General features: G+C 43.5%; 2 protein-coding genes across 3 annotated transcripts; one reads left to right on the forward strand and one right to left on the reverse strand.

The window, feature by feature from the left end:
- Positions 1-28,647: 28,647 nt before the first annotated feature.
- LOC115153389 (semaphorin-4G) lies at positions 28,648-90,495 on the reverse strand. Of its 2 annotated transcripts, XM_029698793.1 has the most exons (17): positions 90,375-90,495; positions 87,421-87,475; positions 75,012-75,534; positions 50,378-50,526; positions 49,642-49,704; positions 49,261-49,359; positions 48,843-48,936; positions 48,452-48,565; positions 47,960-48,114; positions 46,884-47,059; positions 45,654-45,798; positions 44,165-44,387; positions 43,842-43,957; positions 43,491-43,645; positions 43,149-43,210; positions 36,617-39,682; positions 28,648-30,034 (listed from the first exon to the last, which is right to left on the reverse strand). In XM_029698793.1, exons 3-16 carry the CDS (start codon positions 75,145-75,147, stop codon positions 38,574-38,576), a joined length of 2,796 nt encoding a protein of 931 aa, XP_029554653.1. In that variant the 5' UTR covers positions 75,148-75,534; positions 87,421-87,475; positions 90,375-90,495; the 3' UTR covers positions 28,648-30,034; positions 36,617-38,573. The 2 variants fall into 2 exon arrangements, with proteins under 2 accessions (XP_029554653.1, XP_029554652.1); XM_029698792.1 differs by lacking the exon at positions 87,421-87,475.
- Positions 53,052-54,940, forward strand: LOC115153617 (tubulin beta chain-like). Its single transcript, XM_029699254.1, has 3 exons — positions 53,052-53,139; positions 53,289-53,397; positions 53,880-54,940. The coding sequence occupies exons 1-3, from the start codon at positions 53,083-53,085 to the stop codon at positions 54,938-54,940; spliced, it is 1,227 nt and encodes a 408-aa protein (XP_029555114.1). The 5' UTR covers positions 53,052-53,082.
- Positions 90,496-109,666: the final 19,171 nt, after the last annotated feature.

The raw sequence follows: 109,666 nt of genomic DNA on the forward strand, positions 1-109,666 counted from the left end.
GTGGGTACTCTGGTCAGATGAGACTAAAATTGAGCTTTTTGGCCATCAAGGAAAACGCTATGCCTGGCGCAAAACCAACACCTCTCATCACCCTGAGAACACCATCCCCACAGTGAAGCATGGTGTTGGCAGCATCATGCTGTGGGGATGTTTTTCATCGGCAGGGACTGGGAAACTGGTCAGAATTAAAGGAATGATGGATGGCGCTAAATACAGTGAAATTCTTGAGGGAAACCTGTTTAAGTGTTCCAGAGATTTGAGACTGGGATGGAGGTTCACCTTCCAGCAGGACAATGACCCTAAGCATACTGCTAAAGCAACACTCGAGTGGTTTAAGGGGAAACATTTAAATGTCTTGGAATGGCCTAGTCAAATCCCAGGCCTCAATCCAATTGAGAATCTGTGGTATGACTTAAAGATTGCTGTACACCAGCGGAACCCATCCAACTTGAAGGAGATGGAGCAGTTTTGCCTTGAAGAATGGTCAAAAATCCCAGTGGCTAGATGTGCCAAGCTTATAGAGACATATCCCAAGAGACTTCCAGCTGTAATTGCTGCAAAAGGTGGCTCTACAAAGTATTGACTTTGGGGGGGTGAATAGTTATGCATGCTCAAGTTTTCTGTTTTTTTGTCTTATTTCTTGTTTGTTTCACAATAAAAATATTTTGCATCTTCAAAGTGGTAGGCATGTTGTGTAAATGAAGTGATACAAACCCCCCAAAAATGCAAGTGCAGCAGGCAATCCTCATTAAAAATGTAATTCCACATTTTATGAGGGGGTGTTGACTGGGAGGGCCTGTGATAGGTTGATGCAATAGACAGCCAAGTGGTAAATTGCATTTTGTTATCAAGAAAGGACAAAGTTTTTAGATAACGCACTTCACAACCAAAATGACTATACTACTTGTATCTGCTTGGCTGGGTAATTAACCTACTAGTTAATCAGACCAAGTATTTTTTTTCTACAACGTTTCACATAACACACATTATCATTGTTTATGAAGCCGTCTGTGTCATCAGGGCAATAACTTGATTCAAGCTAATTCTAGGTCGTCACTAGTTACCACCACCACAAAGTCATAAAGCCCGTTTATTTCTACAATTTATCTTCTTAAAATGTGGTTTTAAACCCAACGCTTACCTTAACCTTAACCACACTGCTAACCTTATGCCTAACCTTAACCATAGCCAATTTTGACTTTGTGGCTGTGGTATTTTATGCTTTACAGATGTAGACCGACTGTAGCTCCAGATTGGATTGGATTCAGGCCGCTGACGCCGTTACGGTTGGTTGCTCTTAGCTCACTGTATTAGTCAGGCTCAAACATGAGTTTGCTACCACCATAGCTGCATCCATTATTTAGTTTTGCCCCTAGACAATACAGAATACACTTGTATGAGCTATGAGCTAACTTGCAAATCTGATTTGTAGGCTAACGTTAGCTAGCCTGTAGCTAGCTAGCCTGCCTCACTAGCATTATCTACAATAAATGTGTATGTTCTACGACCTAAGTAAATGGTAATGAGGTAGCTAGCTAGCAATTAACATTATCTAAAATGTATAACCATTATCTCTGGTTATACTCAACACCCCCGGCCGTTGTACACCAAGCTAGCATTACTTGTGCAGACTTGGGGACCGACGAACTACAACCACCTATTCTGCGTACTAGCTAGGGTCCTTCGTCAGTGCATGCAAACCATACAACTCTGGCTGTGGAGGCATGGTCAATCCGTGTAGGGCTTTTCAGTCTCAAATGGACATGATCCTTTGAATGCGTTGGGGCGATGAAACAACAGCACCCCATTCAATGAAGGGAAGCAAAGCGGATGAAGGGGCAATTTGCACGTGGAGCTTGGCAAAAGGGGTCATGATTTGTTGAGATGATTGTAATCCAGTCCCAACCTTAATTTACTCGTTGTGACGTACTGAGGTTCCAAACTCTGTTTTAGACGAGACTGACTTAATAACTCGAATGATCCTATTTACACTTTGCAGTATATTTTGACACTAGAATAAATGTTTAGGACTCATACCGATGCCACATAGGCTGTTTTCAAATTGATTAATTGCTTCTTAGGGGGGGTCGATCTTTAAGTAATTTTCCATATTTTCTGCAAGTCATGTTGCTTTGGCTAGCTGTCTTCTGAGGTGAGCTCGTGATGGGTGTATGTCTTATTTATTATTTTATTAGTATTATTTATGCTTTGTATTTTAGTGATGTGGATGCAGATGCAGAACATTTTGTAATACATTTTCTCTTTTCTGTATTTTACAGTTGTACAAATATCTTTCATTAAAGATTCAAAATGGTACTCCTGCCTCCTGGGTCTTTGTTAGGAGTTGTAAGCTGTCTGCCAAGCTTAGTTCCTTACACACATTGTGACGTCAGAACAACAAAGTTGGCAACTGTTTTCTCTTTAGGACCTGGAGGCAGCGGCAGGTTAAGGTATGGGCGACATGGGCAGCTGCCCAAGGCGGCATCTTGCCGTGGGCGCACGGGGTGCCGGCACAATTTTTTTTTGTGGAATGGTGACATTTGTTTTCTATCGCTCATTTGCACATCACATCAATGATATCATGTCACCGTGTGGGACTGTGGGTCAATTAACCTTGTCGGAGTGGGCGCCCTGATTCTAGTTTGTGAGCTAGGCAGGCTACTGCCTGGGAAGGTCTCCCACTCAGAAGTACGAGATGAGGAGGGGAGCGGGGGTAGGTTGACCTGAGGTCTCCCCAATGGAAGCCCGAGGTAGGGGGAGTGGGGGAATCTATCAAATAGCGCACCTCTAACTTTGTACAGTACTAATGCAATTAGTAAAATCAGTCACACTACGAAATGCTACCAAATAAACCACAATTCATTCATAATACTGTGAATATATAGTTTCACAGACATATTGTTTCATTTTTTGTATCGTTTGTGCAAAATCGTTAAGAATAATGTAAAACCAGTCTTCACCAAGGTGTATTGGTTTAGTCTTGACTCTTGGTTGAGTGTTGGGGGATGGGTAATGTATTCATGCTCGAGTGCCAAATCAACACAAATGGATAAGAAAAGGTCTAAACCATCAGGTGCCCAGTTTAGGAAATAGAGGAAAGAAGAAGAGGAGAAACGTGCAAAAGATAAAGGTATGCAGCTATGTCATCTCTTTATGAGTATAATATTATGCATGTCATGAAATAGGCTAGTATAACACTTATGTTTGTTAGCCTATGTTGCTTGCTATGCTATTACACATAGGCCGACAATATTCTGTTTTCTGTCCAACTAACTTACATTGGATATCATTTCACACAGTTTCATCATGATAATGTGTGTAGCCTGCAGCAAAACGATTACAACCTAACTAGCACATTATTGATTTGGTTAACTTTCATTGAGGTGACATCATAAAGGTTTTCTGTGATTGTATTAACTAGGTCCTGAGCTCAGTAAGGGGAATTTCCAATGCTGTAGGCTAACTTAAAAGATGTCTATGGTATGCAGATATTTTGTATCTTTTGTGATATATTGAGTCTTTTGAGGTGTCTTATGCCTAGAATTAGCCAAGGAGGTTGTATGGTTCATTTGGTTCCTATTCTGAAAATTTGATAAATTGTGCATAATATTTAATTGTGCAACAAATGTATTTAGGGTGTCAGACTCATATACTCTATTTCAATGCAAATTCAGGGGCATTTCTGAAATATTTTGGAGCACCCTCTGGCACTGGCCAGGATGAGGAGCCATCCACCTCCTCAGCCACACAAGCCTCTTCAGAAATTATCTCAGAGCCTCAGGATGAGGAACCATCCACCTCCTCAGCCACACAGGCCTCTTCAGAAATGATCTCAGAGCCTCAGGATGAGGAACCATCCACCTCCTCAGCCACACAGGCCTCTTCAGAAATGATCTCAGAGCCTCAGGATGAGGAGCCATCCACCTCCTCAGCCACACAGGCCTCTTCAGAAATGATCTCAGAGCCTCAGGATGAGGAGCCATCCACCTCCTCAGCCACACAGGCCTCTTCAGAAATGTTATCTGAGCCTCAGGATGAGGAGCCATCCACCTCCTCAGCCACACAGGCCTCTTCAGAAATGATCTCAGAGCCTCAGGATGAGGAACCATCCACCTCCTCAGCCACACAGGCCTCTTCAGAAATGATCTCAGAGCCTCAGGATGAGGAGCCATCCACCTCCTCAGCCACACAGGCCTCTTCAGAAATGATCTCAGAGCCTCAGGATGAGGAACCATCCACCTCCTCAGCCACACAGGCCTCTTCAGAAATGATCTCAGAGCCTCAGGATGAGGAGCCATCCACCTCCTCAGCCACACAGGCCTCTTCAGAAATGTTATCTGAGCCTCAGGATGAGGAGCCATCCACCTCCTCAGCCACACAGGCCTCTTCAGAAATGTTATCTGAGCCTCAGGATGAGGAGCCATCCACCTCTTCAGCCACACAGGCCTCTTCAGAAATGTTATCTGAGCCTGAGGATGAGGAACCATCCACCTCCTCAGCCACACAGGCCTCTTCAGAAATGATCTCAGAGCCTCAGGATGAGGAACCATCCACCTCCTCAGCCACACAGGCCTCTTCAGAAATGTTATCTGAGCCTGAGGATGAGGAACCATCCACCTCCTCAGCCACACAGGCCTCTTCAGAAATGTTATCTGAGCCTCAGGATGAGGAGCCATCCACCTCTTCAGCCACACAGGCCTCTTCAGAAATGTTGTCTGAGCCTCAGGATGAGGAGCCATCCACCTCTTCAGCCACACAGGCCTCTTCAGAAATGTTATCTGAGCCTCAGGATGAGGAGCCATCCACCTCCTCAGCCACACAGGCCTCTTCAGAAATGATCTCAGAGCCTCAGGATGAGGAACCATCCACCTCCTCAGCCACACAGGCCTCTTCAGAAATGATCTCAGAGCCTCAGGATGAGGAGCCATCCACCTCCTCAGCCACACAGGCCTCTTCAGAAATGATCTCAGAGCCTCAGGATGAGGAACCATCCACCTCCTCAGCCACACAGGCCTCTTCAGAAATGATCTCAGAGCCTCAGGATGAGGAGCCATCCACCTCCTCAGCCACACAGGCCTCTTCAGAAATGTTATCTGAGCCTCAGGATGAGGAGCCATCCACCTCCTCAGCCACACAGGCCTCTTCAGAAATGTTATCTGAGCCTCAGGATGAGGAGCCATCCACCTCTTCAGCCACACAGGCCTCTTCAGAAATGTTATCTGAGCCTGAGGATGAGGAACCATCCACCTCCTCAGCCACACAGGCCTCTTCAGAAATGATCTCAGAGCCTCAGGATGAGGAACCATCCACCTCCTCAGCCACACAGGCCTCTTCAGAAATGTTATCTGAGCCTGAGGATGAGGAACCATCCACCTCCTCAGCCACACAGGCCTCTTCAGAAATGTTATCTGAGCCTCAGGATGAGGAGCCATCCACCTCTTCAGCCACACAGGCCTCTTCAGAAATGTTGTCTGAGCCTCAGGATGAGGAGCCATCCACCTCCTCAGCCACACAGGCCTCTTCAGAAATGTTATCTGAGCCTCAGGATGAGGAGCCATCCACCTCCTCAGCCACACAGGCCTCTTCAGAAATGTTATCTGAGCCTCAGGATGAGGAACCATCCACCTCTTCAGCCACACAGGCCTCTTCAGAAATGTTGTCTGAGCCTCAGGATGAGGAGCCATCCACCTCTTCAGCCACACAGGCCTCTTCAGAAATGTTGTCTGAGCCTCAGGATGAGGAGCCATCCACCTCTTCAGCCACACAGGCCTCTTCAGAAATGTTGTCTGAGCCTCAGGATGAGGAACCATCCACCTCCTCAGCCACACAGGCCTCTTCAGAAATGTTATCTGAGCCTGAGGATGAGGAACCATCCACCTCCTCAGCCACACAGGCCTCTTCAGAAATGATCTCAGAGCCTCAGGATGAGGAACCATCCACCTCCTCAGCCACACAGGCCTCTTCAGAAATGTTATCTGAGCCTGAGGATGAGGAACCATCCACCTCCTCAGCCACACAGGCCTCTTCAGAAATGTTATCTGAGCCTCAGGATGAGGAGCCATCCACCTCTTCAGCCACACAGGCCTCTTCAGAAATGTTGTCTGAGCCTCAGGATGAGGAGCCATCCACCTCCTCAGCCACACAGGCCTCTTCAGAAATGTTATCTGAGCCTCAGGATGAGGAGCCATCCACCTCCTCAGCCACACAGGCCTCTTCAGAAATGTTATCTGAGCCTCAGGATGAGGAACCATCCACCTCTTCAGCCACACAGGCCTCTTCAGAAATGTTGTCTGAGCCTCAGGATGAGGAGCCATCCACCTCTTCAGCCACACAGGCCTCTTCAGAAATGTTGTCTGAGCCTCAGGATGAGGAGCCATCCACCTCTTCAGCCACACAGGCCTCTTCAGAAATGTTGTCTGAGCCTCAGGATGAGGAACCATCCACCTCCTCAGCCACACAGGCCTCTTCAGAAATGTTATCTGAGCCTCAGGATGAGGAGCCATCCACCTCTTCAGCCACACAGGCCTCTTCAGAAATGTTATCTGAGCCTCAGGATGAGGAGCCATCCACCTCTTCAGCCACACAGGCCTCTTCAGAAATGTTGTCTGAGCCTCAGGATGAGGATGAAGACCCATTTGCTTCCACTTCTCTCCAGCAGGATTCTTCAGGTGTGTGTGTGTGTGTGTGTGTGTGTGTGTGTGTGTGTGTGTGTGTGTGTGTGTGTGTGTGTGTGTGTGTGTGTGTGTGTGTGTGTGTGTGTGTGTGTGTGTGTGTGTGTGTGTGTGTGTGGGTACACACACATGTGTTTATGTGTACATCCCTGCATAACATAAACAAAATAAATCATTTCCCTTTTGAAAAGTTTTAAGTTTCCATATTGTAGGTAACAATGATGGTTTTATTATTACTGGGTATGTATGTGGGATGTTCCACCAGTATAAATGCTGTGAATAACATGTGTAAACTAATGCCCATGTGCTCTCCATTAGAAATGCCTGTAGCAGCATCTCCACCAAATCCTGCTGCTGAGGATGAACCACTGTCTACAGACCCTGCTGACTAGCCTTCAGTTCTGACTGACAGAATTCGGACACAACTAGTTTGCAGAGGACCAAGTGAGGTACCACCTAACTTTGTTTTCCCAAGGAATGAGAGTGATGGAAGAAGTTGCCATCACCAGTATTTCAGGAAGACCTTGGTGAGTGGTGAAAAAAATCAGTAGAGGTTGGTTGGTGTATTCTGAAAGAAACAACAGCCTCTTCTGCTTCTGCCCCAAGCTCTTTTCTAAGAAGAAAATTAATTTAGAAAACTCAGGACTGACAGATTGGAAACATGCAAGTTCTTTGCTGACTTCACACGACAGCAGTCCAGAACACCAAAACTGCATGAAAACATGGAAAGAACCGGCAATAAGGATCTAAAAAGGGGAAACAATTGATAAGCATGAAATGGCACTTATGGAGGCTGAGAGGATAAGATGGAGAGAGGTGTTGATACATCTGACTGCTATTGTGCAGTCTCTGACAATTAGAAATCTGGCACTAAGGGGACACACTGAAACACAGTACTCTCCATCAAATTGACATTTCCTCAGAGGTTGAACTGATGTTACAATTTGATCCAGTCATGAAAGAGCACCTGGGAGAGAAGTTTGGAGTGCTGTCAACCTTCCAAAGTCTCTCAAATGAGGAGCTGACAGAACAATGTGAGGCCCTTAGTATGACACTGCAGTATAAAGAACACTCAGACTTGGATGGCAGAGAGTTGCACAGGAACTGAAGAAGTTGCCTGACTTGCTATCGAAGACCATGACCCTGCCTGAGCTGCTGATATTTATACACGAAAGGAAGCTCTCAGAAATGTATCCAAATTTGTGGACTGCTCTCAGAATTTGTCTTACCCTTCCAATGACCGTAGCTGAGGCAGAGAGGAGCTTTTCAAAGCTGAAGCTCATCAAATCCTACCTGAGGTCCACCATGTCACAGGAACGTCTTAGTGGCCTTGCTGTCATCAGTATTAACCATGCAATTGCTGGGCAGATTTCTTATGAAGATGTAATTGATGACTTTGCATCAAGGAAGACAAGAATGGTCAGGGTTTAGATGGCAGTTGTGCAATATAGTTTGTGTGTTTCTTGTTTGAAGTTGCAATAGTACAATAATCAGGTTATATTCTTTATAAGTGTGCTATTCTATTTGTGTAATATAGATTTGTGCAATTTAGATTTATTTGTGTTTTTTATTAGCAATAGGGTAATAGTGTAATAATTTGATTCTCTTTTAAATTTGTATTTATATACTACAATTATTTTCTACTTGTCTTTGTTACTTTTTTTTATATTTCTGAGTTATTTTTGTATATAATTTAATATTTATATAGTTTTAAATATTATAATTATTTATTTGTGTTGTGCCAAATGTCTGAATAAAAAGTACAGTTAGTGCAGAATGGTGTTTTTTGGAGGGGAGGGGAGGGTTCATCCAGGGAGCCATACAAGCTAGAACCGCCACTGCCTGGAGGGGTATAAAAAAAGGTGGATGAATACAGAAATGAAAGACTTCTTTATTCTCCAAAGGCCACCACTGTGCTAATTTCAACCAAAAACTGCCTGATCTTTACATAACAAAGGCTTCAGTAGAGCCTCATGACAAATGACACATTCTTCCTGTAAAAGTAGCCTGACATATTTAGTCAAAGCAACATTAGAGGGAGGTAGAAGTGAGAAATGGGCATAGATTTTTTTTAACTGATATTACTTCATAATATTTCATATTAAATGTTGTGTCATGTATTTGGACACACTGGTTTACACTGCTTTAATGCTTCACTATATGGTGTTCTATAGCTTTGTGTAGCAGAACGACTACCCTGTCTGCTAGTACCAAGTCTACCAACAGAGTTACTGCCCTTCACATCACAGTGTGCAAATGATGAGCCCAATTTCTTTACTTTGCTAATTTTTGCTGCCTTGTAAAATACACTTTTCAGATAGCTTATAAAGGATGATGCTTGTTCCCAAGCTAAAAAGGGTCATGGTTTGCGCCATGATAAGTGAGTCATTAGTTATTTGACCAGGTATTGATTGTGAAAGAGGAGAATGTTTGAGAAGATGCCTGCTGCAATGCAGCTATATCACACTGGGCCACGCATCATTGAGTCTACAGCAACGGTAATAAATGGACACAAACACTCTGTCCCTCACGTACAGTGAGGGAAAAAAGTATTTGATCCCCTGCTGATTTTGTACGTTTGCCCACTGACAAAGAAATGATCAGTCTATAATTTTAATGGTAGGTTTATTTGAACAGTGAGAGACAGAATAACAACAACAAAAATCCAGAAAAACGCATGTCAAAAATGTTATAAATTGATTTGCATTTTAATGAGGGAAATAAGTATTTGACCCCTCTGCAAAATATGACTTAGTACTTGGTGGAATAACCCTTGTTGGCAATCACAGAGGTAAGACGTTTCTTGTAGTTGGCCACCAGGTTTGCACACATCTCAGGAGGGATTTTGTCCCACTCCTCTTTGCAGATCTTCTCCAAGTCATTAAGGTTGCCTTGGCCGTGTGTTTTGGGTCATTGTCATGCTGGAATACCCATCCACAACCCATTTTCAATGCCCTGGCTGAGGGAAGGAGGCCCCTCCATCGTCCCTTTGATGCGGTGAAGTTGTCCTGTCCCCTTAGCAGAAAAACACCCCCAAAGCATTATGTTTCCACCTCCATGTTTGACGGTGGGGATGGTGTTCTTGGGGTCATAGGCAGCATTCCTCCTCCTCCAAACACGGCGAGTTGAGTTGATGCCAAAGAGCTCCATTTTGGTCTCATCTGACCACAACACTTTCACCCAGTTGTCCTCTGAATCATTCAGATGTTCATTGGCAAACTTCAGACGAGCATTTATATGTGCTTTCTTGAGCAGGGGGACCTTGCGGGCACTGCAGGATTTCAGTCCTTCGCGGCATAGTGTGTTACCAATTGTTTTCTTGGTGACTATGGTCCCAGCTGCCTTGAGATTATTGACAAGATCCTCCCGTGTAATTCTGGGCTGATTCCTCACCATTCTCATGATCATTGCAACTCCACGAGGTGAGATCTTGCATGGAGCCCCAGGCCGAGGGAGATTGACAGTTCTTTTGTGTTTCTTCCATTTGTGAATAATGGCACCAACTGTTGTCACCTTACCAAGTTGCTTGGCGATGGTCTTGTAGCCCATTCCAGCCTTGTGTAGGTCTACAATCTTGACCCTGACATCCTTGGAGAGCTCTTTGGTCTTGGCCACGGTGGAGAGTTTGGAATCTGATTGATTGATTGCTCCTGTGGACAGGTGTCTTTTATACAGTTAACAAACTGAGATTAGGAGCACTCCCTTTAAGAGTGTGCTCCTAATCTCAGCTCGTTACCTGTATAAAAGACACCTGGGAGCCAGAAATGGTTCTGATTGAGAGGGGGTCAAATACTTATTTCCCTCAAAATGCAAATCAATTTATAACATTTTTGACATGCATTTTTCTGGATTTTTTTGTTGTTATTCTGTCTCTCACTGTTCAAATAAACCTACCATTAAAATTATAGACTGATAATTTCTTTGTCACATCTTTCAATCAAATGCAATGTGCTACGCAGTGGCGATTTTAGCATGTAAATCCTGGTGGGGCAAACTCAACAACAACAAAAAATGGATACATGCCAGCAAAGCCACTAAACAACACAACACAACACTAAACAATACATTATTTGGACTATAACGGTGACAAACGGTGCCCAAAAACTGTTAGGGCCTACATAAAGCTATCCCAACAGCAGAGTCCCAACAGCAGTCCCAACGCCTTACCACTGCTACACCTGGCTATCAGTGGAGCCTTGTCTGGCAGTGAAACAGTTCATTCAGGCTTTACTAGCTCTAAAAAAAACATAGATGATATGGCTGACTTGCTTAAACAAATGTGGTTTCTACTGACAATTGAGATGTACAAACTATGGTATAAGGGGACGGCGAGCAGATTAGAGGCAATCCGTGATTTTGATTAAGACATTAACGAGCCCCTTAAAAAAATACTTTAATGAGCGAGCTATGTTGGACGTAGTCAATATAATTTTTTTTACAGCACTTCTGGACTGTACAGCGACAAAATTCAGAACACCAAGTCAGAACCGTAGGATAAATACAGGGGGCATATAAGCAGACAATGAAAACTCTTACAATATTTGATGATGACATTTCTCTAAAACAGGCTATAGGCTACATGTGCACCACCAAGTCAGAACAGTAGGCTAAATTCAGAGGTGAAAATAGACCAAAGTATCAGGGTGAGACACATGGGCTGCTAACATCGTACACAACATACACTTAGTATTACTTTCTTAGCTACAGTATACATATCTCCCTGGCATATTACATCATTTATGTAAGAGATTGGTATTTTGCCAACATCTATTTAGGCATATTAAAACACTTCCATCTTTTCCGATTACGAGTATGATCCGATCCAACTATGAACTGTCAATTGCGGATACGATTACGAATACGAGTATGGTCAGGTCGGCACAGCCCTACTTGTGTGGTGTGTGTGTCTTTCTGTGTGTGTGTGTGTGTGTAACTGAGTTAAACCTCTGTGGAGAGTCCAGTGGAAGATAAACACACAGCGAGAGCTCATCTCTAATCCTGGATTGATGCAGGATCCTTTAGCTCAATTAAACTTCTCTACACACACACACACACACACACACACACACACACACACACACACACACACACACACACACACACACACACACACACACACACACACACACGCAGGATCCTCACATTCACATACATCACATAGACAAACTTACTAAAATATCTTTGTCATCTGTCCCTCTGATCTATATATTTGTTTCTGTGTTTTATTTCATGTGATGCTACACAATGTTAAGTCTGTTTCCAGTCTGTGTTTTATTCTTTAATATTATTTCATTCCACTGTAAACACTCTGCTGGATGGACAAACAACTGTTTTCCACTCAGGAACAATGACAGCAAGTTACACACTCAAAATGTCAACACAACACAAATACACAAACACGCGCACACACGCACGCATGCACACACACACACACACACCGTGTGTTTAACTAAGAGCAACAGTTAAAAGTGTTGTCTCCACTGGGGCCTGAAATTTACTTTCCTTCCTGCTGCACACCCAGAGAAACAATGAGCCAGATTTAATCTGTGGTCCTTATGTGTGTGCGTGTGTGTGTGCATCCCAAGATTATTATAGTAAACTGAAACTAAAATGAAAACTAATCATGAAAATAAATGTTTAGTAAACTGACATGAAATAATTAACAAACCTGTTTGAAAAACTAAAACTATACTGAAACTATTATCTTTCACTCCAAAACAAATTAAAATAAAATAAAAACCATCATGAAATATCTACACTTTGGACAAAAATCTATTGGGATTTTCCATTGGGTTTTCAAGACTTTGGGGGGTTTACAAGCTACTTAATCTGGGCCCGGTTTCCCAAAAGCATTTTAAGGCTAAATTCAACGTCAGAACCACAGGATCTATGGCAGGTAAATGCGGCCAAGCGATGTTTCAAATAGGCCTAGCTTTGTGTGTCACTATCACTAGCTATCACTAGCTAACAGGGAAAGAAGCTAGGTAGCTAACTTGATTCTAACTTGATGTATTACTAAAGTTAAAAAGCATTGGATTGGTGTAAACATGAGCGACAGAGAGTTTCGTCTCACCATATTTTTACACCAGTCTCTGCGATATTCCTTTTAAATCCAGGTCACATGCAGATTGACTTCATAATTTAAACAATCTAACCATCACTTTATGTATTACTATCCTCCATGTGCAGGAAGTGACATCCCAAAAAACAAACACAAACTATAAACCCAAGTGGCTCTTAGTCTCCCACACATGCTTTCTATCCTGAACACAGAAAAAAGGGTTACATATGGTAATAGTTAAATCATATATACAAATATTTGTATCAAACTTAAACTAAAGAAAGACTAGCAAATCAGGCCTGAAAAATGCGTATTTGTCTAAACTTCCTAATTTTCCCCCTCCCTCCCTCCCTCCCTCCCTCCCTCCCATTTCTCATTACTAAATTAACCACAGTGAGTAGTAAGGCTGGTCCATTTGTCCTGGCTGGCTGTATGTGAAATCCCTCCCATCAAAATGATAGAAATGTAATCCTCGAGCAGCTCGCCCACACAGATGTCATCCAGCCAGCCAGCCAGGCTAAGAGAGCTTTACTAAACTTTACTAGGGTCAAATCAAAGCATATCAAATTTTGCTGGTCACGTACACATATTTTGCAGATGTTATCGCAGGTACAACAAAATGCTTATGTTTCCAGCTCTAACAGTTCAGTATTACCGAACAATACAAAACAATTCACACAAATCCCTAAAAATGTAAAGAAAGACATCAAGAAATATCAGCACTGGAATATAAATCTATATGTATATGATGGTGTGTATAGACCGTATGGACAGTATATGAATATAAAAGGTGTGTACAGCAGTAGTTGAGATGAGCCTTGACGAAAATACAGTATATTCATGTGAAGTGGGTAAAACAGTATGTAAACATTATTAAAGTGACCAGTGTTCTTGCATGCAATTCACTCGGAAAGTAGTCAGGCCCCTTGACTTTTTCCACATTTTGCTTTGTTACAACCTTATTCTAAAATTGATTAAATAGTTTATTTCCGTTATCAATCTACACACAATACCCCATAATGACAAAGCAAAAACAGGTTTTTATATAAAACATTTAAAAAAAGGAAATATCATATTTACATAAGTATTCAGCCCCATTACTCAGTACTTTGTTGAAGTGCCTTTTGCAGCGATTACAGCTTAGAGTCTTATTATGTATGAAGCTACAAGCTTGGCACACCTGGATGTAATAAATGTATCACTAGTCACTTTAAACAATGCCACTTGATATAATGTTTACATACCCTACATTATTCATCTCATATGTATATACTGTACTCTATACCATCTACTGCATCTTGCCTATGCCGCACGGCCATTGCTCATCCATATATGTCCATATTCTTATTCATCCCTTTACACTTGTGTGTATAAGGTAGTTGTTGTGAAATTGTTAGATTACTTGTTAGATATTACTGCACTGTCGGAACTAGAAGCACAAGCATTTCACAACACTCACATTAACATCTGCTAACCATGTGTATGTGACCAATAAAATTTTATTTTATTTTATTTGGGGAGTTTCTCACATTCTTCTCTGCAGATCCTCTCAAGCTCTGTCAGGTTGGATGGGGAGCGTCGCTGCACAGCTATTTTCAGGTCTCTCCACTGTCTCCACCTTCTAGCTCTGGCTGGGCCACTCAAGGACATTAAAAGACTTGTCCCGAAGCCACTCCTGCATTGTCTTTGTCACAAATACAGCCGTTGTGTTGAAGGGAGGACCAATACGCAGCAAGAATGTGGATGCTCATCTTTTAATTAGATAAAAAGCAGCATACACAAAAAACAAGAAAGAACACCGAATGACAGTTTCGCAGGCTATAACTAACAGTGCAAAATACAACTACCCACAAAACCCAAACCAAACACACACCTAATTATAGGACTCTCAATCAGAGGCAACTAGAAACGCCTGCCTCCAATTGAGAGTCCAACACCCAAACCTAAACATAGAAAAACTAAACTTGACAGAACGTAGAAATACATACAAAAACACAAACCCTCTGCCACGTCCTGACCAAAACTAATACAATTACTCCCTCTGCTGGTCAGGACGTGACAGTCTTGGCTGTGTGCTTAGGGTTGTTGTACTGTTGGAAGGTTAACCTTCTCCCCAGTCTGAGGTCCTGAGCGCTCTGGAGCAGGTTTTTATCAAGGACCTCTCTGTACTTTGCTCCGTTCATCTTTCCCTCAATCCTGACTAGTCTATCAATCCCTGCCGCTAAAAAACATCCCCACAAGACGCTGCCACCACCCTGCGTCACCCCCAGGTTTTCTCCAGACTTGACGTGTGGCATTCAGGCCAAAGAGTTCAATCTTTGTTTCATCAGACCAGTTAATCTTGTTTTTCATGGCCTGTGAGTCCTTTAGGTGCCTTTTGGCAAACTCCAAGCGGGCTGTCATGTGCCTTTTATTGAGGAGTGGCTTCTGTCTGGCAACTCGACCATTAAGGCCTGATTGATGGAGTGTTGCAGAGATGGTTGTCCTTCTAGAAGGTTCTCCCATCTCCACAGAGGTACGCTTCGTCAGAGTTACCATCGGGTACTTGGTCACCTCCCTGACCAAGGCCCTTCTCCCCCGATTGCTCAGTTTGGCCGGGCAGCCAGCTCTACGAAGAGTCTTGGTGGCTCCAAACATCATCCATTTAAGAATGACAGAGGCCACTGTATTCTTGGAGACCTTCAATGCTGCAGACATTTTTTGGTACCCTTCCCCAGATCTGTGTCTCGACACCATCCTGTCTCGGAGCTCTACCGACAATTCCTATGACCTCATAGCTTAGTTTTTGCTCTGACATGCACTGTCAACTGTGGGATGGGTGTGTGCCCTTCCAAATCATGTCCAATCAATTGAATTTACCACAGGTGGACTCCAATCAAGTTGTAAAAACATCTCAAGGATGACCAATGGAAACAGGATGCACCTGAGCTCAATTTCGAGTCTCATATCAAAGGGTCTGAATAATTATGTAAATAAGGTGTTTATGTTTTATTTATTTTTTAAATACATTTATAAACATTCCTAAAAACTTGTTTCACTTTATCATTATGGGATAGTGTGTGTAGATTGATGAGGAATTTTTTCTCTCCATCCATTTTGGACTAAGGCTGTAACATAACAAAATGTGGAATAAGTCAAGGAGTCTGAATACTTTACAAATGTGCTGTAGATAGGGCAACAGTCTCTAAGGTACAGGGTAGAGTACCAGGTGGTAGCCGGCTAGTTCAGGGCAGGGTACTGGGAGGAGGCCGGCTAGTGGTGACTATTTAACAGTCTGTTGGTCTGGAGATACAAGCTGTTTTTCAGGCTCTCGGTCCCAGCTTTGATGCACCTACAGTATACTGTCTCCACCTTCTAGATGGTAGCAAGGTGAACAGGCCGTGGCTCGGGTGGCTGAGGTCATTGATGATCTTCTTGGCCTTCCTGACACCGGGTGAATACAATACTGAAAGAAGAGAAACTATATAAGCGACTGTTCTACAGGCAGTGAGGGCATCATACCATACTGAATACAAAATAATATACATACTATGTTCTAGGGACTGACAACAGAGAAAGCATCCCGTCATTGGGATTTGGGAGTAGGGTGGATATGGTACTATAACTATAGGCAGACTATGGACAAGTGATTTGAAACATATACTGAACAAAAATATAAACACAACATGTAAAGTGTTGGTCCCAGGTTTCAGGAGCTGAAATTGAAGATCCCATACATTTTTCATACGCACAAAAAGCTTATTTCTCTCAAATTTTGTACACAGATTTGTTTACATCCCTGAGCATTTCTTCTTTGCCAAGATAATCCATCCACCTGACAGGTGTGGCATCTCAAGAAGCTGATTAAACAGCATGATCATTACACAGGTGCACGTTGTGCTGGGGACTCCTCTAATAAACCACAGCAAGATTGTTGACCTGGTGTCTCAATAGTATTCTGAAGTGGCTTCTCTCCATTTTTCTCCCCCATCTTGTTTTTGACTACTCTCTAGAATAGCCAAGCCACATATGAACTCTAGTGGAGAAATTGTAGAACTGCAGCCAAGTGTGATTCTAATGGAAAATCAATAGATGGCGCAATTATCAAACAAATATATTGAGGTGACAAAGTTTATGGGTCTGGACTGTGACTGCACCCAGTTACACACGCAGCCAGTGTAACAGGCTGTAGGGTCAGAGGTGGCAGGCATCAAAGATAGACTCAGTAGGTGGACTGGAGGCCGGGTTATTGACTCACAGTCAATATTTGAAGTGCAAAGGTCTCTGATTCACCCCTCTATCTGTCTCTAACACCCTGTCTGCATCCAAAATGGCACCCTATTCAGTGCACTACTTTTGACCAAGGCCCATAGGGTTATGGTCAAAAGTAGTGCACTATACTGTATAGGAAAGAGTATAGGGAAAATGAGATAGGGAATAGGGAATTCTGGGAAGATCTCAACTGTAATATCTGAAACCAATCATCAATATCTCAATATAGACCACTATGTCCCCATATTAAAACACAGAACATTTTAGAGAACTTGAGATACATTTCTCCATATTCAATGAATGACCATTGTGGGGAGAAAACCTCCATATTATTACTATTTATGATCCAGCTAGCTCTCACAGTCTCACGTCAGAATTAGATGTTCATCCATATTTCTCAAACGTTAAATTTCAAAGTTGTTCCAAACATCACATTTCGAGGTGTTTAAGGTTACGTTTAGCCATTAACTCAGAAATCCTAAGGTTAGGTATTAACTCCGAATGGTTAAGGTTTAAGGTTTGGGATAGGCTTAAAACAAAAATCAAAAAAGAAAATTATATCACTGGATTCAAACAGGCAACCTTTGGCACCACAGGCAGATGCCACCCACCATCGCCGTCTACAACGCCCTAGCAAAAATGAAACATATTTGAAATTAAGAGTGTTCCTGGTTGCCCCTAGTGACCGGTTTCTATGTCATCTCCCGTCGTCCTCAGACATAGATGGACGTTGAATACTGACTTGTATCACGGGTGACCTGGCTGTATGACATAGAAGTCTACACACTACACAGCCATGTCTCAGTGCAACTGATCAGCATAACAAACACCATTCTCTTGACACAGTGTTGCCTCTAGCCAAAATCTCAGTTGAAACTATGTGGTAGGACTAGACTACAATCAAATGCCCATCTAGATTGATGTGTTGTTATCTCAAAAGAAGATGGCAGTAAAAAGTGTGAGCGGGTGTGATGTCATGACACTTAAGTCGACAGGTGTGGATGTGTACAGTGACGTGTCGCTAAGAGACGTAGCCAGGGGTGTGACCCAATAGTCTAAATCAGGGGTGTCAACTATTTTTGCCCTGGGGTAGATTTCGGTCTTCAATGAGGTCTGGAAGATGAAAATTGGTTATATTTCCTCGCAGTCAAAATTGACAAAAAGTAGTCCTCTATCGTTTTGGAAATTTTATATGCTGTCTGACGGTCCATTATCACTTCTACACAGTTCCGAGTTCCCCTTTATTTTTTACTCAAACCACCCGCAAGCCGGATTGGACTCCCTCACGCTCCAATCTAGTCTGTGCATTCACCTAGCCTGTGTTTTCAGATCAGTAAAAAAATAAGAGTAAACAAGGAAAGGAGAGACGAGGAGAGCAAGCCACTTTAGACTTGAGATGCAGCCCAGTATTTCCAGTTTGTCTAGATTCAAGAGTGATTAGTTGTCTGACTGCGAGACTGTGACCTGTTTGTCTAGAGAATGTGTGTCACTCAGACTGGTGGTAAGCCTCCAAATGTATAATTTGACAGACAGATACGTGTTGTAACATTTTCAGTTTTTAGGACATCACCATCAGTGTTCTAATCTGTTTTTTTTTTGTTCTTTAAAAGAATATCTGGAAAAATTCCGGAATGGTCTAATTTTCCCAAAAATTAAGATAAAGGCTTGATTGACAGGAATGTGTGTACGTGTGTGTGACAACTGAAGCGCGAGTGTGTGTGTGTGTGTGTGTGTGTGTGTGTGCGCGACGGTGCGTGCATGAGTGCGTGCCTGCAAAAGCGTGTGTGCATACGTGCTTGTGTGCGTATGTGTGTGTATGAGTGCATACATGCCTGCGTGTGTGTGTGGGTGACAGCTGATCTAACAACAGAAGCACGTGGCTGTCTAGGAGTTAAACCGGTCATGGAGGGAACAGGGAGGCGTCTCTTGGCATGGCGTGCTACAGCCACAGTGACTGTTTGTTTTGTCCATCGTTACACATGAGTCTTTGTCCAACCCACACAAGAACTAAACAAGTAACAACATTATAACAAATGTCACTTTTTTATAAAGGAACTATAATCGATACTACAATGACATGCCCTTTAGCTACACAGACCCCCTATGATTCCCTTCACACTAAAGGGCACAAGGCGAGACCCAGATGCAGACACGGGAGGCAGATGGTTTGAGTCTCTGATATTTGTTATAATTCAAGGGGCAGGCAAGAGAACGGTCGTGGACAGGCAAAAGATCAAAACCAGGTCAGAGTCCAGGAGGTACAGAGTGACAGGCAGGCTCGAGGTCAGGGCAGGCAGAATGGTCAGGCAGGCGGGTTCAGAGTCCAAACATGCAAGGGTCACAACTGGGAGGACTAGCAAAACAGAGAGAAAGGGAAAAAAAGCAGGGAAACGGGAAAAAACACACTGATTGACTTGACAAACAAGACAAACTGACAAAAGACAAGCAGGGAACACAGGAATAAGTACCCAGGGACTAATGAGAAAAACAGGTGACACCTGGAGGTGGGTGTAGACAATCACAAAGACAGGTGAAACAGATTAGGGCGTGACATACACACAGAAAACATTAGATACAAAATGTAGATACAGAATGTCTTGTTTCTCATTGACTTGTGTGTCCCAGACAGGTTGTTGCCTGGGCTATATCTATGAAGAGAATCCCAGGACCATGTTTTCTGGTGCAAAATACATTGCCCTCAGGCTGAAAATAATAAACACATGGTACAGGTGAGATTAAGCAGGCCTTCTCGAGAAGACACCCCACCCCATAGCACCCCACTATACAGTTTATACTGAGCAAAAATATAAAAGCAACATGCAACAATTTAAAAGATTTTACTGAGTTACATTTCAAATGAGGAAATCAGTCAATTGAAATAAATGTATTAGGCCGTAATCTATGGATTTCACATGACTGGACAGGGGTACAGCCATGGGTGGGCCTGGGAGGGCATAGCCCCACCAACTTGGAAGCCAGGCACACCCCCCGGGGAGCCAGGCCCAGCTAATCAGAATTAGTTTTTCCCCACAAAAGGGCTCTATTACAGACAGAAATACTCCAGGTAGATGAATTATCTTGGCAAAGGAGAAATGCTCACCAATAGGGATGTGATCAAATTTGTGCATAAAATTTGAGAGAAATAAGCTTTTTGTGCATATGGAACATTTCTGGGATTTCTTATTTCAGCTCATGAAACATGGGACCTTCACTTTACATTTATATTTTGTTCAGTATAGGATCCCCACTGGTCACAGGTGCAGCTCGTCACCTGTGGTCAGGAATAGAGGGAGGAGAGAGAGGGATCAAAGAGAGAACAAATGATAACACTAGAGGGTGAAATTATGAAAGTAGGAATATTATTCAAAATTCATGAAATATGGATTATAATATTCATCAGTAGAATAAAGGATAAACATGAACATTCATACATATATACACTTTCTCATACTCAGCCCGCCCTTCTAGATAGAGATGGCAGGCACCCTGTGAAGGCTTCCCTTTGTGCACATTGTGCATACATATATTTCTGTGATAGCTCTGTATGCTACTTGCAGATTAAATGTTCTGCTTGTTTCAGCAGTATTGTGCTTTAGTAGAGCAGAATCTGTTAAGTTTGTCCCCTGCTGTTGGAATTAACGTCACGTTAATGTCAAATTAGTCACAGATACCTGAGGTGCACTGCATGAGTGTTAGTGTGTGTGTGTGTGTGTGTGTATGAGAGCGAGCGAGAGAGAGATGGTGAATGCTTGGTATTGTAGTCAGGTTAAACCTCAATAGTAGATGGTTCATTCACACAGACCCAGCTAGTAAATTGTATTATTGACACTGACCCATCATATACAGGTAACTTCCCATATAAAGGAAACACCAACATAAAGTGGACTGGGTAACAGGTGCACTATCTTGCTTTATTAGCTGACTGCTCTGCCATATATGACAATGACTTCAAACGAAATCCCAAGAACACTGGGAAATGGCAGCACTCCAAAATGTTTTCAAAAAAATACAAAGAAACGCATAGTGGTATTCAAAACATTAGTCAGCAAACAGTTGTTACAAAGGATACACCAACAGAAAGTGGAGTGTGTAACAGGTGCCCAACCTCACTTTATTAGCTGGCTGTGCTGCCATACAGTGCCTTCAGAAAGTATTCACACCCCTTGACTTTTTCCACATTTTGTTGTGTTACAAAGTGGGATTAAAATGGATTTAAATGTAGTTTTTGTCAATGATCTACAGAAAATACTTGGTAACGTCAAAGTGGAGGAAGAATTATCTTTAATAAAAAAAAGGAAAATAAAACACTAATATATCTTGATTAGATAAGTATTCAACACCCTGAGTCAATACATGTTAGAATCCCCTTTGGCAGTGATTACAGCTGAGTCTTTCTGGGTAAGTCTATAAGAGCTTTGCACACCTGGTTTGTACAATATTTGCCCATTAGTCTTAAAAAATGTGTCAAGTTGGTTGTTGATCATTGCTAGACAGCCATTTTCAAGTCTTGTCATAGATTGTCAAGCCAATTTGAGTTATAACTAGGTCACTCAGGAACATTCAATGTAATCTTGGTAAGCAACTCCAGTGTAGATTTGGCCTTGTGTTTCAGGTTATTGTCCTGCTGAAAGGTGAATCTGTTTCCCAGTATCTGTTGGAAAGCAGACCGAACTAGGTTTTCCTTTAAGATTTTGTCTGTGCTTTGCTCTACTCTGTTTATGTTAATGAAAATAAAATCCCTAGTCCTTGCAGATAAAAAGCATACACATAACAGGATGCAGCCACCACCATTCTTCTAAATATGAAGAGCGATACTCAGTTATGTGTTGTGCTGGATTGGCCCTAAACATAACGCTTTGTATTCAGGACAAAAAGTGAATTGCTTTGCCAACATTTTTTTACAGTATTACTTTAGAGCATTACTGCATACAAGATGTATGTTTTTGAATATTTTTTTATTCTGTACAGGCTTCCTTCTTTTCACTCTGTCATTTATGTTAGTATTGTGGAGTAACTACAATGTTGTTGATCCATTCTCAGTTATTTCTTATCACGTCCATTAAACTAACTATTTTAAAATCGCCATTTGCCTCATGGTGATTGCTTCCTGGTGGCTTGCTCTGCTAAAGCAGTTGACTCCCAATCAATAGTGCACTGTCTAACGTGGGTTCGAGCCCCCTTCCCAGCAAGCTTATTTGTTGGGATCCCGAGTGGCGCAGCTGTCTAAGGCACTGCATCTCAGTGCTAGAGGCGTCACTAAAGACCCTGGTTTAATTCCAGGCTGTATCACAACTGGCCGTGATTGGGAGTCCCATAGGGCGGTGCACAATTGGCCCAGCATTGTCCAGGTTACGGTTTGGCCAGGGTAGGCTGTCATTGTAAAGAAGAATTTGTTCTTAACTGACTTGCCTAGTTAAATAAAGGTTAAACAAATAAATCCCTGAGCTGTTTCCTTCCTCTCTGGCAACTGATTTAGGAAGGATGCCTGTATCTTTGTAGTGACTGGGTATATTGATACACCATACAAAGTGTAAAATTAATAACTGCAACATGCTCAAAGGGATATTCAATGTCTGTTTAGTTTTTTTACCCATCTACCAATAGGTGCCCTTCTTTGCGAACCAAGGGAAAACCTCCCTGGTCTTTGTGGTTGAATCTGTGTTCGAAATTCACTGCTCGACTTAGGGACCTTACACATAATTGTATGTGTGGGGTACAGAGATGGGGTAGTCATTTAAAAAGAATGTTAAACACTATTATTGCACACATAGTGAGTCCATGCGACTTATGTGACAATTTTACTCCTGAACTTATTTAGTCTTGCCATAACAAAAGGGTTGACTACTTATTGGCTCAAGACAATTCAGCTTTACATTTTTTATTCATTTGAAAACACTTATAAAAACATACTTTCTCTTTGACATTATGGGGTATTGTGTGTAGATCAGTGACACAAAATCTCAATAAAATAAATTTTAAATTCAGGCTGTGACACAACAAAATGTGGATAAAGTCAATGGGTGTGAATACTTTCTGAAGACACTATACATGACAATGATTTCAAATGAAATCCCAAGGACATTGGGAAAGGCTTCACTCAATTGATTTATTTTCTAAGACAAATAGACTTCAACTAATTTCACCTTTCTATTTTAGGCTGGGCATGCTAACATGTTTAGGCAGTTATGCCTTCATCGGATCATTGGGATGTGCCAAAGCTACAGTTTTTTTTATGCAATTGCAAAGGTGATAATTACAATTGCCCAGACCTGTGTGAGGGTGGTGCACAGTGGTTTTCAAAACATTAGTCAACAAACAGTGACATTATACAGTATATACAAATACACATATGGCTCTAAGTAGTGTTTTGCCATAGCATATTTAATATTGCCAGTGCAGATAGCTGTTTTATGTTCAGATATTCTTATTTTTAAAGATATTTTTGCTTGGCCCACATACTGTAGGATTTACCACATGGGCACGTAAGAATATACATAATGTTGGTGGAGTTACAATTGATGAACTGTCTCTGGTAGAACTTTCGGCCAGGAAAAGGGTGTGAAGTATTTACAGTTTGCTGTGTTGTTACATTGAGCTCATCTTCTATACTTATAGTTCCTTGTAGAGGTAACCAGTTTGAATGGTCAGGCTTTTGGAAAGAATGGACGAGCGTGTCCCTGTTTGAGCGTGCTCCTCCATATGAGAACAGAGGGGGATTTTTCGCCAGAGGCTGGAGCATCCTCACTGGGCACATTTTTGATTTACTTTTGTATGAGTTGTCAACTAACGTGAAATCATTGTAAAATCAACAACAAAAAATGACCATGTAACTGGATTTAGGTTAAAAGTTGGGTTAAAAAATTACAAAATGCCCTCATGTTCTAATCCAATCAGTTTTACAAGTTGATTCAATGTCAACACATTTATTTTGGGGGTTGAAATATGTGGAAACAATGTTGATTGAACCAGTATTTGCCCAGTCAGTTTGTAGAATAGGGGATTTTTGATTTTGTTTGAACAATGACTGAATTCATGTTACAATGCACAGCCGTGCCATGCTATTCTTTTGGGGCTTCTGAGCTAGAAGTGACGGTCTGGGCATGTCCTGAGCCTGGAGGTGGGCGCGCTGGAGGATTGGTCTAGAATATCCTCTGGAACCTGTGTGTCAGCTCTGTGAGTGTAGAGCAGTTGCGACTCAGGCGTAGAAACTGGCCAGTCGGGATATCTGTTTTGAGATGTGGAGGACAGTATTTCTCTCTTGGTTTCCGATAGATGGTAGTGTGAATTTTGATCATCCTTGAATATTTTGAGATCTAGGAAGTTGATGCTGTTGTGGTCACTTTCAATAGAGAATTGGAGGAAAGTCCTTGTGTTGTTCAGATAACAAAGTAATCAAGATTCTCTTTAGATAAACACCAAAATAAAATTATGTCGTCAATTTAGCGCTTCCAAAACGTAATATGGGTAAAAGGGTTATTGTCTTCATTGGGAACACGAGTACATCTAAATCAATTGACAGTCATTTAAGCAGTTGAGTAGATATTGTGTCTTAAAAATGATGGAAACTTAAAAAACATATTTTTCTGAAAATAATCTATGAATTTCGAAAGGGGGTCTGTGACTGATTCTATGCCGTTGATAATACGTCTGGGTGGAGGGTGAAAATGGTTCTTATGCACTTTCAGAAGGGCATAAAGGACTGGGGTGACTGGATAGGTGACTTTTAGGGATTTGTGCTCACGCTTGGTGATCCAGTTTTGGTCAAATGCATGTTGTAACAAACTATCAATTTCTGATTTTATAGAGGCAATAGGGTCCAACATAAAGTGTCTTAATAGGGCGTTGGGCCACCACGACCCACCAGAACAGCTTCAATGTGCTTTGGCATAGATTCTAAATGTGTCTGGAACTCTATTGGAGGGATGCGAAATCATTATTACATTATTTGGTGTTTTGTTGATGGTGGTGGAAAACACTGTCTCAGGCGCCGCTCCAGAATTTCCCATAAGTGTTCAATTGGGTTAAGATCTGGTGACTGACACACACACACACACACACACACACACACACACACACACACACACACACACACACACACACACACACACACACACACACACACACACACACACACACACACTTTAAACCTTTGAGACCCCTCTTTCAAAGTCACTAGCCATGGTAGCCAAAATAAGGGGCAGCTGGGCATTTTTATACATGACCCTAAGCATGAAAGGATGTTAATTGTTTAATTAACTCAGGAACCACACCAGTGTGGAAGCACCTGCTTTCAATATACTTTCTTTTCCTCATTTACTCAAGTGTTTCCTTTATTTTGGCAGTTACCTGTCCATCTCTAATGGTAACTCTTTGCAGATTGGAAATAACAAACGTCTGTGCTGTGCTTGCTTACAACAATATGACTCACACAGCCTTAGAACCTGATTAACAAGCAGTGTTTGGGTTTTCAATGGAATGATGTGGCAGTACTGGAAGACAATGATATATCCACTGTATGTAAGTGTCAGAATAATGAGTATGTATTATGATTATGAAACCAGAGTGTGTGTCCTCGCCTAGGTTGAGATGAGTCACAATGTCATCCTGGCTTTGTTTTTTGACATTGTCTTTGTGGCAGAGCCATCAGGCTAAACTACCTGAAGATGCTGGAACGTCTGTGCATAAATTATTTATTAGTTTGTGTGCATGTGTAGGGTAGGCTACTTTCTAAATGTAATCCATTATAGTTACTACTTACCTGTACAGCATTTGTATCAGTAACATAACTTTGGATTGCCCAAACTCAGTAATGTAATCTGATTACTTTCCATTACTTTTGGATCATTTTCCCTTAAAGAGGCATTAGAAGAAGACAAAAATGACCAATCAAAAGCATTTGGTGTGTCATCATAGTGGTCTCTGACTTGTGGCCAGACTTGCCCAGGAGGAACAAATTTAAAGCTGCACTATGTAACCTGTCATTTTTTTGTGAAAGCAAGTTTAAGAAGTGGTAGATCTGTTCGGTGCCCTATTACTATGCTTCCCAGTCTAAAGTTTAGTTTTTGCGTCTTTTACTTTTGGTTTTGTACACCAGCTTCAAACAGTTGAAAATATTATATTTTTGGCTATGAAAAAGATATTTCACAGCGGTTTAGATGGTACACTGATTCACTACAATATACTTGCTTATTTTGTCATATAAAAACAGAAATTAGGTGAACTATTAGAATTTTAGCAACCAGGAAATGGCAGAGCGATTTCTGCAAAGTGCATCTTTAAACTTCCGCCTTTTTTCAAAGCCAAATTGAATGTCATTGAGAACAGAAAAGTGTCTGTATTTTTTCACAAAAATCAATTCTGGATTTAAAAGCAATCCAAGAAGTAATCTAATTTCCCAAAAATATCTGTAATCTGATTACAATATTTTAGATGTAATCAGTTACTCCCCAACCCTGTGTGTGTGCATCTCTTTGTATGTTTGTCTGTGTGTGACAGGTGAAGCATGTGTGTGCGTGTGTGTATTGTTTAACCAGCTCTCTCAAGAGACGGCTATGCAACTGCCCAAGGCCCTAGCCTTAGGAAAAGCATAGAGAGCAGGGAAAAATGAGAGATGTGAAGGATAAAAGCGATGGAATATTCTACTAATTATTCTGAATCACTTTTAGGACTTTTCACCTGTTCAACCCCTCTCTCTCTCTCATCTCCTCTGACTCTAGGAAAGGGTCCTAAAATAGTCTCTCAATCCATTCCTTAGGGATCCCTAGGTGGTGAATATTTTTGTTATAGACTAGCACTTAAACACCTGGTTCAACTAAAAAAAATATTACCAAGAATTTAATTAGCTGAATCAGTTGCGGTGGGTCGGATCAAACCTTTTAAATAGTTCAGACTAATCAGTCCTAGTCATAATCACTCTGAACTACTTTCTGTTATCAGTCTTAGTGAGTTCAGTCTTAGCCAAGTTCACAAGAAGTAAGAATGATATTTCCCCACTTCTCTGAAACATGGATTGTGCTTCTGGTAAGAATCTTAACAAACGTGCAGGTAGAATGTTATCCTTGAAACCTGGAGGTGAAGAAACCCTGTTTAGAAGGTAACTAAGAATCTCTCCCTCACAATCTCTCTCTGACTGTCCTGTGAGAACTACATGACAAATTAAAGACTGGTATTGGATCTTGATCAGTTGGCACGAAACATAAGAAAACAGTCCAAAATGGTACTATTTGAACTTGTTCGGCTCACCCTGATGTTGCAAAATATTTTTCTACAGTGTGCCCTAATGAACACGACCCGCATGTGTCAGAGTGTTGGGCAACATCAGGGTGAGCCAAGTGTCGGTACAGCTTCTCTCTGACCAAGGAGGACTGCTGGCTCACTGTATGGTGAGCCACCGGATAGGGTGTGCTTTACTACGAAACAGTGGAACATTGAGGTTTTCAAGATGGGTTCAAGGTCCAAGGCATTTAACGCAATGATTATGTGTGACTGTGCGTGCATGCCTGCATCTGTACGTGCATGTATGTGTGTGTGTGCATTATCTCAACAAGAATACATACGGTCATACTGCCCTTGTTCGATCCAGGTCTTCTCCATACCTTTCAGTGACTCCCTCTACCAGTGTGATCCCGCAACAAGCAGAACAAGCCGATCCTGTTGGTCTTAGATAAACAAAACTTTCATTATTACATCAGAATTGGTGTGGTTCTGTTGCTGCTTGTGGTACTATAATTAACCAGTAGACTACCTGACAGTATCATAATGTAAATCCTCTTAGGAGACATATCGGTCTCTGGGTGACAGGCACACATGGTTGCACGTCTATGGGTGACCGACTTATCTGTCCTGTAGTTTTGACACATGTACAGTACATTCTATGACCTATTTCCACAACTGAGTTATTGTCTTACAGGTGCTGTACAGCTGACTTCAAATTAACTATCCCCTTTAAACTCCACCAGGGTGGAACATTGGTACAGTACTTTAGAACCCCACTGACCTGGGGAATCTATTCTAGATGTACAAATGTAGTCCGTTTCAATCGCTGTGCTTTCTCTTAGCCGCTGCCTTTGGCAATGTCTCTAGAACACTGAATAGATCGACAGAAACACACTCTTCACTGAGTCCCCAAATGTCCTCTAAACAAGACTAATGAGACACACGGTTATGCTTTCAACCGTGACGTTTATGCTTCCCAGAACACAAACAGAACCACCTTGAGACAGCAGCCCTGCTAGCTGAGTATGTGTATGTATAACACAATGTAGCCAGAGATTTGTGGGAGACGAGGCTGGATGCTAACCAAGTCATTTAATAGGAAACGGGCCTAGATGACTGCCTCTTCATTACCACTCTGTAAACATCTGTCAGTGTTGGTCCACCCCAGGCAGACAACACTCCAGAGACCTGTGCATCACTCTAATACTTTACTCATGATGTACCCCTCCCTCACACTGAGTGTTTGGCAATGTTAACTGGCTGGCTTGTTGAGACTAGCTGATGTAAATTCTCGGGCCATGTTTCAATACCTTCCTTCCTTCCATGCTTCACTACCTCGAAGGTCACTGATTCACTCTGAACTGCAATACAGGTCTAAAGAGAGATGAATATGGGCTGACCAGAGCACTGTGTCAGTTAAATACACACAAGCAATGATAAACAACAGAAGAGGTTGAAACATATTGTTTATTAGAATTTCAGCTCATCAAAATGAAATGTAAACGAACCAGAAGTCAGTGAGCTGCTACTCAATGTGTTAGTGAAGCAGGAGGACATCTTGTTGTGTCTGCACTGGACATATTACTCAATGTGACATAAATATGGAGGAGGGAGAAAAATAAGGAGAGAGAGACAGGCAGACAGAGAAAGGGGTTGAGATACTGTATAAAGCAAGAGAGTGTGTGAGACAAAGCGAGAGAGATAGAAAGACAGACAGAAACCATTGGTAGATACAGTATATGGAGCGAGAGAGAGAAATACAGAATGCTGTGGATGTTGCTTAACAACCCGTGAGAAACTATCTAAACAAACCCACATGAATCATCTGTCACATTTTATTATTTTGGAATTTAAGCCTTATAGCTACGGTGGTATATTTTGTTCATCATGCTGTTGGCTAACCTACCATGCTTCTACAACAGGTTTCCCCAAACCCTGGCCCTGGAGAGCATCTGGATGTGCCGGGTTTTTCTTCAATCCATCACTAACATACCTACTAAACAAAATCAATTCATCATGGTCTTCAGTCTGACTCTGGACCATAATAAGTTGCATCAGCTGTGTTGGCGCTGGGCTGGAACGAAAGCATACACTACTCATAAATCTCCAGGACCAGAGTTGGAGACCCCTGTTCAACAGTGTTATTAGACTACTTGTGCAACACTAATGGACTGAGACCCACATCAGAGCCTCTTACAAATGGCTTTAAAACAACAACGGCAATAGAAGAGCAACTTGGTACAAAATCACAATATAAATGCTTTTTTTCCCTTTTAAATGTTTTTCTTCAAAGAACATAGTGGCACTAATAGTGCAGTCCTTTTAGAACCTGACAACAGTTTATGATGGTCCCCCATCCTATTAGTAAGCATCCATGGTGTGATAGTTTGTCATCTTTACAGAGAGGGCTATAGAGAGGGCAGAGTAGTTTGAGGTGAAGACCAGGACCATTAAATGCCACTTTCCCCAGTTTGCTCCTGTATCTTGTGGTGAACAGCACAGGTCAGGTTGCAGAGAGTAGTTGTACTGTACCATGACCTATATTACTTACTGAGGTATCCATGTCAACTCCAGTTCTCAGGTTAAGATGGGATAGAGCAGTGAACTGGTTGTAGAAGGGAGGATTGTAGAAGGGAGGACTCACTCACTCTGTCTTCCAATTGCACTGGAGCTGTGTTTGATTCCAAACGGTGACGTTATACTGACATTTTGAAGCTACACTATTCCCAGTTGGCAAGATCTTCATGTCATGGAGACATCACACCATATTTGACAATGGCTGGAGCAAGATCTATGTGAAACAGACAGGCCCCAAACTAGATGGCATCTCTCAGGTCTGTGGAAGAAAGAGACATCTGTGAGTCAGAAACAGAGATCTACATTCTGGATTCATTTACTGGTGTTGTTTTGATGCGTCACCACCCAACAGGGCACAAACTGGTTGAATCAACGTTGTTTCAACGTAATTTGTCAACATATTGTTATGCGAAATCTACGTGGAAAATACACTGGATTTGATAAAAGTATTTAACTGTTGTTTTGAGGGTGAAATTTCAACCACAGGATTATTTAATAATAGTAACAAAATTTCAACATAGACAAACCTTGTATAAAATATGTTGAATTTGTACCTTCAAACCAACATTGTACCTTCAAACCAACATTAAAACTACAGGCTGGGCAGCACATCCAACTGGAGAATGGGTCTATCTACAGCTACCCTTTGGTCTACCATCAAGGGCGGTGCACAATTGGCCCAGGGTCGTTCGGGCTAGGCCGTCATTGTAAAGAAGAATTTGTTCTTAACTGACTTGCCTAGTTAAATAAAGCTAAAAAATAATATATTACTGTTCAAAAGTTTGGGGTCACTTAGAAATGTCCTTGTTTTTGAAAGAAAAGCTCTTTTTTTTGTCCATTAAAATAACATAAAATTGATCAGTGGAGACATTGTTAATGTTGTAAATGACTATTGTTGCTGGAAACGGCTGATTTTTAATGGAATATCTACATAGGCGTACAGAGGCCCATTATCAGCAACCATCACTTCTGTGTTCAATGGCACGTTGTGTTAGCTAATCCAAGTTTATCATTTTAAAAGGCTAATTGATCATTAGAAAACCCTTTTGCAATTATGTTAGCACAGCGGAAAACTGTTGTCCTGATTAAAGAAGCAATAAAACTGGCCTTCTTTAGACTAGTTGAGTATCTGGAGCATCAGCATTTGTGGGTTTGATTACAGGCTCAAAATGGTCAGAAACAAAGAACTTTCTTCTGAAACGCGTCAGTCTATTCTTGTTCAGAGAAATGAAGGCTCTTCCATACGAGAAATTGCCAAGAAACTGAAGATCTCGCACAACTCTAACCAGAATAGAAAGAGTGGGAGACCCCGGTGCACAACTGAGCAAGAGGACAAGTACATTAGAGTGTCTAGTTTGAGAAACAGATGCTCTCTAGTCCTCAACTGGCAGCTTCATTAAATAGTACTCGTCAGTCTACCTGCAGTCTCAACGTCAACAGTGAAGAGGCGACTCCGGGACGCTGGCCTTCTAGGCAGAGTTGCAAAGAAAAAGCCATATCTCAGACTGGCCAATAAAAATAAAAGATTAAGATGGGCAAAAGAACACAGACATTGGACAGAGGAACTCTGCCTAGAAGGCCAGCAAGGCCGGGGTCTCCTCTTCACTGCTGACGTTGAGACTGCGGGTAGACTGACGAGTTTCAGAAGAAAATTATTTGTTTCTGGCTATTTTGAGCCTGTATTCAAACCCACAAATGCTGATGCTCCAGATACGCCTATGTAGATATTCCATAAAAAATCTGTTGTTTCCAACTACAATAGTCATTTACAACATTAACAATGTCTACATTGTATTTCTGATCAATTTGATGTTATATTAATGGACAAAAAATGTGCTTCTCTTTCAAAACAAGGACATTTCTAAGTGACCCCAAACTTTTGAACGTTAGGATATATATATACTGCTCAAAAAAATAAAGGGAACACTTAAACAACACATCCTAGATCTGAATGAAAGAAATAATCTTATTAAATACTTTTTTCTTTACATAGTTGAATGTGCTGACAACAAAATCACACAAAAATAATCAATGGAAATCCAATTTATCAACCCATGGAGGTCTGGATTTGGAGTCACACTCAAAATTAAAGTGGAAAACCAAACTACAGGCTGATCCAACTTTGATGTAATGTCCTTAAAACAAGTCAAAATGAGGCTCAGTAGGGTGTGTGGCCTCCACGTGCCTGTATGACCTCCCTACAACGCCTGGGCATGCTCCTGATGAGGTGGCAGATGGCCTCCTGAGGGATCTCCTCCCAGACCTGGACTAAAGCATCCGCCAACTCCTGGACAGTCTGTGGTGCAACGTGGCGTTGGTGGATGGAGCGAGACATGATGTCCCAGATGTGCTCAATTGGATTCAGGTCTGGGGAACGGGCGGGCCAGTCCATAGCATCAATGCCTTCCTCTTGCAGGAACTGCTGACACACTCCAGCCACATAAGGTCTAGCATTGTCTTGCATTAGGAGGAACCCAGAGCCAACCACACCCGCATATGGTCTCACAAGGGGTCTGAGGATCTCATTTCGGTACCTAATGGCAGTCAGGCTACCTCTGGCGAGCACATGGAGGGCTGTGCGGCCCCCCAAAGAAATGCCACCCCACACCATGACTGACCCACCGCCAAACCGGTCATGCTGGAGGATGTTGCAGGCAGCAGAACGTTCTCCACGGCGTCTCCAGACTCTGTCACGTCTGTCACGTGCTCAGTGTGAACCTGCTTTCATCTGTGAAGAGCACAGGGCGCCAGTGGCGAATTTGCCAATCTTGGTGTTCTCTGGCAAATGCCAAACGTCCTGCACGGTGTTGGGCTGTAAGCACAACCCCCACCTGTGGATGTCGGGCCCTCATACCACCCTCATGGAGTCTGTTTCTGACCGTTTGAGCAGACACATGCACATTTGTGGCCTGCTGGAGGTCATTTTGCAGGGCTCTGGCAGTGCTCCTCCTGCTCCTCCTTGCACAAAGGCGGATGTAGCGGTCCTGCTGCTGGGTTGTTGCCATCCTACGACCTCCTCCACGTCTCCTGATGTACTGGCCTGTCTCCTGGTAGCGCCTCCATGCTCTGGACACTACGCTGACAGACACAGCAAACCTTCTTGCCACAGCTCGCATTGATGTGCCATCCTGGATGAGCTGCACTACCTGAGCCACTTGTGTGGGTTGTAGACTCCGTCTCATGCTACCACTAGAGTGAAAGCACTGCCAGCATTCAAAAGTGACCAAAACATCAGCCAGGAAGCATAGGAACTGAGAAGTGGTCTGTGGTCCCCACCTGCAGAACCACTCCTTTATTGGGGGTGTCTTGCTAATTGCCTATAATTTCCACCTGTTGTCTATTCCATTTGCACAACAGCATGTGACATTTATTGTCAATCAGTGTTGCTTCCTAAGTGGACAGTTTGATTTCACAGAAGTGTGATTGACTTTGAGTTACATTGTGTAGTTTAAGTGTTCCCTTTATTTTTTTGAGCAGTGTATATTATTATTGTTTATTTTTTTAATTGGAGCTAAGCCCTGATTAGCTATGATATTTATTTCACCTACTATTTCCAATGTGCTTTTGTGAGAATGATTGTTGAGAGATCGACACTTAAAAAAAAATGTGATTGACTGTTGCCACTTTCCCCAGTTTGCTCCTATATCTTGTGGTGAACAGCACAGGGACATACCGGTTACAGAGAGTAGTTGTAATGGACAATGACCTATATTACTTACTGAGGTATCCATTTCCAAAGGTAATAACGTCAAATAACAAAAGTAATATTGAATTGTGTTTGGTTGACTACAAAATATCACCATTTAATGAAATGAGATGTATCTACTGCTTGGATAGTTCCATCTAAGCCACTGGTTTGATCCCATTCTTTAACTATTCTTTTTGGTTGAGTTGGAGATGTGAATCCAACATAGTATTTGTTTACTTGTCAACAAGTTAACAGGCTATTTATTGTATTTCAAAAGTGATAGTGAATTATGTTTGGTTGTCAACGCAACAAAATATCAACAGGAGATCTATCTTCTGCTTGGATAGTTCCATCTGTGCCACTGACTTAGTCTGGCTTTACTTGCAGTTTGTCTACAAATGATTCATTGATATGTTGGATTCACGTCTCCATCTCAACCAAAAATCTATGTTAATTAAAGAATAGGACAAAATCAAACCATTTTTTAAGTTTAATTTGATTCCTTCAATTTAGATTTTTGTTTTTTGTAAAGTGAGAAATCTGCATCTCAGTGTAATTCCGTTACCATGGAATTGCCCTAACACATCCATGGCCACATTTTGAGGTTACCGTAACTAAACATCTCTTCCTATGTAATTCTATAAAGCATGCATGTTCAAAACAGCATGCATAGGTCATCACAAGTCTGTGGAGATGTTCACAATTGCTATAATAATCTGTGCAGAATCTCCAACAGCATTGATCACTTGCACTATGTACTTTTAATGTAATCTCAACTGCAATGCAGGTCATTTGGTTCTGCTACAAAATGGAGCACAGTGATAACACATTCATCTTTTGTATAAATAAACAAAAGATCTGACATTGTTATTCCCATTTGAACTTTGCTGTGCTCTTAAACGGTTGAAAGCGCAGTGATAGACATTTGGGTGACAACTAAACCAAAAATCAAATTGTTTTTCCATTGGAATTTGGTTGTGCTTTTAGATGGTTGAAAGCATAGTGATAACACATTGGAAATTCAACTAACTTTTGGCTGTCTTATTGAATGGGTGAATATACAATAGGTTGTAATCTCATTGATCAACGTAAACCAAATATTAGCCAATTATCCACGTTGAAATGACGTGGTGTCCCCAGTGGGCAGTAGCCACGGGAAACAAAAATAACTTGCATAAAAAAAGGATGAAAAAGGTTAAAAAAATATATAAAAAGATGAAAGCTAGCACAGTGCTATAGATAGCATCACAGCTGTCCCTGTGTGTATGAAGCGGGCTGTAACTCTTCAAACGTATCCTCACGTCATTTGTAGATCCCAAATCTTGATCTAAAATAACCCCTTTGGGAGTATAGTTTACCTGCCTAACTAAATAACTGTCACCTTGTCTCATCACTCCTGGGTATATTTAGAGACTAGCTGAATAAGGCTTAATGAAGGCTTCTCTAATGGAGGCTTCTCTAATGGAGACTTGTCTAATGGAGGCTTCTCTAATGGAGGCTTCTCTAATGGAGGCTTCTCTAATGGAGGCTTCTCTAATGGAGACTTGTCTAATGGAGGCTTCTCTAATGGAGGCTTCTCTAATGGAGGCTTCTCTAATGGAGGCTTCTCTAATGGAGGCTTCTCTAATGGAGACTTGTCTAATGGAGGCTTCTCTAATGGAGGCTTCTCTAATGGCTTGTGTTGCTTTTTCTTTCTTTCCTCTCATCTCCTCCATCAATGCCACGGTCATGTGACGTTTGGTCTCCAACCAGCTATAGCCTTTTAGGATTTACTGCAGCATTCAATTCACTGCTTCTCCAGCCCACATCACTGACTCACATTAGAGACCTGTCCTGGCTTGTTAGATTCAATCATACGTGGTGTGTGTGTGTGTGTGTGTGTGTGTGTGTGTGTGTGTGTGTGTGTGTGTGTGCGCGCGCATGTGAGTGAGTGAGAGCGAGAGAGAGCGTGCGTGTCTGCATGTGTGTGCTACTTTCCATTTTCAGGGTCTAGAGGTATAAGAAGATAATTGAGAACTGAGAGTGTGCATGTGAAATAAATCTATTCAGGAAATCTCTGGTGGAACTCTCTCTCCCCTCTTTCTCTCTTCAATCTCTCTACAGAGAGGTCAGGTGCTCTTGCCAGGTTCACCTGCTCCAATTAACTGGTGCGTCTCACAGAGGAGAGACAGAACTCTAGAGATCAGTGGTGACATGGAGAAAATAGATGAGAAGAAGAGAAAGCAAAGGAGAAAGGACAAGATGAGGGAGGAGGGAAAAAAGAGAAAGAAAAATGTGTGAGAGAAAGTGAGAAAGGAGATGGTGAAAAAGGGAAAAGACGGCAAGTGGAGAAAGAGAGAGCGAGAAACGGAGAGCATCCGATTCAGAGAATGGTGAACAGTTTCATCTCATGTCCTCTTCGCATCCTTCACCTGGAGCCGCTAGATTTCTTTACTCTGCTTCACTAAAATCGACCCCCTCTACTCTACCCTCTGTATTCCTAACAACCAACACTAAAAGAAAAGAGGAGAACTGACTAGAGCAGAGCTCCCCTGGATGTCACTATCTGGCCACCATATCAGTTTTGCTGTAACACAGGCTGCAAATATAACTAATCCTAGTTTGTTCTTACCTTAGTTCCCTCTCTTTTAGTAGGCCTATACTGCTCTTCCATTTAACATCAGTGCTTTTATGGGAGATTGCAATTTGTCTGAGTAACTGTATATAATTGTACCCCCAACAGTACACATTGTTGTTGTAGCCCTGGACAAAGACACCTCAATGAGGGCTTGATGATTAGTTGACAAGTTGAATCAGGTGTGCTTGTCCAGGGTTACAATACAAATGATTACTGTTGGGGGTTCTCGAGGACCAGGGTTGGAAAACACTGGTTTAAGCAGCTAGCTGGCAGAGTGCCTGTCTTGCTCTATCTGTCTCTATCTGTCTGTCTCTGTCTTTATCTATGTCTGGCTAGCTGTGGCTGGCTGTCTATGTCTGTCTCTCTGTCTGTCTGTGTCTGTCTCTCTGTCTGCCTGTGTCTGTCTTTCTTTCTGTCTGTCTGTGTCTGTCTCGCTGTCTGTCTGTCTCTCTCTGTGTGTCTCTCTGTGTCTGTCTGTCTGTGTGTCTGTCTGTACAACCAACAAAATACCAGAAAGCAAAACTCAGTCTGCTTACCTCAGGTGTGTAGCCTATAAGTTGTTATGGCCATGAACCGGAAGTGATGTCTGATCCTCTGTGGCTGAGCTGTGATGTCATGTTAGAGTTCAGAACTGGGAATTTTGCCAACCCCAGTTCAGACACATTAGTTGGAGTTGGTTAGGAGAAAGAGAGTCAGTAGTGCAGGGGTGCTGCTAATCCATTAGCTCCAACTCAGTTGATGGTGTGGTCTCTTGACAGGGTGTGATGATGTTGAATCTCCCATAGTCCTGATGTGCTTGTAGTGTCCATTGATTTGAGTACATAATAACCAATGAATGTCTGAAGCAAATGGCATTGAAATTGCATAAAAACTGTTAATACTGTCATATTTCCTATCACAAATATAATGTTCAAAGGGTATTTTCATTGGATACTCTGTCTTGGGTTAAACGTTGCTATATGTTAATAATAATACTTGAATGTGGTTATTACATTTTGTGTTACCATTGTAATCAATAAAGATAATTTACAATGAGAACCTCTAAGAATAAAAACAAATACACTTTTCCCCTCAATGTTCTAATATGAAACCTGCTAAAAAGGTGTAGAGCACACCATCTTAAAACACATCTTGTCCCTCCTTCGGACATCTGCCTCCATTTTAAAACACAAGCCAATTCAAGGCCATTGTCACAATTCACAACAACTTCATAATCCCATGAGCCTCTTCTTCTTCCTCCTTTTCCTCCTTGTTACCATGGTCTGTGTTGAGACTTCACAGTGTCCCTGCCACTTGTGTCCTGCCCAGCAAGGAACCTTACTCTGGGGCTGAGATCTGAGGCCTGCTCCCTGAATCACCCCCTCCAGGGATAGTCTTTTATTGATCCAGACTGAGCCGTATTGACTTGATCTGGGTTAGCTCTAGCCTGCTAAGTTTTGCAGAGTTGAGGTAGGTTCTCTCTGTCTCTTCTAGGCAGGCTTATCTTATGTGAGTCCTCACTGTAACCCATGGCTTTGGGTGTCAAACAGGAGAAAGCAATACAAGAATAGCTCCTAGGAAGGTTGAATATTGTGCAGAAATCTCCTCTTTTGAAACATAGTTGTTATTCCAACCCACATGCAAGCGACTCATTAGATGTGTGCCCATTTTCAGTGGTGCAAAAACTTTAAAAAAGGCCCATTGCAGCAGTTTTTATATCAATATCCAATCATTTCTAGGTAACAATTAAGTACCTTACCTTAAAATGGACAAAAACTGCTTTTTTAGCAAATAACCATTTTTCAAGCAAGACTTTTGTTAGGACTGTCTAGGAGTGGTCTGTGTGGGGAGGGGAAAACTTAAAACTAGCTGTTATTGGCAGAGAGGTTAGAAACTCTCTTTGTTATTGGTCTATTAACTAATTTACCGCTTGGTGATGTCACCAGGCAGGCCGAAACTCCCGCCAATGCAAACAGGTTGATTAGACGACTGTATTTCCAACTAGCAAATATCAGGAAATAACACTGATTAAAAAATGTCACACTTTTACAGTGTTAGTTTCATCAACTGTTGTACAATATTATACAAAACACAGGTAAAAAGCATTTTGACTGCACTGGGCCTTTAAGTAGGACAAATGGCAGGCTATCTCCCTCTCTCATAATTCAGTTCAGGCTAGCTGCTGTTATATAGACTTGCCTAGAGCCCATTTACTCTGTGAGCAGCATGGGTCATCCACAAATGATCTCTACACACCTCGGTTTGGGGCCAGTTTCTCAAGTTCCTCCCGATGACTATTACTGTTCTTGACGTGGAGAAGGAGATAAAATCAGAGCCTTACAACAGGCCCTTCAGCATGTAATGACCGGTTCAATTGTCGCTGGGGCCACCAATACAAAATGTATGTACTCACTGATGTAAGTCGCTTTGGCTCTGCTAAATGGCCTATATTAATGTCCCAGTTCAGTCCTCCCACCACAGGGGGAGCTACCTCCCATACACAGATTCCCTCTACTACACAGAGCTCTCGTCCGGTTTGGGCAGCAGCTGTGTGTGCTTCCTCTTCTCTAGGATCCTGTTGAGTTCCTCAGTGAAGGAGTAGCAGAGAGGAGAGCTGCTGTCTGCTTCACTCTGTCTTAACAATACGTAGCTGTTACCGTGCATCCTCCGCAAGACACTGGGTAACGTCGCCGATAGGCCGTTGGGGCTGGGGAAGTCTTGCAAGTCACACTCTGATTGGTTGAGGGCGGTGTGGGGGGTCTGAGGAGGCGGGGGGAGAGGAGGGGCAGGGGGTGGGGGGTCCTTGTTGGGGGACGACTGGCCCTCCCCAGGGACGATCTGGAGGAAGCCCCCTTCATGCGCGTCACCGTCCCCCGGTTGTTTGGAGACACCGTTGCCATTACAGATCCCATTCCCATTACAGTGGCTGGAGATGGTCTTGAGCTCTAGGTGGGCGGAGCTACTGTGCCGTTTCTGATGCTGCTTCCTGTGTTTTTTCTTCCTGTCCGTGTGATTGGCAGAGGCGGCGGCGGCAGCGCGGAGAGAGTACTTCCCCCTGTGGCCGCCCCGAAGACAGAAGCCCACGTAGAGGAGAACCACGGTGAGAACCAGACACAGACCCCCCAGGATGGTGATCATGGACAGGTACATAGCCTCCATGCTCCTGGGGGAGAGCAGCTCCGAGGTGGGGGGGAGATGGGCCGGGGGAGGGGGTAGCAGGGGCCTCTCTGTGGAGGGGGGTGCGCTGGCTGGAGGGGGGTCAAGGGTGGATGAGTCAGAGTCCCAGGGGGTGTAGTAGGAGTAGTCTTCCTTGGTGGGGTCCATGGGCGGGGGAGGGGGTTGGGGTTGGGGCATGTCTAAACGAACTGTCACAGAGTACGTAACCACGGCAATCCGGATGCCGTTCTCGAGGGCGTGGCAGGTGTACTCGCCGCTCTGCTCAGGTCGGGACTCAATGACCAGGAGGCCATCGTTTCCCACTCTGAAGCCGGAGTCCAGGCCGTAGCCCTGCAGCTCTGACCCGCCCAGAGTCCACACTGGGGTTGCCAGGTTGGAGCCGAGTTCACACTGGAGCAGCACGTCATCTCCCACCATCACAGACCGGCTCCGGTGCTGGACCAGCTCTGAATGAAAGGCAACACACATACAACATGAGTATCCTCTCACAATAAGACTGATATAGTGTTATGGATTTCAGAATAGACACTAAAAGGCCCACGACATTGTACTATGTGTTTGGGAGTTATATGCAACTTCTATACAACTTATCAGACTGCATATACAGTGAGGGAAAAAAGTATTTTATCCCCTGCTGATTTTGTACGTTTGCCCACTGACAAAGAAATGATCAGTCTATAATTTTAATGGTAGGTTTATTTGAACAGTGAGAGACAGAATAACAACAACAACAAAAAATCCAGAAAAACGCATGTCAAAAATGTAATAAAGTGATTTGCATTTTAATGAGGGAAATAAGTATTTGACCCCTCTGCAAAACATGACTTAGTACTTGGTGGCAATCACAGAGGTCAGACGTTTCTTGTAGTTGGCCACCAGGTTTGCACACATCCCAGGAGGGATTTTGTCCCACTCCTCTTTGCAGATCTTCTCCAAGTCATTAAGGTTTCGAGGCTGACGTTTGGCAACTCGAACCTTCAGCTCCCTCCACAGATTTTCTATGGGATTAACCTGTTGGGGCTAGGGAGCAGTATTTGCACGGCCGGATAAAAAACGTACCCGGCCGTACCCGGTTTCTTGCCCAGAAACGAGAATATGCATATAATTAGTAGATTTGGATAGAAAACACTCTAAAGTTTCTAAAACTGTTTGAATGGTGTCTGTGAGTATAACAGAACTCATATGGCAGGCCAAAACCAGAGAAGATTACATACAGGAAGTGCCCTGTCTGACAATTTGTTCTCCTTCTGCGGCATCTCTATCGAATATACAGCATCTCTGCTGTAACGTGACATTTTCTAAGGCTTCCATTGGCTCTCAGAAGGCGCCAGAAAGTGGAATGACGTCTCTCCAGTCTCTGGGCAAAAAACAGCAGGAGATTTTGTGAGTGGTCAGGCTGAGAACAGTGACACTGGAGATGCGCGTTCATGTGAATTCTCCATGTTTTTCTTTCTCTCTTTGAATGAATACAACGTCGCCCGGTTGGAATATTATCGCTATTTTACGAGAAAAATCGCATAAAAGTTGATTTTAAACAGCGTTTGACATGCTTCTAAGTACGGTAATGGAATATTTAGATTTTTTTTTGTCACGAAATACGCTCGCGCATCACCCTTCGGATACTGACCTGAACGCACGAACAAAACGGAGCTATTTGGATATAACTATGGATTATTTCGAACCAAAACAACATTTGTTGATGAAGTAGAAGTCCTGGGAGTGCATTCTGACGAAGAACAGCAAAGGTAATCCAATTTTTCTTATAGTAAATCTGAGTTTGGTGAGGGCCAAACTTAGTGGGTGTCAAATTAGCTAGCCGTGATGGCCGGGCTATCTACTCAGAATATTGCAAAATGTGCTTTCGCCGAAAAGCTATTTTAAAATCTGACACCGCGATTGCATAAAGGAGTTCTGTATCTATAATTCTTAAAATAATTGTTATGTATTTTGTGAACGTTAATCGTGAGTAAGTAAATTCACCGGAAGTTTGCGGTGGGTATGCTAGTTCTGAACATCACATGCTTATGTAAAAAGCTGGTTTTTGATATAAATATGAACTTGATTGAACAAAACATGCATGTATTGTATAACATGATGTCCTAGGAGTGTCATCTGATGAATATCATCAAAGGTTAGTGCTGCATTTAGTTGTGGTTTTGGTTTTTGTGACATATATGCTTGCTTTGAAAATGGCTGTGTGATTATTTTTGGCAGGGTACTCTCCTGACATAATCTAATGTTTTGCTTTCGATGTAAAGCCTTTTTGAAATCGGACAGTGTGGTTAGATTAACGAGAGTCTTGTCTTTAAAATGGTGTAAAATAGTCATATGTTTGAGAAATTTAAGTTATAGCATTTATGACGTATTTGTATTTCGCGCCACGCGTATTTGTATTTCATTCCACTGGCTGTTGACAAGCGTCCCACCTTGCCCAGGGAGGTTAAGGTCTGGAGACTGGCTAGGCCACTCTAGGACCTTAATATGCTTCTTCTTGAGCCCCTCCTTTGTTGCATTGGCCGTGTGTTTTGGGTCATTGTCATGCTGAGGGAAGGAGGTTCTCACCCAAGATTTGACGGTACATGGCCCTGTCCATCGTCCCGTTGATGCGGTGAAGTTGTCCTGTCCCCTTAGCAGAAAAACATCCCCAAAGCATGTTTCCACCTCCATGTTTGACGGCGGGGATGGTGTTCTTGGGGTCATAGGCAGCATTCCTCCTCCTCCAAACACGGCAAGTTGAGTTAATGCCAAAGAGCTTCATTTTGGTCTCATCTGACCACAACACTTTCACCCAGTTATCCTCTGAATCATTCAGATGTTCATTGGCAAACTTCAGACGGGCATGTATATGTGCTTTTTGAGCAGGGGGACCTTGCAGGCGCTGCAGGATTTCAGTCCTTCATGGCGTAGTGTGTTACCAATTGTTTTCTTGGTGACTATTGTCCCAGCTGCCTTGAGATCATTGACAAGATCCTCCCGTGTAGTTCTGGGCTGATTCCTCACCGTTCTCATGATCATTGCAACTCCACGAGGTGAGATCTTGCATGGAGCCCCAGGCCGAGGGAGATTGACAGTTCTTTTGTGTTTCTTCCATTTGCGAATTATCGCACCAACTGTTGTCACCTCTCGCCAAGCTGCTTGGCGATGGTCTTGTAGCCCATTCCAGCCTTATGTAGGTCTACAATCTTGTCCCTGACATCCTTGGAGAGCTCTTTGGTCTTGGCCATGGTGGAGAGTTTGGAATCGGATTGATTGATTGCTTCTGTGGACAGGTGTCTTTTATACAGGTAACAAACTGAGATTAGGAGCACTCCCTTTAAGAGTGTGCTCCTAATCTCAGCTCAAATACTTATTTCCCTCATTAAAATACAAATCAATTTATAACATTTTTGACATGCGTTTTTTAAAATGTTTTACATTTTTATATTCTGTCTCTCACTGTTCAAATAAACCTACCATTAAAATGATAGAGTGATCATTTCCTTGTCAGTGGGCAAATGTACAAAATCAGCAGGGGATCAAATACTTTTTTCCCTCACTGTATGACTCTAAAATCACTGGTGCATAAAGAATTCAATATGTTACTTTCTCCCATTTAAAATAATTGCATCGTAATCAGAAAAGCTTGAGGATCTCAAATCCTGAATTGCATAGTATTTTCTAACTTAGTATGTAGAGTACATCAATGTATAAGTCAGATTCTCTTCTGAAAGTTCTCTCCAGACCTATCAGAAATATGAATAGAGATGCTATGGAAATGAGGGTGCTGCAGAGACAGTATGCATAACAAACTTTCAAATATTAACACAACTCTTATCATTTCTGTAAATCCCTCAACTTTCCAGATAAAATACATCTGCATGACAATACAACTAAGTATGGTCAGATAAGGCCTGTCTGTGTGTGTCTGCATACCGTCTGCTGTGTCGCTGTCACATCCTCTGTTTCCATACAGGACGTCCTGACTCAGGTTAGACCTGACAAGAGAGGAGAGGAGGAGAGAGGAGAGGAGGACAGACTGTTAGCCTGTCATCAAGTGCCCACACACAACTATTTATGTCACGTTCACCAGCACAGTCAACAACAAACATTACGCCCAGTTCAGCATTACGCAACAGTTGTGAATGCATTGCGGAGATTGCAACACAGACAGAAGATAAGATAAGTCAAATCAAACACACAGACAGACACAAGGGCACCAGCTAGAATGATATTACTCAACCCCATCACCTGACAGTGATGTGATGACACACACACCTGTCAGTCTGTGCTGTGATGTCCACACAGTCCTGTCCATCCCAGCCACAGTAAGGGTCCCGGGAGAAGACACAGTCGTAACAGGAGGTGTACCTGCTACAGGTGGAGAGAGGCAGCTGGACCACACCAGAGGGAGAACCTACATACACACTCATCTAGAGGGGAGAGAGAGAGGGAGCGTCTCTGTGTTATTGAAAATGGGCTAGAGCAAAAGCCGACAGCAGTGGATCTGGGTTAGCGGTTCTTCACTTAGAATAACAATAAACAAAACATAATACTAGCCGTGTGAATGAAAACGTGCATCTGTGTGTGTGTTTACACGCGTCTGCACGTCCGTTTGTGAGTGTGTACCTGTGTGTGTGAGATGACCAGGCTATCCACAGGCTGTGGTTGATCAAACAGCTGAAGCTCCTCTATGATGTGTAGATGACCCTTGACCTCCACAGCTCTGTGCAGCCAGCCATCGTCTGAAACAGGAGACAGAGACAGGGTCACGACACACACACATACAATGGGATGTACTGCACATTTGGTTTGAAGTCTGTTCCATTCCTTTACTGGGATGATTGACTGCCTAGTGACACACAAACGAATCACATGTACGCAAACACACAGCATAACACAAGCACACCCCTTACCCCCATAACCCTCCCCCTCCCTACACCCCCACCAACCTGTGCCCATGAACAGTACATGGTAGTTCTGCCCGTCCAGCCCCTCCACCCTGTGAGCCGCCAGCTGGGTGTAGTCGGTGGTCCTCCTGAACAACAGGGGGCGCTGCTCTGTAGACATGACTTGCTGGGACATCAGAGGGTGTCTCCTCACAAAGTTCAACACGTCGTCTGGCAGGGAGGTGGAGGAGTTGATACCTCTGGATCTCAACTGGTCTGTTATACACTGTAGACGAGGGAAGAGGGGATGAGAAGGATGGAGAGAGAGGAGGATGAGAGGAAGGAGTTGACACTTCTAGATCTCAACTGGTCGTTTATACACTGGAGCGAGGGATTAAGAAAAAATACATTCAGAAGAGAGAGGGATAGAGGAGAGAAAGAGGTAGAGTTGATGCCTCTGGCTCTCAAATTGCCTGTTATACACAGGAAAAGAAATGGATGGATGGATGGATGAATAAATGAATGGGGGATAGATACTGTACATAGATAGAGAGAGATGAGTGGAAGATATAGCCGTCCCTTACAGTATAGCCTTGTGAGTTTATAGTATACAAGGCAAGACCTCTGAGTCTACAGTCCATAGTAGGCCAATAGCACAGGCGGTTGGTGGCACCTTAATTGGGGAGGACGGGCTCATAGTAATGACTGTAATGGAATGAATGGAATGGTAATCGAACTCATCAAACACGTGTTAGATACCATTCCATTTACTCCATTCCAGCCATTATAATGAGCCGTCCTCCGCTCAGCAGCCTCCTGTGGCCTATAGTCCACTATGAGTTGAAAAGTCAGTGTGTGCATCTGTGTAAGCTGCTTATCTCTCTCCACCTGACTAAGGGAACAACTTCTCTGACTTTGTCCTCTGTAAGATGTCATTGCCAACTCTGCTAAGAGGCTTTGACACTGCCACTACAGTTAAGACCCAGAACCGTTACTTCCTCTACCCAATTTCACAGCTAGACCCAGAGAGCGGAAATTAAGCTTTTCAGCATTGAAACGACACTACTGTAGATCACGACCCGTCTCATTAATGATGTCATGCCTTTGGAAGCCATAATAAGTCATCATCATAACTGTCGCCGAGTCTCGGCCCAGCAATAATCACCATAGAAAATGGCTTTCAACGACATAAGCTCCTTCCATTTGATCCTCATCCAAGATGCTGCCGCTCAGCTCTATGATCACTTTTTCCATCTTTCCTCTCTCTCCTTCCCAGTCCCTCCTCCTCTTAGTCTGTTTATCACTCTGTTTTTATAAACCCCTCTCTCCTCAATCTGTCTCCCTCCCAACCCTTTACTGTCTCAATCTCTCCCTCTGCCCAGTTCTTCATGTGAGGATTTAGACTCAGTATATTGGATGTTGGGATGCTGGGGAAAGAGGAGATAGATTGGGGGAAACGTTAGATCAGCAACTCAGAAGACCTGACTGGGCCTGTTATATAGAAGTCTGCTTGGAGAGCAAAAGACGAGGCGTGTGCGTGTGTGACACTCACTGATCCAGGTCGTGGGTCAGGGACCTTGCCAGTGAACTCGCTCCATTTTGCTCCAGAGTCCTGGTTCTCTATGTAGGGCCCATCAAAGGCCCGCTGGAGCTCAGACAGAGAAAACTGGCACACTGCCGACGCTTTCACGTTCTTCCTATAGTACACACACACACACACACACACACACACACACACACACACACACACACACACACACACACACACACACACACACACACACACACACACACACACACACACACACACACACACACACACACACACACACACACACACACACACACACACACAGTTTTAAGGTTGCCGTAACATACGAAGACATTGAGTTGATATGATCAACAGTTACACTGCCCTAAACAGTTTGTGATATCCCATATAAAGAAATGGGGTTTGGGACTATTCCATCTATTCCACTGGTTTCATTAGGCTGGATAAAATATTGGAGAGAAAACGAATACTATTTGGACCAGGTCTGGTCGAAGAGGTACAAGTGACTGTTCCAATCCAGGAGAGCTCAAAGCTAGGTTCCTAATACAAACAGTGCTGTCTCCAGGGACATGGTCTGTAAACACTACAGCACTCAGAGAGGACACGTCACAAACTGATACAGTATAAACATCTCTCTCTCCCAATGGATATGTTCATTGACCTGGGTCACACACGAACCCACCCACGCACGCACCCACCCACACACCCACGCACACACAGACCCACGCACCCACACACGCCCGCCCGCCAGCAGTAAACCTTAGGTGTTACTACAGCGACAGCTAAAATAGATCAGAGATTGACATAGAGGAGATGAAAAGAGAGAGAGAGAGAGAGAGAGAGAGAGAGAGAGCAGGGGGCATGGTGACAAAGAGAAATGTTCAAAGCTAATCAAGAGAAGCTCCGTCTCCTTTGACAAGTAAAAAAGGGAGTGAGGTGAACAGAGAGAGGGAGAACGAGAAGAGTGTAGGCGTGAAGGATAAGAGAAGGTATGAGTGGGAGAGAAGAGAAGGAGAGGTAAACAAAAGAAGGAATGGGGCCCTTTAAGGGAATGGAAAAAAAAGACTGGGAGAGAGCGTTGGTGACCAGAGCTGAGCTACTATATCACCTGATACTCAGACAGTCAGAAGACATTGTGGTCTCTCATACACACAGCCAACCCATCATTGATATATATATATATATATATATATATATCATATATATATATATAGTTCTACTACTACTCACCACTCGAGTCCAAAGATGCCGTAGAACAGCGTGCCGTGAGGTGTGTCCCCCGACAGCGTGTACACACTCCTCAACACGTTGAAGTGGAAGTCATACTCCGGCAGGGAACACACCAGTCTGGCCTTCAGGAACGATGTCCACCTCTTCTGGAGGGTCAGAAGACCTCCACGGTCTCCCTACGAGAGAGGGAGGAGGAGGGAGGGGGGGGGAGAGGAGGATGGAGGGAGAGGAGAAGATGAGGGGGAGCGAGAAGAGGACAGGGGAGAAGAGGAGGATGAAAGAGAAAAAGAGGGAGCAGGAGGAGAAATAAGGTTAGCACTCAACATATGGACAACCTAAACTAAGTCCAGAGAACATACCTTTCTTGGGCACAAACGAGGGTCAAGGGAGGTTATCGTATCTGCAAGGTTGTTTACTTTTTCAATCTACAGCTTCTCCGGAGCATAGCCATGGGAGTGTGTGTGTTTGCATCTGTGTCTGCTTAGCAACAGCACTGCCCTGTGAAAGCCCATTAGCAACCCTGTTGAGAGGGGTGATACACACTAGACATCAAGTGCACTCTGCAGTCAAGAGTGTTATCTGCTGCTGAGAAGCACACACACATACACACACACACACACACACACACACACACACACACACACACACACACACACACACACACACACACACACACACACACACACACACACACACAGTGCTCAGAGGGCAAGCCAGAGGCAACGTAGACATCAAAACACACTCTCTCTTTCTACTAAAGTCGAGGGCAAGCGGTTTTTCAGGAGCACAATGCTCAGATGTGTTGACCAGGTGGTATCTAAGCCGATCAAATCAGATCCTTTGACACCTGTCCTCAACAAATATTTCACTTTGACATTTTCTTCAGTGTCTAAAAGTCCTTACCCTGGTACAGTAAGTCAGTGCCTAATGCCCACAGCACCACCCTACCCCGCTCTTCCTTCATCTCTTTCTCCCTCCTCACCACTCTCTCCTGGCTTCATATGGTGTCTACTCCTGGCTCTTCTCACCCTCCCACCCTCCCTCCCAACCCACACCCTCCTCACACCTCTCCTCACCTTACAGACTCGTCCAACCCGTGCCACTCTAATGTGGCTGTAGTATGGTGTCTGCTCCTGGCTCTTCTCAGTAAAGAAGTAGTAGATTTTATCGTCATCTCCGGTGGTACTGCCCTCACTCTCCCTCACCAGGGCACTGCCCACAAAGTCAGCCTCTGGGGAACAAAGAAACACACAGAGTAATGAAACATGCCAACCCTTCACTTAGAAATTAATTAAAACTGTTCATGCAAATAAAACCTATCCTTTTAAGTAACAGGCAGAACAGAAGGTGCTGCTTCAGTCTTCTTTGAAGACCTGGTGACTTGAGCATCAAAATAAGCATTCGAATAGATCTTTGAAAAGGACCATAATGGCCAAAGAACCAGGAGGGAGGGAGGGAGGGCTCATAGGTATAGGTCCTTTGAGAGGATTTGATCCAACCCCAGGGTACTCACCATCTAACCAGCATGTGTTCTTTGTAAGGATCTCTTCTAGCCCCAGGGTACTCACCATCTAACCAGCGTGTGGGTGCCTCCTCTGTCCTCACTGTGGGGGAGGGGAAGTTACGTCGGACGTCCGGAGAGCCCCGGAACTCATACTGAGACGCTGTGTACATCTGCTGGTCTGGACCAATACAGGAACAGCAATGGTTATTGGTAGGTTTACATTTCAGAACAAGTATGACATCAGCATTGAGCATAAATAAAAAAATAGTGAAAAATACCACCCAAAAAAATAAAAAAGAATAATAATTGTTTTAAAATTTGTGTTCAAATTAAAAATGTATATATATATTTTTTTACATCTACACCTGGCCAAAACATTGGATCTCATGTTTGGTGACAGAACACATCTCAATAAAGGAAGTCATGTATACAGGGTCTAAGAATGGTTGTCTTACCTACGATGAGGCCAGTGTAGCCTGTAGCAGGTCCATATGGACACTTCTCTCGGCCCTCCTCAAACTCAGATGACACTTTAAACCTCCCCTCATCCTACACATGAGAACAGGAGGTTAGGGCGGCTAGTGACACAGTGCTATAAGGGAAAAGGGGGATACCTAGTCAGTTGTACAACTGACTGCCTTCCACTGAAATGTCTTCCATATTTAACCCAACCCCTCTGAATCAGAGATTCCTTAATCGACATCCACGTATAGCATAATATGTTTCATATTGTGTCAATTACTGTGGAAGGGGGAGAGAATCGACCGACACAATACCTTGAAGGAGATAGAATACCAAATAACCCATTGAGAAATTATTATGACACTTTTTATGCATGTTCATTCTATGACTTAGTATGTTTAGATTCCTTACTATGTATGCACAGAGAGGTCTGAAGGCGTAAGTCCCACACATGTAGAGATGAGTTGAGTTAAATCTCTGGAGAAACCTGATGTGGTTATAACACTCTGTCTGTTGAGAGAGAGAATACGTTAAAAGAGAGACTGTATGAGACATGAGAGATGGCGAGAGAGGGAGAGAAAGAAACGTTGAGATGAGTAGATTGAAACCTCCTTAGAAGAGAGAGGGAGATAAAGAGAGGGTGAGGAAGAGAGCTGGAGAGAGAGGTTGTGATGAAGGCACTCTGCAAAATAATAAACCTATCACAGAGAATAAGAAAGAGAGAGAGGGCTAGGTTGTGCTCTAAGGAGAAGATGCACACTAGCTGGGATATGAAGAAATAAAGATGGCTACCTTATTGTCTTTCCCTTTGCTCAGACACTGCTGTTTTTGCTCCGTCGAGGCTTCCCATTCAATCTGATAGGAGAAAGAGAGAGAGAGCGAGAGAAAGGGAAAAAGGGAGAGAGTGTTGTTCATGACAGTTTGATCTGTTTAATCTGTACAAATCTATCACACACGTCTACTACTGGATCTTTGGGAAGCATCTATACTATGTTAGTGGAACGTTAACAAGGGTTCTTGGCTAACTAAGTTTACAACAGTTTTATGGCAGGGTGTCAGGTAAAACAGGGCGTTGAGTTTCTGTCCTAGTGTGGCTAGATTAAGTGACAGAAGATCATCATTTTGTGCCCTTAAGGATAACTAGACAGTGGGCTAATGTTCTTGGAGAGACAGTCACTGCGTCCTAATAATATCTCCCTTTTCCTGAAGTGTACACTCGTTCACTACTTCCCAGTTCCCACAAATCTGAAAAGCATTGGATTGGTGTAGGCATGACCCACATTTTTTTATATCAGTCATGTCTTTCAAATCATTGGAGGAAAGTGAACAAGTGCACACTTTGGGAGGAAGGAGTGATAATTAGGACCTAGCCAATGACTCAAGGTGGGGTTGTTAACCTTGCAATAAAGATGTTTAGTATAAAATAGTGGGAGTGGTAGGATCCTAAATCCTCTACTGTAAGTTCCCTGAAATCACACGCATGCACAATCTCGCTCTCTCTCTCTTGCTCTCTCGCTCGCTCTCTTACAGTGCGAGCTGTGCTGTCTGAGATGTCTGTGGCGTTGAGAGAGAACACGGCCCCCCGGGCCCCCACATAGAGAAGACCCCTGTCCTCCTCTAGTAGCAGAGTACTGTAGTTCACTACTGAGGACTGGAAACGCCTGCAGCCCAACAGACCTGGGGGGAGATAGAGAACGGGAGGGATGAGAGGAGGGATGAGAGATAAAGAATTAATAATAATTTATGAAAGTGCCCTCTTACATGTCGACCCAGTGACACAGCTTGTGCTCTGCCGCTCACTGTGTGTGCGTGTGCCTGTGGGTGTGTGTGTGCCTGTGGGTGCGTGTGTGCCTGTGGGTGCGTGTGTGCCTGTGGGTGCCTGTGGGTGCGCCTGCCTGTGTGTGTGAACCTGACTCAGCAGTATAGCATCTGCTCTAATTAGTTGTCCGGTTGAGAGGCTATGTTATACTAATGACCAGACAGAGTGATTAGGGTCGGCATCAGGAAATCTGAGATATAATTATTAGCAAATCATTCTAAAACATTTGGAAATATTTAACTTTTATCAATTAAAAATTACAAGACCCTCCCCTGGATTGAAATAAAAAAAACTAAACCCTCCCCTAGACTGAAATAAAAACACTAAACCCTCCCCTAGACTGAAATAAAAACACTAAACCCTCCGCTAGGCTGAAATAAAAACACTAAACCCTCCCCTAGACTAAAATAAAAACACTAAACCCTCCCCTAGGCTGAAATAAAAACACTAAACCCTCCCCTAGACTGAAATAAAAACACTAAACCCTCCCCTAGACTGAAATAAAAACACTAAACCCTCCCCTAGACTGAAATAAAAACACTAAACCCTCCCTTAGGCTGAAAAAACCCCCACTAAAACCTCCTCTAGGCAGGCTGAAATAAAAAAAACACTAAAACCTCCCATAGGCTGAAATGAAAACACTAAACCCTCCCCTAGACTGAAATGTTTAAACCATGTCCCTTCCCAAAATTCCTCCATGTAGGCCTACCCCTTTCTGTAAATTAAAAATGGTCCTCAAGGCAGGTTTTGTGCACAGGTTTTAACTCCATATTAGCAGAGCAAAACAAGAACATTTAAAATGCTTGTTTTGTTTGAGTTCAGGGTTCAGGGCGTGGTGGCTCGCCTGCACATGGTTTGGGTATGATTTTAAATGACTTTGCTGGAGAATAATTTTGAATTTTTTTCCTAAAACAAAATATGTTGGAATCATACCACTGCAATCCCCAAGTGAACCCAAGATTAGCTGTGTGATAACACATTCTTAGAAAATTGGGATGACTGGCAGTTGAGGGGAAAACAACATTGATAATAACAAATGTGCACAGAATAGAGGATCCAAGGGTACCGTTTTCAAATGAGTGAAGTAACAGCGACAGAACAGGATCTGTAAGAACTCTCCATTGATCAGATGTGGTAGGAAAGGAAGAAGATCAAACACACAGAGATGGATCTCATAAAGATATGTGTTAGGTTGTGTTAACACAGCAGGACTATTTTACACTTTTACATTTCAGTCACTTTAGTCATTACATTTGACATTTTAGTCATTTAGCAGACGCTCTTATCCAGAGCGACTTACAGTTTGTGCATTCATCTTAAGATTCACAGTAAGTACACCATTCCACTCCTTCAAGACAGTTGGAAAAGCATTCCAGGTGAAGCTGGTTGAGAGAATGCCAAGAGTGTGCAAAGCTGTCATCAAGGCAAAGGGTGGCTACTTTGAAGAATCTAGAATCCAAAATATATTTTGATTTGTTTTAACACTTTTTTGGTTACTACATGATTCCATATGTGTTAATTCATAGGTTTGATGTCTTCACTATTATTCTACAACGTAGAAAAAAGTTAAAATAAAGAAAAACCCTGGAATGAGTGTGTCCAAACTTTTGACTGGTACTGTAAAAAAGTATGTACATCAAACAAACACCTTGTACCCCTGCACATTGATATGGTACTGGTACTCCCTGTAAATAGCTTAATTCTTGTGTATTTTATTCCTCGTGTTATTTTTTATATTTTAATTTTAGTTGGGAATGGCTCGTAAGTAAGCATTTCACGATTGAAAGTGCTTCAGCAGTAACCTATGTACCTAGGGCCTGCTTCATACAGCATCTGCATACCAAATGGCAACCCTATTCCCTTTATAGTGCTCTACTTTTGACCAGGGCCCATGTAGATCACTAAATAGGGAAAAGGGTGGCCCCTGCTAAAGCACCAATTTATCCAGCTGTATTGCTCGCAGGACAGGAAGTTAGCGGGCTAGCCCATACTGCGTGGCTAATTAGCGTTGGAGGCTTACTCACACTGACAATCAAACACAGAATTTAGCAGCTGTCGCTAACACTGCAAGGGGTCACAGAGGACTACGAGAACTATGTATGCAATGTTCAGTTGAGGGGTAGCTAGTGGTGGTTCTGGTCCAATACTTCTGCAGGTGCTAACTACTAATCCCTCACTAGGCTCTGTGTGAGTACAATGCAGACCAATAGATTTTAAAGTCAGTGCCGTGCTCCAGGATGCAACCCCACTCAGTCCTACACGCCAAACCCACAGGCGTCCAATAGAAGTGGAAGAGAAATTGTCCGGTCAACAGTCCATTCAACACATCCCAAACACTTTACCTTGGTGTGAGACTGGGATCAGGGCTCTCTGACATCCGCAAGCGAATAAATACACATTGCACAAAGGAAAGGATGCGAGAAATCGTTTACATTCAAGCTGGCCAGTGTGGCAACCAGATCGGCGCAAAGGTGATGTATAATATAAAGAGATACAAATTCAACCTCAGTACTCAGTCCCCCCCTCTCTCTATCACTGTCTTGTTCTCCCTCTTTCTATCATCAATATCATTATTTTTCAGTGGTGTTTGGTTAGATTTGACTGTGTGCTCTCTGTCTAGTTCTGGGAGGTGATTAGTGAGGAGCATGGAATCAACTGCACTGGGGACTATGTGGGCGACTCAAAACTTCAGCTGGACAAGATCAGTGTCTACTTCAACGAATCCCCGTGTGAGTCTCTCTCTGTGTCTTTGATACAGGAGTCAACATTCTATGTCAATCTCTGTAAACATCCCTTGCGTATTTACATTAGTGTATCAATAAAATGTTTAGTGTAGTAACAGTGATCAAAGTAATTCTCATTGCGTTCTAAAATGTATTAGGGAATTACATGCAGCAATGTACACATTTATCCAGTCCATTCCCCTAATCACTTGTCTCTGTGTGATTGTCTCGCCCCAGTCTCCAAATATGTCCCCAGATCCATCCTAGTGGACCTGGAGCCAGGAACCATGGACAGTGTGCGCTGTGGACACATAGGACACCTCTTTAAACCGGACAATTTCATCTTCGGTCAGCGGGGGTCTCTGCTTTGTCATGATGTCACCAAACCAATTTTGCTCACTGTGTACATTAATAGCTGCCTAAATCATCCATAAACCAGCTTAAGTTATCCTTATAACAAACTACCTTATCTCCCCCCCATGCTCTAGGTCAGAGTGGAGCTGGTAACAACTGGGCTAAGGGCCACTACACGGAGGGAGCTGAGCTAGCGGAAGCAGTGATGGACGTGGTGAGGAAGGAGGCAGATAACTGTGACTGTCTCCAGGGCTTCCAGCTTACCCACTCCCTGGGCGGGGGCACAGGCTCTGGCATGGGGACCCTACTCATCAACAAGATCCAGGAGGAGTACCCCGACCGTATGATGGCCACCTTCAGCGTGGTCCCCTCCCCTAAGGTGTCAGAAACGGTGGTGGAGCCCTACAATGCCACCCTCTCTGTTCACCAGCTTCTAGATAATACAGATGAAACTTTCTGCATGGACAATGAGGCGATCTACGACATCTGCTTCCGCAAGCTCAAGCTCCCCACACCCACCTACGGAGACCTCAACCACCTGGTGTCGGCCACCATGAGCGGGGTGACCACATGCCTTCGTTTCCCAGGCCAGCTCAACGCCGACCTCCGCAAGCTGGCCGTCAACATGGTACCCTTCCCCCGCCTGCACTTCTTCATACCGGGCTTCGCCCCGCTCACTAACAGGGGGGGCCTGCAGTACTGTGCCCTCACCGTGCCTGAACTCACCCAGCAGGCGTTCGACGCCAAGAACATGATGGCAGCCTGCAACCCGCGTAACGGGCGCTACCTCACAGCAGCGATGGTGTTCCGGGGTCACATATCTATGAGGGAGGTGGACGAGCAGATGCTGGCCATTCAGAACAAGAACAGCAGCTACTTTGTGGACTGGATCCCCAACAACATTAAGACAGCGGTGTATAATATCCCACTCCCTGGACTCAAGATGTCCGCCACCTTCATAGGCAACAGCACAGCCATCCAGGAGCTGTTCAAGCGTCTCTCTGAGCAGTTCACCGCCATGTTTCGTCGCAAGGCCTTCCTGCACTGGTACACCGGAGAGGGAATGGACGAGATGGAGTTCACCGAGGCCGAGAGCAACATGAATGACCTGGTGTCTGAGTACCAGCAGTACCAGGATGCCACCGCTGAGGAGGTGGTGTTTGAGGATGAAGAGGAAGAAAAAGGAATAGTCTGAGATCCAGAACCAAAATGTAACTTTTTTAAACCATCAAATAATGGGCCGTACCAACACCAACAAAATCATAATGATGGTGCAAATGCATCCAATGACATTTTCCCTATTTTTTTGTTGCTTTGTCTGAGTGTCTATAGCAGTTAGCCCAAGCAGTGTCCTAAAATGCCTTGCCGTCTAAGAAATTGATAGTGACTTCAAGTAGCACTTATTATGTATATAACCCATATTGAAGACACTTTGTAATTAACTTCTTCTCCTGAATGCATTATGTGTTAGGCAATATTTATATTATTAAAGTTAAGATTTTGTTTTGCCGTACTGCACAATGTTTGGAATTCTATTTCTATGGTTATGGTTGGTGGGAATCAAAGTTCACCTTTATAATAAACCATTGCATGCATTTATCGTCGCATTTGCAGAGGAACAATAAAATATAATTTGTCACGTCCTGGCCAGTATATAAGGTTAATTGTTTTGTAGTTTGGTCAGGGCGTGACAGAGGGTATTTGTTTTATGTGGTTCAGGGTGGTGTGTTTGATTAAGGGTGTTTGATTTAGTATTTCCGGGGTTTTGGTTTATAGTCTGTTTATGTATTTCTATGTCTAGTCTGGTGAGTGTGTTTCTATGTTGGTTAATTGGGATTGGGACTCTCAGTTGAAGGCAGGTGTTGTCTATCTGCCTTTGATTGAGAGTCTCATATATAAGGGTGTGTTTGTGTTTGTGAGAGGTGGGTGATTGTTCTGTGTAAAGCCCTATGCTTTGCCAGACTGTTTTGTTGTTCGGTCATTTGCGTGTTTTGTTGTTTTGGAGTGTTCGTTTGAAAGGTAATAAATCTAAAAATGAGCATACACGTACCTGCTGCATTTTGGTCCTCATTCACCAACGACAACCGTGACATAATTCCTAATGTGATAAGGAGGTCTAGGCTACAGGTATGCACTATGTTATTTTAGGCATATGTGAAGCAGTTCGCTTGCCAGCCATGGTCCCAGCAATTTGACGCCCTATAGGCAATATCAAAATGTGCAAAAATAACCCCCCCCCCCAAAAAAAAAAGTTATTAAATGACCAGATTTCCACGTGGCCCATTATATTAGGCAATCAGTACATGGCTATAGGCCTATCAGCCAATAGGATAGATGTAGTATAAAGAAAGCAGAGTTGGAGAGAGAGCAGACACTTGCAGTTTCTTGAGCTACATTTAGCATATAGCCTACATTTTAGGAGCGGAACGATTTGCAGGCAGAGACAAATAAATGGGTAATCAATATTTATTGAAAATGCGCAACGCTCGCTCACAATGGTATGCGCACGTTGCGCCTTTTCCTTTTCAATGATATGTTTTTATTGCACATGGCCTTAAGTTAGTTGAGCGCCCTCCAATTCTTTCCATTAACAAGACATTGTAGTAAACTATAGCCAAATTATTAGTGATGGACATTCCGGCTCTTTTCAGTGAGCCGGCTCGTTCGGCTCAGCTCACCAAAAAGAGCAGGCTCTTTTGGCTGCTTAAAAAAAATGTTCTTCTATTTTTTCAAGTCAAACAGTTTGATAGTTTGACTATGATGGTGTTAAAACAATTCTAATTAAATCATACTCTACCTTAAACACAATGTATTTAAATATGCATTGGTTTGTTATGAAAAAGAATGCTATTAAACATTTGCATTTAAATATAACTTTTTTTATGTATATAAACAAAGTTCATATAAATGTAACAATTCAAAACGAATACAATCTGAACAATAATAGAATATTGCACCTTATCAAAGACAAATAAATAACAATGTGCAAAACTGCAGCATCCCACTTAAAACATTAAACTGGTCCCCCTTTTCTCTCTCTTCTTTATTGCCATGTTATAACCAGCAGCACACAGCAATGCTGACCATATTTTTCTTTTATGAGAGATTTGCATTCAGAAATGCAAGCTGCCTCACTTGAGGGGCTGATGCGGTTTCTTCTGTCAGTAATTATTTGTCCCGTTTTCAAGAAGACCCTCTCAGAGGGAATGGATGTGGCCACTATGCAGAGTCTCCCTGTCATGACTTTAGTAAGCTGTGGGTAGACAGAGGCCTTGTTCTTCTTTGGAGGGGCTCCTCCAAAAAGGACCGGACCTCCATTATGGCTTCTGTTGAGGGATTCCTTCGTGCTGCATCCCCAGTTGCTCTCTCGTCAAACAGCATCCAAACAGCAGACGTTTGCGGCACTACTGCTGGTGCTTCTGCTCCATCTGATCCCTCTTCTTCCTGTTGCCCTGGTGCCTGAGCCAGCTGACTGCTGGGGCTGTCCCTCCCTGCTGCTGAGGTTATTCTTTGAAGAGCCTCATCAATCGCTCTGGCATCACAGAAGGCTAACTTCTTAAACCTGGGGTCAAGGGCAGCGGTTTCTGATAGCACGTAATTATATTCCATTCTGTGGAACTTTCTGTCCAATGATGAACATAGGGTCTCCATCAGCTCTGTCACATGTCCTGTGGTTACATTTGCTTGTCTCTGGCGGCTGGCTGTGAATTGCTGCAGACCCTTACACGGGAGTATCCTTTTTGAGACTGTCACATAGCTGAAAAGAGAGAACAGTAACTTATTAGTTCAGGTTCATGTTTTGTCTCCTGAAACTATATTCTCATCTACTGCTCATATACATATATAATACTGGATTAAATAATGATGTAGTAATAACTGCTTACTGTACCTCTCTCCACTGATCTCCACAGTGACCTGCTCAAAGGGTTCCAGGACTCTGTGTAACAGTGTAGGTTCCGTCCCTCTCTTCGCCCCAACCCGGGCTCGAACCAGGGACCCTTGCACACATCAACAACTGACACCCACCGAAGCACCGTTACCCATCGCGCCACAAGAGCCACGGCCCTTGCAACGCAAGGGGAAACCCTACTTCAAGTCTCAGAGCGAGTGACGTCACTGATTGAAACGCTATTAGCGCGCACCACCGCTAACTAACTAGCCATTTCACATCGGTTACATCTGCACACCTCCTCCACCACCTCCCATTCCTCTTGGGTCAGAGCATCAACAGGTGCATTGACAATGGCCAGGGTAGAGATGATGGCATCCTTTGACTCAAGAAACCGCTTCAACATATAAAATGTTGAATTCCACCTTGTAGTGCAGTCTTGTTTAGGCTTCAACTTAGGCATCCCCATCTGGAAGTATTCCACAGCTGCTTTCACTTTGTCCACAGTGGGCTTCATCACCTTCAGAGCATCTCTTACAATCAGGTTGATTGTGTGGGCAAGGCATGGATGATGGGTCCATTTTAACATTTCCATGGCTTTGGTTATGTTAGCTGCATTGTCGCTAACACAACAGACCACTTTTCCATCTACTTGCCATTCTCTGACCACTCAACAGTTCCCTCTGCCAAGTTCTCTGAGGTGTGTCTGTAGCTGAACTCAAAGCAGTCCAGAAGACAGCTAGACATCGAAAAATCTTCAATGAAGTGACATGTAACCGACATGTAAGTAGTGGCTACCCTTGATGTCCAGCAGTCAGTGGTCAGGCAAACTGCAGTAGCTTTTTGGACTCTTTCCCACACTGAAGCCTGTGTGCTCTCGTACAGTTGTGGAATAAGTGATTTTGAAAGGGTTTTCCTGCTTGAAATTGTGTACATTGGATTTAGACTATTGCTATCATTTCTAAAACCTCTGTCCTCCACGATCGAAAATGGCAATCATTTTAGCCAATGCAATATCAATTTGGCCTTGTTTTGCTACAGACAGACTTTGGCATAAACTGGTCCATAGAAGACTGCGTTGCTGTGGGTCACGGAGTAGGCCTACTTGACTGAGTGGATACATCTCCACATGTGGAGGTGCTGGCTCCACCACTATCACTAGCAGGCCTGCTAGTTTCTCGAAGCTCCGCTACAGCTAGCTTCATAGTTGGGTGCACAGTTCGCATATGCCGGTGTAGGTTGTGCGTAGAACCGGCTTTATATGAGATTTTGTTTTGGCAAATTCTACACTGTGCTCTAACATTTCTACATTATTAAAATGCATCCAAATGCTACTGTGCTTCCGACTCATTTTCCAGCGGTTGTTTTCACAGCTGTCCTTCCTCTCTCTCCTCGGCTGCTAAGTGTGTGACTGAGTGAGTTGGCTCGGCCCTCCCTCACGCATCGTTGGTTCATTGGTTGACACTGCGTGTCTGATTGACAGGAACAACAGGTGAGGCTGTTAGTCTGAGCAGACAGTCAGAACGAAATGTGTGCGCTTGAGCATTTACGCCTATATTATTTTATTTATTTTTTCGCTCTTTGAATTAGTTAATTCTATTCATGTAAATATTTTGATTATTCATATCTTTATTTTTTTATAAATAGATTCGGCTCTTCTGATATGCGAGCCGGCTGCTAACGTTCACCTACAAGAGCCCGACTCGTTCGCGAACGACTCATCACTACAAATTATATTTAAGTCAATTTCCTTGGAAAGATAACTGCCACGTGATTCTCCGCCCATGCATAGGCAGCCTACTCTATTGTATTGAGACCACACACATAGGTGCACTTGATCTCGCATGCCCAACTAGGCGAGGAGAGGTAGACTACAGAACATGAAGCCAATGATGAGGGCGAATAACGCGACAGATGTGCATTTAATACAATTGGTTGGCCTAGGCTACAGCATACAAAGCAGAAAGACAATTTCCAAATAATCAGCTGGACAAAAAAAAGTTGTCTGACCGCCGCAATGATCTCTGTCGGGACCTGCAGGCTCTCTAGCCTACATTCGGTAACAGTAGTAGTCACTGCAGCCTAATATGTTCATTTAACTTACAACTTAAAAGTTAATTGAACTCACAAATTTAAAAAGACCATTCTGAATAGAGGCACATTTGAGGCTCAGCCCCAGGGGTCAATTTTAGGAGGTCCAGGAAAATGTTTGCCTTTTCTAAACACATTACATGGAGACATTTATAATATTTTTTAATACCACAAAAATGTACAAAATGACACTGACAAACTTAGATAATTAAAAACAACCTTGTCTTCAGTGTAACCAATAGCCTAGGCCTACGGAAAGAGGGGAGACAAACAGATTGTACTATATGACATCCATCTAGCCTGGTGGAGGAAATGATAGTCCAAAAAAACAAAAAAATAAATAAAAAAAAACTTTCCTGAGGCACAGACTCAATGATAAAGACTGTGAAGGCTGGGCTTAGTCTCGGAAACCCGACCAACAGGTAACCACAGTGCCTAGGGTCATGATTCCCACACAGACTGTCTTGTTAAATTCTAAAAGGGAAAAACAAAATGTTCCCGGGGAGGGTCCTTTTCAGACAAACAACTCTCCCAGCAAATGGCATGTAGGTAGACATGCCAGAACATTCAAATTCAAAATGAAAGTGGCTTTCAGATGTATATTTTTAGGCCACCCGTGGAGTAAATGTCATTCCGGTTCATCTGCTCTGTTGTATTGTCATCACATGTTAAGGTTGAACACCAAGTTCCTCAAAAGCCTGTGCCAAAAAAAAAAAATAAGTTGGAATAGTTACCACTTTAAGTAATCAGCAATGTTAGTATTATTAATATTATATTAGAATATGTAATATGCATACATATTTAAGGAAGATTTTAATTTGCAGTGTACAAACTTAAACATGATGAACAGAAATTACATTTACTCTAACGGGTGGCCAAAAATACATATATGAAAGTCACACCTCCAATAAGCCACACCTCCAATCTTCTGATAGGCTGCCACCTCTACAATATATTATTAAAAAGGTAAAAATAATACCTTTACAAGAGGGATTCGTCAAATACCTTTTTCAGAGGGGTTCCTCAAGGAACCTTTTTGAACTGGAAAGGTTCCCCCAGTGTGGCAATTCTTTCAGGATCAGTTTAGCCTTTTGTTCACAACAAATAACATCACATGGACAAGGGGAATCTGATGCTAGATCAACATTCCTATCCTGAAGACTTGTGGACAAGAAATGTCTGATTTCTTCACCTCGTGAAGGTACTAGCAGCTGGTATATTTTGTTTAAGTTGTATTAAGAAGATTCTTATCTGCAACTGTGGCTGAGCACTCACACACTTAATCATCAACAATAAATGTACACTCTTAGAAAAAAGGTTGGCTGTCCCATAAAATAACCCTTATTTGTACCTGGTATAATCATTTATGTACAGTGGATTGCAAAAGTATTCACCCCCCTTTGCATTTTTCCTATTTTGTTGCCTTACAACCTGGAATTAAAATGGATTTTTGTGGGGTTTGTATCATTTGATTTACACAACATGCCTACAACTTTGAAGATGCAAAATACATTTTATTGGGAAACAAACAAGAAATAAGACAAAAAAATGAAAACTTGAGCGTGTATAACTACTAACCCTCTGTCCCAGTCTCAAATCTCTGGAAGACTGAAACAGGTTTCCCTCAAGAATTTCCCTGTATTTAGCGCCATCCATCATTCCTTCAATTCTGACCAGTTTCACCGTCCCTGCGATGAAATACATTCCTCACAACATGATGCTGCTATCACCATGCTTCACTTTAGGGATAGTGTTCTTGGGGGATGTGAGGTGTTGGGTTTGTGCCGGACAAGCTCAATTTTAGTCTCATCTGACCAGAGTACGTTCTTCCATATGTTTGGGGAGTCTCCCACATGCCTTTTGGTAAACACCAAACGTGTTTGCTTATTTTTTCTGGCCACTCTTCCATAAAGCCCAGCTCTGTGGAGTGTATGACTTAATGCGGTCCTACGGACAAATAATTCAATCTCCGCTGTGGAGCTTTGTAGCTCCTTCAGGGTTATCTTTGGTCTCTTTGTTGCCTCTGATTAGTGCCCTCCTTGCCTGGTCTGTGAGTTTTGGTAGGCAGCCCTCTCTTGGCAGGTTTGTTGTGGTGCCACATTCTTTCCATTTTTTAATAATGGATTTAATGGTGCTCCGTGGGATGTTTAAAGTTTCTGATATTTTTTTATAACCCAACCCTGATCTGTACTTCTCCACAACTTTGTCCCTGACCTGTTTGGAGAGCTCCTTGGTCTTCATGATGCCGCTTGCTTGGTGGTGCCCCTTGCTTAGTGGTGTTGGAGACTGGTGCCTTTCAGAAATACACTGAGGTCATGTGACAGATCATGTGACACAAATAAAGTCCACCTGTATGCAATCTAACTAATTATGTGACTTCTGAAGGTAATTGGTTGCACCAGATCTTATTTAGGTAAATACATATGCACCCACCACTTTTGCGTATCTAATTGTTTAGAATTTTTTGAAACAATATTTTTTTTCATTTCACTTCACCAATTTGGACTATTTTGTGTATGTTCATTACATAAATCCAAATAAAAATCTATTTAAATTACAGGTTGTAATGCAACAAAATAGGAAAAATGCCAAGGGGGTGAATACTTTTGCAAGGCACTTTAGAACCATATGTGGAAAGGGAACCAAAAAGGATTCTCCTTTTAGGTTCTTAATAATCACTTTTTATTAACAAAGAGTGTACTGTGTAGCTCCTTATCTAGTGACTTATCAATAACAAGTGCCTCTCTATGGGCCGATTTCCCTGGACTAAGAAGCACTTCCAAGGTACAATCTCTACTGTTTGTTAGTTTAGTACGGAAAACCACCCTTATATGCAGTGGAGGCTGCTGAGGGGAGGACGGCTCATACTAATGGTTGGAACGGAGCGGATGGAATGGCATCAAACACATGGAAGTTACATTTACTCCACTCCAGCCATTATCACGAGCCTTTGCTCCCCAATTAAGGTGCCACCAACCTCCTGTGCTTATACGTTTTATATGTATTACACTACGTTGCTGGAAAACCTTGGTAGAGCATGGGCAAAGTTAGGTCTTGTGATGACCATGTGAATTTATTTTCTTTTTCGGCTTCAGCCCAGCCTAACTGGCAAGTTTGTGTTTCATTTCTTATACTAGGATTGAAATCCTATCTTTCTTCAGGTTTTTTACTTCCCAGTGACTAGCATTGAGATTAATCAGACACAAAGGACAGGTTCCATATTACATTACTTCTGTATGACAGTATTACAAGCCTATTGTATTCTCTCCCCTGGAATCGTGTGAGATCTTCTGTAAGCAGAATTGTGAAAGACAATGCCATTCACACACACACACACACACACACACACACACACACACACACACACACACACACACACACAGAGGGGACAATGTGTGTTGCAGAGACAATGCCTGAGTTTAGGGGTGGACTTAGTGATTTGGAGACCCCAGGCAGAGACCAGTCAGGGTAATCCTAGCATTTTGCTTCACTAAGGCAGAAGAGAGTATGAAGGAAAAGAAAAATACAGATAAACTCTTGGTAAATAGTATGGTCTACAGCGTATCATGAGGTATTATTTTATAAATATATACAGATGAAGTCGAAAGTTTACATACACTTAGGTTGGAGTCATTAAAACTCGTTTTTCAACCACTCCACAAATTTCTTGTTAACAAACTATAGTTTTGGCAAGTTGGTCTACTTTGTGCATGACAAGAAAGTTTTCCAACAATTGTTTACAGACAGATTATTTCACTTATAATTCACTGTATCACAATTCCAGTGGGTCAGAAGATTACATACACTAAGTTGACTGTTCCTTAAAACATCTTGGAAAATTCCAGAAAATTATGTCATGGCTTTAGAAGCTTCTGTTACGCTAATTGACATCATTTGAGTCAATTGGAGGTGTACCTGTGGATGTATTTCAAGGCCTACCTTCAAACTCAGTGCCTCTTTGCTTGACATCATGGGAAAATCAAAAGAAATCAACCAAGACCTCAGAAAAAAATGGTAGACCTCCACAAGTCTGGTTCATCCTTGGGAGCAATTTCCAAATGCCTGAAGGTACCACGTTCATCTGCACAAACAATAGTATGCAAGTATAAACAACATGGGACCACGCAGAAGTCATACCGCTCAGGTAGAAGACGCGTTCTGTCTCCTAGAGATGAACGTACTTTGGTGCGAAAAGTGCAAATCAATCCCAGAACAACAGCATAGGACCTTGTGAAGATGCTGGAGGAAACAGGTACAGCAGTATCTATATCCACAGTAAAACAAGTCCTATATTAACATAACCTGAAAGGCCGCTCAGCAAGGAAGAAGCCACTGCTCCAAAACCTCCGTAAAAAAGCCAGACCACAGTTTGCAACTGCACATGGGGACAAAGATCGCACTTTTTGGAGAAATGTCCTCTGGTCTGATGAAACAAAAATAATACTGTTTGGCTATAATGACCATCATTATGTTTCGAGGAAAAAGGGGGAGGCTTGCAAGCCGAAGAGCAACATCCCAACCGTGAAGCACGGGGGTGGCAGCATCATGTTGTGGGGGTGCTTTGCTGCAAGAGGGACTGGTGCACTTCACAAAATAGATGGCATCATGAGGATGGAAAATTATGTGTATATATTGAAGCAACATCTCAAGACATCAGTCAGGAAGTTAAAGCTTGGTCGCAAATTGGTCTTCCAAATGGACAACAACCCCAAGCATACTTCCAAAGTTGTGGCAAAATGGCTTAAGGACAACAAAGTCAAGGTATTGGAGTGGCCATCACAAAGCCCTGACCTCAATCCCATAGAAAATGTGTGGGCAGAACTGAAAAAGCATGTGCGAGTAAGGAGGCCTACAAACCTGACTCAGTTACACCAGCTCTGTCAGGAGGAATGGGCCAAAATTCACCCAACTTATTGTGGGAAGCTTGTGGAAGGCTACCCGAAACATTTAACCCAAGTTAAACAATTTAAAGGCAATGCTACCAAATACTAATTGAGTGTACAGTATGTAAACTTCTGACCCATTGGGAATGTGATGAAAGAAATAAAAAGATGAAATAAATCACTCTCTACTATTATTCTGACATTTCACATTCTTAAAGTGGTGATCCTAACTGACCTAAGACAGGGAATTTTTACTAGGATTAAATGTCAGAAATTGTGATAAACTGAGTTTAAATGTATTTGGCTAAGGTGTATGTAAACTTCCGACTTCTACTGTATAGATATTTTTTGTTGTTGTTGTAATTATTATTATTTAATGTTACTTGTTTCAGGTCAACGACAAACAAATTTTACATATGTAGATATATTTAAATGACAAAATGAAACATAAATCATAACCAACAAAAACCAAAACAAATAAAAAAACATACAAAAACAATAACAATTACACATTCCCTTTCAGTTCTCTGCTCTTAATTTTTCATTGCTTTAATATTTTTTTTCTCATTCATATCATTAACATTTTCGTTACATACAATTAATAATTTGACTGTCACAAAATGTGTTGCTGTAGTACAAATAGCCATTGGTCCATTCTTATATGAACATGCCCTCCAGCTTTGTTTTGACATTTTATCAGAACATTTTAATTAATGGGAAAATCCAAAACACATGGCTATGAGTGCATTTTTCCTTCTTACACTTACAACTGGAATCAGAGAATTCTGCTTTCATTTTATTACATATAATTGGAGTCCTATGAACCCTTTGCAAAATCTTACATTGCATCTCTACCTTTCTGGTACCAGAGGTGGAAAATGCTAATCAGAGATTCCAGGAGGAAAGACCTTGTTATTTATAAGGGGAGTCAGTGCAGAAAAGTAATCCTTTCTCCCAAGGTGTTTGCAAATCTCTCTCCAGATCTTAAAGGTGCTGTTAAGAATCGGGTTATGTTTCACTTCTGTGCTGACAGAGGTTCTATCACCAGTCATAACAGTGATTAATGAGTATGGAGATGTGAAACAGGAGTCATTACTGACCCAATTAGAGCAACGTTCATCCTGAGCCATTTAGCAGTTATGCGAGCATGACATGCCCAGTTATAAAATAGCAAATTAGGTAGTGCCAGGCCTCCTAAATTATACGGCAGCTGCACTACTAATTTCTGGTATTTTTCTGTGCTGTGCCATATAAAGTCTGAGAGGTATTTATTGAGTTCATTAAAATTATTTTTTTGTTATATATAATGGCATCATCTGGAGAAACAAAAGTCTGGTAAAAACCTTCATTTTAAATCAGATTAATTCTACCCATCCATTATGATGGCAGGTCTATCCACCTATCTAGGTCTTCATTAACTGCCCTAAGTACAGGTGCAAAGCTGCTGTTAGACAGGTTAGCTGCTATTAGACAGGTTGAAGTTTATTCAACATTTTTATACCTAGATAAAAAAGAAAAATTGTCCATTTGAACGGAAACTCATTCAAAGTGTTGTTGTCACTCAAGCTCCCTAGGGGCATAGCTTCTGATTTATTAAAATACATTTTGTAGCCAGAAAAAGGAGCTAAACCTCTTAATTAAGTCAATAAGAATGCGAATAAAGGTTTCTGGGTTAGAAATTAATAAAAAATATCTCTATATGCAATGATATTTTGCTATCTTTTTTAATTTAAACTAGGCAAGTCAGCTAAGAACAAATTCTTATTTACAATGACGGCCTACCCCAGCCAAACCCGGACGACACTGGGCCAATTTTGCGCCGCCCTATGGGACTCCCAATCACGTCCGGTTGTGATACTGCCTGGATATAATGTTGTTTTTTCAATCTTGACACCTGTAAGACCTTCCTGGGTACGTAGAGCCTCTGACAGGGGCTCTAATACCAAGGCAAATAACAGAGGTGACAGTTGGCAACCATGGCATGTCCCTCTACCCAGAATGAAAAAGTGGGTGACTGCTTTCCGTTTGTTATCACAGTGGCCTGGGGGGGCATGGCATATCAGCTTTATCCAGTTAACGAAATTCTCTCCCACTTCAAAGTACTTTAAATAGGTATGGCCATTCTACTCGGTCAAATGCCTTCTTGGCATCCAATGAGAGAGCAGTGTCTCTATGTTGTGATTGCTCAAAGGGTTGTATTATGCTGAGGTGATGTCTGACATTTGTGAATGAATGCATTTACATTATAAAAACAGTTGGGTCCAGCTTTATTAAAGTTGGTAGAAATATTTCTAGTCTCCTAGCTAGGATCTTAGATAAGAGCTTACCGTCCACATTAATAAGCGACACAGGCCTATAGCTAGAGCAATCTTTGGCTGGTTTATTTTTCTTAAGAATGAGAACAATTTTAGCATGGTTTAAAGTGGGAGGGAGCATGCCCCTGGCAAAGGAGTCTGTATACATTTTGAAAAGGGGTTCCGTTATGAAATATTGACAATTCTTATAAAACTCTGGTCCAAACCCATCAGGCTCTGGCGATTTCCCATTTGTAAGGGTTCTAATCGCCTCTTGTATTTCTTCTTTGGACATCTCCTTGCATAATACTTCTCTGTTTCCCACATGTTATGTTGGGAGAGATAGTTTGTCCAGAAAGGATTGCATGTCAGCCAGATTATTCCTGGAGTCGGAGCTGTAGAGTTACAGGTTGTAGTCCCTCATAATGGTATTTATTTCCCTAGTGGTGAATCGTTCCACCGCCGATTGATCCTTTAATGAGGGTACAGCCTCTGTTCTTTAGCAGTCTTAAGAGGAGTCAACTTGGTTTATTTCCATGTTCATATAATCTGTGTCTAGCCTGGAAAATATATGCTTCTGCTTTGTCTGTAAACAGTTGGTCTAACGCTGATCTTGCAGCTTGTAATTCTTTGAACAGCTGTTTGGAAGAAGTCCTTTTAAATTAATCTTCAAGTTGCCTTACTTTTAACTAAGTCCAAATGTAGTTCAAATGTTTTCTTTCTTTTAGCTGCAACAGGAAATAATATTCCTTTTGATAAGTACCTTGCCTGCTTCCCAAATTATTGAAGGAGATAGGTTAGGGGTGTCATTATTCTCCATATAGAGATTCCATTGATTCTTTAAAAAGACAGTGAATTCAGGTGTGTTAAATAGCATAGGGTTTAAATGCTACCTTCTTTTAGATTGCTCCCTGTCAGGTGGGAAGATTACCATGCTGACCTGGGAATGGTCCAACAAACACATGATTTTGATATCACAAGACTGTGTTTAGTCTAAAACCAGTTGTGAAGTTAGAAAGTAGTCAATTCTAGAAAAAGATTTATGTCTGTCAGAATAAAAAGAAAAGTTCTTCTCATTTGGATGCATAATCCTCCAGGCATCATGCAGACAGAAATGATTTTTGATTGACCAGTGGGTTCAATGGACAATTATAATCTCCTCCTAAATTACAAAATGGTATCGCCAGTGAGGCCGCATCATTTACAAGTTTTGCAATAAAGGTATTTAGGTAAAAATTAGGTGCATAAATTGATCCCAGTTGATTATGCTCGCTTTCCAGTGTAAAAGGGAGATTTTTGTGAATAAGAATGACAGCCCCAATTATAGGATGAGTACAACACTTTGCCTATACAGTCTCGTTTTCATTTCTAATGTTCCAAGTCAGTCAGATGTCTGTCCTGTAGGAGAACAATCTGTACCTTTTCTCTTTTAAGCTGAGTCAATACTTTTGTTTAGGCGAATGAATTCCTTTCAAAAGAATAGTAGTTATCTTTAAAATCATGGGGGTTTGCTGCTGTTACAGAATCCACAACAAGCAATGGAAGAGCAATAAAACCCGTCTGACAATATTTAACATATTTGGCCAACATTAAGATAAAGAAAAACAAACCTTATACATCCAAAATTACATAACAAAATATAAAAACCTGACTAAATGATAATCAGTATGTGATAGTGAAGGAGGGTAAGCTGCGGGGGAGGTGGAGTCTTGACCGCTTCTGAAAATAAATATAACGTGGTCTAGGTCATCGTCTCCTATGAGCATCTTCATCATTGGACCAAATAAATGTTAAGATTTTACCATTAGCTACCCTGGTACCGTCTACCTTCCAAGAGGCCTTTACCCAAATGGAAGCAGATATCAATGCAATTAAAACTGCATTCAATTGTGCATTCAGTCAGCAAAGCCATTAGCTGAAAGATAATTAATATTGAATTAATTATTCTTATAACCTAATAATACTAATGATAAAGTCATAATAATAAGAGTGCTGGGAAGGAGAAATGAAAATTAATGATTACAAACTTCCCTTAATTAAACAAGCTCCTAGTTTAATAAGAACACAATAGACTTAAGAAAGAAGAGGGCTTCTTAATCGAATGTCAGAACAAATCCCATTCTGCTTCCTATTATAGACAGCAAAGTCAAACAGAACAACCTCTCAATATTTGAATCCCAGTCAGAGCCAGGGCGAGTCTATAGTGGCTCATTAATCTATCAACCTTAATTATTCGGCCCATATTATGATTCTCGTCCGACCGCTCAAGTAATTTTATCCCTCTGAGCTCTCAGCTCCAACATAAAAAACATAGTCCTAATAAATTGAACCATTCATGGGGAGTAAAAAAACAAAAGAGCGGGGTCTTTGGAACCTTTATCCTGAGAGCGGACAGACACCCAATCAATATAAAAATCCAAACAGAATCGACCCGTACAATCGGCTACTGTTGACCATAGGTGCGCTCGACCCCACCCGCCTCGAGCCGTTGGTCGGCTGAGGCCCCTGCGCCCTGGGTCCAAAGGGATTCTCCAGGGATGAGAAAGACGGCGCCCGGCCGGGCATAGAGACGAGCGCACCCACAAACCCCACTTCAACATAAAAGTAGCATCATACGTTGAACCAAAATAAATCGGATCTATGAATAGTTAAATATATTTTTCATCCAAACAAAACATTAACAGTACCAGTCAAAGGTTTGGACACACCTACTCATTCACTCATTTTCTTTATATTAAAAATGTTCTACAATATAGAATAATAATGAAGACATCAAAACTATGAAATAACACATATGGAATCATGTAGTAACCAAAACATTTTTAAACAAATAAAAATATATTTAATATTTTAGATTCTTCAAAGTAGCCACCATTGGCCTTAATGACAACTTTGCACACTCTTGGCATTCTCTCAACCAGCTTCACCTGGAATGCTTTTCCAACAGTCAACAGTTCCCACATATGCTGAGCACTTGTTGGCTGCTTTTCTTTCACTCTGCGGTCCAACTCATTAACAAGGCACACCTGTTAATTGAAATGCATTCCAAGTGACTACGTCATGAAGCTGGTTGAGAGAATGCCAAGAGTGTGCAAAGCTAGCACAGACTGGAATATGATCTGGGATTCATCCAATGGCATTGAGGAGTATACCACCGATCATCGGCTTCATCAATAAGTGCATCGATAATGTTGTCCCCACAGTGATTGTACGTACATATCCCAACCAGAAGCCATGTATTACAGGCAACATCCGCATCGAGCTAAAAGCTAGAGCTGCCGCTTTCAAGGAGCGGGACACTAATCCGGACCCTCAGACGAACCATCAAACAAGCAAAGAGTCAATACAGGATTAAGATTGAATCCTACTACACCAGCTCTGACGCTCCTCAGATGTGGCAGGGCTTGAAATCTATTACAGCCGAAAAAGGGAAACCCAGACGTGAGCTGTCCTGTGAAGCGAGCTACCAGATGAGCTAATTGCCTTTTACGCTCGCTTCGAGGCAAGCAACACTGAAGCATGCACAAGGGCACTAGCTGTTCTGGATGATGACGCTCTCGGTAGCTGATGTGAGCAAGACCTTTAAACAGGTCAACATTCACAAATCCGCGGGGCCAGACGGATTACCAGGATGTGTACTCAAAGCATGCGCGGACCAACTGGCAAGTGTCTTCACTGACATTTTCAACCTGTCCCTGACCGAGTCTGTAATACCTACATGTTTCAAGCAGACCACCATAGTCCGTGTGCCCAAGGAAGCGAAAGTAACCTACCTAAATGATTACCGCCCCGTAGCACTCATGTCGGTAGCCATGATGTGCTTTGAAAGGCTGGTCATGGCTCACATCAACAGCATCCTCCCGGATACCCTAGACCAACACCAATTCAAATACCACCACAACAGATCCACAGATGACACAATCTCAATCACACTACACACTGCCCTTTCCCACCTGGACAAAAGGAACACCTATGTAAGAATGCTATTCATTGACTACAGCTCAGCGTTCAACACCATAGTGCCCACGAAGCTCACCACTAAGCTAAGGACCCTGGGACTAAACACCTCCTTCTGCAACTGGATCCTGGACTTCCTGATGGGCCACCCCCAGGTGATAAGGGTAGGCAACAACCCATCTACCCCACTGATCCTCAACACTGGGGCCCCTCAGGGGTGTGTACTTAGTCCCCTCGTGTACTCCCTGTTCACCCACGACTGTGTGGCCTAACACAACTCCAACACCATCATTAAGTTTACTGACGACACAACAGTGGTAGGCCTGATCACCAACAACGATGAGACAGCCTATAGGAAGGAGGTCAGAGAACTGGCAGTGTGGTGCCAGGACAACAACCTCTCCCTCAATGTGAGCAAGACAAAAGGAGCTGATCGTGGACTACAGGAATAAGCAGGCCGAACAGGCCCCCATTGACATCGACGGGGCTGTAGTGGAGCGGGTCGAGAGTTTCAAGTTCCTTGGTGTCCACATCACCGACGAACTATCATGGTCCAAACACACCAAGACAGTCGTGAAGAGGGCACGACAAAACCTTTTCCCCCCTCAGGAGACTGAAAAGATTTGGCAGATCTTCAAAAAGTTGTACAGCTGCACAATTGAAAGCATCCTGACCGGTTGCATTACCACCTGGTATGACAACTGCTCAGCATCTGACCATAAGGCGCTACAGAGGGTAATGCATACGGCCCAGTACATCACTGGGGCCAAGATTCCTGCCATCCAGAACCTATATAATAAGCGGTGTCAGAGAAAAGCCCATAAAATTGTCAGAGACTCCAGTCACCCAAGTCATAGCCTGTTTTCTCTGCTACCGCAAAACAAGCGGACCAAAAGGCTCCTTAACAGCTTCTACCGCCAAGCCATAAAACTGCTGAACAATTAATAAAATGGCCACCGGACTATTTACATTGACCCCCCCCCCCCATTTGTTTTGTACATTGCTGCTACTAACTGTTTATTATCTATGCATAGTCACTTCACCCCTACCTACATGTACAAATTACCTCGACTAACCTGTACCCTCGCACACTGACTTGGTTCCGGTACACCCTGTATATAGCCTCATTGTTATTTTATTGTCTTACTTTTTATTTTTTACTTTAGTTAATTTGGTAAATATTTTCTAAACTCTTCTTGAACTGCACTGTTGGTTAAGGGCTTGTAAGTAAGCATTTCACGGTAAGGTCTACACTTGTTGTATTCGGCGCATGTGACAAATAAAGTTTGATTTGATTAAAAGAGGTGGTTGGGTGTTTTAAACAGCCTTTCTGAATCTCATACTTCCCAGTCCTACTTTAAAGAATCTCAAATATAAAATGTATTTTGATTTGATTTGTTTAACACTTTTTTGTTTACTACATGATTCCATATTCTACAATGTAGAAAATAGTAAAAATAAAGAAACACCCTTGAATGAGTAGGTGTCCAAACTTTTGACTGGTACTGTATATGCAGTTAGCCTATATCGTCCCGTTTGAATGACATGAAGCATGTGACCAGAATGCAATAGTCACCGTTAGGCTATTTCGCCAACAAATCATATCCAGTTGAAGTGCGTAGTCGTACAGCATACTTCGCGACATTACATCATGAGTCATGACTGTCATTTTCTTCAGTCTTTAGTGAGTGCTTTATATCCATTTGACTGTAGTGTGTCCGCTCCCTAACATGCATGCCTGCCCCTGATCGATTCTGAAATAAAAAGGTGTGGGCTATATGTTCCCAAGCATCCCCCGGCATGTAGGCCTACTTTAGAGGCAGGTTGATTTAAACCAAATGAGAAGAGTAAATATTCTATAGCATTGTCAATTAGACTACCTGGTGATGGTTCATCGACCCAATTTAATTTGAGTCAATAGGAGGTGGTAGGCTGCTCACATATTATGCCAGAGTACATCTTCTGGTCATTCAAATGTCATAAGCTGCCACTTTTGTGTCAGGCTTAAGGTTGCCGGGAATATCATGGAGAACCGAATCCTCTTGCTTATCAGCTCCTCACAGATTCCATTGAAGCCCCGTCGTTTTGCCCGTACACTGGCAGAGAGGTCTTGTTGGAAATAAATCCCAACGCCCTCGTATTAGAGTGGATTTTGTCTTTGCCACTGACAGGATTGTCTCTTTATCGGTGTAGTTGTGAAGTTTAATGTAGACAGATCTCGGTTGGTCTCCTCTCATCTGCCCGGGACCATGGTGCCCTCAGTCAACTTACATGATGCCCTTTTTCGTCTCCAAGCCAAGCAGAGTTGGTAGCCATGTACAAAAGAATTGGATCGGACTGACCCCTTCAGTTCCTTCTCTCAGATTTGAAATGTTAATATTGCCTCTGCGACTTCTGTTCTTAAAAGTAGACAACGTTTCAGTCCGTTTTTCCACCTTTTTTGCCAGTGTTGTAACGCATACAGTTAGCAAGGTGGCGGAGTCCTCACCGGTGGAAATGCGCTTCTCTGCTTCCTCGATTCTCTTCACATTAACATCCAACTTAGTTTCAATTGTAACAAGGGTGGCGGAAAATATCTTTAATTTCTCGTCAATTATATTGATCAACTTTTCTGTCATCACTTTGACAAGTTCTGTGTTTGGTGAAGTTACAGTCAGCTCTGCTATACTGTTTGCGGTGGCTTTGTCCTCCCGCGACCCTAAAAGTTGTCTGTTTTTCTCCGCTCTGGTTAGTGCTTTTGGTCAACTCATGAATAATAATCTAGATGTCACATTTAGATGCTGGAATCTCTCGCTAAAACTTGGGTTACACACAAAATAAAGACAAAGTATTTCCATGTTGACCAGCCTTCAGCACGTCGGTCGTGAATCCCATGTACTCTAACTCAGGCGAGCAGAACCTTGAGACTTCCTTAATATTAAAGATTGCGCACCAATTGTTGTTAACAAAGAGACCCCCCCAACCTTACCAGACTCTCATTCTGCCCTGCCAACATGTATATTATCCATGTCCTTGTTCAGCCATGACTCTGAGAAGAATAGTATATTACAGTTCTTAATGTCCCATTGATAGGATAGTCTTGAACGGAGTTTGTCTAGTTTATTCTCAAGTGATTGCACATTCGCCAATATAACAGGGAATAGAGGCGATTTATTCACTCGCCACCATATCTCATCAGGGTGTCCGCGCGCCGGCCTCTATAGCGCCATCTCCTTCTTCGAGTGTCGGGGATTTGGGCCTTACCCGGAAAAATCTATATGTATGTTGCCTCCGACTCATTGAAGTAGAAGTGTCCCTGTCCAAATCAAGGTTAGTGATATCTGTTCTCATGTCCAGAAGCTCTTTTCGGTCATAGGATGGCAGAAACATTATGTACAAAAAAAGTTAAGATCAGCTAAAAACAAATACACAAAATAGCACAATTGTTCATGAGCCCATAAAAACGGCCTCTTTCTAATACAGGAAGATCAAATCCATCGTCATTAACCCAGAGTACATTAGGCTGAAAAATCGAATACATCCTGAGACTGAGACGAGATAAGTCTAAGTTATAGTCACAGTTGTTCTCTTATAAACCCACAAAGGTGTGATAGAGTACACCTCTCCTAGTTTGGTCAGATGAGTGATGCTGTAGCTCTCTCTCTCTCTCCAGATTAATATGAGAGAGAGAGAGAGAGAGAGAGAGAGAGAGAGAGAGAGAGAGAGAGAGAGAGAGAGAGAGAGAGAGAGAGAGAGAGAGAGAGAGAGAGAGAGAGAGAGAGAGAGAGAGGAGAGAGAGAGAGAGAGGAGAGAGAGAGGAGAGAGAGAGAGAGAGAGAGAGAGGAGAGAGAGAGAGAGAGAGAGAGAGAGAGAGAGAGAGAGAGAGAGAGAGAGAGAGAGAGCGAGAGAGAGAAGAGAGAGAGAGAGAGAGGAGAGAGGAGAGAGAGAGAGAGAGAGAGATAGAGAGAGAGAGAGAGAGAGAGAGAGAGAGAGAGAAGAGAGAGAGATAGAGAGAGAGAGAGAGAGAGAGAGAGAGAGAGAGAGAGAGAGGAGAGAGAGAGAAGAGAGAAGAGAAGAGAGAGAGAGAGAGAGAAAGAGAAAGAGAAGGGATGTGGGGGGTTCCAAAACAATATTGTTTCCTTCTATGCATCTGAGGTGGGTGTGTGTGCTTACCGCTGGTAGTTATGGTGATTCTGGGGGTGACATCCAGGTCTATGGGGGGTCTGAATGGGTATCCCACCGTCACACACACACCGTAGCTCAGGAGCAGGAGCAGTGCGGGCAGGGTAGCACACACACACACTGCCATCTCCACACACACACCCAGCCAGGGGGAGAGAGCTGCCCTCCTACTAGTCCTCAGAGAGGAGGAAACACAACACACTCACTCGGGAAAACACACACTCATGCACATGCATTCACATAAACACACACTAGCGAGCTGCCATTCTCCTACTATTCAGAGTAAAGAACTCACACACTCACACCAACTCAAGCAAAGAAACACGATCGCTCCCACACACACCGCTGGAAGGCAGTCTACTCTCTTCTCGGCAGACACACACACACACACACACACACACACACACACATATATATACTCTCTAGCACACACACGCCAACAGACACTGGAAGTCTCTCTCGCTCTGTGCTGAAGCCTGAACCAGCTGGATCATCTCCTTACTGCAGGTTCCATCTATAGAGAAAACACAACAACAAGATAACGGTTAGACTTATCCAATATCATATACACATACAGTACCAGTCAAACGTTTGGACACACCTACTCATTCAAGAGTTTCTTTATTTGTACTATTTTCTACATTGTTGAATAATAGTGAAGACATCACAACTATGAAATAACACATGGAATCATGTAACAAAAAAAAGTGTTAAATAAATCAAAACATATTTTATATTTTAGATTCTTCAAAGTAGCCACCCTTTGCCATGTTGACAGTTTTGCACACTCTTGGCATTCTCTCAACCAGCTTCACCTGGAATGCTTTTCCAACAGTCTTGAAGGAGTTCCCACATATGCTGAGCACTTGTTGGCTGCTTTTCCTTCACTCTGCGGTCCAACTCATCCCAAACCATCTCAATTGGGTTGAGGTCGGGTGATTGTGGAGGCCAGGTCATCTGATGCAGTACTCCATCACTCTCCTTCTTGGTTAAATAGCCCTTAAACAACCTGGAGGTGTGTTGGGTCATTGTCCTGTTGAAAACCAAATAATAGTCCCAATAAGCGCAAACCAGACGGGATGGTGTATCGCTGCAGAATGCTGTGGTAGCCATGCTGGTTAAGTGTGCCTTGAATTCTAACTAAATCACAGACAGTGTCACCAACAAAGTAGCCCCACACCATCACACCACCTCCTCCATGCTTCACCGTGAGAACCACACATGCGGAGATCATCCGTTCACCTACTCTGTGTCTCACAAAGACACGGCAGTTGGAACCAAAAATCTCATCAGACCAAAGGACAGATTTCCACCGGTCTAATGTCCACTGCTCATGTATCTTGGCCAAAGCAAGTCTCTTCTTCTATTGGTGTCTTTTAGTAGTGGTTTCTTTGCAGCAATTGCACCACAAAGGCCTGATTCACGCAGTATCCTCTGAACAGTTGATGTTGAGATGTGTCTGGTACTTGAACTCTATGAAGCATTTATTTGGGCTGCAAACTGAGGTGCAGCTAACTCTAATCACTTATCCTCTGCAGCAGAGTCAACTCTGGGTTATCCTTTCCTGTGGCGGTCCTCATGAGAGCCAGTTTCATCATAGAGCTTGATGGTTTTTGCGACTGCACTTGAAGTTTTCAAAGTTCTTGAAATGTTCCAGATTGACTGACATTCATATCTTAAAGTAATAATAGACTGTCGTTTCTCTTTACTTATTTGAGCTGTTCTTGCCATAATATGGACTTGGTCTTTTACCAAATAGGGCTATCTTCTGTATACCACCCCTACCTTGTCACAACACAACTGATTGGCTCAAACGCATTAAGAAGGAAAGAAATTCCACAAACTAACATTTAATAAGGCACACCTGTTAATTGAAATTCATTCCAGGTGACTACCTCATGAGGCTGGTTGAGAAAATGGCAAGTGTGCAAAGCTGTCATCAAGGCAAAGGGTGGCTACTTTGAAGAATCTCATATATAAAATATAGTTTCATTTGTTTAACACTTTTTTGGTTACTACATGATTCTATATGTGCTATTTAATAGTATTGATATCTTCACTATTATTCTACAATGTAGAAAATAGTAAAAATAAAGAAAAACCCTTGCATGAGTAGGTGTGTCCAAGCTTTTGACTGGTACTGTAAGTCTGATCTATGTTAGATATATTTTATAACTCCAACGGACAGAATATCAGTAACACACATTGAAATATTCAGCAATCATTATCATAACAACAGCAATGATTACTATTACAGTATAACTGTATCAATTGCATGTGTATTCGTCAACCCATCACTGTGTAATATGTATAATAAACCAAGTAAACACTTACAGATAAGATAGCGATGGAAAGCAATCGAAATCCAGAAGCATGAAATTAGTGTGAGCGTTAAAGCACTAAAATCCACAGAGAAAAGGAGAGATAACATTCACATTGGTTGATGAGACGGAGGAATGACAGCTATCTACACGTGCTTCTACAGGCTGCAGAGGAATGAGAGAGGGACAGAGGGAGAAACGTTTCTGTTGTGTGGAGAGAAAGAACGTAGAGTCAGAGAGAGAGAGGGGACAGAAAGAGAGTAATAGAATGATCCTGCTGCCCACTATAGTAGAAGGGGAGATCTCTTATTCTATCAGTCTGTAAGCAAAGAGGACAGATAGAAAAGTAGTTTGATGGGTGCAGCATAACATAGAGCAAGTCTCTAGCTTCCCCTTTAGCTCTCTTCAGTTCTATGGCTTTAGGTCATAAGGAATTACATGCTGTAAAAACACTCGTAGACCTCCTGTGGAGCAAGGCTCACCCGGTTTCATCTGATTTAGCAGGGTGCTTATCTTTCCCTATTTCTGTCTCTCTTGCTGTCTCTGGGCGATTCCATGCCAGTGTAGGCTGAAAATAGTTTTGGTATCTCAGATCGTTCTGGCAATTCTCAAAGAAACGTCATTGGGAGGAAGGATTTTTGACATGCTATTTACAGTTTTTTTTATCAGAAAAAAATCATGATGAAAGTGGTCCTTTTTAGACCTATACATGCCTCCTGTAAGAGCCTATGAGCCAAGAACCGTACATTATACAGACCAGGGCCCAGCTTCCCAAAAGCATCTTAAGGCTAAGTTAATCGTGATAACCATTGAGCTCAATAGTTCTAATGATGAATTTAGCCTTAAGACACTTTTGTGAAACTGGGCCCAGGGCTCTAAAGTGCGCCAAAACTTTTTGTTGTGCAAATTTTATTTTGGGAGCACTGTGCGACCTATGAAAAGAACCTCCCAGATAATAATTGTTCTAATGATAAGGCTTCACTGTAGTGTTGTTTCCAAGTTCCCTAGAGAAACAAGCTAGTGAAGACTGGTTAGCGTCACGGTTGCACCATTACTACAGCAATAACGGCCTGCTTCCAGACCAACCAGATCAAATGATCTGACACATATTACGGCACAATTACTTTTCTTCCTATAACGGATTGCCGGGATGGCATTTTACACTCATAAACCATGTTGTGGGCCTTCTAAAACTACTTGCGTGTCGACATTGTTAACCATTTGTTTATTCTTTGTTTAGTCATGTTACCTCATTGGATAGCTAACAACCTGGTAACTTCACCAGTGTATTTGGGGCGGAGAGAAAGAAAGGAAAAGGGATAGCTTCTTCAGGAGATCAATGGTCATAGCAATGAATGAATGACAGGTCTCTTGCATGTTGTCATCGCAAACTTGACTTTTTTAAAGAAACAGTGTAGAATATTTTATGTAATGCATTTCAATAGGAAAAATAGTTATTTTACACAATGTAGAAACCTAATACTCCACAAAGGACTTTGTAATTTCAATGGCAGGTATTTGTAGCAACATTTGAACTTTTATAATAAACTAACGTATTTACAGTTTTACATGTTATATTCTAGGGTACAACATGTGCTTCAAAAGTAGCTTGAATTCATGTAGGACCAATATAGGCGAGTGCACCTAAATTTCATGTGGTGTTCCTAACTTTTTAAAGTTGTGAGCACCAGTGCTACCAATCTTTTATTTATAGCCCTGATACAGACAATATCTTGGAGTCATTATACTCCATATAGTGTGCTGTACATAAAAATAAAAAAATATCTCAAAAGTACCCTTTTGATTTAGCATGTTTTTAGATATATTGTTTGGAACAATATACTCTTCAAACACGTACAATTTCCAGAGTGGGCTCTCTGGTACTTTTAATAATATGAGCCATTTTATACATAGAAATTGACATTATAGGTCATTAACCAATCCCAGTCCTCCTTTAGGATTGCACATTCAGTAAGTCACCAGCAGAGGGAGTTCCCTTTGAATCCATTTTCTCATTCATTGTGTTGGTGGTGCGCGTAAAATGTATGATACCTTCCGAATTAACAGAGAGCTCACTGGGAATGTGATGTACTTCTATATTGTTGCAAGCGATATGTCCTAAAATGAAAAACATTTAAAAGAGTAGTATCGAGATATTAATAAATGTTAAAAGTTTAATATATTTGTGTAAATGTGTATTTCAGAATCTAGACATACTCCTTATGTTAGAGCACAATGTAAGGAGTGTAATGACACCATTTTAAGACTACCTTCTTTAGCTAAGATTCTTGAATCCTTGGTTAATGTACAACTTTGTTCCTTTTAATCTGAATATTGTATTTTTAAAATAAACCAATCAGGGTTTAGGCCTGGGTATAGTAGTACCACAGCAACCACGCAAGTTGTTAATGATTTTGACAATGCCTTGGATGCTAAAAGAGCTGTGCTGCCTTGTTTATTAACCTGTCAAAGGCTTTCAACACTGTTGATCATTCTGTTTTGCTGAAGATGTTATCAAAAATAGGCCTGGGATATACAGTCTTTTTATGGTTTCAGAATTATCTTAGCGACAGAACTCAGGCCATCTTGACAAAAGGTGTTCCTCAGGGTTTGATTTTGGGTCCATTATTGTTCACTTTGTTTATTAATGATATAGGAAACACTTAATACTTGTAACATTCATCTCTATGCAGATGACACAGTTTTGTATTCCTGTGCAACCTCGGTGCAGCAGGTCATTCGTGAACTTCAGCATGACTTTGATTCAATTCAGAAATCACTTACAGTTCTTAAATCTGTGTTAAATACAAGTAAAACCAAGCTCATGCTGTTCTCTAGGTCACAAAATGTTGACCCTGAGGACCTGCATATTTGCGATACAAATGGAGCCCAAATTGAGCTAGTTTCTCAATATAAGTACCTGGGTGTCAACAAAACAAACGAGATGATCGTGGACTTCAGGAAACAGCAGAGGGAGCACCGCCCTATCCACATCGAAAGAACAGTAGTGGAGAAGGTGGAAAGTTAAGTTCCTCGGCATACACATCACAGACAAACTGAAATGGTCCACTCACACAGACAGTGGGGTGAAGAAGGCGCAACAGCGCCTCTTCAACCTCAGGAGGCTGAAGAAATATGGCTTGTCACCTAAAACCCTGACAAACTTTTACAGATGCACAATCGAGAACATCCTGTCAGGCTGTATCACCGCCTGGTACGGCAACTGCACCACCCTCAACCGCAAGGCTCTCCAGAGGGTGGTGCGGTCTGCACAATGCATCACTGGGGGCAAATTACCTGCCCTCCCAGACACCTACAGCACCCAATGTCACAGGAAGGCCAAAAGGATCATCAAGGACAACAACCACCCGAGCCACTGCCTGTTCACCCCACTACCATCCAGAAGGCAAGGTCAGTACAGGTGCATCAAATCTGGGACAGAGAGACTGAAAAACAGCAATCACTAACTCAGAGAGGCTGCTGTGTACATAGAGACTCATATCACTGGCCATGTGTATGTAACCAATAAAATGTGATTTGATAGATTGATGACAAGTTGTCCTTAATAACGCATATATAAAATCTGACTAAGAAGCTAAGATTGTTTTTTTATATAGAAATAAATCATGCCCCAGTATTGAAAATAGGAGAAAGATTGTTCAAACAACGCTTCTCCCTGTATTGGATTTTGGTGATAGTGTTTACATGCATTCGGCAACCTCTGTTTTGAAACCCTTGGACACAGTCTACCATTCCGCAATATGTTTTATCACAGGGGACAATATTAGGACTCATCATTGTAGTCTGTATAAAAATGTGGGATGGACCTCTCTGTCTGTAAGCGAGCTGCATTCTCTCTTTTATTTAATTACAAAGCAATCTTACAGAAACTGCCTCCGTATGTAACTTCATTAATTAAGTTCCCAGACCCGTTCTCAGGAATGGATAACACTAGAGATCCCGTCTGTCTCTACATATGTGGGAAAATCTGCAGTTTGTTTTTTGCCCCTAATTTGTGGAACAATCTGCAGAGTTCACTGCAGTTACATGTGCTGGTGCCATGCAGGAAGTTTACGTTATTGATTATATTGTTTTATACACGTGTATGTTTTATTATTCTGTTTTTATTGTAAATGTGACTCCCTGTTTAAATAAAGGTAAAAAAAATGAAGATGTCTGTCTCAGGTATAGGTCTAAAAATGGCCTAAAATGTCCACTTTCATCATTATTTACCCAAAAAATTGTTTGTAATACAACTGTAAAAAGCATGTCATAACATCCTTCCTTCCAATGAAGTTTCAATGTGAGATTTGCCAGAACAATCTGATATACCAAAACTATTTATACACTGGAGTGGAACCGCCCTTCTCCATCACACACACAACTATATACTCTCTCACAATAATAATAATAAGCATAATTTGGTGGGTGCTTATATTTATCCTATTTCACACATACAAGTGTGTATTAATTAGAGGTCGACCGATTAATCGGAATGGCCGATTAATTAGGGTCGATTTCAAGTTTTCATAACAATCGGAAATCGTTATTTTTGGACGCCGATTTTCTTATTTTCAATGACGGCCTAGGAACGGTGGGTTAACTGCCTTGTTCAGGGGCAGAACGACAGATTTTTACCTTGTCAGCTCGGAGATTCAATCTTGCAACCTTACGGTTAACTAGTCCAACGCTCTAACCACCTGCTTTACATTGCACTCCACGAGGAGCCTGGCTGTTACGCGAATGCAGTAAGAAGCCAAGGTAAGTTGCTAGGTAGCATTAAACTTATCTTATAAAAAACAAATCAATCAATCATAATCACTAGCTAACTACACATGGTTGATGACATTACTAGTTTATCTAGTCTGTCCTGCGTTGCATATAATCGCTTAGGTACACGTTCCTCCAACGTGTACCTAACCATTAACATCAATGTCTTTCTTAAAATCAATACACAAGTATATATTTTTAAACCTGCATATTTAGTTAATATTTCCTGCTAACATGAATTTATTTTAACTAGGGAAAATGTGTCACTTCTCTTGCAGCAGAGTCAGGGTATATGCAGCAGTTTGGGCCGCCTGGCTCATTGCGAACTGTAAAGAATATTTCTTCCTAACAAAGACAGCCGATTTCGCCAAACGGGGGATGATTTAACAAAAGCGCATTTGCGAAAAAAGCACAATCGTTGCACGACTGTACCTAACCATAAACATCAATGCCTTTTCTTAAAATCAATACACAGAAGTATATATTTTTAAACCTGCATATTTAGCTAAAAGAAATCCAGGTTAGCAAGCAATATTAACCAGGTGAAATTGTGTCACTTCTCTTGCGTTCATTGCACGCAGAGTCAGGGTATATGCAACAGTTTGGGCTGCCTGGCTCGTTGCGAACTAATTTGCCAGAATTGTACATAATTATGACATAACATTGAAGGTTGTGTAATGTAACAGGAATATTTAGACTTAGGGATGCCACCCGTTAGATAAAATACGGAACGGTTCCGTATTGCACTGAAAGGAAAAATGTTTTGTTTTCGAGATTATAGTTTCCGGATTCGACCATAATAATGACCTAAGGCTCGTATTTCTGTGTGTTATTATATTATAATTAAGTCTATGATTTGATAGAGCAGTCTGACTGAGCGGTGGTAGGCAGCAGGAGGCTTGTAAGCATTCATTCAAACAGAACTTTCGTGCGTTTTGCCAGCGTCTCTTCACTGTGCTTCAAGCATTGCACTGTTTATGACTTCAAGCCTAGGCTTGTGTAACCGATGTGAAATGGCTAGCTAGTTAGCGGGGTGCACTCTAATAGCGTTTCAAACGTCACTTGCCCTGAGACTTGGGGTAGTTGTTTCACTTGCTCTGCATGGGTAACGCTGCTTTGAGGATGGCTGTTGTCGATGTGTTCCTGGTTCGAGCCCAGGTAGGAGCGAGGAGAGGGACGGAAGCTATACTGTTACACTGGCAATACTAAAGTGCCTATAAGAACATCCAATAGTCAAAAGGTATATGAAATACAAATCGTATAGAGAGAAATAGTCCTATAATTCCTATAATAACTACAACCTAAAACTTCTTACCTGGGAATATTGAAGACTCGTGTTAAAAGGAACCACCAGCTTTCATATGTTCTCATGTTCTGAGCAAGGAACTTAAACGGTAGCTTTTTTACATGGCACAAATTGCACTTTTACTTTCTTCTCCAACACTTTGTTTCTGCATTATTTAAACCAAATTGAACATGTTTCATTATTTGTTTGAGGCTAAATTGATTTTATTGATGTATTATATTAAGTTAAAATAAGTGTTCATTCAGTATTGTTATAATTGTCATTATTACAAATAAATAAAAAAAGCGGCCGATTAATCGGTATCGGTGTTGAAAAATCATAATCGGTCAACATCTAGTATTAATTCACGTGTGTATATGAAATATGTTTTTGTCCTATCCCAACTCTCCCTGAGACACCCTCGGAGAATGGGGTCATGGCCAGGGTCTGCCATTATTAACGGCAACCCTGGAGCAATTAATATGAAGTGCTTTGCTCAAGGTCGCAGACTTTTCACAAACAGGTGCATGAATGCACACGCAAACACACTACTATAAACACCCTCAGTCCTTGCCTTCCTAATGTTGTCTCTCTTTGGTGTAAACATTCACACTCTCTCATTCCATTAAACAAACTCACCGGAACTCACCCCCATTTACTCTCTCTCACTCACACGTCCAAGAGTAGCCTGCAGAATCTCACTCTAGACATCTGTACTGTATCTGAAAACATCACAACACTCCACAATGCTGTCATGACAACAGATTGCGTTGCTGTAGCTAGCTACCTCTCTACCTCTGGATCAGGTAAGCAGTAGACCGCAGGTGTAGAACATAGAAATAGAGCAACATACCTTTAGATCAGGGGCACACAGAATATAAATAGAACATACTAGAAGAGATACCTAGTTCCACTGATAGAAGGCTATAATATTATGCTATAGTTCTCAAATAGTGCAAAAAAATGTGCATAAAATGCCACAGGGAGAGTCTGATTGTTATTTCCCTAAAGTTTCCAATCAGTCAGCTTGTCAGAGATGAGGAGCTCTTATCTTAACAGAGGGAAGGCTGAGTCAATCACAAAGTGCTGCTGGGCAATTCCACGTTAACAGAATGACGCTGACACTCCGATTTTTCACTTCAAATGAAAGCTAAACAAAAACCATTGATTGCAAAGTTAAACAAACCAGTGAAGGGGTCAATTCGAATTGAAGGCGCTCAATTCAGGAAGTGATTTTAATTTAAAAACGGTGTAAGAGCTGTTTGAAAAGACGGCCTGAAATTTGGTGGGATGGAGTTTTGGCCTGTCTAGTGACATCACCAGGCTGTAAATTAGTTAATAGACCAATAAGAAAGAGAGCTCCAAACCTCTTTCAATAACAGCTAGTTTTATGTTTCTCCCTCCCCACTCAGACAGTCCTTGCTTGAGAAATTGCTCTTTGCTAAGAAGCTATTTGTTTATTTTTGACCATTTTAATAAAAAACAAATCACAGTAAGGTGATTGTTACCCAGAAATAATTTGATATTTAAACAAAAAACGGCTGTATTGGACTTTTAAATATCTAATCCGAACTAAGATTCAAAGATATCTGCAGAAAGAACGGGGTGTCAACTATGACATGACACCTTAAGTTTGAAAAAATCTATTTTGGTTATTGAACTACAGTAAGTAAGGTGGATTAACACCCTGTAACAGAATTATGGTAACAGAATGACATCATGGGTCCCTGATCTGTACTATACAGAAATGCATAATTATGAACACCATTCTCTTCATGGTGATGTATCCTGAATAGGTACACAAAGGTAGACAAATGTAATATCCTCCATAGCATGTTTGGGTATTATTCTACACAGTGGCTATTATTCTAATGAGCTCCGGTTTTATTAATGAGGTCTATGTTTCACAAGGTTGGACATCACAGTAGAGCACAGTTCAGTACAGTGTAGTTCAGTACAGTATAGTGCAGTACAGTTCAGTAAAGTACTAAACTCTAAAGTACTGTATTGTACTGACCTATACTCTACTCTACCTTTTTACTGTACTGTGGTTCCAGGTTGCCTCTGAGAATAACATTGACGTATACACAGACACGGTGACTGAATTCATCAGGAAGCGTATAGGGGATGCTGTTCCCACTGTGACTATTAAAACCTACCCAAATCAAAAACCGTGGATAGATGGAAGCATTCGTGCAGAACTCAAAGCGCAAATCCCCACATTTAACCATGGCAAGGTGACTGAGAATATGGTCTAATACCAACTGTGTAGTTATTCCCTCCATAAGGCAATCAAACAGGCAAAACGTCAGTACAGAGACAAAGTGGAGTCGCAATTCAACAGCTCTGACACAAGACGTTTGTGGCAGGGTCTACAGACAATCACGTATTACAAAGGGAAAACCAGCCACATCGCGGACACCAACATCTTACTCCTGGACAAGCTAAACACCTTCTTTGCCCACTTTGAGGATGACACAGTGCCACTGACGCGGCCTGCTCCCAAGGACTGTGGGCTCTCGTTCTCTGTGGCAGATTTGAGTAAGACATTTAAAATGTGTTAACCCTCGCAAGGCTGCCGGCCCAGACAGAAGAATGATGTTCATTAACTATAGCTATGCCTTCAACACCATAGTACCCTCCAAGCTCATAATTAAGCTTGGGGCCCTGGGTATGAACCCCGCCCTGTGCAACTGGGTCCTGGACTTCCTGACGGGCCACCCCCAGGTGGTGAAGGTAGGAAAAAACACCTCCACTATACTGATCCTCAACACAGGGTCCCCACAATGGTTTGTGCTCAGCCCCCTTCTGTACTCCATGTTGACCCATGACTGCGTGGCCACGCACGCCTCCAACTCAATCATCAAGTTTGCAAACGACACAACAGTAGTAGGCCTGATTACCAACAATGACGAGACAGCCTACAGTGAGGAGGTGAGGGACTGGGCAGGGTGGTGTCAAGTTAATAATAACCTCTCCCTCAATGTCAACAAATTGAAGGAGCTGATCGTGGACTTCCGGATACAGCAGAGGGAGCACGCCCCCATTCACATCGATGGGGCCGCAGTAGAGAAGGTGAAAGCTTCAAGTTCCTCGGCGTACACATCATTGACAATCTGAAATGGTCCACACACACAGACAGTGGAGGTGAAGAAGGACCAACAGTGCCTCTTCAACCTAAGGAGGCTGAAGAATGTTGTATTGGCCCCTTAGACCCTCACAAACTTTTACAGATGCACAATTGAGAGCATCCTGTCGGGCTGTATCACCACCTAGTAGGGCAACTGCACCGCCCACAACTGCATGGCTCTCCAGAGTGTTGTGCAGTCTGCCCAACGCATCACCGGGGGCACACTGCCTGCCCTCCAGGACACCTACACCACCCAATGTCACAGGGAGGCCAAAACGATCATCAACCACCTGAGCCACGGCCCGTTCACCCCGCTGTCATCCAGAAGGCGAGGTCAGTACAGGTGCATTAAAGCTGGGACCGAGAGACTGAGAAACAGCTTCCATCTCAAGGCCATTAGACTGTTAGATAGCCATCACTAGCCGGCTACCACCCGGTTATTTAACTCTGCACCTTAGAGGCTGCTGCCCTATATACATAGACATGGAATCAATGGTCACTTTAATAATGTTTACTCATTTAATTTGTATTATACTGTATTCTAGTCAATACCACGTCGACATTGTCCAACCTAATATTAAAATATGTCTTAATTCCATTATTTTCAATTTAGATGTGTGTATTGTTAGATACTACTGCACTGTTGGAGCTAGGAACACAAGCATTTCGCAACACCAGCAATAACATCTGCTAAATATGTATATGTGACCAATAAAATTAGATTTGTATTGTCCAAACTTCTAAGATCCCTTCTCCATCTGTTTGACCATAAATCAAAGCCTTTACTTATTCCTAATTTATGGAAATTTGTTAAAAATGTATACATCTTAATTTCTCTAAAACAGACTCAGCTTTCATTTAACACCAAATTTGATGTGCTCCTATGAACTTCACCTGTTAGTGCTCATGGGGCTTTTTACATGGAAATGCCATCCTGCATTCAGATGACCTGTCAACAAACAACAAAAAAAACTCTTAAAGATGTGACAGAGGAGGAGAAAACGTCTTTATCAGTTCCTCACTGTCTGGAGGGAGCCAGGATCATCAGACGGACGGACAGACAGGGTAGTGTAAAGAAGTCTCCATAAAGCACACAATGTCTTAGTTCTGACTCCTCATGGACTATAGGTTTACTGACAGCCAAGTGTATGAAAAAGCTTTATTGAGTGCACACGTGTGCGCAGACACAAACTTGCACGCTGCACACACACAGCAGGATGTGTGGATAATGTTGAGCTACTGACCTGTAAACTGCTTCATGAGAAATATACATACATTGATAAATCTCAATGATGTAACCACAGGGGGGGGGGGGAAATAAAAATAAAAAATCGGGGAGGGGTGAGAAATCTACATTTCTCTACAGAAGATAATCCCATCCACCCTTTGCCCTGTTTGCCAGCCCAAAACATATCCCATGCTGGCTCTTACCCTCGCGCTAATCCAGTGGTTGTCAGAGTGGGTCCCCAGTCCTTATCGATGGGGTATTAGCGATTAGTTTACGGGACTCATCATTTACAGTAGGTTCCGACTATGACCCACTGTGAGATTCCTTAGAACTCATCCACTAAACCGAGTTTAGAGTATTAGGCAATTACTGTGTGTCAATGAGCTCTGTCTAATGAGGATATGGCGGATTGGATAACTAAGGCAGCTCCATCCAAGATGCCCTCACTCACATCTCAATATAAAGCCTTTTATTATGAATGTATGAACTCTTTATGAAGGACCAACGATGGATAGATAACTTATAATGACAAATATATCCAGCCCCCTTTCACATCTTGGTATAAAGCCATATTATACAGACAGTCTTTGTGTGTGTGTGTGTGTGTGTGTGTGTGTGTGTGTGTGTGTGTGTGTGTGTGTGTGTGTGTGTGTGTGTGTGTGTGTGTGTGTGTGTGTGTGTCAGGCTGCCAGCCTTCCTGATTAGTTCTACATCTCTTATCTATTATCCTTTTTCATTTATGATCCTTCCTTCACTGAAAGTTCAAATAAAATCCTTGTGTCTGCGCTCGTGTACATGTGTAGAGACAGACAATTAGTGAAAAAGATGACAGTCGATGCCATTGAATTTACATAGAGCCAGAGAGACAGTGTTTTTGGTAAAAGAAAAATATATGGGAACAATTTAATGAATGTGAACTGTTTTTCTCTCACACAATACACTCCCCCAGCTGGAACATGCAAATCTATAACACCATTGACTAATAATAGTTTCCCTTTATTCAATGGAATAAAGAGTAGGATCAAATCTGTGTATGACACTGATGGTCTCTACAGTATAACATAAAGAGGATAACACAAAAGAGGAAGTATGAATTATCAATTAAAGTTATTGAAATGCAGCTAACAGAAGAGACAGAAAAAAGACAAGATACTGACTCGGTACTGGTACTCCTTGTATATGGCCTTGTTTTTGTTGTGTTAATATCTCCTTTTAATTTTGAAAATATTTGTCTTACTTTTTAACTCTGCATTGTTTGGAACGGGCTCGTGTAAGTAAGCATTTCACTGTAAAGTCTACACCTCTGGTATTCGTAGTATTAGATGCATTAGATTAGATTTATTCCTCCTCTAGAATAAAGAATAACTTTAAGACCACTTACGCACTGCTTATAATGAATAAATGATTTGTTAAACCCTTATGGAGTCATTACCCAACATTATTAACTTCACATTCTCCAATCAAATTGGAAATTGTAGCATTGATTGCACTTGATGTCATTGATACCTTCAGTATGCGAGAGCGTAGTAATGATCTGATCATTACCAATCTCATCACTGCGTTTTTAGGTGATACAGTGGACCTTGTTCCAATTCTAAAATGGACAATTTCCTCCTCCCTTCCTTGAGGTAGGCCTAATCCTTGATCTTCTATGACTGTAATGGTGGGAACGCATTTGAAGTGGTACCTTGCTGCCACCTATCCAGGAATGTTAGATCTGGGGCCTATGTATCAACTTTTCAACTACTTACTACTTTTAGCTACTTTGCAACTACTTAGCTAACCCTTCCCCTAACCCTTTAACCTAACTCCTAAATGTAACCCTAACTCCTAGCCTAGCTAACGTTAACCAGCTAGATCACGTTAGCAACCTAGCTAGAATTCGTAACATATCATACGTTTTTCAAATTCGTAACATATTGGGATTTTGAAAATTCATAACATATAACAAATTGTAATTCGTAACATATCTTACAAAATGGTTGATGGATATCCACAAATTAATACATATCATATGAAACGTAACATATACTAAATGGAGTATCTCGGATTCAAGTACAGAATAATACGAAATGCTCTGAGACCAGGTTGACATAGGCGGCTAGTCAATTTGCCTCTCAGAATGGGCATTTAAACTCCACTATACATGTCTTGGTAATAGAATAACAGGTAGACACTAAATTGATTATGATCAACTGTCTTGAGTGGATAGCCTTTCACCAGTTATTTAGACAGAAGTCCCAAACGCGCTTTTCTGTGACAACAGGGTAGGAAATTAATCTAACAGAGCTTCTATAAAAAGCGATTAGCCTATACTAAATCAACTAGCATGTAATCGATTTGAGTTCGTTTGCTGCAAGTAGCCAATATTTCTACATAGGCATAGACTATCAATGAAAAACAACTGATTTGCTGTCAGCGTCTATGCAGTTAGGTATAGCCTACTACTTTTTATTGAACACCAGTATCGTCATTTGTCCATTGTCTCGATCTTTTTCCGCATCTGCCGTAATGCTGTAGGCTACTGTAAAGCAGCAGGTAACCTATCCAAAACGCAGCTAAATTACTCATACAGTCACAAAGAGCTGCAATACACGGAGATAAAGTCATTCTGTTTTACCTGAAATAATGGGGGGATTCCTTGAAGAGACGGGATATGGTGTTCGGTGTAAAAAAAAATCCCAATGCGGTGTGTTTGTAATCTACAGTGGACTTTCACCCACAGCAAACTGTGGCAGCCTGACAAACAAGAGGTGTAGAACCTTCGTCACAGGTGACCACGCCTCTTCGTGAATGTTCAGGAATAAACTAAAACTATCAGTATGACAAAACTTAAGTTTGACAGAATGCTAGAAAATATCAGCAAATTAATTCAATAAGGTTCCGTAAATGTTAGCATGTAGTTCTTGATTTTTTGGGGGGCTTTTTCCATTCTTCTATTACATTTACAAGTTGACAACTACAATATGAAGATATCAATGGGTAAATTTGATCAATAATCATTCAGAAAGGTGTCTGTGTAAATGAAATACAAAAAACAGCAGTGTGTCCTTCCTTAGCTTAGCTGTACACCTACTATGCACTTACAGTGCCTTCAGAAAGTATTCATACCCTTTGATTTATTCCACATTTTGTTGTGTTACAGCCTGAAATCAAAATTGATTAAAAAACATTTTTCTCGTCCATCTACACACAATAACCCATAATGAGAAAGTGAAAACATGTTTTTATACATTTTGGCACATTTACTGAAATGAAATAAATATAAATATCTCATTTACATAGGTATTCACACCCTGAGTCAATACATGTTAGAATAACCTTTGGCAGCGATTACAGCTGTGAGTTTTTCTGGGTAATAACACGACTCAGGATAAGACCCAGATGCAGACACAGGAGGCAAACAGTTAGAATCTCAGATGTTTATTACAAAAGAGGGGGCAGGCAAACGGCAGGTCCAGGGCAGGCAGAGGTCGGTAATACAAGACAGCTTCAATAAGGGACAGAACGGCAGGCACACTCAGGATCAGGGCAGGCAGAGGTCGGTAATCCAAGACAGCGTCAAACAGGGACAGAGGTCTGTGAGACAGAGGTTTGATCCTAGACACATGAAAAGTGAGATGTATACGGAGGGTGCAGTGCACCAGAAGACGAGCAGCAGAGGGGCTAAGAATCTTAGAGATGGGGAAAGGGCCGATAAAACGAGGGGAAAGTGTACGGGACTCCGACCCGAGATGATAGCGGGGAGCAGGGGTCTGGTGGCGGTCTGTCTGTCGCCGATACCTGGAGGTGGTCTTGAGAAGAGCGTACTGGGCTCACTTCTAGTTATGGCGAAAGTGGCGGATGAACATCTGGGCCCAGGGTATGCTGACCTCTGCCTCAGGGAAGAGCAGGGGCTGATATCCCATGGAACACTCGAAAGGCGAGAGACCAGTTGCCAAGCAGGGAAGGGTGTTGCGGGCATATTCCACCCACACGAGTTGCTGGCTCCAGGTGGTGGGGTTGGCGGAGACAAGGCAAGGAAGAGCTGTCTCCAGGTCCTGATTGGCTCACTCCGACTGGCCATTGGAGTAGGGGTGAAAATTGGAGGACAGGCTGGCCGACGACTCAATGAGGGTGCAGAACGCCACCAGAACCGGGACGAGAACTGAGGACCGCGATCGGAGACCATGTCCACCGGCATTCCATGGATCCGGAAAACATGCTGCACCATGAGCTGTGCCATCTCCTTGGCGGAGGGTAACTTTGGAAGGGGAATAAAATGGGAGGCTTTGGAAAACCTATCCACCACCGTAAAGAATAGTGGTGTTGCCATCTGATGGATGGAGACCAGTGACGAAGTCCAGGGATATATGGGACCAAGGGCGGTGAGGAACAGGGAGTGGTTAAAGGAGGCCAGCCGGTGCTTGCGCAGGCGGCAACATACGCGGAGACGTCAGGAACAATGGTGGGCCACCAAAAACGTTGTAGTACAAAGGCCAGGGTCCGACGGGAGCCAGGATGGCAGGCAAGTCTGGAGGAATGAGCCCAGTCCGGGACAAACATCTGGTTAGCCGGCGACCCTCCTGCGCCTGTGCTTCTCAGTTCATCGCGCAGACAGGAATAAATATCAATCCGGGAAGAAGAAGGGTGGGGGTGTATGTTTCATGATTAACTACTGAAATCAAATTTTAGACCTTGCAGTGGAATGCTTACTTATGAGCCTCTAACCAACAATGCAGTTTAAAAAAATACAAATAAGAACAATAAATAAATGTTACAAGTAATTAAAGAGCAGCAGTAAAATAACAATAGTGAGACTATATAAAGGGGAATACCAGTACAGAGTCAATGTGCGGGGGCATCGGTTAGTTGAGGTAATATGTACATGTAGGTAGAGTTATTAAAATGACTATGCATGGACAATAATAACAAAGAGTAGCAGCGGTGTAAAAGGGGGGGGGGCAATGTAAATAGTCTGGGTAGCCATTTGATTGGGTGTTCAGGAGTCTTATGGCTTGGGGGTAGAAGCTGTTTAGAAGCCTCTTGGACCTAGACTTAGCGCTCCGGTACCGCTTACCGTCTGGTAGCAGAGAGAACAGTCTATGACTAGGGTGGCTGGTGTCTTTGACAATTTTTAGGGCCTTCCTCTGACACTGCCTGGTATAGAGGTCCTGGATGGTAAGAAGCTTGGCCCAAGTGATGTACTGGGCGGTTCGCACTACCCTCTGTAGTGCCTTGCGGTTGGAGGCCGAGCAGTTGCCATACCAGGCAGTGATGTAACCAGTCAGAATGCTCTCGATAGTGCTGCTGTAGAATCTTTTGAGGGTCTGAGGACCCATGCCAAATCTTTTCAGTCTCCTGAGGGGGAATAGGTTTTGCCGTGCCCTCTTCACGACTGTCTTGGTGTGCTTGGACCATGTTAGTTTGTTGGGGAAGTGGACACCAAGGAACTTGAAGCTCTCAACCTGCTCTACCGCAACCCTGTCGCTGAAAATGGGGGCGTGCTCGGTCCTCTTTTTCCTGCAGTCCACAATCATCCCTTTGTCTTGGTAACATTGAGGGAGAGGTTGTTGTCTTGGCACCACACTACCACGTCTCTGACATCCTCCCTATAGGCTGTCTCGTTGTTGTCGGTGATCAGGCCTACCACTGTTCTGTCATCAACAAACTTAATGATGGTGTTGGAGTCGTGCCTGGCCGTGCAGTCATGGGTGAACAGGGAATACAGGTGCGGACTGAGCACGCACCCCTGAGGGGCCCCTGTGTTGAGGATCAGTGTGGTGGATGTGTTGTTACCTACCCTTACCACCTGGGGGCGGCCCATCAGGAAGTCCAGGATCCAGTTGCAGAGGGAGGTGTTTAGTCCCAGGGTCCTTAGCTTATTGATGAGCTTTGAGGGCACTATGGTGTTGAACGCAGAGCTGTAGTCAATGAATAGCATTCGAACATAGGTGTTTTTTTTGACCAGGTGGGAAAGGGCAGTGTGAAGTGCAATAGAGATTGCATCATCTGTTGATCTGTTGGGGTGGTATGCGAATTGGAGTGGGTCTTTGGTTTCTGGCATAACGATGTTGATGTAAGCCATGACCAGCCTTTGAAAGCACTTCATGGCTACAGATGTTAGTGCTACTGGTCGGTAGTCATTTAGGCAGGTTACCTTAGAGTTCTTGGGCACAGGCACTATGGTGGTCTGAAATATGTTGGTATTACAGACTCAGACAGGGAGTGGTTGAAAATGTCAGTGAAGACACTTTCCAGTTGGTCAGCGCATGCTCGCAGTACACGTCCTGGTAATCCGTCTGGCCCTGCGGCCTTGTGAATGTTGACCTGTTTAAAGGTCTTGCTCACATTGGCTGCAGTGAGTGATCACATAGTCTTCGGGAACAGCTGGTGCTTTCATGCATGTTTCAGTGTTATTTTCCTAGAAGCAAGCATCGAAATAGTTTAGCTCGTCTGGTAGTCTCGTGTCACTGGGCAGCTCTCAGCTGTGCTTCCCTTTGTAGTCTGTAATGGTTTGCAAGCCCTGCCACATCCGACGAGCGTCAGAGCCGGTGTAGTACGATTCAGTCATAGTCCTGTATTGATGCTTTGCCTGTTTGATGATTTGTTGGAGGGCATACGCTTCCGGGACAGAGTCTCTCTTCTTGAAAGCGGCAGCTCTAGCCTTTAGCTCAGTGCGGATGTTGCCTGTAATCCATGGCTTCTGGTTGGGGTATGAACGTACGGTCACTATGGGGATGACTTCGTCGATGCACTTTTTGATGAAGCCAATGACTCATGTGTACTCCTCAATGCAATTGGAGGAATCACGGAACATATTTCAGTCTGTGCTAGCAATCACAGTACTCATGGTGTGATTGTGATAACATACGGGAACTCAGGTCCTTGTGTTCACCCGGCCTAGAATACCTCACAATCAAATGGCGACCATAAGAGAATTCTCTTCGGTTATAGTCACAGCCGTGTATATTACTACAACGGCCCTCAAAGTACTTCACTGGACTTTATGCAAACTGGAAACCACATATCCCGAGGCTGCATTTATTGTAGCTGGGGATTTTAACAAAACAAATTTGAGGAAAACGCAACTGAAGTTCTATCAACATATTGACTGCAGTATTCCCTCTGCTAAAACACTCGACCACTGCTACTCCAACTTCCTGGATGCCTACAAGCCCCTCCCCCGCCCTCCCTTCGGGCAAATCTGATCATGACTCCATTTTGCTCCTCCCTTCCTATAGGCAGAAACTCAAACAGGAAGTACCCGTGCTAAGGACTATTCTACGCTGGTCTGACGAATCGAAATCCATGCTTCAAGATTGTTTTCATCACGCGGGCTGGGATATGTTCCGGGTTGTATCCGAGAATAAGTGTATAGGAGATGTTGTACCCACTGTGACTATTAAAACCTACCCTAACCAGAAACTGTGGATAGATGGCAGCATTCTGGCAAAATTGAAAGCGCAAACCACCGCATTTAACCATGTCAAGGTGACTGGGAATTTAGCAGAATACAAACAGTGTAGTTATTCCCTCCGTAAGGCAAAACATCAGGCAAAACATCAGTAGAGAGACAAAGTGGAGTTGCAATTCAACGGCTCTGACACAAGTCGTATGTGGCAGGGTCTGACGCAGACACCGACGTCTTGCTTCTGGACAAGCTAAACACCTTCTTTGCCCGCTTTGAGGATAACACAGTGCCACCAACGCGGCCCGCTCCCAAGGACTGTGGGCTCTCCTTCTCCGTAGCCGACATGAGTAAGACATTTAAGCGTGTTAACCCTCGCAAGGCTGCCGGCCGAGACTGCATCCCTAGCCGTGTCCTCAGAGCATGTGCAGACCAGCTGGCTGGAGTGTTTACGGACATATTCAATCTCTCCCTATCCAAGTCTGCTGTCCCCACATGCTTCAAGATAGCCACCATGGTTCCTGTACCCAAGAAAGCAAAAGTAACTGAGCTAAATGACTGTCGCCCCATAGCATTCACTTCTGTCATCATGAAGTGCTTTGTGAGGCTAGTTAAGGATCATATCACCTCTGCCTTACCTGACACCCTAGACCCACTTAAATTTGCTTACTGCCCCAATAGATCCACAGACGATGCAGTCGCCATTGCACTGCACACTGCCCTATCCAATCTGGACAAGAGGAATACCTATGTAAGAATGCTGTTCATTGACTATAGCTCAGCATTCAACACCATAGTACCCTCCAAGCTCATCATTAAGCTTGACACCCTGGGTCTGAACCCCGCCCTGTGCAATTGGGTCCTGGACTTCCTGACGGACCGCCCCCAGGTGGTGAAGGTAGGAAACAACAACCTTCATTTCACTGATCCTCAACACTGGGGCCCCACAAGGGTGCGTACATAGCCCCCTGCTGTATTCCCTGTTCACCCATGACTGCATGGCCACGCACGCCTCCAACTCAATCATCAAGTTTGCAGACGACACTACAGTAGTAGGATTTATTACTAACAATAACGATATAGTTTACAGGGAGGAGGTGAGGGCTCTGGGAGTGTTGTGCCAGGAAAACAACCTCTCACTCAACATCAACAAAACAAAAGAGATGATCGTGGACTTCAGGAAACAGTAGAGGGAGCAACCCCCTATCCACAGCAACGGGTCTGCAGTGGAGAAGGTGGAAAGCTTAAAGTTCCTCTGCGTACACATCACTGACAAACTGAAATGGTCCACCCACACAGACAGTGTGGTGAAGAAGGCACAACAGCGCCTCTTTATCCTAAGGAAGCTGAAGAAATATGGCTTGGCACCTAAAACCCTCAAAAACGTTTACAGATGCACAATTGAGAGCATCCTGTCGGGCTGTATCACCACCTGGTATGGCAACTGCACCGCCCGCAACCACAGGGATCTCCAGAGGGTGGTGCGGTCTGCCCAACGCATCACTGGGGGCAAACTACCTGCCTTCCAGGACACCTACAGCACCCAATGTCACAGGAAGGCCAAAAAGATCATCAAGGACAACAACCACCCGAGCCACTGCCTGTTCACCCCGCTATCATCCAGAAGGTGAGGTCAGTATAGGTGCATCAAAGCTGCAACTGAGACTGAGAAATAGCTTCTATCTCAAGCCATCAGACTTGTAAATAGCCATCACTAGCACATTAGAGGCTGCTGCCTTTATACATAGACTTGAAATCATTGGAGATACCTGAGGAGATTCGATGAGGAGAATTTGCATGGACTCACTGTGGTTACCTGACACTCGCAGGGCGATAGGAACCGTATTGTCAGTGACTCTGCCAATAGAACTCCCATCCAGTGCTCTGACCTACAAGGGAATGGAGAGGAGTTGAGTGGGGATTCCCAGCTCTGACACCAGGGTAGTGTCCATAAAACTCTCGTCAGCCCCAGAGTCAATGAGTACCCGGAGAGATTTTGACCGGTCACCCCACAGCAGGATGGCATGGAGAGGGGTACGAGTACTGGGAGATTAGAAATTCTCTGTATGGCCCACCAGCGTACTACTGATGAGCCTGGTCTTTTAATTGACAGGTAGAAATGAAATGACCGGTAGAATCATAATACAGACAGCTCTTGGCGTTCAGTCTGCGTAAATGTTCGGCAGGAGACAATCTAGCTCTGCCAAGTTGCACAGGCTCCGGAGGAGGTGAGTCAGCAGACCTCGGTGATTCCCGAGGGAACTCGGGTCGCCTCGGATTCTCTTGGTAATGGAGACGCTAGGGTTCTTCCGGGATTCCTCGGAAGCAAGCTGGGATCCTTGGACAAGCAAGTGTGACTGGAAACAGACCTCCTCTCCCTCCTACATTCTCGTAGACGCCCATCGATCTGTATGGTCAAGGCGATGAGAGAGTCGAGATCCATAGGCAGCTCCCAGGCTGTGAGCTCGTCTTTAACCTCCTCCAATAATCCATGAAGGAACGTCTTGAACAGGGATTCCGAGTTCCAGGCACTCTCGGCGGCCAACGTGCGGAAATCAACCGCATGGTGTGCCACACTACGGGAGTCTTGATGTAGTAAGAGTAGCTTCCGAGCAGCCTCTCTACCGGACAACAGAGAATCTAACACCTTTTTTTTACTTCCGCCATGAACTCCTCCAGACTGAAGAACATGGTGGATTGTTGCTCCCACACCGCCGTAGCCCAGGTGAGAGCCCTCCCAGCCATCAGCTATCTTCGAGCGGTCCTAGGGAAAAGAAGAGGGCTGCAACTCAAAGATGAGGGAGCACTGGAAGAGAAACGGCCGACAGGTTCCTGAATCTCCGGCGTAGCACTCCGGAGGAGGTAGGCAGGGTTCTCGGGAAGCCGGGATGAGCTGAGGAGACGCGCTGCTGACACCGGGGTTACTGAGAGGGTGGGAGGTTACTGTGGTGGCTGGCTGCCTAATAGACAATCCGCATAATTGCTCCAGCAATGTATTGAAAGTGCGGACATGGAGTTCCGCCAAGGTCTGGAAAACTTCCATAAGATTTTGAAGTAACTCCTCCTGTCTTCCAATGGTGGATCCTTGAGAGGAGACGGCATTGCGAAACTGGTCTGAGTCTGCTGGGTCAGTCAGTCCCAGTTCGTACTAAGATGACTCAGAATAAGAGCCAGATGCAGACAGTTCAAATCTCAGATGTTTATTACAAAACAGGGGACAGGCAAACAGCAGGTCCAGGGCAGGCAGAGGTCGGTAATCCACGACAACGTCAAACAAAGACAGAACAGCAGGCACGCTCAGGGTCAGGGCAGGCAGAATGGTCAGAACTGGGAGGACTAGAGAACAGAAACTAAAGAAACTGGAAAACTGCAAGACAAGATGAACTGGCAACAGACCAACAGAAAACGCAGGTATAAGTACATAGGGGATAATGGGGAAAAATGGGAGACGCCTGCTGGGGGGTGGAGACAAGCACAAGACAGGTGAAACAGATCAGGGTGTGACAGGTAAGTCTCTAAGAGCTTTGCACACCTGGATTGTACAATATTTGCACATAATTAATTTTTTAATTCTTCAAGCTATGTCAGGTTGTCACGACACCGACGGATGGTGGCGCCCCTCCTCGGCCGGGCGGAGCTCGGCGGTCGTCGTCGCCGGCCTACTAGCTGCCATCGATCCTTCTTTGTTTCACTTTCTGTTGGTTAGGTCTAGGTAGGCACGCACCTGTTTTGGGTTAGTTATTAGTAGGGGGGGGTTATTTAGTTTAGCGTAGGAAGTCTGTGTTTGTGCGTGATTATGTTTCTTGTCCGTTTTGTGTGCTTGAGGAACGTGTGCTGGTTTTCTTCTGCCTGTGGTTGGTTTCTTTGTGTTCACCACCACAGAAGTATTTAAGGGCTGCGACCCTATTTTTTGGTGACCATATCTATTTTCTGGAATAAAGAAGTGTGGTCAAGAATTCTCTGTCTTCTGCGCCTCACTCTACCTCTCCTGCTTTCTTGAGCCAGCCCGTGACAGAAATCACGCACCAAACTTGATGGAGTCAGCAGGAGCTTCAGCGCCAACCCTGTCCATGGAGGAAAGAGTTGCCCAACACTCCACCCTGCTCCACCGTCTGGGGACCGCCATGGATCAGGTGTTGGCGCGCATGGAGAGCTGGGACCGAAGCGCTCTCGGCCCCCTGAACGCGGCAGGTCAACAGCCTGCGCCCCCACCAGCACCCACAGCACCCAGTACCAGTGGGGTGAAACTCGCTCCCCCCAGGGAGTACGATGGGACGGCCGCTGGGTGTAAGGGCTTCTTACTCCAGTTGGAGTTATACCTGGCGACCGTTCATCCCTCTCCCTCGGGGGAGGAGAGCGTCAGCGTCCTCGTCTCACGGGTAAGGCCCTGGAATGGGCAAACGCCGTGTGGGACAGTCCGGACTCAGCCAGGGACAACTACCCAGAGTTCACCCGCCGCTTTCGGGCAGTGTTCGATCATTCCCCGGAGGGGAGAGCGGCGGGTGAGCGGCTGTTTCACCTGAGGCAGGAGACGAGGAGCGTGCAGGATTTTGCTCTCGAGTTCCGGACCCTGGCCGCGGGAGCAGGGTGGAATGAGAGGGCCCTTATAGATCACTACCGTTGTAGTTTGAGGGAGGACGTCCGCCGGGAATTAGCCTGTCGGGACACGACCATCACCCTGGACCAACTGGTGGACCTGTCCATCCGACTGGACAATCTGCTGGCCGCCCGCGGACGTCCGACACGGGCCCTGCTCATTCCACCCTCCAGCCCTCCTGATCCCACGCCTATGGAGATGGCGGGGGGGGGGGCAGCAGCCAGGAAGACTGGAGGGGGAGTTCGCTCCTGCACCTCATGTGGTCGCAGAGGGCACACTGTGGACTGGTGCTGGAGAGACTCACGTGGGAGTCCAGAAGGCAGGCAGAGCGCTCCTTTGACACCTCAGGTGAGTCAGCACCAGCCTCACCCAGAGCCCCCTGTCCGTCACATGTATGTGTCAGTGTCTTTTCCTTGTTTCTCCCCTCACTCCCGGTTTAAGGCGCTAGTCGATTCAGGCGCGGCTGGGAGTTTTATGGACCGTGGGGTCGCGGCTAAGTTAGGGATTCCCCTGGTCCAGTTGGACCAACCCTTCCCCGTGCACGCCCTAGACAGTCGACCACTAGGGTCAGGGCTGGTCAGGGAGGTCACTGTGCCACTGGTCATGGTAATGCGGGGGTGTCATGAGGAGCGGATTAGTCTTTTCCTCATTGATTCCCCAGCGTGTCCAGTGGTTCTAGGGATTCCCTGGCTAGCCACTCATAACCCTAAGATTTCGTGGGGACAGAGGGCTCTTAAGGGGTGGTCAAATGAGTGCTCGGGCAGGTGCATAGGAGTTTCCATCGGTGCGACTACGGTGGAGAGTCCAGACCAAGTCTCCACCATGCACATTCCCCCAGAGTATGCCGATTTGGCTATGGCCTTCAGTAAAACGAAGGCGACCCAATTACCACCTCATCGACGAGGAGACTGTGCGATAAACCTCCAGGTGGGCGCTGCACTTCCTCGTAGTCACGTTTATCCCCTGTCTCAGGAAGAAACAGCGGCTATGGAAACATACGTCACTGAGTCTTTGAGGCAGGGATACATTCGGCCATCTAACTCACCCGTCTCCTCAAGCTTCTTTTTTGTGAAGAAGAAGGAGGGAGGTCTGCGCCCGTGCATTGACTATAGAGGTCTAAATGCCATCACAGTGGGTTTCAGTTACCCACTACCTCTCATCGCCTCGGCGATAGAGTCATTTCACGGGGCGCGCTTCTTCATGAAATTGGATCTCAGGAGTGCATATAATCTGGTGCGTCTCCGAGGAGGGGACGAGTGGAAAACGGCATTTAGTACCACATCTGGCCATTATGAGTACCTCGTCATGCCGTATGGGTTAAAGAATGCTCCCGCAGTCTTCCAATCCTTTGTGGACGAGATTCTCCGGGACCTGCTCGGTCAGGGTGTAGTGGTGTACATCGATGACATTCTGGTCTACTCCGCTACACGCGCCGAGCATGTGTCTCTGGTGCGTAGTGTGCTTGGGCGACTGATGGAGCATGACCTATACGTCAAGGCTGAGAGATGTGAGTTTTCCAAACCAGCCGTCTCTTTCTTGGGGTATCGCATTTCCACATCAGGGGTAGTGATGGAATGTGACCGCATATCAGCCGTGCGTAATTGGCCGACTCCCACCACGGTGAAGGAGGTGCAGCGGTTTTTGGGATTTGCCAATTACTACCGGAGGTTTATCCGGGGCTTTGGGCAGGTGGCGGCTCCCATTACCTCACTGATGAAGGGGGGCCCGGTGCGGTTGCGGTGGTCCGCGGAGGCGGACAGGGCCTTTAGTCGTCTGAAGGTTTTGTTCACCGACGCTCCGGTGCTGGCGCACCCGGACCCCTCTTTGCCCTTCATAGTGGAGGTGGATGCGTCAGAGGCTGGGGTAGGAGCCGTGCTGTCCCAGCGCTCGGGCGCCACCCCCAAGCTCCGCCCCTGCGCCTTCTTCTCTAGGAAGTTGAGTCCGGCGGAGCGTAACTATGATGTGGGGGACAGGAAGTTGTTGGCTGTGGTCAGAGCCCTGAAGGTGTGGAGACATTGGCTTGAGGGGGCGCGTCACCCTTTTCTCATCTGGACTGACCACCGCAATCTGGAGTACATCCGGGCGGCGAGGAGACTGAACCCGCGTCAAGCCAAGTGGGCGATGTTCTTTACTAGATTTCAGTTTAACATCTCGTATTTCCCAGGTTCCCGGAACACTAAGGCCGATGCACTGTCTCGTCTCCATGATGCCGAGGAACGGTCCACCGATCCCACTCCCATACTTCCAGCCTCCTGCCTGGTGGCACCGGTGGTCTGGGAGGTGGACGTGGACATCAAGCGGGCGTTACGGACGGAGCCTACTCCTCCGCAGTGTCCAGTGGGTCGTAAGTACATTCCGCTCGGTGTTCGTGATCGTCTGATTCGGGGGGCTCACACGCTTCCCTCCTCGGGTCACCCAGGGGTTGAGCGGACAGTGTGTGGTCTTAGTGGGAGATACTGGTGGCCCACCTTGGTGAGGGACGTGAGGCACTATGTCTCCTCCTGTTCGGTGTGCGCTCAGAGTAAGGCTCCCAGGCACCTGCCTAGAGGGAAATTACAGCCCCTCCCGGTTCCACAACGACCATGGTCCCACCTGGCGGTGGATTTCCTGACCGATCTCCCGCCGTCTCAGGGCAACACTACGATCCTGGTCGTTGTGGACCGGTTCTCTAAGTCCTGCCGTCTGCTTCCGTTACCCGGTCTTCCTACGGCCCTGCAGACCGCGGAAGCCTTATTCACCCACGTCTTCCGGCACTACGGGGTGCCCGAGGATATTGTCTCAGATCGAGGCCCCCAGTTCACGTCCCGAGTGTGGCGGGCGTTTATGGAGCGACTGGGGGTTTCGGTCAGTTTGACCTCGGGGTTTCACCCCGAAAGTAATGGGCAGGTAGAAAGGGTAAACCAGGAGGTGGGCAGGTTTCTGCGGTCCTACTGCCAGGACCGGCCAGGGGAATGGGCAAGGTTCGTGCCATGGGCCGAAATGGCTCAGAACTCTTTGCGCCACTCCTCTACCAACATGTCGCCATTCCAATGTGTGTTGGGTTATCAGCCGGTCCTGGGGCCATGGCATCAGAGCCAGACGGAGGCCCCTGCGGTGGAAGAATGGGTTCAGCGCTCAAGGGAGACCTGGGACGCTGTGCAGGAATCCCTGGAACGAGCCAGGGAGTGACAAAAGGCGAGCGCTGACCGGCACCGCAGCGAGGCCCCCGTGTTCACCCCAGGGGAGAGAGTCTGGCTCTCGACCCGGAACCTGCCCCTCCGCCTGCCCTGACGGAAGCTGGGTCCACGGTTTGTGGGGCCATTTAAAGTCCTGAGGAGAATAAACGAGGTGTGTTACAGATTACAACTTCCTACTTATTATCGTATTAACCCCTCGTTTCATGTGTCTCTCCTCAGGCCGGTGGTAGCTGGTCCGCTGCAGGAAAATGAGATACGGGAGGTCCCTCCACCCCCCTTGGACATCGGGGGGCCCCCGGCGTACACAGTCCGGTCCATCTTGGACTCCAGACGCAGGGCGAGGGGCCTGCAGTACCTCGTGGACTGGGAGGGGTACGGCCCGGAGGAGAGGTGCTGGGTACCGGTGGAGGACATATTGGACCCAGCGCTCATCCGGGAGTTCCACAGCCTCCATCCGGATCGCCCTGCGCCTCGCCCTCCGGGGCGTCCTCGAGGCCGGCGTCGGCGGGCTGCGGGAGCCGCGCGTCAGGGGGGAGTACTGTCACGACACCGACGGATGGTGGCGCCCCTCCTCGGCCGGGCGGAGCTCGGCGGTCGTCGTTGCTGGCCTACTAGCTGCCAACGATCCTTTTTTGTTTCACTTTCTGTTGGTTAGGTCTAGGTAGGCACGCACCTGTTTTGGGTTAGTTAATAGTGGGGGGGGTTATTTAGTTTAGGATGTCTGTGTTTGTGCGTGATTATGTTTGTTGTCCGTTTTGTGTGCTTGAGGAACGTGTGCTGGTTTTCCTCTGCCTGTAGTTGGTTTCTTTGTGTTCACCACCGCAGAAGTATTTAAGGGCTGCGTCCCTATTTTTTGGCGACCATATCTATTTTCTGGAATAAAGAAGTGTGGTCAAGAATTCTCTGTCTCCTGCGCCTGACTCTACCTCTCCTGCTTTCTTGAGCCAGCCCGTGACACAGGTTGCTTGTTGATCATTGCTAGACAGCCCGTTTCAAGTGTTGACATAGATTTTCAAGCCGATTCAAATCAAAACTGTAACTACACCACTCAGGAACATTCAATGTACCTGTCATCAACTCCAGTGTATATTTGGCCTTGTGTTTCAGGTTATTGTCATGCTGAAAGGTACATTTGTATCCCAGTGTCTGTTGTAAAGCAGACTGAACCAGGTTTTCCTCTAGGATTTTGCCTGTGCTTAGCTCTATTCTGTTTATTTTTATCCTGAAAAACATCCTAGTCCTTGCAGATGACAAGTATACCCATAACATGATGCAGCCACCACTATGCTTGAAAATATGAAGAGTGATACTCAGTGATGTATTGTGTTGGATTTGCTCCAAATAAAACATTTTGTATTGAGGACATGAAGTTCATTTCTTTGCCACATTTTCTGCTGTTTTAACTTATTGCATGTTCTTTAATATTTGTATTCTGTACAGGCTTCCTTCTTTTCACTCTGTCATTTAGGTTAGTATTGTGGAGTAACTACAATGTTCTTGATCCATCCTCAGTTTTCTCCTATCACAGCCATTAAACTCTGTTTTAGGTGTTTTAAAGTCACCATTGGCCTCATGGTGAAATCCCTGAGCAGTTTCCTTCCTCACCGGCAACTGAGTTAGGAAGGACGCCTGTATCTTTGTAGTGACTGGGTGTATTGATACACCATCCAAAGTGTAATTAATAACTTTAGTAAGCTCAAAGGGATATTAAATTCTGCTTTTTTTAAATCCATCTATCAATAGATGCCATTCTTTGTGAGGCATTTGAAAACCTCATTAGTCTTTGTGGTTCAATCTGTGTTTGAAATTCACTGCCCGAATGAGGGACCTTAAAGATAGTTGTATGTTTGGTGTACAGAGATGAGGTAGTCATTCCAAAATCATGTTAAACACTATTATTCCACACAGAGTGAGTCCATGCTACTTATATAACAGAGTCCATGCAACTTATATAACCTGTTTAACAAATTTTGACTCCTGAACTTATTAGGCTTGCAATAACAAAGGGGTTGAATACTTAATGACTCAAGACATTTCAGCTTTTCATTTTTAATTAATTAGTAAAAAAATTCAAAAAACATAGTTCTACTTTGACCGTATGGTATGTAGACCAGTGACACAAAATCGTTATTTAATACATGCTAAATTCAGGCTGTAAGAAAACAAAATGTGGAAAAAAATGTGGAAAAAGTCAAGGGGTGTGAATACTTTCTGAAAGCACTGTTTGTGCATCAATTCAAAACACAACTGGAACTTTACTGACACCTGCTGGGTGAAGACAGACATTATTGGCATTCAGTCGGCCAAACAAAGCCTATTGGTACAGATCATTACAGAAACAGAGGGTCAGAGCTGAAAGGGGTGTGTAGAGGAGTTCAATGGATGCCCTTGGCTAACTTCAAATGTGTAGAATTGCAGGAAATTTGCTTAAAAACAGCTAAATTCTCTCTGTCTCATTCTCTCTCACCCAATCTGTTATCTTAAAGGGGGGAGGGGGGAGCCCCCTGGAGGTCGGTGCCCCGGGTCCCCAAATGCGGTAGTTCGGCCCTGCAGCAAATGCATTCATATGTTCTGACTGCCATCTTATTCTGATTAGGCCTATCTTCACTAAAGCTTTATACAGAAGACCATTATTTTCATTTAGACTGACCAGGTGAAAGCTATGATCCCATATTGATGTCACCTGTTACATCCACTTCAATCTGTGTGTAGATGAAGGGGAGGAGAGACAGGTTAAAGAAAGATTATTAAGCCTTAAGACGATTGAGACATGGATTGTGTATGTGTGCTATTCAGAGAGTGAATGGGCAAGACAAAAAGATTTAAGTGCCTTTGAACAGGGTATGGTAGTAAGAAGTGCAAGACTGCTGGGATTTTCATGCTCAATAGTTTCCCGTGTGTATCAAGAATGGTCCACCACCCAAAACACATCCAGCCAACTTGACACAACTGTGGGAATCATTGGAGTAAACATCAGTCAGCATCCCTGTGGTACGCTTTCGACACCCTGTAGTCCATGCCCTGACGAATTGAGGCTGTTCTGACGGCAAAAGTGGGTGCAACTCAATATTAGGGGGGTGTTCCTAAAGTTTTGTACACTAAGTGTATATCAAATATTACCCAACTACAAGATGAAGTGTAAATACTTTTTAGTCTACATTTCTTTCAGGGCTAGGTTTTATTTAAATGTTACCACCCACCAGTATTGCATTGTTTATTATAATCAGACTCACCTGCAAATTTCTTCCTCTTCAAGAGTTGTGACCTAAAATAGGCGTTGCAAACTTGGGTTTTTGCACCTCCACTTTTTTTTACAGCAAGTTAAACTTCTTTTTGAGCTAGTCTGTATGAAAAAAAAGATATTACCATTTTATAAATGGTCAAATTGCGTGCCATATTATTGCATTTTGGAACCCCACTCCCCCGTTTCCTCAAGATGAATGGTTTTGACCATGCTTCACCTTGACTTTCCCCCCTATCTTAGATATCTACTGGCCCTCACCCTCCACATACAACACCCGTTCAGCCAGTCACATTCTTTTAAAGGTCCCCAAAGCACACACATCCCTGGGTTGCTCGTCTTTTCAGTTCGCTGCAGCTAGTGACTGGAACGAGCTGCAACAAACACTCAAACTGGACGGTTTAATTTCAATCTCTTCATTCAAAGACTCAATCATGGACACTCTTACTGACAGTTGTGGTTACTTTGCGTGATGTATTGTTTTTTTTATTTTTTATTTGTTTATTTCACCTTTATTTAACCAGGTAGGCTAGTTGAGAACAAGTTCTCATTTGCAACTGCGACCTGGCCAAGATAAAGCATAGCAATTCGACATATACAACAACACAGAGTTACACATGGAATAAACAAAACATACAGTCAATAATACAGTAGATCAAAAGAAAACAAAAAGTCTATATACAGTGAGCGCAAATGAGGTAAGTTAAGGCAATAAATAGGCCATGGTGGCGAAGTAATTACAATTTAGCAAATGAACACTGGAGTGATAGATGTGCAGATGATGTTGTGCATGTAGATATATTTAACGCCCTGGCCATAGAGAGGGGTTTTTGTTCTTTATTTTGGTTAGGCCAGGGTGTTACATTGGGTGGGCGTTCTATGTTAATTTTTCTATGTTTTTGTATTTCTTTGTTTTGGGCCGTGTGTGGCTCCCAATCAGGCACAGCTGTAGTTCGTTGTTGCTGATTGGGAGTCACACATAAGTAGCCTGGTTTTCCTTTGGGTTTTTGTGGGTGATTGTTTTCTGTTTAGTGTGTAACCGGACAGAACTGTTGCTGGTCGTTTTGTTTATTTTATAGTGTTCATGCGATTCATTAAATCCTTTATGATGAACACATCCTCCGCTGCACCTTGGTCTCTTTCTGACGACGGCCGTTACAATATACTGGTGTGCAAAAGAGCAAAAAAGTAAATAAAAACAATATGGGGATGAGGTAGGTAGTTGGATGGGCTATTTACAGATGGGCTGTGTAAGCTGCTCAGATAGCTGATGCATAAAGTTAGAGGGAGATATAAGTCTCCAACTTCAAAAATTTTTGCAATTTGTTCCAGTCACTGGCAGCAGAGAACTGTAAGGAAAGGCGGCCAAACGAGGCGTTGGCTTTGGGGATGACCAGTGAGATACCTTCTGGAGCGCGTGCTACGGGTGGGTGTTGTTATGGTGACCAGTGAGCTGAGATAAGGCGGAGCTTTACTTAGCAAAGACTTATAGATGACCTGGAGCCAGTGGGTCTGGCGACGAATATGTAGAAAGGGCCAGCCGATGAGAGCATTCAGGTCGCAGTGGCGGGTGGTTTATGGGGCTTTGGTGACAAAACGGATGGCACTGTGATAGACTGGATCCAGTTTGCTGAGTAGAGTGTTGGAGGCTATTTTGCAAATGACATCGCCGAAGTCGAGGATCGGTAGGATGGTCAGTTTTACGAGGGTATGTTTGGCAGCGTGACTGAAGGAGGCTTTGTTGCGAAATAGGAAGCTGATTCTTGATTTAATTTTGGATTGGAGATGCTTAATATGAGTCTGGAAGGAGAGTTTACAGTCTAACCAGACACCTAGGTATTTGTAGTTGTCCACATATTCTAAGTCAGAACCGTCCAGAGTAGTGATGCTAGTCGGGTGGGTGGGTGCGGGCAGCGATCGGTTGGAGAGCATGCATTTAATTTTACTAGCGTTTAAGAGCAGTTGGAGGCCACAGAAGAAGTGTTGTTTGGCATTGAAGCTCGTTTGGAGGTTTGTTAACTTGGCTTTCGAAGACTTTAGAAAGGCAGGGCAGGATGGATATAGGTCTGTAACAGTTTGAGTCTAGAGTGTCACCCCCTTTGAAGAGGGGGATGACCGCTCAGCTTTCCCCAAAAATATATTTATTCATTCATGTAATTTCCGGTCACAACTTACAGACTTGTTTACCTGCTGCTGTGTGTTTTGTTGCTAACCTTACTTTGCTACCTGACAACTTTACGTTTTTTACTTTTTAATTACCGTTTATATTTTTCGTTTTTCCCTCGCTCTACTTTTTTTCATTCAGCCTTTTCACTCCGGACACTTTATCTGGACGTGGTTCGTCAGGACCTCCACCAGCCGAAGCTAAGTAGTAACATTAACATGATGCCTTCTAATTGCAGTCGCTGTACTCATAATATACAGGAGAACGATCGCCTTGTAGGGAGGATCGCTGTGCAGCAAGCTACAGTGTAGGAAAGGATGATACAGCGTCTGTGCCACCAGTAAGTACAGATGGTAGTATAAATCCCCTCGCACGGTCCCCGCAGCCAAACAACTTTCTCATGGCTTCTGGAGGGAAATGCTGTAGGAATGCTCAACCGGTGTCGCTCATTCAGCCAACAGAAACTTTCAACTGGTTCTCCCCATTAAGCAGCGAGTCAGAATCAGAGGCCGAGCCTTCTCTGGCCTCTACTCCTCCCGTTACAGGGTCTGAGACGCCGAAGCCTCCCACCATTAGCTCTGACAAATTGAAAACCCTAGTCATTGGCGACTCCATTACCCGCAGAACCAGACTTAAAACGAATCATCCAGCGATCATACACTGTTTACCAGGGGGCAGGGCTAATGACGTTAAGGCTAATCTGAAGATGGTGCTGGCTAAAGCTAAAACTGGCGAGTGTAGAGTGTATAGGGATATTGTTATCCAAGTAGGCACCAACGATGTTAGGATGAAACAGTCAGAGGTCACCAAGCGCAACATAGCTTCAGCGTGTAAATCAGCTAGAAAGATGTGTCGGCATCGAGTAATTGTCTCTGGCCCCCTCCCAGTAAGGGGGATTGATGAGCTCTACAGCAGAGTCTCACAACTCAATCGCTGGTTGAAAACTGTTTTTTGCCACTCCCAAAAGATAGAATTTGTAGATAATTGGCCCTCTTTCTGGGACTCACCCACAAACAGGACCAAGCCTGGCCTGTTGAGGAGTGACGGACTCCATCCTAGCTGGAGGGGTGCTCTCATCTTATCCACGAACATAGACAGGGCTCTAACTCCCCTAGCTCCAAAACAAGATAGGGTGCAGGCCAGGCAGCAGGCTGTTAGCCAGCCTGCCAGCTTAGTGGAGTCTGCCACTAGCACAGTCAGTGTAGTCAGCTCAGCTATCTCTATTGAGACCATGTCTGTGCCTCGACCTAGGTTGGGCAAAACTAAACATGGCGGTGTTCGCCTTAGCAATCTCACTGGAATAAAGACCTCCTCCATTCCTGACATTATTGAAAGAGATTGTGA

The sequence above is a fragment of the Salmo trutta genome, chromosome 18, assembly GCF_901001165.1.
Source record: "Salmo trutta chromosome 18, fSalTru1.1, whole genome shotgun sequence".
In the NCBI taxonomy this organism is placed as follows: Eukaryota; Metazoa; Chordata; class Actinopteri; order Salmoniformes; family Salmonidae; genus Salmo; species Salmo trutta.

Bases quoted from the DNA above. Each gene is read 5' to 3' on its own strand.
- LOC115153617 (XM_029699254.1), top strand. From the start codon at position 53,083: ATGCGAGAAATCGTTTACATTCAAGCTGGCCAGTGTGGCAACCAGATC. The intron at 53,140-53,288 runs GTGATGTATAAT...CTCTCTGTCTAG, and splicing joins GCAACCAGATCGGCGCAAAG to TTCTGGGAGGTGATTAGTGA. The intron at 53,398-53,879 runs GTGAGTCTCTCT...CCCATGCTCTAG, and splicing joins CTACTTCAACGAATCCCCGT to GTCAGAGTGGAGCTGGTAAC.
- LOC115153389 (XM_029698792.1), bottom strand. From the start codon at position 75,147: ATGGCAGTGTGTGTGTGTGCTACCCTGCCCGCACTGCTCCTGCTCCTG. The intron at 49,705-50,377 runs GTAAGAGAGCGA...TTCTCCTATCAG, and splicing joins CAGACAGCACAGCTCGCACT to ATTGAATGGGAAGCCTCGAC. The intron at 48,566-48,842 runs GTAAGACAACCA...GTATTGGTCCAG, and splicing joins CTACACTGGCCTCATCGTAG to ACCAGCAGATGTACACAGCG.